The sequence below is a fragment of the Globicephala melas genome, chromosome 2, assembly GCF_963455315.2.
Source record: "Globicephala melas chromosome 2, mGloMel1.2, whole genome shotgun sequence".
Classification (NCBI taxonomy): Eukaryota; Metazoa; Chordata; class Mammalia; order Artiodactyla; family Delphinidae; genus Globicephala; species Globicephala melas.
This window is the reverse complement of record NC_083315.2, coordinates 104,035,214-104,140,259: the sequence shown is the minus strand read 5'-3', so window position 1 is coordinate 104,140,259 and position 105,046 is coordinate 104,035,214. Positions and strand designations below refer to the sequence as shown.

The 105,046-nt window shown below is 52.0% G+C and overlaps 11 protein-coding genes across 28 annotated transcripts; 8 read left to right on the top strand and 3 right to left on the bottom strand.

Annotated features, from left to right (window-relative positions):
* The first annotated feature begins 13,923 nt into the window (after window positions 1-13,923).
* Window positions 13,924-23,069, top strand: RABGGTA (Rab geranylgeranyltransferase subunit alpha). Of its 2 annotated transcripts, none has more exons than XM_030854667.3 (18): window positions 13,924-13,994; window positions 14,307-14,361; window positions 14,527-14,637; window positions 15,016-15,140; window positions 15,333-15,520; window positions 15,780-15,983; window positions 16,296-16,379; window positions 16,468-16,550; window positions 16,640-16,741; window positions 16,844-16,949; window positions 17,043-17,094; window positions 17,265-17,353; window positions 17,484-17,572; window positions 17,665-17,781; window positions 18,420-18,533; window positions 18,783-18,870; window positions 19,538-19,826; window positions 22,951-23,068. In XM_030854667.3, the coding sequence occupies exons 2-17, from the start codon at window positions 14,359-14,361 to the stop codon at window positions 19,684-19,686; spliced, it is 1,704 nt and encodes a 567-aa protein (XP_030710527.1). In that variant the 5' UTR covers window positions 13,924-13,994; window positions 14,307-14,358; the 3' UTR covers window positions 19,687-19,826; window positions 22,951-23,068. The 2 variants fall into 2 exon arrangements, with proteins under 2 accessions (XP_030710527.1, XP_030710526.1); XM_030854666.2 differs by lacking the exon at window positions 13,924-13,994 and adding an exon at window positions 14,005-14,158 and having other exon boundaries at window positions 22,951-23,069.
* On the top strand, window positions 22,209-35,781 carry TGM1 (transglutaminase 1). Its single transcript, XM_030854665.3, has 15 exons — window positions 22,209-22,274; window positions 22,951-23,298; window positions 23,447-23,635; window positions 24,633-24,881; window positions 25,276-25,394; window positions 25,502-25,609; window positions 26,056-26,230; window positions 26,621-26,759; window positions 26,887-26,990; window positions 29,107-29,195; window positions 29,707-29,860; window positions 29,968-30,249; window positions 30,387-30,547; window positions 30,881-31,017; window positions 35,408-35,781. The coding sequence occupies exons 1-15, from the start codon at window positions 22,256-22,258 to the stop codon at window positions 35,619-35,621; spliced, it is 2,487 nt and encodes an 828-aa protein (XP_030710525.1). The 5' UTR covers window positions 22,209-22,255; the 3' UTR covers window positions 35,622-35,781.
* An 11,208-nt stretch (window positions 35,782-46,989) lies between these two features.
* TINF2 (TERF1 interacting nuclear factor 2) lies at window positions 46,990-53,294 on the top strand. 6 transcript variants are annotated; one of them, XM_030854651.2, is made up of 9 exons: window positions 46,990-47,511; window positions 47,654-47,758; window positions 47,879-47,980; window positions 48,515-48,622; window positions 48,727-48,823; window positions 48,991-49,453; window positions 49,539-49,606; window positions 49,714-49,805; window positions 52,262-53,294. In XM_030854651.2, the coding sequence occupies exons 1-9, from the start codon at window positions 47,320-47,322 to the stop codon at window positions 52,430-52,432; spliced, it is 1,398 nt and encodes a 465-aa protein (XP_030710511.1). In that variant the 5' UTR covers window positions 46,990-47,319; the 3' UTR covers window positions 52,433-53,294. The 6 variants fall into 6 exon arrangements, with proteins under 6 accessions (XP_030710511.1, XP_060150637.1, XP_030710512.1 ...); XM_060294654.1 differs by having other exon boundaries at window positions 51,736-52,405; XM_030854652.3 differs by lacking the exon at window positions 52,262-53,294 and adding an exon at window positions 49,941-51,716.
* Window positions 48,411-57,293, bottom strand: GMPR2 (guanosine monophosphate reductase 2). 5 transcript variants are annotated; one of them, XM_060294656.2, is made up of 11 exons: window positions 56,898-57,293; window positions 56,399-56,494; window positions 56,138-56,257; window positions 53,940-54,023; window positions 53,616-53,789; window positions 52,713-52,794; window positions 52,515-52,621; window positions 52,287-52,329; window positions 51,444-51,603; window positions 51,109-51,268; window positions 48,411-48,845 (listed from the first exon to the last, which is right to left on the bottom strand). In XM_060294656.2, the coding sequence occupies exons 1-11, from the start codon at window positions 57,153-57,155 to the stop codon at window positions 48,837-48,839; spliced, it is 1,293 nt and encodes a 430-aa protein (XP_060150639.1). In that variant the 5' UTR covers window positions 57,156-57,293; the 3' UTR covers window positions 48,411-48,836. The 5 variants fall into 5 exon arrangements, with proteins under 5 accessions (XP_060150639.1, XP_030710517.1, XP_030710515.1 ...); XM_030854657.3 differs by lacking the exon at window positions 48,411-48,845 and having other exon boundaries at window positions 50,640-51,268; window positions 53,715-53,789; XM_030854655.3 differs by lacking the exon at window positions 48,411-48,845 and having other exon boundaries at window positions 50,640-51,268; window positions 56,898-57,292.
* Window positions 57,294-57,392: 99 nt separating this feature from the next.
* NEDD8 (NEDD8 ubiquitin like modifier) lies at window positions 57,393-67,202 on the top strand. Of its 2 annotated transcripts, none has more exons than XM_030854662.2 (4): window positions 57,393-57,528; window positions 66,073-66,120; window positions 66,289-66,371; window positions 66,957-67,202. In XM_030854662.2, exons 1-4 carry the CDS (start codon window positions 57,511-57,513, stop codon window positions 67,051-67,053), a joined length of 246 nt encoding a protein of 81 aa, XP_030710522.1. In that variant the 5' UTR covers window positions 57,393-57,510; the 3' UTR covers window positions 67,054-67,202. The 2 variants fall into 2 exon arrangements, with proteins under 2 accessions (XP_030710522.1, XP_030710521.1); XM_030854661.3 differs by having other exon boundaries at window positions 57,416-57,579.
* Window positions 67,203-68,074: 872 nt separating this feature from the next.
* Window positions 68,075-71,728, top strand: MDP1 (magnesium dependent phosphatase 1). Of its 2 annotated transcripts, XR_011377254.1 has the most exons (7): window positions 68,075-68,232; window positions 68,349-68,409; window positions 68,483-68,593; window positions 68,920-69,027; window positions 69,125-69,210; window positions 69,392-69,551; window positions 71,592-71,728. XR_011377254.1 is itself a non-coding variant. In XM_070044954.1 (6 exons), the coding sequence occupies exons 1-6, from the start codon at window positions 68,196-68,198 to the stop codon at window positions 69,481-69,483; spliced, it is 495 nt and encodes a 164-aa protein (XP_069901055.1). In that variant the 5' UTR covers window positions 68,075-68,195; the 3' UTR covers window positions 69,484-69,611. The 2 variants fall into 2 exon arrangements, 1 of the variants encoding a protein (XP_069901055.1); XM_070044954.1 differs by lacking the exon at window positions 71,592-71,728 and having other exon boundaries at window positions 69,392-69,611.
* On the top strand, window positions 69,990-73,772 carry CHMP4A (charged multivesicular body protein 4A). Its single transcript, XM_030854647.3, has 6 exons — window positions 69,990-70,158; window positions 71,592-71,741; window positions 71,839-72,016; window positions 72,579-72,693; window positions 72,859-72,994; window positions 73,423-73,772. The coding sequence occupies exons 1-6, from the start codon at window positions 70,128-70,130 to the stop codon at window positions 73,479-73,481; spliced, it is 669 nt and encodes a 222-aa protein (XP_030710507.1). The 5' UTR covers window positions 69,990-70,127; the 3' UTR covers window positions 73,482-73,772.
* Window positions 73,773-74,690: 918 nt separating this feature from the next.
* On the bottom strand, window positions 74,691-76,934 carry TSSK4 (testis specific serine kinase 4). The gene is made up of 4 exons (XM_030854663.2): window positions 76,713-76,934; window positions 76,151-76,365; window positions 75,374-75,773; window positions 74,691-74,933 (listed from the first exon to the last, which is right to left on the bottom strand). The coding sequence occupies exons 1-4, from the start codon at window positions 76,932-76,934 to the stop codon at window positions 74,754-74,756; spliced, it is 1,017 nt and encodes a 338-aa protein (XP_030710523.1). The 3' UTR covers window positions 74,691-74,753.
* A 3,957-nt stretch (window positions 76,935-80,891) lies between these two features.
* On the top strand, window positions 80,892-88,679 carry TM9SF1 (transmembrane 9 superfamily member 1). Of its 4 annotated transcripts, none has more exons than XM_030854646.3 (6): window positions 80,892-81,806; window positions 83,039-83,403; window positions 84,777-85,398; window positions 85,699-85,884; window positions 87,168-87,441; window positions 88,018-88,679. In XM_030854646.3, exons 2-6 carry the CDS (start codon window positions 83,056-83,058, stop codon window positions 88,409-88,411), a joined length of 1,824 nt encoding a protein of 607 aa, XP_030710506.1. In that variant the 5' UTR covers window positions 80,892-81,806; window positions 83,039-83,055; the 3' UTR covers window positions 88,412-88,679. The 4 variants fall into 4 exon arrangements, with proteins under 4 accessions (XP_030710506.1, XP_030710504.1, XP_030710503.1 ...); XM_030854644.3 differs by lacking the exon at window positions 80,892-81,806 and adding an exon at window positions 81,877-82,579; XM_030854643.2 differs by lacking the exon at window positions 80,892-81,806 and adding an exon at window positions 82,589-82,736.
* A 153-nt stretch (window positions 88,680-88,832) lies between these two features.
* On the top strand, window positions 88,833-99,512 carry IPO4 (importin 4). The gene is made up of 30 exons (XM_030854634.3): window positions 88,833-89,102; window positions 89,183-89,269; window positions 89,398-89,477; window positions 89,554-89,595; window positions 90,030-90,159; window positions 90,248-90,427; window positions 90,678-90,743; window positions 90,849-90,950; window positions 91,037-91,120; window positions 91,377-91,541; window positions 91,642-91,695; window positions 91,854-91,963; window positions 92,253-92,361; window positions 92,523-92,652; window positions 92,842-92,955; window positions 93,059-93,172; window positions 93,412-93,532; window positions 93,663-93,774; window positions 93,883-93,998; window positions 94,108-94,185; window positions 94,262-94,319; window positions 94,406-94,511; window positions 94,613-94,806; window positions 94,962-95,003; window positions 95,369-95,494; window positions 95,603-95,811; window positions 95,918-96,050; window positions 96,131-96,235; window positions 96,933-97,002; window positions 97,127-99,512. The coding sequence occupies exons 1-30, from the start codon at window positions 89,034-89,036 to the stop codon at window positions 97,255-97,257; spliced, it is 3,237 nt and encodes a 1,078-aa protein (XP_030710494.1). The 5' UTR covers window positions 88,833-89,033; the 3' UTR covers window positions 97,258-99,512.
* REC8 (REC8 meiotic recombination protein) lies at window positions 97,474-104,078 on the bottom strand. Of its 3 annotated transcripts, none has more exons than XM_060294652.2 (20): window positions 103,704-104,078; window positions 103,364-103,507; window positions 103,195-103,263; window positions 102,935-103,077; window positions 102,775-102,850; window positions 102,562-102,682; window positions 101,167-101,242; window positions 100,729-100,808; window positions 100,355-100,490; window positions 100,200-100,272; window positions 100,054-100,121; window positions 99,839-99,888; window positions 99,399-99,539; window positions 99,025-99,091; window positions 98,755-98,921; window positions 98,526-98,574; window positions 98,198-98,264; window positions 97,980-98,105; window positions 97,802-97,908; window positions 97,474-97,690 (listed from the first exon to the last, which is right to left on the bottom strand). In XM_060294652.2, the coding sequence occupies exons 2-20, from the start codon at window positions 103,417-103,419 to the stop codon at window positions 97,599-97,601; spliced, it is 1,764 nt and encodes a 587-aa protein (XP_060150635.1). In that variant the 5' UTR covers window positions 103,420-103,507; window positions 103,704-104,078; the 3' UTR covers window positions 97,474-97,598. The 3 variants fall into 3 exon arrangements, with proteins under 3 accessions (XP_060150635.1, XP_060150633.1, XP_060150634.1); XM_060294650.1 differs by having other exon boundaries at window positions 100,397-100,490; window positions 103,704-104,077; XM_060294651.2 differs by having other exon boundaries at window positions 100,054-100,123; window positions 100,244-100,272; window positions 100,397-100,490; window positions 103,704-104,077.
* Window positions 104,079-105,046: the final 968 nt, after the last annotated feature.

Genomic DNA, 105,046 nt, shown 5'->3' with positions numbered 1-105,046 from the left:
AGCAGCTCCAGGAGGTCATGGGCAGCCTTCCAAGAGGAGCTGCAGGTGTCGACCTTGAAAACACATTGAAGGGGGTGTCATGCACAAAAAGGGAAAAGGGCATCCGAGGGGATCTGGACAGAGCATTAACACTGTAAGCTACAGGAGGGTTTAAGCAAGAGAGGAGTGTGCACTGATCTGTATTTGAGGAAGCTTGCTGGGGCTGAGGTGTGGGGAGGATGGACCAGAGGGAGGACAGGCAGGCATCAGAAGAGCTGCCCAGAGGCTGGCCAATATCCCGGGATGTGATGGCAGCGGAGGTGTGGGCTGAGGAGAGATTGTAGGAGGCAGAGTCAATAGACAGGACCTGTAGGAAGGGAGGTGGGGCTGGTGCAGGACTGCCGTGCTGTTACCACTGGCATGGGGGCCGTGAAAGCAGCAGCAGGCACAGAGAAGAAAAGAATGTGCCTGAGTTGTGAAGGAAATCAGCCGTGGTGAGACACGGGCTAGCTGAGATACAGCCCCTACCCCTACCAGAGCAAATCTAGGGACTTGGCCGATCCCCAGAAGATGCTTAATCCCCTAAGGGAGCCCAGGGAAGGATGGAGAAGAGATTTTTGATTAGTATTTTAAAATTTACATTTCTAAAAGGTGACATTCACATGGGTCAGAATCCAAAAGGTATATAAAGGTGTACAGTGAGAAGTCCCCCCTCCTATCCCTGCTCACTAGTGCCCAGTCCCAACCCAGAGGCAGCCAGCACTACCATATTCTTGGGTAGCCATAGAGAAAGCCCACGCCTGTACAAGCAGAGAGCTAAGCATATTTCAGAGAAGAGATTTGACTGCGTGCAAATCTGGGCCTCTCTTTCTCCAGCTAAGGGGTTGTATTTTCCAGTCTCTGAGGCCATTATGGCCCTTGTGTTCTACACTTCTAAGCAAGGAGCAGCCCTGGCCCACAGACCCCACCCCTTCTCACGTTGTTAGGCAGGTGCTCCCATTACCCACAACTTCCCTACCCCGCTAGCAGGGAGGGTAAGAGAAAGAGCAACTGAGGGCTTAAAGAATGGAGGAAAATGGCTGCAGAGAAGCAGTGGCGGTGCCAAGGAGCCCAGCCTCATCAGCCTGACCAGCCCTGGCCTCCTCAGAAGCGGACCCACACTGCACCTGTGAGATGCACGTCACGCCTGAAGTGGATTCTTCTTTCCTAGGGCAACTGCCCAAGGGTTAGGCGTGCCAAAGTGAGGCCAACTGTGGAGCTTCTGCTCCCAAGGAGTCCCCAGGGATGTAGCTCTGACCGATTGGCTGACACAAAACAAGGTGATGGAAGCAGGCCTGAACCATGGCATCTCAGATGCCAGCTTCCGGGACGAGTCACGGAGGAGGACTTCCCATCGGCTCCTGAAAGTCCCTTTGGGTGATGTGAGTGACAGTGGTGTGAGGATTCAGGCATGGGGAATGAAGAGCACACACAAGGCCCCAGAGGAGCCCAGCCTAATAGACAAATCAAGGTGAGATGGTCGGGCCCAGACCCACCCTTTTTCCCTCCTCATCCTGGCTCCTACCCACCCATGACCCCCACTGTTTTGCATGTTGCATGAGGTCCCTTCAGCTCCTGCTCTCCCTGTCACTGGGGAGGGCCCCCGCCATGACCTCAGAAGTTGCTTCGCCGCAGCCTGTCCCCCATCCCATCTGGTCCCCGGTCTTCACCCCCTAGGTTGGTCCACACCTCCACACAACCCCTCCTCCCCAGACCTTCGGCCTGTGTCCTCTCTGGCCTCCCATCCTTCCGCCGCTCCTCCTAGCCCCTCGGGGCCCCCTCACCTGCCCTTCCCCCCGGGCCCTCCACACAATTTTCTCCCTCCCCTTCCATCTCCCAGTCAGCTGGCTTTTGTTGCAGCCTCCTCCTTGCCCAGCCCTGGGCAGGGCGAGGCAGATGGGCACAGGCAAGCTTTAGAAGACAAAGGTCTGGCTCTCAAAGTGCTTTCAGTTATCACCGTGAAACAATTAGACAGCCATGATGAGACCCAGGGTGGGGACTCAAAGGGGCGGGAGGGGTGGGCAGCCAGGCTGCTCCCTGGGCCACAGACAACTCTTGTTCCCTTCAGGTTTCACCTTCCTGGGGGTATTAGAACATCCTTACCCCTGCCTTTCTCTGCAAAACCTCACCTCTGCCTCAGTTCCTGCCTCCAGCAACCAAAGGCGTCCTTGCCCATCTCGATCTGTCCTGATTCCCTCTGGGACAGTCACCTTGGCTAGCTCTCCTACACACACACCTTTCTTGGGGGCCCCCGCCCAGGGATCATCCACAGAGCTTTATTACCTCCTGTTTAACCAGGCTGGCCTGGTTCATGTTGAGCTGCAGAGGCAGGTCTGAGCAGGGGCTGAGGATGGGCACAGGCGGGACCTTCTCTGGATGGATGGATGGATGCCACTGCCCTCTGCACAGAGGCACCTGCAGAGCTCAGAAGTGGGCCAGCTCCCGCCAGGGCCCAGTGCAGGCTCACTGGGAACAAGGTCAAGGGGTCACAGGGCCTGCCTGGCAACTTGTGTGCCAGAAGAGGAGAGGACCTGGAATCCGGCTGTGCTTAACTTGATAATGGGGGAATCTGGGAAAGAAAAGGACCCTTCCTTAAGCCCTTGAAATGGAGGAGGCTGCGAGGAATGCTGGGAAAGAGGCAGAGGGATGAAGTGGGGTCAGCTTTGCGCCATTTCTGTTACAAGTATGAACATATATGCTCCCATCCTCAACAGGCAAGTCTTGTCTCCCCCTTCATTGGAGAGGTGGTTCCAGAAGAAACAGGCAAAGCTGGAACTCCATGAACAGATACTACTCCAGCAGCCCTGGAGGGGCTGGTGCAAGAGAAGGAAACGCAACTGGGCTCCGGGCTTTCGCTGTCACTCTAACACAGCCGAGCCAGCCAGAGACTCGAGGCGCTGTAGGGGCTGAGAGAATTCGTGTTTAATGAGAGCAGCAATGACCTAAACACTCTGCCTAGGTCAGACTTCATCTTTTTTTTTTTTTTTTTTTGCGGTACGCGGGCCTCTCACTGTTGTGGCCTCTCCCGTTGCAGAGCACAGGCTCCGGACACGCAGGCTCAGCGGCCATGGCTCATGGGCCCAGCCGCTCCGCAGCATGTGGGATCTTCCCGGACAGGGACACGAACCCGTGTCCCCTGCATCGGCAGGCAGACTCTCAACCACTGCACCACCAGGGAAGCCCCAGACTTCATCTTTTTCATCTGCCATATGAGGTACTGTACTCTCTTACAGCTGAGGAGACTGAGGCTTAGGAAAGTTGCGGTACTTGTCCAGAGTTGCAAGTCTTTACCGTGAAAGGGTCTGGATTCAACCAAATACATGACTACAGAGTGCGAGCTCTTTCCCCTGCACCATGCTGCCTCTGCTGCTTGTTTTTTTGGTTTATTTTGTTGTTGTTGTTGTTGTTATTGTTATTTGGTTTTGGAGGAGTTTTCTTTTTTGCGCAGAGGGTTGGGGGTTGGGCAGAATGGTGAAAGCATTCCCAAGTTCACTCAGCCCAAGGACCCCTCTGGCCAAATACAGAGTTGCCCTTCTCTCAACGTGACATTTCCTTTCCTCTGCATGTTTGCTCGAGTTGTTCTGGTCCCTGGCTTGCCGCCCGCTCCCCTCAACAGCCCCAGCCCCATTTCCACCTGCCAGAATTCTTCCCACAACACTCATCTCGGGCTTTCCTGGTGGCGCAGTGGTTAAGAATCCGCCTGCCAATGCAGGGGACATGGGTTCGAGCCCTGGTCCCGGAAGATCCCACATGCCGCGGAGCAACTAAGCCCGTGTGCCACAAATACTGAAGCCTTCGTGCCCTAGACCCCTGCTCTGCAACAAGAGAAGCCACCGCAATGAGAAGCCCACACACAGTAACGAAGACCCAATGCAGCCAAAAATAAATAAATAAATTGAAAAAGAAAAAAAAAGAACTCATTTCAACGTCCTAGAAACTTCTGGTTTCTTCTGCAATTTCTCTTGCCCCTTTTCGGGAACCTATGACATTCACTTGGCTCTTGACTGGTATTAGAGCCGTGGATGTCCTCATCGGGTCCCCTAGATAAGGTGGAAAACCCCCTACCCCCCCACAACCCCAGGACAGGAGCTGGGTTTTGGCCCCTTCTCCTCCTCCCCCAACACAGATTCACAGAACCTTTGAACCCTGCAGTCAGAACAGAATAGTGCTTAAAGTGTCCAAGCCACCCAGGGTGCAGCTAAGCTCACAGGCCCAGTGGGACCCACTGGTGAGGGGTCCACGCTCCCTCCCTGAGGCGGGTGGGCTGAGCCAGCTAATGGCAGTGGCTGTGCCCCAGGTCTCACACTCCCAGAACTGCAGCCCCACGTATTCCTCAGTCCTTGGCTCAGCCCCCCAGGCTACACCTTGATCTCGGGTGGCCTCGGCCTGCAGCGGCTTGAAGCAGGATTTCGGTTCCCCGGCCAGAGACTAGAGTCAGGCCGCGGCAGTGCGAACACTGAATCCTAGCCACTAGACCACCAGGGACGGTGGCCAGTGACAAGGCCCCTGGCCTGCTGGCTTTGTAGAAATGAATTCCCACAAAGATATGGAAAGTAGTGAAACAAGTAAAGGGTTTATTAGGAGGAAAAAAGTGTACATGTGAATAAGACTCACATGGGTGGACTCAGAGTCGCACCCTCGTGGTAGTTTGAATCACTTATATGGGGCATTTCTTCCGGGTTTCCTTTGGCCAATCATCTTGCTTTGTCTGGCTCTGAGTCCATATTTGGTTTATCTCAGGGTCCTCCCATGTGTGCATGCGCATCTCAGCCAAGATGGATTCTAGTGAAGAGGCCTATGGGTAGACTGACGTCACCTACTATGGGGTGATGCCCCCTCCCTTTTTGGCCCCCAAGGAGCCTTTCTGCACATGTGTAGTTGGAAAGGTCTCCTTGACCTCGAGAATGAGAAATGTGTGGTCTCTTCTTCTCCCATCTGGGCAGGGCTCAGTTCTTCTCTACCCCTGCCATTCCTGTGAAAGTGTCTGCCAGAGGCAAAGTCCAGCTCTTTACCCCATTCCTGTTGTTGTTTTTATCTGGAAGTGAAATAGGAGGGAAGGGGGCAGGGCACAACCTTTAAAAGAATGACATAGCCATAGGACATGACAAAAACTGGTTAGAACCAACTAGATCCAAGATGGTGGAAGATTTGACTTCCAGTAGACCTTGAGCCTCATGATATGCTCATTGTAATACATTAGCATATGCTAAATGGCACACCCACCAGCGCCCGTGACAGTTCCAAGGCTGACCATCAAAGATCAAAAAGTGAGGGCTTCCCTGGTGGCGCAATGGTTGGGAGTCCGCCTGCCAATGCAGGGGACACGGGTTCGTGACTCGGTCCGGGAAGATCCCACATGCCGCGGAGTGGCTGCGGCCCGTGAGCCATGGCCGCTGAGCCTGCGCGTCCGGTTCTGAGATGGCCCACACTCTGTCTGTGGAGTGTGTTTCTTCTCTCTAAATAAATCCACTTCTTACCTATCACTTCTCTCTAAATAAATCCACTTCTTACCTATCACTTTTTCTCTCACTGACTTCTTTCAGCCAGGAGACATCAAGAACCTGAGCTTCATTAAGTCCTGAAACTAGACGTGTGATCTCAAAAGACTGTGGGTTCAGGGGCTTCCCTGGCGGCGCAGTAGTTAAGAATCCACCTGCCAATGCAGGGGACATGGGTTCAAGCCCTGGTCCGGGAAGATCCCGCATGCCGCAGAGCACCTAAGCCCGTGCACCACAACTACTGAGCCTGAGCTCTAGAGCCCGTGAGCCACAACTACTGAGCCCGTGTGCCACAACTACTGAAGCCCGTAGCCTAGAGCCTGTGCTCTGCAACAAGAGAAGCCGCCACAGTGAGAAGCCTGTGCACTGCAGCTAGAGAAGGCCCGTGTGCAGCAACAGACCCAGCACAGCCAAAAATAAAATAAAATAAAATAAAGACTGTGGGTTCAAGTCCCAATCTGGGTTTAGGCTGGGTTTGAGTCCCGGCACATGCGTTCAAGTCCCAATCAGAGTTACACGGTTTCAGCAGTGTAAACAGGAGGCTGGCTGTAAATGTCTCACCTGGAGCCCATCTATCTCGTGCCTCAACCTTAGCTCCCTGCCCCCTGCTCAGGGGCCTGGGTTTGGGAAGAGGACTGCGTAGCACGGCTGCCAGCTATGGGAGCACTAGGGACCTCTGTGGGAGCAGGCCTGGGGAAGCTGGCCAACCCTGCAAGCTTCCCGAACCTCAACTCCAGGTCCTCCCTGCCCCCACCCTTCAGAACTCAAGCCTGAGTCATGCTGGGTGCCAAGGGGACATGGAGACATAGTGTTGTTTCTGTCATCAGTTCCAGGCGTTCTCCTTCTTTACACTGAGTTCTGAGGCTCCACACCACTCCCTGTCTACCTCCTCCCCACCTCGCCCCAAGCTCCCTGCTCTGGGATCTAAGAGTCCCAGCTCGCCCTCCTAAGCCCCATCCAGTGGGGTGCAGCATGTCTTGCTCTGACCACCGTGGCTTACCATTCATTCATTCACTCATTCATTCTTTCCCAGGACCCCTACGAACACCACCAGCTCTATCTCAATACCCTGTTTAATTTTCCTCGGGGCACTTACGACTTGATGAAATCGTCTTTTGTGTGTATTTGCTTCTACAGTGTCAGTCTCCCCAGCTTGAGTGTAAGCTCTACGAGAGCAGGGCCCTTGGCAGTCTTGGTCAGTGCCGTGGGGTGAGCTGTATTGGTACTCAGTGATTACTGCTTAAGGGCTGACTGGCTGAATTATGTAAATGTTTGTTGAGCAACGACCATGCGGCAGGCAGGTGAGGAGACATGCGATCAAACCAGCCTTCTTGGTAGGTCATGGCAGGAGCAGAAGCAGAGGGGCTGTGCACCCACAGGATGAGCTGAAAGAGGGCAACACAGGCCCTGCTTCTGGAGAAGCACAGAGGAGATGTGTGTCCGAGCCCCAAGCCAGGGCTCCTCCCCCATACCTGCAGCCCCAGCTCCAAGCTCCCTTCTCTGGGAAACCTCACCCACCCCCATAGGAGCTCACCCAGCACCACACACACCTCCCTAAGGGCAGAGCTGTAATTTTACATTTGCTTATAGGATTACTTGACTGCCTCTCTACACTGTTCCCAACACTCAGAGGGTTCTGTGCGACAGCCCCTCTCAGGACCATAAGCTCCATGTGTCCGTGTTTGGCCTCCGTGCCGAGCATGGTGCCCAGCACAGGGGCACTCAGTCACTGTTGAATGAATGAATGGAACAGGAAAGAGGTAAGGGCAGGGTCCTCCCCAAAGCAAGCAGCTCCTCCTTCCTGGGACTGTCCTCTGTCCCCTGCTCTCATCTCCCAGCCAGAGCATCCCTTCCTTCCCTAGGCCCCCGCAGTCTCACTTCGTTCCAAGGCTTCTGTTTCTCATGCAGGCCTAGAACCTCAGGACTGCCTACCTCCTGGCACCGCTCACAGTGTATACGCCCCAAGCCCAAGGCATACCATGGAGTTGTGCAGCAGACAGGCTGCCACCCAGGCCCTGCCAGACACGTTCCCAGTCCCACCAGTGCTCTGGGCAATGCTGTCAACTTCACCAACCACCGTGCAGTGCAGAGACTCTAGTTCTGGTTCAAGAAGATTTTCCAGCTTTTCAGTCCTGTTTCCTGGTTGCTTTCCCTACATCTCTTCCCCTAGAGATGCCAACCTGAGTCAGCACCTGCCACACCCTGGGGGAGACAGGATGCTCTAGCATGGGGACTTTCCCTCTGGGGCCCTTCTGTCTTTTGGGCCGAGACTTGGGGCCCTGCCCTGCCCTCTGACTGGCCAGTCCGTTCCTTCCTCTTCTCCAGTTATGGGTACCTGGTGGCACTGTTGGCTATCGTGGAATTTCCCCAATCCGGCAGAAGGCACTGGGGAGCAGGAAGGAGAGAAAAAAAATCCAAGCACGAGGACCAAGTATGAAGGACCCCAGGACCCTGGGGAGGTGGTGAATATAGAGGATCTTCTCGGGCTTTGAGTCATTCTGGTTCCCTGGGCCATCCCAGGCATCAGATTCCTTCATAACTTTGGGGAACATTCTAGTCCTTGAATGTTCTCTACCCCATTCTCACAAGGTTGTTGACCAACACATGCTTGATTACCTCCCATGATGGTGAGCTCCCCACCACTCATTTAGGCCCATTCCACCTTTGGACAGCTTTAATTATAAGAAAGTCTTCCCCCATAACAAGGCTATATACATTCACTGGTCTTTGTTCTTTGTGCTCAAGATTAACAGAATCAATGTGGCTTCTGTTCCAACTAACAGCCCTTCAAGAGTTTGAAGACCACTATCATCTGCCCCTTGAGTCCTCTCCCCCAGTTCGACATTCCCATGTCCTCTCTCAGGTCATGGACTCTCCTCACCATCTTGATTGCCCCCTCTGGACCTTGCTGTTTGTCCCTGTCCCTCTTAAAATGGACCAGACACTCCCAACAGGGTCTGACCATCACAGATTTGGGGCCTCTGCACCCCATCATTCTGGGTCCTAAAGCTCTCTTCGTGCAGCTCAAAGTCAGGTCAGTGCTTCTGGCAAGGAGTCAACTCTTACCAGCCCTATGCCAACCAGAACCTCCCTGTCTGCACACACTGGTGTTATTCCATTGCCCACACATCATGCTCTTGTGAGAGGATGATTTGAGGACCAAAGAACCAGATTGTACCTCTGTCACTATTCAGTGCTATCTGGTCAAATATGGGCCCTCAAATTATGTTTACATCCAGATTCCATCATCCAGCATTCCTCCCAACTACATGTTAGCTACCTTCAATTATGAGAATGGCACTGTGTGCTCATCCAACATATCACTGAAAAGTGCCACCACTAGGGACTTCTCTCCAAGTTGACAAACACACATTAACCGCTATTATTTGGAGATGAATATCCTACCAGTTATATCTACTATCCTATCAGCCTACCCACAGTTAACCATTTTGTCCCTCAACATATCCTGACATGGAGCTGATGGGTGCAAAAGCTCTATGATAATCACTGGGAAACCTGGTTTCCAACTCTGGCTCTGCCGCCAACGTGTATGTGGTTTCATGTCACCACCTGCCGCTGGGAGGTGAACGGGAGCCAGATGATCTGTCGAGCCCTCTCCAGCTCTGATGTCCTGTTCTGTGGTGGTCAAGGTTAGAGAGAAGGTCAGGAAGCTGGGGGAGAGGAGGGTCCATGTTGCAAGAAGTAAGAAATGGGCACTTCTGCTCATGCATGGGGAAACTTCAACCCTGCCCTTTCTGCTGAGCAGCAGGTGCCAGTCTCTGCTCTTGCCCTTGCAACTCCTTTACTGCAACTTAAGCTGACCCTCAGCCTTCCCAGCATTTGATTTCCTCTCAAGTACGCTCCCATCCAAACATCTAACCACTGCTCACTTGATACCCTGCGGAACTATGGCCCCGGGAAGATCCAGACCATCAGGTCTGAGTTCCTCTGAGTGGAACTCCCTCCCCCACCTGGCCCTCCAGCACACCCACCCCAGCTTTCCAGAAGTCTTGTGACACTTCCACACCCCCTCACTCTCCCACACACTCTGGGCCTTTGCCGGTTGCAGCAGAGCACGGTGGGCAAGCCAGGCGGAGGGAAAGTGAGTAAGAGTGTCTTCTGGAATCAGACAGCCAGGGTCAGTTGGTTGGTTTGTTCAATTTAGAGAAGTAGCAAACTTTATTGTGTGTGTATAAAGGGTGATTTAGTTGTCCTCTGAAGGGCACCCTGCCCCCCAGAGTGAGACCAGGCTCTTATCACTTACAAGCTGTGTGACCTTGGGCAGAATTTCAGTTTCTTCTTATCATGGCTGCAAAGAATTTAGTCATTATTAATATTGGCTTCAAGGTCACAGAACCTCTCTTCATAGTCTATTTTTTCCTTCACTCCGCCAGTGAGGATTCTTTGCCCCACATCCCCAGTCCTGCCCTCACCATGCCTCTACCAGAGCTTGTTTGTGGGTCCCTCATCTCTGCCTCCTGGGGTCCCCATTTTCTGCTGGGTAGAATTGCTACCTGTGCCCATGCTGACATCTTCTGTTATCGACAACAGCAACTTTAGTCATCTGACTCTGGTTGGTTAGTGTTCAATTAGCACAGGATCGAGGTCAGAGGGGACCAAAAAAGGAATAAAATTTTCGATAGATTCATCATAAACTTGGTAAGGGAACTCGGTTTTAGGGGGACTTGGTTTCCTCCCAGCTGTGTGACCTTGGGCAAGCAACTTAACCTCTGTGAACCCACTGTACGCATGGGTCCTCACTGTAAAATCATAATACTTACTTCACATAGGTAGTGAGAACATCAAATAGGATGTCTGAGGCTCAGTCAGTACTCGGTTATTACTTGTTCTTTTCTCTACGTAGAAGGCAGTAAAATCCCTTCCTCAAATGTCATTCAGATTGTGGCCCTCAGACACCAGCATGGTTCCCACTTATCCCACACAGGATATAACCCCTGACACCTCCTTTTGCCTTAAAGCAAGAGGTTTGTCTTGTTTCCATTGCTCTTATCTCCAAAGGCACCTGGTTCAGCTTCTGCCTGCCTGCCTGCCTGCCAGCTAATTCTGTCACAACACATGCCTGAAATGCCCTTCCTGTCCTCTTTCCAAAACCAGGCCCCACCTTCATGGAGGCAGATTTTGAGACTCGCTTCATCCCTTAAGTCGGCTTGACTCAGATTTCCCAGTTTCAGGATTACTAATCACTAAAAAATATTTCATGCCTACTTCAGCCTTCCTCCACCCCCTTTCCTCCGCCCTTAGTGACTATGATGTAAGACTGTATCTGGCAGATCTGCATCTGTGGGCACTTGTGTTCCCAGGTATCTGGTTGCACATGTGAGTTGCTGTAGAGCAGGAAGCAAGAACAGGTGGTGACCAAAACAACCCAACTAAACAAACAAAAAAAGCAGTTGATGAGGTAGAGAGAGGGCTGGGCTAGATCAGACCCATGTCCACTTGACTACTTACTACATGGGTAGCACTTAGCAAGTTACTCAGCCTTTCTTTCTGAGCCTCTATTCCCTGGCATATTTGTCATGAAAATTAGCTACAACTATTTACTGAGCCCTTACTCAGGGCAGGCACTGTCCTAAGCACTTTACATAGACTTTTACATTTAATCTTTACTTCAACCCTAGCAGGTAGGTAACATTATTTTTCCTATGCTACCGTTGAAGGAGTTGAGACACAGAAGAAAGTCAACACAGAGGTTAAGTGCCTTGCCCAGGTCATGTATCTAATAAGTGGCAAAGCCAGGATTTGCACCCAGGCAGTCAGACCCCAGAGTCCATGTTTGTTTGTTTTTTTTTAATTTAATTTGTTTATTTTTGGACCTGTTGGGTCTTCGTTGCTGCACGTGGGCTTTCTCTAGTTGCAGCAAGCGGGGGCTACTCTTAGTTGCGGTGCACGGGCTTCTTATTGTGGTGGCTTCTCTTGTTGCGGAGCACAGGCTCTAGGCACGTGGGCTTCAGTAGTTGCAGCATGCAGGCTCAGTAGTTGTGGTGCACGGGCTTAGTTGCTCCACGGCATGTGGGATCTTCCCGGACCAGGGCTCGAACCCGTGTCTCCTGCATTGGCAGGCAGATTCTTAACCACTGCGCCACCAGGGAAGTCCCAGAGTCCACGTTCTTAACCACTCTGCACACTGCTTCCCACGTGTGATCCTGTGTGCGTGCAAAGCTCTTGACACAGTGACTGGCACAAAGACAGCCGTTAAATGGTGTAACTCTTTCCTCACTGGGACAGTGAGGAAGTACAGGAGGCCAGGACAAGTGTCTCTTTTCCCCTGTAACTTGTTACAGGGCCTCAGAAAAGACAGAATATAGAGTGGGCACTTTACACACATTTCCAGGGCCTGAAAAAGGTGTGGAAGAAATGTAAAAAATTTAAAGCCATATTTTCTTACCCAGATGTGTGTTATAAACATACACATGCCACATGGACACACACTTCTCACAAATACATCACACTCACACATAGACACTCAGTGACCACTTTGAACCCATGAAGTCTCCATCAGGAAACCTTCCTAGGCTGGTCCAGTCCTCACAATCTCTCCCATCCCTGAATGCCAACAGCCCTCACCGTTAGGCCCAGCCAAGCCAGCCCTCATTATGCGGTGTTGTATTCATTCAGATAACTACCCACTAACTACTGAGAACCAGGGCCAAGTATTGGAGAAGCAAGACCAAAAAAAAATATTGTTCCTGTCCTCCAGGAACTCTGAATCTCCTAGGTGATGTTAGCATACAAACCAAGACTCACCATAGGCACAGTGGGGTAAATGCTATCACTAACAGACTGGGGCATTTTAGAGAGCTTCCTGGAGGTGACACAAGTTAAATTTTAAAGATGAACAGGAGCTATTCTGGCAAAGGAAGAGGTGTGGAGGAAGGAGAGTAAGGAAGCGGGAACAGGTTAATGTGCTTGGGAAACTGCAAGTCATCCTATCAGCTGTAATGAAGAGTTTTTAACAGGGACAGGCAGGACATGAGGCCATAGGGGTAAGCAGGGTCCAAATGCCAAAAGGCCTGATGTGCTGACCTGAGAGATTCAAAGTCTTTCCTGAAAAGATGTCAGGAGCCATGGAAGGGTTTTGGGCAGAGAAACAACATGATCAAATCTGCATTTCAGAAAGATTGATTCAGCAGCACAGAGGTGAACTGATAAAAGAGGGGACAGGGTGGAGATGAGGGAACATTGAAAAGACTTCCAACAATCCCAGGAATAAATGAACTTAAATTCTTAGTGCAGTGGGAATGGAGAGGGTATTTAAGAGATATCAAGGAAAAGTGGGGAGGCCATCCACTAAAATAGGAAACATAAAGGCCAAAGTCTACGCTGGAAGGAGGGGAGACAATGATAACTTTTGACTTTTGGAGTTCGAGGTGTCTCTGGGACACCCAGGTGATACCTAATAGGCTTATGAATATGTGTGTGTCTGCGACTTCCCTGGTGGTCCACTGGGTAAGACTCTGTGCTCCCAGTGCAGGGGGCCAGGGGTTCAGTCCCTGGTGGGGGAGCTAGATCCCACATGCAGCAACTAACAGCCCCAACAAAAAGTCCCGCATTCCGCAACAAAGATCCAGTGTGCCACAACAAAGACCCTCTGCAGCCTAACTAAATAAATATTTTTTTAAAAAATGTTTGTGTCTCTGTGTGTGTGTACATTTTTTTCCATTATAAAAGCTTGCAAGACATCTGGGCTGGAGATATAAATTTAAGTGTCATCAGCTTACAGATAGCAATTAAAACCATGAGTGTGGATGAAGTCACCCGAAGTGTGGGCCAGAAGATCTGTGGGCCCAGGACAGAGCTCTGAAGAGCTCCGATTCCAAGCAGTTGAAGGCTTGGATTTGTGAACATTCTCCCAAGGGAGCAGTGTGTGAAGTGGGGAAAGAGTGTGGAAAGGGCCCTAGATATCACCAACATTTAGGGGAAGAGAAGGTAAACAGATGAGAAGAGAGGGGCAAAAGTGCAGGAAAAGCCAGGACAGGGTGTCACGTCGAGAGAAGTCAGTAGCATCAAATGCTGCAGAGGTCAATGGAGGTAAGGAGAGGAAACTCCATCAGTTAGATTTAGCAACTAAGAGGTGGCGAGTGCGGCCAGAGAGAGGTTAGTGGAGCGCTGAGAGGGTGGGCTTCCGGCTGTGGGGGAAACCTTTTCAAATGAAACGCAGTTTGAGTAGGTGGCTGGAATTGCAACCTGCGCTGCTTCCCCGCGCGCGCCACAGTCACGCGTGCACACTCTTACACACCAGAGGGCTAACAGGGACTTGGCGTTCCCGGACAGGGCTCCCAGAGATCCTGCGCAGGCGCCTCAGGAGCCTGCCTGCTCTGCCGCGAGCCCCTCCCCAGGCCTGCAGAGGGCGCTGAGTCTCGGAGAGCCGGGGCGTGACGCCGCTCTAGCTAGCGCTAGCGCTCGGGCTCGGTGGTGGGCGCCGTAGCTCCGCGTCCCGCACGCCTCCTCCCAGCACAGGTGGGTCCGCCGGCGGGGGCCAGCAGTGCTTGGGATCCGTGGGGCGGGCGGGTAGCGACAGCCTCTGAGCGCGGAGTAGTCCCCATCACCTAAGTGCTCCAGCTCGGCAGGCTCCGGCGAATCGGGCTGTGGACAGGGCTGCACGAGTGCAAGTCCCATTCCGGGTGGGTGCCTTCAGGACGTGCAGTGCCTGTCCCGAAACCCCTTAACACCCCAGGGGTCTCCGCCCCGGCTCGCCCGCGGCTTCCTGGGGACGTCTAGGGACTGGGCTACCAGGGGCGGGGCTCCCATGATTGACACGTCTCTCCCCAGGTTTCACGGGCACCACTTGACCCCTACCCTGCCCTGAATCTGAGCCAGCACCATGGTGAGAACCCTGAGCGCAGCCCCTCACCTCCGCATGCCCATGCCCTTGCCCTTGCCCCTGCCCCGCGTGGCCTTGCCTCCGTTGCCCGATATAACGGAGTGGGGGTTCCGGTGGGTATGCCCCTGCAAGGCAGCCTGCACTCTTGCAACCCGCCCATCCCTATAGCACGGGCGCCTGAAGGTGAAGACATCGGAAGAGCAAGCGGAAGCCAAAAGGCTAGAGCGGGAACAGAAGCTGAAGCTATACCAGTCAGCCACCCAGACTGTCTTCCAGAAGGTGGGGCCCTCAGAGGTCGTCCCCTCCCACAGTGGCTCCCTTAGAATAGCACTGAGGCCAAGAACTGCGCCTTAGAGTCAGGCTGCTTGGATCCATATCTGCGTTCTATCAGGTACTAGCTGTGTGTCCTTGGGCAAGTTACTGAATCTCTTTGGACCTCAGTTTGCCCATCTGTAAAATGGGCCTAACAATTGCACTTACTGCATAAGGCTGTTGTGCAAATTAAATGAGAGAATACATGTAAACCCATAAAGTGCTTTGTATAGTACCTACAGTATAGTATGGCATTCACAGAACAGTTGGTAGTTGTATTTATGTTATTAGCCCTGTAGCAGGAGAAAGATATGATCTCTCTGACCCTGCTATCTACCTTCTCAGCGCCAGGCTGGAGAGCTGGATGAATCAGTGCTGGAACTGACAAGCCAGATTCTGGGAGCCAACCCTGATTTTGCCACCCTCTGGAATTGTCGCCGAGAGGTGCTCCAGCGGCTGGAGGTCCAGAAGTGCGTTGGGGTTCAGAGCCCCGGGAAGATGGCCCTGGCTCTGCCCCTGCCCTGCCTGGGTCCAGGGCTGGAGGAAGAGTGGGGCAGCCAGGGGCATAGGCAGAGGGCAGTGGAGGGCTGGGTGCAGAAAGACAGGAGTGAGCTGAGATTGGGTGTTGGAGGGCCCTGACCCCCATTCCCCTCTGGGTGCAGGTCCCCCGAGGAGTTGGCCGCTCTGGTGAAGGCAGAACTGGGCTTCCTGGAGAGCTGTCTGAGGGTGAACCCCAAGTCTTACGGTACCTGGCACCACCGCTGCTGGCTGCTGGGCCGCCTGCCAGAGGCCAACTGGGCCCGGGAGCTGGAGTTGTGTGCCCGCTTCCTCGAGGTTGATGAGCGGAACTGTACGTGCCCGCAGATTCTGTCCCTACAGCCCTCACCTGCCCCACATTCCGGTACAAGGGCCTCAGTAAGGCCCCGAGTGGGGAGGGATGGCCAGGATGGGCCCACTGAGCTGATGGCAAAAGGGATGATGGAGCCAAATGTATCCTCCATGGAGTGCAGAGAGGTGTTTCTCAGGATCTCCGAGGGAACTCCAGGGGTACCAGCCGGGGAGATTCTCTTGCCCTGCGTCTGAGATGTGCTGTCTGCCCTTCCCCCCAGTTCACTGCTGGGACTACCGGCGGTTTGTGGCTGCGCAGGCAGCTGTGCCCCCTGCAGAGGAGCTAGCCTTCACTGACAGCCTCATCACCCGAAACTTCTCCAACTATTCCTCCTGGCATTACCGCTCCTGCCTCTTGCCCCAGCTGCATCCCCAGCCAGACTCTGGACCCCAGGGGCGCCTCCCTGAGGATGTGCTGCTCAAAGGTAAGCAGAGTCAGGGGGTGCTGGGGAGGACTCTGCAGTGCCACCCTTCCAACCCTGATGCCTAGGCCTGTTCCTGAACCTGCCACTCGGGAACTTGCCTGGCTCTGGGGGTGCATAAGATCCAGCCCCTGGCTGCAGGGAGCCCAAGTGTCCAATGGGGAAGATAAAACTGAAATGTGCAGCCCCTGGGCAAGGCCAGCCTATAGGTGAAACTGCAGGCTGGAGGAACTCCACGGTGAGGGTGGGATGTTGGGGTGGCCAGGAGCCAAGCAGGGTCCTAACCACAACCCCATGCCTCCGTGGCCCCCGCAGAGCTGGAGCTGGTGCAGAACGCCTTCTTCACTGACCCCAATGATCAGAGTGCCTGGTTCTACCATCGTTGGCTCCTGGGACGAGGTGAGCAGTGGGGGAGGAAGCTGGGTGATTAGGGCTTAGAAGGAATGGAAGAATATTTAAGGAGACCTGAGGCTGTGTCTTCCCCCAGCGGATCCCCAGGATGCCCTGCACTGCCTGCACGTGAGCCGGGATGAGGCCTGTCTGACTGTCTCCTTCTCTCGGCCCCTCCTAGTGAGTCCTGCAGCTTTTGCCGGAGAGCATCGTGGATCGTGGGCCTGGTGCTCTTGGAGTGACGGGTCTCTCTTTGTCCCCCGTGCCAGGTGGGCTCCAGGACGGAGACCTTGCTGCTCATGGTGGACGAGTCACCCCTGGCCGTGGCGTGGAGGACCCCAGATGGCAGGAACCGGCCTAGCCACGTCTGGGTATCCCAGGATTGGTGGGCAGACTGGAGGCTGGGGTAGGGCTGGGCTGGGACTGTCAGGAAGGTGGTGCCGCCGGGCTTTTTCTTAACCCCGTGCTCCCAGCTCTGTGACCTGCCCGCCACCTCTCTCAACGACCAGTTGCCCCAACATACATTTCGTGTCATTTGGACAGCAGGCGGTGCCCAGAAGGAGTGTGTGCTCTTAAAAGGTGACACAGCCCGCGCCTACCCCCTTGGCGGCAGCCCTCATCCCTCTCTTCCTGTCATGGGTGTCCCCTCCTACCACCTGCTCTTTCTTACAGGCCGCCAGGAGGGCTGGTGCCGGGACTCCGCCACGGACGAACAGCTCTTCAGGTGATGGCGACGGGGAAGCGCACAGACAGGGATGGGGGCTCTGGACTCTGGGCATCAGGCAGCTGGGCAGGAGGCCGGGGGCTTAAGCAGTTGATCTCAGACTGGACACTGGGGCTGACTAGTACCCCAGGGCTGGAGCATCATCCCCTCCCCCCCCTGCCCACCCTCAGGTGTGAGCTGTCGGTGGAGAAGTCCACGGTGCTACAGTCCGAGCTTGAATCCTGTAAGGAGCTGCAGGAGCTGGAGCCTGAGAATAAATGTGAGGCCCGCTCCCCTGAGGAGGCCCCTTTCTAGGGGGGCGCCCCTTGGGGAGAATGGGAAGGCTCTCCAGAGGATGGGAGCAGAGGAGGATCCAGGAGAGACCATCCTCTTCCCTGCCCTCTCCCCAGGGTGCCTGCTCACCATCATCTTGCTGATGCGGGCGCTGGACCCCCTGCAGTATGAGAAGGAGACGCTGCAGTACTTCCAGACCCTCAAGGCAAGTCGGGTCCATGGGAACCGGCGATGGGGAGGCCCAGCGGGCAGGAGGAGGGCAGCTGACGTGCATTCTCCGTCCCTTCTCCCTGCCAGGCCGTGGACCCTATGCGGGCAGCGTACCTGGACGACCTGCGAAGCAAGTTCCTGCTGGAGAACAGCGTGCTCAAGATGGAGTACGCGGAGGTGCGCGTGCTGCACCTTGGTCACAAGGTAGGGACTGCGCACGCACCTTCCCGGCCTTCGCCCTGCTAGCTGGCCTCCCTCTTCCTCAGGACCTGCCCGGCTTTTATGTCCGCTCCCTGGGCCTCAGCCGAGACGCTCGCCATGCCCCCGGCTTTCCTTCAGTCGCATGTGCCTTTCTGGACATTTCTTCCTCAACTCCTTCCCATGCTTCTCTCCCTGGAGCAGGCCCCAACACCTAAAACCTCAATAGTTTCCAGAACTTTCTGACAAACCCTCCAGACTCTCTTTTTCCTCTGTAGTCCTTCCCAATCAATCTCCCCAACACGTCACTGCTGCCCACCTTCGCCCCCACCAGCCAATCCCAGACTCACCAGGCCCACTCCCACCAGTGCCTGTGTTTATCCCAGCGCCCTCCTCCGTCCCCCTTACCTGCCCCACTCCCACCACTCCACTGGCCACCCAGCCCGAGGGCTCAGGCCTCTCCCATGTCCTTGACGTGGGGCATGTACTGCCAGGGGTGCTGAGGCAAGCGTCCCACCTACTCCCTCTTCTCCTCAGCTGGGGTCCCCAAGGGCCTGTGTGGGGCACACAGGGCAAGTGCCTGATAAACGATGGCTGAGGACTTTCCTCCAGGTCTCGCTGGGTATCTCATCCCCCCTCCTCAGGATCTGACGGTGCTCTGCCATCTGGAGCAGCTGCTCTTGATCACTCACCTTGACCTGTCGCACAATCGCCTCCGAGCCCTGCCCCCTGCCCTGGCTGCCCTGCGCTGCCTCGAGGTAAAGCACTCGCTCCTGTGTCGCTGTCCTGGGTGATCCTTTTCCCCTTCCTCCACCTCAGAAGTCTGCCCACCCTACAAAGAGATGCCCACAGATGACCCCTGCCTTCTCCTCTGTCACCCAGCCTGACCCCAGGAGCCCTTCCATGCACTGTAAGCTGATCACCCTGGGTTCCCCAGTTGCTTGTACCAATCCCAGGCTGACAGCTGCCTTCCCTGCCTTGTCTTCCCTGCCCTCCCTGCTCCCCAGGTGCTGCAGGCCAATGACAACACTATCGAGTCCCTGGATGGTGTCACTAACCTGCCCCGGCTGCAGGAGCTCTTTCTGTGCAACAACCGTATCCTTCCTTCTGGGTGCCTTTCGGACAACAGGTAGTGCGAGGTGCCACACCAGGAAGGGACAGACAGCAAGCAGGGTGGTGTTGCCCCTGGACATGCAGAGGGGGCTCCGGCTGTCTAAGCTGAGGAGAGAGGGTAGCCTGGCGCTGTATGAGGCTATCATTGACTTGTACTGGTAGAGTTTTGGAGGATGGAAGTAAGTGACTTCCTCAAGCCAGAGTTCACAAACCAGCAGCCTACAGATATTCTTGGGTAGCGCATCCTGTTTTTAAAATCAGGAAGTTTCATATTTTAAAAAATCTAGAATTTTGATTCTTCTTTAAAAAATGGCAATTAAAGCAACGTTTAGCCTGCATTTCCACTTGGCAACCCTTGGCCATTGGTGGATCATGGGTGCCTCTGCATCTGGGGCTAGCTTTCACCTTGGCCATAGTCTCCACCACTCCTTCTGGAACTGTATCCAGTCAGCCTCCTGTGCTTCCTGCCTGGCCCCCGGGGGCTGGTGTTTGCAGTCTACAGCCTTACGCCCTCCGGGGAAGCGGACAAGGTGCCCACCAAGCAGGCTGCTAGGCAGCAGTCCCTGTTCTTGAGGGAAAGCAGTGATGGGTGCACAGGAGCAGGTGGATCTGGAGGAACCTGCCGAGCTTTCCTTGACTCCTGCCCAAGGCCTCCAGCAGCCTGCAGTGCTCCAGCCTCTTGCCTCCTGCCCCAGGCTGGTCCTCCTCAACCTGCAGGGCAACCCCCTGTGCCAAGCAGTGGGCATCTCGGAGCATCTGGCCGAGCTGCTGCCTTCAGTTCGCAGCAGCCTCACCTAAGAGACTCTGCCCCCGCCCCCTGCCCTTTAACTTATTGGAACTGAATAAACAATGAAGAGGCCCCCAAAGGCTGCTAAGCCGCCGCCGCCACCATCATTACTACCGCTACCTATCCTGGAAAAGAAAGGGAGAGAGCGAGGGTATGTCAGTTCACCCCCTCTACTTTCATTTTATGCTCAGTCCTGCTGTTCCCTGTCATGGAGAACCAAAGCCTCAGTATCTGGGGCAGAATCAGGGCAATGGCTGGATTTGAAGCTACATTCCAGTTTGGGGCTGGGCTGGGTCTAAGTTCCAGGCTGGAATCAGACTTGAGTCCATGTTCTGGTTGGGGCTGGACCACAAAGCAGCTGGAAGTCTCTCTAACTGAAAGGGGCTCGTAGAAGTTTCTCCCGTGACCTGTGCCCCTTCTAGATGCCCTGTCTGCCCTGGCTCTCCTTTACCACAGCTGAGAAAGCTCTTCCCAGGAGGAGTGGGCCAGGGTGCCCTGGCTCCCCTGTCTTACAGCAACACTGTCAGTCCCCATGAGTAGCATGCTCTGGATAAAGAGCCCTTGGAGATCCTTGATCCCATATGATCCTCACAAGCTCTCAGGGCTGAGACGATTAGGCCCATAGTACTGATGAGGAAACTGCTGTTAAGATGCACCCAAGGTTGCCGACCTCAAGTGCTGGAGCCAGAGCTGTCTCTGCAACTTGGTCTGGGATTCCAGATTCATGTTCTTGCTTCTGGATTGGGCAGAGCCTGGCCCCAGCTCCCGAGGTACCGAGACGGTGTCTTTTCCCATGGTCCCCCTTCCAACACACATACACATACCTTGTCCTGACTTTGAAAGCCCTGAGGCACTTGAGCCTCCCCGGAGGGAGGAAAGGGGAGCGACTCAGGGGTGAGGGCACTGAGTCAAACCTGGCTGGGTGGGGAAAGAGAAAGATTGAAACAAGAGGGAGAGAATGTGACAAGGCATTTACCTGGTTCCCTGAGAATCTACCTGGACCCACATGTGCTCACACACAACCAGACTCTCGGGGCCCTGCCCCTCCCATATCCGTAGTGATACACAGACAGCCCCTCCATGAAGCCCTTTGGCTGACCTGCCTCACACCTGCCTGGAATTTTGATTTCCACTAGTGCATCCTCTGAGCGTGCTGGAGGATGTGGGGACTTAGACCTGGACAGGAAAATGTCACAGGGATGTGAAGGGCTCTGTGCCTGGTCCTGGGGCCTCTGTCCCTGCTCCCCAAGCCACCTCCCTGCCTGATGCATCACCAAACTCAGCCTCTCCTCCAGTCCGCTTCCTTGTGTCCCCTTGCCCACCCTGTTTTCACTGTCTTCTGTTCAGTGTCCCATGGACAGAGCTGGGACAACAGCGGGATGGAGGGAAGAGACCCCAGGAACAGGGTCCCAGCCTTCCGGAAGATGTCTGACCTCCTCTTTGCCTTGGGGCTCTCTTGGTGGCCTCCCTGGCGTTTCTCCCAGTGTCAGGGTGAAGTTGGGGCGGGTGCCTGGAGCCGGTTGGTCAGGATTCCCAGGAAGAATTCCAGGTTGGAGAGCCCTGGCCTCCAGCTCACCAGACATTCATCTCAGTGAGAGAAGGGGGTACTCTGCAGCCTGGGGAGCGGGGGCCTTCATTCCCACCTGAGCCTCATAGCAAAGACCTCAGCCTCCTCCAAACCCCTCGGTTTGGGGGGTGGAGGGTGGCAGAAAACAAGAGATTGCTTCTACTCTGACCCCCCCTAATCCCCAACCTGGAGGGACACAGGAAGCAGGGGGCAGCTCAGTCATGCTGGGGCCTGGGGCCTAGCTAGAGGAAGAAGGAGGGACAGACAGATGGATGGTGGGGGCTGGCTGGTGGAGCCAGTCAGAGGGCCTGGCTGCTGGTGTCACCAGTGTGTACCAGCCTGGGATGCTGGGGGCTCCCTGGGCAGGACGAGTCCCAGAGCCAGGCCGGTGGGCAGTTTCACAGGGACAGAGGTGGGCAGCCTGAGCTTGGGAAGAGCGAGTCTGCTGGATAGAGTGTGGGTGTACCCTCCCTGCCCCATCGCGCTAGAGAAACTTCCCACACTACAGGGACGATTCTTTCCCCCTCACCCGCACATGGACATCCACCAAGCCAGGTGCCCCATCCAGAAAGCTGCTCACGGACCCCTCCCAGGAGATGACACTTGTCGCAACCTCCTCCACCGAGGAGAAGGTGCTTCTGATGCACCCAGTTTCGCAGGAGTCAGCATCCCTCGGACGGTGTGATCTCATCAAAGCCTTCCGACTTCAGCCCTGACAGACCCCGCCCCCGCCCCCTCCCCAGCCCGGGCCCAACCCCGCCTCCAGTCGGTTCCTGGCTCCTTGAAAGGGGAAAGAGGGTGCGGCCTAGCCTCATTTCCCACCCCTACCTCGGAAACAGCCCCCAGAGGCTGGGCTTCCTCCCTCGAGGATGGAGCAACCTTCCTTCCCCTTCTTCCCAGAAGCCTGGCCCCGCCCTCCCCCCTCATAAACCATTTACCGGCCCGCCCCACGCTTTCCATTCGTGAGGCGGCCTCAGTCCCGTCCCATCAGTCCCGACCTGTTCCACCCAGAGATGCCAGCACCTTCGTCAGGTGAGTCCCCGGCCAGGTGGGGTGCGAGCCAGCCCGAGCCTGTCGGTCCCAGTGAGGCTGCTCCCCACACACCGAGACTCTACACCTGGGAAGCCCGGCTCGGGGCACCTCTGCCCCCGCCCAGCCCCTCCGGGCAGCTCCGCGTGGGTGTTTGACCAGCCGTGGGGAATATGTCAGGAGCCCAAGTCGTGAATGTCACTTGCCTGTGTAACGCAAGGAGCCTTGGGTGGGGGATTCCCCCCAAGAAATGGGTCCTTGAGGCAGGCAGCTCTGGAGCTCTAGACTAAGGAGCTGGCAGGTGGAGGGAGCAGGCCCGGGATGGTCTGAGCTGCTGCACCTCGAGGGTGTGACAAGCGTCATCTCCTGGGAGAGGTGCGTGAACAGCTTTCTGGATGGGGCATCTGGCTCGGTGGATGTCCATGTGCGGGTGAGAGGGGAGAGACTCGTCTCTGTAACGTGGGAAGTTTCTCTAAGTGAGTCTGAAAGGAGTCTTTGGGGAAGGTCTCTGGGTGGGTCTGAGGGAATCTCGGGGTCAGGATCAGATCATCTCAGTCATCTGGCTGGGACTGAGTCAGCTCTCTGGATGGAGGGTTTCTGGCTGAGCTGACTGGGGCATGCTGTAGGGGTAAAGGAGGTCTGTGTGAGCGATCAGAGCCTCCCTGCCTTGTCCACACAGGCACGACGACGGGCAGTCCTCGTTCAGATGTGGGCCGCTGGGGCGGGAACCCCTGGCAGCCCCTCGTGACACCTTCTCCAGAGCCGGAGCCGGAGCCAGACAGACATGCTCGCCACGGGGGCCGCCCCTTCTGGGCTCGCTGCTGTGGCTGCTGCTCGTGCCAGAATACAATAGATGAAGACTGGGGGCCTGAGCCCGGCGGAGACCACGGCTCTAACTCCAGGCCTCGAAGGCCCAGCCCCAGGGATCGAAGACCCGACACCTCGGGTGGAAGACCCAACACCCTGGGTCGAAGACCCGACTCCCGGGGCAGCACTGTGACCACAGCTAGAGACGACACCATCCAAGGTGAGGCCCACCTGTCCACGTTATCTGAGAGCCAAAATGCTTTAATGGGCCTGAGACTCATTCTGGCATCTCTGGGGGCCTGGGAGGCTAGTGATGCAGGGCCGGACTCCCCACGGGGCTTCACTGAACCTGAGCTCTGGCCTTGCAGAGGGAAAGCTGGTGGTGACTGGTGTGGATCTGCTGAGTTCACCCTCGGACCAGAATCGCCAAGAGCACCACACGGACGAGTTCGAGTACAATGAGCTGATTATCCGCCGTGGGCAGCCTTTCCACATGGTCCTCTTCCTGTCTCGTCCCTATGACTCATCCGATCGTATCACCCTGGAGCTGCTCATCGGTCGGTGGAGCCCGCAGTGGGAGGGGTGAAGGCCCTGGGCAGGGTGGAGCGGGGGTAGGGGGCTGCGTAGCAGGGCTCCCCGCCCTGGTATTGGGGTCAAAGGGGCAGCTTTGGGCTCCTCACTCACCCCACTCCTCGCCCCTGCCAGATAAGGCAGGCGCAAGCATGTAAGTATGTCCCCAGGGGTGCCTCAGGGAGGGTCTGTTTTCCTAGGCTCACCCTCTTCAAGCCTCCAGGAGCATCTGTCTCAAAATTCTTTTTCTTCAGGTGCTTGGCCCAGCATCCCCTTCAGTGTTTCTGCCTCTGTGTGTCTTTCTTTCTGGGTCTGCCCTCCTTCCTCAGGGTGTGGCTCCACGCTCTCTCCCACTGTATCTCTCGGTCTCTCTATCCCCATGGCCCAGGGCAGGTGCCTCCCTCATTGCATTGCTTGGTGGCTACTGACTGCCTAGGCCGGTGCTTATGCTGCCGCAGGGGGCCGGCGACCCCTCGTACCCTTTGATTAGGGCCTAGCCTTGCCCACCCCAGCCTGTAATTTCCCAGGTACCCCCACCACCTCCAGCAAGGATGCCCTGGGCTCTGGAAGCTGCAGCCCCAGGGAGCAGGCAGGGTTGAACTTCAGGATAGGAACTGCCCTTTCACACGCAGCAGGGGCAACTGGACCCAGACAGGGTGGCTCTGCTCCTCCAGCCCAGGTGCTGGAACAGTCAGGCAGGGAGAGCGTGACGGTGACCTGGTCTCTTCTAGTCGCCTCTGAGTTAAGTGTCGAGGGAACAGGTTTGGGATGTTGGACTGGATCTCTGCCCTGACATGTGGGCAAACACTGGGTGGGGACAGAGCTGCTCTCAGATTGACCCAGGCGATGGTCCAACTCAGGGACACACTCACTGGCTCATACACTTTCTGGGTGGGGCTGCGAGAAGTCCAAGGCACCATCCCCCACCCCCACCCCTGCCTTCACATAGGCTGCAGCAGCTAATCGATGCTTCCCCCACTGCAGGAAACAACCCTGAGGTGGGCAAGGGCACCCACGTGATCATCCCAGTGGGCCAGGGGGGCAGTGGAGGCTGGAACGCCCAGGTGACCAAGTCCAGCGGGAAGAATCTGAACCTACAGGTCCACACCTCCCCCAATGCCATCATCGGCAAGTTTCAGTTCACGGTCCGCACATGCTCAGAAGCTGGCGAGTTCCAGTTGCCCTTTGACCCCTGCAATGAGATCTACATCCTCTTCAATCCCTGGTGCCCAGGTGAGCCTGCTGGAGTCAGAAGCAAGGCATGGAGAGGAGGGGAGGGCAGGGCAGGGCTTCCTTTCCTGGGTCTGGCTACGTGCCTGGGTACCTAGCCCTAGGAGAAGCCAGCCTCCCATTGTCCAGGTGAGGGGACCTAGATCCAGGACCTAGAGAGGTGACCAGTCCAAGGTCACACAGTCTCACCTCTCCTGGGGAAGGGCCCTGGTTACAGCCACCCTCCTCTGATCATCTCTGTCATGCTCACTGCATCCTTCCTGGGAGGAGTGCTGTCAGGCTAGAGGCGTTCCTGCTCTTCCTCTGCGGTCATGAGTCCTGCAGAATCAGCCCAGGGGCAGGTGGGACCCAGGGAGAGGGCTGGAGGGGACCAGGCATATATGTTTTGGGAACACAGAGGACACCGTGTATGTGGACCGTGAGGACTGGCGGCAGGAGTACGTGCTTAATGAGTGTGGGAGAATTTACTATGGGACCGAAGCACAGATTGGCGAGCGGACCTGGAACTACGGCCAGGTACGGCTGGCTGGGGCCTCGTGCACTCAGGGGCACTAGAGGCAGGTGGGGCGGGGTAGGGGAGCAGGTGCTGGCCTAGGGGTCACCTGTGCCCTTCCTCCCTCCAGTTTGACCACGGGGTGCTGGATGCCTGCCTGTACATCCTGGACCGGCGGGGCATGCCATATGGAGGCCGCAGGGACCCCATCAGTGTCTGCCGGGTCGTCTCCGCCATGGTGAGCACCCTCGCGTCTCTGAGCCCTACCATGTGTCTGCCTGCTGCCTCCCCTGCTCCACCCCACACTCTTACCCTTCCTGATTCTGTCACTGCTCTTGCAAAGGGTACTGTGGGAAGTGGTCTCACCCCTCTTCCCTCCCTCGCCTGTCCCCCAGCGTTCCCCTTCCTGGCTCCGGTTCCAGCTCTTGCGTAATGTAGGGCCAAACCCCAAACTTGGCACACCCAGCATTCACATTCATGTGTCAGACCAGGACGGGTTGGGGGGGTGGGGGGGTGGAGTGGGCAGAGAGCTCTGGGAGTGGTGAGAGGGGCTCAGGCTGCTACTGGACCCTGAAGCCTTTAGGGGTGAGGGATGGTTGCAGGGTCAGAGGCTGGGCCGGGGGCCACACGGCAGGCCCTGAGCTTCTCCCCCAACTCTGCCCCACCCCGTCCTGTCCTGGGCAGGTAAACTCCTTGGATGACAATGGCATCCTGATTGGGAACTGGTCTGGAGAATATTCCCGCGGCACGAATCCCTCGGCGTGGGTGGGCAGCGTGGAGATTCTACTCAGCTACCTACGCACCGGCTTCCCTGTCCCGTACGGCCAGTGCTGGGTTTTCGCTGGCGTGACCACTACAGGTAGTGGAGGGACGGGACAGGAGCTGCCTGGGCCCTGCACGAAGGAGGGAGGGAAGCCAGGCTCCGCCTTCACGAGCCCAGCCCAGCTGTGGCTACAGTGTTGGAACAGGCAGGGTGGCTGGTAGGCTGGCCTTAATTATCATTAATTAGTGTTAACAACCGAGAGGGGCCTAGAGGAGAGGGGGGAGAAGGGACAGTTAGGGACAAGGCGAGGCCGGTGGCCTGGATTCCCCTAACCCCCAACACTCCCTGGCTCGGTGCCCTCCTGACCCTAGCGACCCCTGACCCAGTTGCCCCTGTCCCCTTGCTACTCCTGACCTCGTGCCTCACCTGCCCCCCACCCCTGCCCAGGCCCTGGGCCCTGAACCCCCAACCCTGGTTTCCCCACAGTGCTGCGCTGCCTGGGCCTGGCCACCCGTACCATCACCAACTTCAATTCTGCGCATGACACAGACACGTCCCTCACCATGGACATCTACTTTGACGAGAACATGAAGCCACTCGAGCACCTGAACCATGATTCCGTCTGGTGAGGCTGGGGCTGGCCTGCCCTTCCCTGCTGAGGACTGGTGACCCGAGGCCTGGGCACCAGGGGGATGCCGGGGAGGCCCTGGGGGGTGGGCAGCTCACGGAGCCCTCCGGCCATGTCCATCCAGGAACTTCCACGTGTGGAACGACTGTTGGATGAAGAGGCCGGATCTGCCCCCAGGCTTCGATGGATGGCAGGTTGTGGACGCCACACCCCAGGAGACCAGCAGCGGTGAGGCGGGGCCCTGCCTGGCTCCTGAACCCCACTTGGGGCCCCTCCCTGTCTCCCCAGCCAGGGTAACAAACTCCAGCGTCCCGGACGGGGCCTTAGAGCCGGGTCCTTTAAGCCCGCAGTTCTTCAAACAGACTCCTCAGGGCAAATCACCATGTGGCCCTTCATTTATTTTTACCTTTCTGCGTAACTATTTGCCTAAATTTTATTTATTTGTAATGATTATTACACTCAGATGGCTCAAAAGTCCAAGGATTTGAGAGAAGTCAGTGAGAGGTTTCCCTCCCCTGACAAATCCACTATTCCCACTTGCTTTTTTATTTACATATCCTGGAGGTAATTAATTGAAGGACGCTTTTATTTATATATATTCTTTTAAAGTTTAAAAAGTCATTATTTTAAGTAAAACATGCTTGGAAGGAAAAAAAAAGGATAGACTTGTATAGCATAAAGTATACAATTCCCTATCCTCTCTCAGGTGGTTTGTTTCGTTTTGTTTCAAGGAAATTTCTATATCCTACTCCAGACCTGATACGTTGGACCTTCAGGGAATAGACTCTAGGAATCTGTATTTTTGAAAGTTCTGGTGATGTTGCAGATCAGCTGGGTTTGGGAGTTCCTCTAGGGCACAGAGCATTAGGTCAGCAGCAGAGCAGACCCAGCCCCCGACTTTCTCTTTCAACACATATTCTCACTTTTACCAAGTTCCTCTCGTATCTGTTCCACTGCTCCACTGAGCAGTATGAAAAAATCAGGGTTCAGATAGGCTCAAAGGAGAAAAGAGCTTCTGTAACACAGTCCAGCCTAAGAAGTAATCACTGATGACATAACCTACTAGTCTCTTTTCCACAATGCACATTTCTGCAAAAATTAGACTTCCCGTGCTCTTCTCAGACAGGTCCCGCACACCCTTCCCACCTTAATACTCTGGCCCCAGGCAGCCCCACCTACCGGACCGGTTGCCTCTCCCCCCAACCCCTGCCACCTCTCCCTTCCTCACCCTGGGTCAGATAGCCTTCCCCTAGCCTACATTCCTCCTCTGGTCTCTGGCCAGACCCCTCCCCCCTCAGTCATCTCTGTGAACGGTGCCCCCTGAGTTGTGCAACCCCAGTGATGCCTGCGACGCTGGAACAGCCTGCAGGACACTGGGAGATCTGAGTTCTCGTCCCCACTCTGGGAAGTGGTGGGCTGGGCGGCAGCCAGGGCCTCTGAGGCCAGCCAGACCCGGGCTTGATTCTAGCTTGATCACTTCTTAGATATGTCATCTTGGGCAAGTTCCTTGCACCTTCAGGTTTTGGTGTTCTTGTTTGGAATATGTGGATGATATATACCATACAGGGCGGTTGGGAGGATCTAATGATAAGTCATAGTAGACTAGCAGCATGGCTGCAGCTTAGCAGCTACTCAGTTAAGTATTAGCTCCTTCCTTCTCTCTGTATCCAACTGTCTTGGGAGATCCTGGCATCTACTTTGCCTCACTGAGCCTGTCTCCCCATGTACAAAAGACCATCGTGCGAGATGTTTTCTAAGATTCTCTCCTGTTGGATGGCCCTCACTTCCTGTTCTGTGTCCTCTCCCGCCAAGCTTCCTCCCTATCAACCCATCTCTTCCAGAAAACCCTCCCGAGCACACTGAGGACAGACTCTGTTTCCCACCAGCTCCCCTCTCACCTCCCCACAGAGAGGACACAGTAGGCTGCAGAGCTGAAGGGTTGTTCTGGATCTTTCTGGAATGGTGACTGTGATGTCATTGCTCTCCCAGCCGGCAAGCAGAGCCACGGTGGGCTCTGGGTTTGTCTTGATGTAGGATGGCTGTTGACCTCAGGGGGTTACAGACAGCTGACATGCAGCTTCAGCCAGTAGAGGAAGTATGCCAGCAATTTGATTAGCAAGGCAGGCCTGTCCCCCCAGTTGTCCCTGTCCCCCTATCCCCCACCAAGGACTGAGGCCAAATAGAACGTGTGCACTCCTTTGTTTAACCTCCCTGAGTTGGACTGGTGGGAGCTGACCCAAGGCAGTGGGCGCTGGGCCTGGATGGGTGGGCCCAGGATCTGGGTGGGGGGTTCCCCCTCAGCCTCCTTGGATCTCTCACCCCCATGCTACCCTTACTCCCCTAGGCATCTTCTGCTGTGGCCCCTGCTCTGTGGAGTCCGTCAAGAACGGCCTGGTCTACATGAAGTATGACACACCCTTCATTTTTGCTGAGGTGAGGCCTGTGTGGCCGGTACCTTTGTGGGCAGCCTGGGGAGACCAGGGCACTGGTGTTAGCCCTGGGTTCTCTGGTCCTGACCTCACCACCGACCGACTAGCTGTGTGACCTTGAGCAAGTCACTCATTCTATGAGTCTTAGTTTCCCCAGCTGTTAAAAGGGGGATAATAATGGCTGCCATGCTTCCTGTGCTCAGGATCAAAAGAAATAATGGGTGTGAAGCTGCTCTGTAAGTCGTAGAGTCAGCGAGCGAGCGTAAGGGATTACTGTTATTAATGTTGAATGCATTGTAAGGGGCCTCCCAGACCAGTTTCTTCCCCACTCTCTGGCCTTGTCTGGCTCAGCTTGGAAAGTCTCCCGGTTTGGCTCTTCCAGGAAGCTCCCAACCTTTGGATCTAGCCTTCCATGCAGCTCCTAGCATGCAGGGAAGGCAGCTGGGGGTCAGGCCCACCCTCAGACCCTCTGGCTCACTCACTCCCGGCTCACACCCCACACACGCCCCAAACAGGTGAACAGTGACAAGATCTACTGGCAGCGGCAAGGTGACGGCAGCTTCAAGGTCGTGTACGTGGAGGAGAAAGCCATCGGCTCGCTCGTCGTCACGAAGGCCGTCGGCTCCAACATGCGGGAAGAGGTCTCCCACATCTATAAGCACCCGGAAGGTACCAGTCCCCCAACCTGGCCAGCTCCGACCACGCCAAGGGTTCCCACCAAGCACTCGCCAACGCCAGCAGCAGTGGTAGGCTCACCATTGACCCTCCACCCCCAGGCTCAGAAGCAGAGCGGAAGGCAGTGGAGACCGCAGTCGCCCACGGCAGCAAACCCAACGTGTACGCCATCAGGGACTCGGCTGAGGACGTGGCCCTGAAGGTGGAGGCGCAGGACGCAGTGATGGGGCAGGACCTGACCATCTGCGTGGTGCTGACCAACTGCTGCAGCAGCCCCCGGACTGTGAAGCTGCACCTCTACCTCTCCGTTACCTACTATACCGGCGTCTCTGGGTCTGTCTTCAAGGAAAGCAAGAAGGAAGTGGTGCTGGCGCCGGGGGCCTGTAAGTGCTTCTTCCCCAGCCCTGCCGCCTCCCCCGCCGCCCCACGGCTGGGCACCCCGGGGCTGGGGACATGGAGACCCCAGGATGCCGGGTCTGGGGAAGCTGGCCTCAGTGACACCATGCCTCTTCCCCCGCAGCGGAGCGCATGGCCATGCCCGTGGCCTATAAGGAGTACCGGGTCCACCTCGTGGACCAGGGGGCCATGCTGCTCAACATCTCGGGCCACGTCAAGGAGAACACGCAGGTGCTGGCCAAGCAGCACACCTTCCGTCTGCGCACCCCGGACCTCACCCTCACGGTAGAGCAGCTGGCTGGGGCAGGGGGAAATCGGAGGGCCAGGGGAGGGGGCACTGGGCCAGGAGCCGTGGCAGGAGGAGGTCAGGGACCGGCTCTGAGCTCCTGGGCTTCGGTTTCCTCCTCTGGAAAATCAGATCTCATTTCCCTGATTCTGTGGTGGCCGCAGCTGGAGAGTGGGTTGGAGTTTCCTGTCTGGCTTTGGGAGAGCTCTCTCTCGGGGGCAGAAACGTGGGGTGAGGGCGGTCTTGATTTGAAGGGGCTCTCCCTCTCTGGGGGAGCGTCTGGTCCCGTGAGTTCGGCCAGGGGCTCTGATGGGGGCCTCTTTTTCTCTCAGTTACTGCGAGCAGCCGTGGTTGGCCAGGTTTGCGAGGTCCAGATTGTCTTCCAGAACCCGCTGCCTATCACCCTCACCAACGTTGTCTTCCGGCTCGAGGGTTCCGGGTTGCAGAGACCCAAGACCCTCAACGCTGGGTGAGTCCGGCCCCTCCTCCTTCCCCTGCCGCTGCCCTTGCCTGCCTCCTGGCGGCCTGGATCCCAGCTTTGCTTCCTCTCTCGGTCAGGACGGTAAGGTCTGTCGCTTGGGGCCCGCCAGCAGCACCTCCTGACTCAGTTCAGCCCACCCAGCACTTAAAAGGCCTGCTGTGGGCAGTGCTCTGCGGTGTCCCCGCCCTGCCTCACTGGCTCGTTAGGGAGCTAAAACCTCACATAGGAATCCCTAGCAACTCTGTGACCCAGCACTCAGCAGTTGAGCAGGCACTTTCAGGAATATAAGTTCATTTGGAGACCACAAAAACCCCTTAAGGTACATTAGAGATCATCACCTGGGCCGTGTGCCCCAGGGCAAGTGACTGATCTCCTCTGTGCCTCAGTTTTCTCACCTGTAAAGTAGGCATAACGATAAGCCTGGCTCTGAGGATCAGAAGAGACGCTGCCCATAAAGCCCTCAGGATGGTGCTCGGCACAGCATTCGTGTTCTGTTGGTAGCTGTCCCCCCCCCCTTTACAGATGGGGCAGCTGGTGGCCGCATCTCACAGGGTCTCACAGCTCCTAAGGGGCCGGCTCTGCCCCTCCCGCTTTGCTGAGAGCACAGGCTCTCAAGCTTGCTGCTGGCGTGGTGGCACGAGGGCCGAGCAGCAGTTCCGAAGGCGAGAGCCCTGTGCCTCGGGCCCTCACCCAGCCTGCCGGGGCCTGATCCCGAGCCACGTGAGGCTCTGGGCCAGGCCAGTGCCCACAGTCGTGTTCCTGGGCCTGTGCTGCCATCTCTGACGCAGACCCACGCATGCAGGAACAGCACAGAGGGAAAGCAGAGCAGGCCAGAGGCTGACTTCTAAGATCAGCCTTCTGGGGACAGGGACAGGAATTTTCCTCATTCGACAAAGAGCTCCCGAGGGACAGTGACAGCATGCGCTCGGAGGGGCTGGGTGAGGAAGCAGAGGGTCCCTGCCCACCCTGCCCATCCCTCTCCCCACACACAGCAGGCGGCTCTGCCTGGTGGTGGCTGCCGCTTTCCCCAACAGGCCAAAGCTGAAAAGGTTGCTGTTCAGAACTTTGCCCCAGCCTGGCCCCCTGGATGATGGAACACATCACAAACGAGTGCTCTCCTCCCGTCGCCCTAAAAGGGTCTGTGGCAGCTTAGAGAGTGGAGCTTGGAACTCCCAGACAGCTCACCTGCTGGTGTCTCTCACCTGCAGCGGACAGAGGGAGGTTCACCTGTTCTGAGGGATTCCCCAGAGCGGGGCTCCCCTCAGCAGCCCCACCAGATCTTTGATTCTTGCCCCTGCCTGGGAATAAGGAAAGGACCGCTGCACTGAGTGATGGAGACCCAGCTCCTCTCTTCAGCTGTGGGGCTTGTGCAAGTCTCCCCCCACTTAAAGGTCTCAGTCTTCCCATTGGTAGGTGAGAGGGTTAGATGGTAGTTTCTCAAGGCAGGTCCTCCTTGGACATCCTGTGGCTCCTCAGCTGCTGTGAGCCCAGGCCAGGGCCACCAGGACAGCTGAGAGCCCTGAGCTCCTGGCTCGGATATATTAGATTCCAAAACGGGCATCACTTCCCTCTCATCTGCGCATCCAAGGCTGTGGCATGGAACCCCACTGTGCCACCCAGCCTGCTGAGCGGCCACTTAATAAACATTCCAGAACTTACTCCTTCAGACGGCTATCGTCACCACCGAAGCAGTCACCAGGGGAAGCTGGAAGTCTGCTCCAAATCCTTCTCGGGAATTTCCCCCAGAGCCTGAATCATATTCTCTAGAATGTCCTTAGGGTGGTCTTCTAAGGGGGTGGATTTGACTTTGGGGAAACAGCCTCAAGTCATTTAGCATTAAGACTTAATTAATAAGGTAAGTGAACAAGGTGGGTCATCATGCCCTCTTCGATCAGAACTGAAGCTTGGCTGTACAGGAGGGGCAGTGACTTGTCCGGGTGTGCGTGCGCACCCAAGTCGGGTGCGTGTGATGTGCGTGTGGTTTTAAATGGCTGTGAAGGAAAATCTGAGAGGAGCTTTTTCAAATGTTCAACAGAGTTGAACCAGTACATCATTGAAGGACAATGCTAATTTGGATGTCTAAGTTCTGATGTCCTGTCAGGGAGTTGGTTTTATTACCTGCACTCACTTACGGGCACATTCCAACATGAGCAGCTGACGTGCTCAGCTTAAAGTGGCAAACTGGGGTACAGCCAAGGTCTCGCCTGACTCTTGAGACCTACTCTTAAGGGTAGGAAGAGATCTTGACATCCCTAGCTGGAATCTGGAGAGCATTTTCTCTTGGAAATAATGTTATAAATAAAGGTTAGGCTCTGAAATAGTACAGTTCAATCATAGTATGGGTTAAATAGACTTTTGAAGGCTGATCTGAACCTAAACAACCTTTATCCTGCATCGATGGAAAAGTGAGCACAAATTAAAAGTGCAGATTCGTAACCAGGAAGAGTATAGCCTACCTGCTAAGTTATAGACTTAATTTCTTTCTTTCTTTTTTTAAAATAAATTTACTTATTTATGTATTTATTTTTGGCTGCGTTGGGCCTTCGCTGCTGTGCGCGGGCTTTCTTTATTTGCGGCGAGCGGGGACCACTCTTCGTTGCGGTGCGCAGGCTTCTCGTTGCAGTGGCTTCTCTTGTTGCAGAGCACAGGCTCTAGGCACACGGGCTCAGTAGTTGTGGCGCACAGGCTCTAGAGCGCAGGCTCAGTAGTTGTGGCGCATGGGCTTAGTCGCTCCGCGGCATGTGGGATCTTCCCGGACCAGGGCTCGAACCTGTGTCCCCTGCATTGGCAGGCAGATTCTTAACCACTGCGCCACCAGGGAAGTCCCTAGACTTAATTTCAAGTTGTATATTATGATAGGAAGTCTAGAAATTAAGTCTATAACCTAACAGGTAGGCTATAGATATCTATCTCCCTGTCTCCCCTGCTTCCCACCTTCATAGAGCTTGGAGGCACCTTCAAGACCATCTGATCCCACCCCCTCATTTTACATTCGCTTCCATTTTACACCAGAAAGCGAGGACGACTGGTACCTTGTTCTAAACCACACAGTTAACAACGGTAGAAGAAGGAGTACAGAGTGGTCCGGGGACGCCCCTTGGAAGCAGGCTGTTTTGCCCCAAGGAGAGCTCATCCTCAATGTTGGGGTGTTGACTCATTCTCTTAGAGGACTGTGGTGTTTGCACAGAGTCTGGCTCCAGAGGCAGTCCCCAAGGCAGGCTCAGGTTGAGCAGGGGACAGAGGTAAAGGTTTAAGGCAGAGGCAGGAAAGGACAGATGCTAACAGGCGTGAGAAGGTGCGATATAAATGCAGTCACAGTCAGTGTGTAAGCACACGTGCAGATTGCTGGAGGAGCTCAGAGAAGGGTGAGATTCATTTTCCTGAGGGCAGGAGGTGCTCCGGGGAGCCCTCACTGAGGAGGAGTTGTGAGCTGGGTCTGGAGGCAGCCTGGGGGCAAAGCTTGAAGACAGAGGTGAGTTCAGGGAAGGGGAGGAGCTCAGTGGGACTGGCGGGCAGGAGGAATGGGGGGATGATGAGGTGGTGCAGGCAGGCAGGGTGACTCAGAGTGAGCCTGTGTGTCAGGTTAGAGAGCTACAGTTTCGTCTATCTCATAAACACTGAGGAAGCCAAGCCGGTGAAAGGCTCAGTTCATCTCTGAGTGCTTGGAGAATAGAATGGAAAATGAGATGGGAGGCAAAGAGGCCAGTTAGAAGACTGGTGAAATTGTGATTCCCAGACGGGTGGTCTGGGACTAGAGGTCCATGGGAAGGAAGAAAATAAAGACACTGTAGTGTGTGTGTGCACACCAGCATGTGTGTTTCTTTCTCTCTCACTCACACACACGAATGTGTGTCAATTTAATTTAAAGATGCCAATTGTCTGTTCTTTTTTTTTTTTTAATAACAAGCTGAAATATGATCGTAGCAGAGGATGATTAATTTTCTTCCACCTTCTTCCTCGGCAAACCTGAAAGTATGTGGCAATACTGTGTTGAGCCCCAAAGTCTCCCTTTGAAGTTTCCTTGTTCTTGGAAACCCTACAGGGATTGGGGCTGACCTGGTTGGGGCAGGAGCATTGGCCATGGAGGGGAGGGGAGGCAGTGCCTCTGTCTCTGTCCGGATGTTTGTGAGAGCAGGGAGGGAGGAGTCCTGGATGCTGAGATTTCCAGCTCCAGCAGCTGGGTGGGTGGCCACTGATCTAGCCTTGCAGAGGTGGCCTTGGGGTTCAGGCTTTGTTCCAGGTGTGGAGATTCCAGCTGAGCCCTGAAATGCCTGAAGGGCTCCACCTGCCGCTCCTTCCTTCCTGCCTGCCCCATCAGCCCTTACTCCCCACGCCACCCTCGGTCACCCCAGGCCCATGATCCTATCTCTGCCCACAGGGACATTGAGGGCAACAAGAGAGTGACACTGCGCCAGACGTTCGTGCCTGTGAGACCAGGCTGCCGCCAGCTCATCGCCAGCTTGGACAGCCCACAACTCTCCCAGGTTCATGGGGTCATCCAGGTGGATGTGGCCCTGGCCGCTGGTGGTGGGGGCTCCTCAGATACTAGAGGCAACGGTAGCTCAGAGGAGACCATCCCTATTGCATCTTGAGGTGGGGCTTAGCCCTGGGCCAGGAGCAATGCGAGTGGAGTCAGATGAGCAAGGGCATTGCCTCAAGACAGGGGCCCGCTGCAGAGCGGTTCCCCAGGGCCTCAGGTGCGGAGACCGGGACATCTGGGGAGGAACCGATCTCATTTGCACAGATGCTAATAAACTGTTTTACAATGAAGCTGCCGTTCTGTCCATCTGTCAGTCTATGCCGAGCCAAGGAGCCCCACGGCCTATCCTGGGGATGCCCTTGGCATTTCTGACGCCCCTAGTTCTGAGAAGCATGGCTGGCACGTCAGCAGTGGTACCACTCAGCAGCTCTTGAGATGGGGCCGCTTGGCGTCAGGACAGCCTCCAGCGCTTACCTGCCCAGTCTTCACCCGCTGACCAAAGCCCTCGGAAGCTCCCTGGGCTCAGTGGCCTGCCGCCTCCACAGCACCCCCTGTGGGAAAGAAGAACCTAAAGTCCCTTCTGTAGGCACATGTTTGAGGTAGAAATAGGCTGGAGTTCTCTCTGAGCAGCAGAAGCCACTTTCTAATATTGATCTTCAAATATCCTCGTCTAAGAATTTTTACAGAAGTAATACGTGTTCAGGGTTGAGCATTAAGAAGATACAGAAAATTATAAAGCAGAAAATAACAATAATCCTCAAGCCCCACCACGTACAGAAAGTAACTTAACATTGTGTGTCATATGCTGCTTCCCTGCCCCCCTCCCACAAATGACCTATTGTGAGCATTTTCCTACAGCATTAAATAGTCTTTGAAAGCATCGTGTTTAGAGACTGGATGGTAGGCTAGGCTTCCAGGCCACCCTCCTGGTCCTCCTGGATCTCTGGCTATCCTTCTCAGTTTCCTCAGCTGGGGCCTCCGCCTCGGTTCAGACTCCAGTGTTGGGGTGACTCAGGCCTCTGCCCCAGGCTCTCTCTCATCCCGCTACACTCTGTCAAGGTGAGCTCTGCGAGACTCGAGGTTTTAAGGACTGCTGGCTCCCAAAATTGTATATTTTCCTTGAACCTCAAATTTGTATATTTACTGCCTTCTCCGTATCTCTACAATGTGGATGTCCAATGTGGATGTCTCAAAGACACCCGAAGTATAACACATCCAAGGTCAGACTCCTGGCCTCCCTCCAGCCTATATCCTCCTACATCTTCCCCTGCATCAGTAAATGGTACCTCCGTCTTTCCAGTTTCTTGGGCCCAAACTCTTGGAGTCACCCTTAACTCCTTTCTTTCTCTCACATCCCACATTCAATCTGTCAGCAAATCTTGCTGGTTCTACCTCCCATTCATAGGTGTCTAGAATCTGACCACTCCTTATCTCCTCTACAACTGCCATCCTGCCCGAGCTGCCTTCATCTCTCAGCTGGACTGTTGCACCCCTTTCCTAATCATTTCCCCATTTCCACTCTTGCCCTTTGATACCCTGTTCTTCACACAGCAGCTGGAACGAGCAGGTGAACCAGATCATGTCAATCTTCTGCTCAAAACCTTCCACTGGGGCTTCCCTGGTGGTGCAGTGGTTGAGAGTCTGCCTGCCGATGCAGGGGACGTGGGTTCGTGCCCCGGTCCCGGAAGATCCCACATGCCGCGGAGCGGCTGAGCCCGTGAGCCATGGCCGCTGAGCCTGTGCGTCCTGAGCCTGTGCTCCGCAATGGGAGAGGCCGCAACACTGAGAGGCCCGCGTACCGCAAAAAAAAAAAAAAAGAAAAAAAAACGTTCCACTGGCTTCCCCCAAAGTCAAAGTCCTTACAGTGCTCTGTGACTCCGCCCTCCCTCCCCTTCCCCTCCCCCGGCTCAGTCCATCCAGCTCGCTGGCCCCTTCCTACATGGACAGCGCCTGGCACATTCCTGCTCCAGGGGCTCTGCAGGGCTGCGCTCTGCCTGAGGACTTCTTCCCCACATAGCCCCATGGCTCACTCCCTCTTCTCCTTCAAGACTTCCTTAAGTGCCACAATCTTAAGGTCTTCTCTTCCATCCCATTTTAAAATTGCAACACCTTCTATGTTTCCTGTCTGCCTTTTTTCTTTCTTTTTCTCCGTAGTACATGTTACCATGTGGTGTTCTATACATTAAATTTTTTGTATCATTTATTATCTAATTCTCTCTACCAGTACTGCACCATCCTAGTCCAAGCCACCATCCTCCCTCACTTGGATTGAAGCCCCAGTCCTCTCACTAGCCTTTGCCCTGCCCTGTCTGTTCTCAACTTGGCAGCCAGAGGGATGCTTTTAAATGTCAGTCAGATCATGTCACCGATCTGCTCACACTCCCCAGTGGCTACTCACTTCTCGCAGAATAACAGCCGTGGCTGCTTCACTTTCTTGGTGTTTCTCAAAGCCTTGACCTCCTGGCCTTTGGACTAACAGTTTCCCCTGCCTGGCACACTCTTCTTCTGATATCCATGTGGCAGGCACTCTCCCCTCCTTTGAAGTCTATCCTCGAATATCACTGTCTTAATGCGGCCTTTTCTGGCCACCCTATTTTAAATTGCAACCCACTCCTCTCCTCATGACCACTTTTCCCTGCTTTATTTTTCTGCATAACACTTATCCACATCCAACATATTCAATATTTTAACAATGCATTTATTCATTGTGTCCCCCCTCCCCCAAGTGGAATATAAACTCCACAAGAGCAGTGATTTTTGTCTGATTTGGTCTCTGTTGTATGCTCAGAATTTACTGCATAGAAATGCTCACTAAATACTTGCTGAGTGAAGAAGAATTTGGCACTAATCTATTTATATATAATAACACCTGTCATCTTCACAATGACCTCATAAGGTCACTGTATTATAATTTCCCCTCTACAGGTGAAGAATCATAGGCAAGGGGCTAGGGAACCCATCAAAATCATTTAGCACTCTAGAATAGGATTAGAACCTGGGCAGTCTGGCTCCACAGCCTGTATTTTATCTCAGACTGAAAGTGACCCCACAGAGCTCTTAATTCCACCCCCAAACTCTTCTTCCTCTAGTTTCTCCCATCTCATTGTTACTATAATCACCCAGTTGTTCCAGCCAAAAACCTACAAGTCACCCTTGATTCCTCCCTCTTCTCTCCTCCCAGATTCACTCCACCAGTATTTCTTATGAGTTCTATGTCCAAAATCTCTCTGAATCTGTCATTCTCTCCACTTGCACTGTCACTGTGCTCTCTCCCTATGGAACTGCCATAGCCTCCCGGTGTGTTTCCACTCTTGTTCCTGAATAATCCAGTTTCTACACAGCCAGTGAGCTTTCTAAGCTCTAAATTAAATCCTGGTACTCTCCTGCTTAAAACCAGATAAGGCTGGTACTGAGCCCAAACAGCAGCTGTTTGCTGCTTGGAAAGCCAATATACAAGAGACAAATGTTGCTGGGAAGGGTATGGCTGCTTTATTCAGGGGGCCAGCAACCTGGGAAGATGGTGGACTAATGTCCCAAAACCAACCTCCAAATTTCTGGTTAGGGGACAAAGGTTTTAAAGGGGAGTTCCAGGGGTGTACAGGAGGGGGGCCTATGTGCAGAAGAGCACAGTCAGCTCCAATAATAATAATAAATAATAAACTGGTTGTGTGGTGTTCTGGTCAGCAACATCTTGATCTTCTACTCTAGGGTCGGTCTGCTCCCATATCTTTAAGCCCAGTCCCTGGAACTCTTAAGCAAGCAAGATTAATTGTCCCCTAGTCAGCTAGTCATTCTCCAAATAGCTCTAAGACATGCCAGGGTCAGTAGGAAGGGAAGATGCATGTAAATTTTTAAATCTCTGCTGCTCAAAATGGAGCAGCTTATGTTATGGCTACACTTCCAGTGCTTTCCCATCACCCTTGGACCAATGCAAAGTCTTACCCTCATCTATCTGGCCCTGCAGCCCTCTCCAACCTCAACTCCACCACATGCCCCTGGCCCTGCTGCCTCAGCCCCACAGTCCTTCTGCTTCTCAAACTCACCAACCTTCTATCTAAGACTTGGCATCTGCCCTTCCTTCTGGAGGAGCACCCTTCCTCCAGGTGGCATGGCTGCCCCCGTCTTTCAGGTCTCAGCTCAGATATCACCTCCCCATAGATCTCTTCCCTGTCCATCAATCCGACTAGTTTGCCGCCTCCAGTCTCTTAAGTATATCACCCTATTTTATTTCGTATCCTACCTAGCACTTATTGTTTAACATCAGCGTGTTTGTTTATTTATTAAATTCTGTCTCTTTTCTCTAAAATGTAAGCTCCTTAAGAGCTTATCTGTCTTGTTCACACCAGTGACCCAGAACCTAGAACAGGGTCCAGCACAGAGCTGCACAAGGAATGTTTGCTACTTACAAAGTTAAAAGCAACGATTTGCAACATATAACTTATAATTGTTCCTTGAATTTATGGAGCAAGCCCCAGTAGTTGTACTACGTTTTTGTTTTGTTTTGTTTTAATTTTTTAAATTTATTTTTGGCTGCATTGAGTCTTCGTGGCGGTGTGCGGGCTTCTCATTGCGGTGGCTTCTCTTGTTGTGGAGCACGGAGTCTAGGCACGTGGGCTCAGTAGTTGCGGCACGCAGGCCCTAGAGCGGTAGTTGTGGTGCGGGGGCTCAGTAGTTGTGGCTCATGGGCTTAGTTGCTCCGCAGCATGTGGGACCTTCCCAGACCAGGGATCAAACCCATGTCCCCTGCATTGGCATGTGGATTCTTAACCACTGCACCAGCAGGGAAGTCCTGGTACTATGTTTTTTTAATAAAAATGAACAAATGACATGATTTCTTTGATTAACCTCTCATTCCTAGAAACTTAAGTCTTCCCAGAATTTTACTGTTCTTTTCTCTCTCTCTCTTTTTTTAATTGAAGTATAGTTGATTTGCAATGTTGTGTTAATTTCTGCTGTACAGCAAAGTGATTCATTATACATATATATACAATCTTTTTCATATTCTTTTTTTTTTTTTTTTTGCGGTACACGGGCCTCTCACTGTTGTGGCCTCTCCCGCTGCGGAGCACAGGCTCCGGACGCACAGGCTCAGCGGCCATGGCTCACGGGCCCAGCTGCTCCGCGGCATGCGGGATCCTCCCGGACCGGGGCACGAACCCGCGTCCCCTGCATCGGCAGGCGGACTCTCAACCACTGCGCCACCAGGGAAGCCCTTTATATTCTTTTATATTCTTTTCCATTATTGTTTATCACAGGATATAGAATATAGTTCCCTGTGCTATACAGTAGGACCTTGTTGTTTATCCATTCTATATATACTAGTTCACATCTGCTAACCCCAAACTCCCAGTCCATCCCTCCCCGACCCCCCAAAGTTTTGCTATTCTAAATAGAGCTGTGATAAATATCCTTGTATAAGCACATAAATCTTTGGGCTTATTTTAAATTATTTCCTTAAAATAACCCCCCAGAGTGAGAATTATTGTGTAAAGGGGATTGAGCACATTTAAGGTGGTTGATACATTTTATTAAGTTAGTTTCCAGAAAGGTTGAGCAGTAATGCAACAGTATCTCTTTTTATTGAGCTCCCAGGAAAATCTGAGAGCTTAAGATTTCTAACAACTTTGTAACTTGCTTCACATTTGTTCATTTTACCTTGGTCCCCTGTATATATTAGAGCTCACAAATGCTTGAAAGCCTCAAAAAGAAAAACAAAACAAAACAACAACAACAAAATGGGAAAGGAATGCTATTCTCCAAACAGCGAGAGGGAAAGAAACAAATATATGTTGAGCTCCTACTATGAGTTAAGCTCAAACTGGGTGCTTTATGGAGATCATCTCCTTTAATTCTCTGGGGGTGAGCATCAAAATCCCTGTTGTTCCAGCTTAATTTGTTCTTAGACTTCTGGTTCCCCTCCCCTAGAATGTAAGGGCAAGGACCTTATCTCTCTTATGCTTACTCATTGTGACTTACAGTAGATGCTCATTAAATATCTGTTGAACGGAAAATGAACTAAATTGGAGGGTGATGGGGAGTCTGGGGGCTTAGGGGTGCAGTGGAGGATTGTGTTTTGGAGCATTTGTGGGAAGAATGCACGATGGATAACTAGACCAGGTCTGGGAAAGAGAGAGATAAATGGGCATTCGGGGAGCTGAGTAGTGACCAGCAGAGCAGAGCTCTTACTTGGACTGTACCTCAGAAAACTGTACTAGGGAAACCTATTTAATGCCATTTTCATTTATTTGTATGATTATTTCCTTTACATTACAGAGTGCTTTTTTTTTTTTTTAACAAAGAGAAGTGTTCTTAGTCTTGGTTTTAAGAAATCAACTAGAGTTGCCGACTTAGTTGATGCCTTCTGGACAGTGATAAGGCAGTCATTATCTCTGAGTCTTGGTCACCAGTTTTGGTTCTCCTGGGACACCTGGTACACAAAGTTGATCACTAGGGAGGAGGTGGATTCTTTGCATCAGTAGCCCAGGTTTTCCTGAGTGTAAAGACCCAGTATTATCAGCTCCTTCTGCCCCAAGATTTAAAGTTGGGAACATTAGTGTGGACTATGGTAGCTTCAGCTGAAGCCCAATAGCCAGGGAAGGAACCATCCCAGCCTTGGAGAACTAGGCTGGATACCAGGGTGCATGAATCCCATGTAGGTGGGTTTGACTTGGCAAAGTCTGGGGCTAATGTTGGAAGCTCCTGCAGCCCCTTAGGCCAGGGAGAAAAGTCTGGACCTGGATGTAGAGTCCTGAGAGCTCAAGTACGAATCCCTGTTGTTGGTTTTCTAAGATGACATTGAGTGGGTGGAAGAAGCATGGCAGACCCTGTAGGCAGCAGAGCTCTCCCCATACGGGCATGGAAGCTGGAAGTTCTGCCCTTTTGGTCACAATTCTTAGGAAATTCTGGGAAAGGTAAAAACATCAAAAGGAAGATTTTATCTTCCTGAAAATAAACCAGGTGGAGTTAATTACAAATTTAAAAGAAAAATTTTATAAGATATGACTTATAAATGTTTCTCAGATTTATGGATCAGGCTACAGTGATTGTAATTCATTTTAAATAAAGTTGATTTTTAAAATAATGGCTAGATTCAGCTGTTATAAGGTCCACCCTGGAGAGGGATTTTTGTCTACAGCTGGAGCAGAATTTTACAGGAGACTCTGACTGGCAGGGTCCAGCCATAGTAGCAGATAATGAACCCATTCCTCCACCCATTTAACAAATATTCAATGACATGTGCCAAGCAATGGGCAAAGTGCTAGAACACAGGGCAAACCTAGTTCCTGCCTTACAGAGCTTACAGTCTGAGAAAGGAAGAGATTAATTGAATAACTGCACAAGACAAAGGAGAGTACCTACAGAGCTCTGAAGTTTATGGTGAAGGTGTGTGACCTGGCCTGGTGGCGGTGGTTAGGAAAGCTTTACCTAGAGAGGTGACCCTGGAGGATAGGTAGGTAGAGATGGAAGGGAAATCACTCCAGGCAAAAGGAATAGCCTGTGCAAAGATCCTGTGGTGGAAGGGCATCTAGAAGAGTAAACAAGACTAAAAGAAGGACAGTGTGGGGAATTCCCTGGAGATCCAGTGGTTAGGGCTCTGTGCTTCCACTGCAGGAGGCACAGGTTCGATCCCTAGTTGGGGAACTAAGATCTGGCATGCCGTGTAGTGCAGCCAAAACAAAACAAGAAGAAGGAGAGGGAGAGGGAGAAGAAGGAGAGGGAGAGGGAGGGGGAGAAGAAGGAGGGGGAGGGGAGGGTAGAGGAGGAGGGAGAGGAGGAGGAGGGGGAGGATGGTGTGGCTAAAGCAAGGAGAGCAAGGGACAGATTGGAGAAGGTGAAGCTGAGAGATGCAGGGCAGAGCCTTGTGGGGCCCCATAGGCCACTTTAAGCCTTTGGAAGGTTTAAGGAATTGGAGGTGACATGATCACATTGTGTGTTTTGAACAGATTATTCTGCCTGTGGTGTCAAGTAATGGATTGGAGCGGGGTTGGAGTGGATGCAGAGACACAGATTGGAAGACAGTTGTAATATTTTATGCTAGAGATGGTGATTTGGGCCAGAGTAGTGGTGCTGGAGACAGAGGTGGAAAACTTGGAGAAATATCTAGGAGAGAAAATTCACAGGGCTTGGGGAAGGATGGGATGTGGCTGGGTGGAGGGTGGAAACGAGCAGTAAAGCTAAACACCAGGTTTCTGGCTCATGGAACAGGACAGATAGGTGGTCCCATCCACTGATACAGGGACTAGTGTCCCTCACCAGAGAAAGGAAACTGTGAGGAAAGGTGAGGCTCAGAGACACCCTTTGTATAGCTCTCTTCTACGTGGAAATTTTCCTTTGGGTGACCTTTGGAGGATCTGGGCTTTGGTTTGAATGAAACTGTTCTCTTACCCCAGGATTCAAGCATAATCTCCAGACCACTTGCATTAAAATCATCTGAGGTGTTTATTAAGAATTCAGATTTCTGGGCCCCAGAATAAACCTCATGAATCAGAATCCCTGGAGCAGAGGCCAAGAAGTCTGTATTTTAATAAACTCACTAAGGGGTTTGACTCCTATGCACGCTAATTATTTAGGACAATGACCTTCCATTTTTCTTCTTTCTGTACTTTTTCCATGCTCTCCTTGCCTCCACCCTTCTTGGGCCAGGAGTAGCCACGAGTTCCCAATGTTCTAAGTGCCGACCTCTAGTCTTCTTGATCCTTTGAGTTTGAGAAGGTTTGCAAGACAAGGGGCTCCTGGGGCAGGACACAGAGGACTAACAAAGGAGCTGTTCATGTTAGCCATGAACACGTGAACCAGAAACTGCATAAGGCACTAGTGACATAACATGTATGAGAAAAAAGCAAGTCCTTCCCGCAAGGGGCTCCCAACAGTGGGGGTGACAGACACGAAAACATTCAAAATACAGTAAATGCGTATGTAGTATTTAGTAGGAGCCAGGTACTGTTCTAAGTGCTTTTTATTTACTAATTCATTTAATCCTTACAACAACATTGCAAAATAGATTCTGCATGACAGTGGTGGTGATAAAAAGATGTACGGGGGCGGGGGGGGGGGACTTCCCTGGCAGTCCAGTGGTTAAGAATCCGCACTCCCACTGCAGGGGGCACAGGTTCAATCCCTGGTCAGGAAATGAAGATCCCACACGCCACGCAGTGTGGAAAAAAAAAAAGATGTACAGGATGATGCCGAGGAGCCTGGGAAGAGAACACGAGGGGTTTCATGGAGGTAGCTATCAGATGAGCCACAAAAGATGAAAAAAAGTCAAGTCCAAGAGGCAAGAAGGACAGAGTATGCAGTATCCAGTATATGCAAAGCACAAAATATGAGACAACACAGCATATTTGGAAAATCCAAATCCAATTGAAGAGGAGGCATGATAAGTGCAAAGTGGCAAGGAATGTTGATGAAGAGGTAAACTTAGCCAGTTCATTAAAAATCCTTTTGCCATATTTTGGAATTCGGACTTTCTTTTGAAAGTAAGAGAGAGCTTTCAGTTAGGGATGATATGATCAGTTTTGCATTTCAGCAGGTTTACGATGAAAGCAACATGGAAAAGAAATTAGGAGTTGGGCTGGAGGTGAGAAGACTAGAGTCTTCTCAATGTGAGAGACAGGGAACCTGAAATAAGATACAGTCAGTGAGAATGAAAAAAAAGGGGGGGAGGTTTAAAAGTTCTGTAGGAAGTAGAATTGATTAGACTTGGTGAGGGTTTAGATTTGGAGAAGAGAGAGGACAGAGTTAAGGGTGATGGTCTTGTTTTCTGACTCATGGGTAAAGAAAGGTGCCATGCACAGAAATACAGAGGCCAGGAGAAAGAGCAGAATTTAAAATGGAAGACAACTTCCAGTTTTCAGTCTGGCATGTAAGGAGCTTAAAAGTTCTCACTCTTGTCCTTATAAGAAGGATGAACAGAGAATCAAAGACCAAGAGAAAACCTTGAACAAAACTTGAGGGGTAGAAGGGGGGACATCTTACTTATAGAGGAGCAAGGATAAGAATTACTCCGGGGCAGTGGGGGAACTTCCCTAGTGGCGCAGTAGATAAGACTCCGCGCTCCCAGCGCAGGGGCCCCAGTTTTGATCCCTGGTCAGGGAACTAGATCCCACATGCATGCTGCAACTAGGAGTTCGCATGCCACAACTAAGGAGCCCGCCTGCCGCAACTAAGACCTGGAGCAACCAAATAAACATATAAATAAATAAATATTAAAAAAAGAATTACATCGGACTTCTCTTCAGAAACCATGCAAGATGAGAGTGCAGTGAAATGTTTAAAGTGTTGAGGGAACAAAAGCCCACCAACCTAGGCTTTTGTATCCAGCAAAATTATCTCTCAAAAGTGAAAGAGTAATACTTTATCAAACAAAAATTGAGGGAGTTTGTAGCCAGGAGACCTGACTTGCAAGATATGCTAAAAGAAATTCTTCAGAAAGAAGGAAAGTGACATAGGTCAGAAACTCAGATCTACATAAAGGCAGAACTTTAAGGAAAGAATAAATTAAGGTAAAAGTAAAAAGGAAGATAACTAGAATTTCGTAGATGTCCGATTTGGGTACTTTGGAACTTCCAGCTAGATGTCCCAAGGGCAGTCGAATGTGTGGCTCACCTCAGAAGACTGATCTTGAGTGGAGACAGGGAGGGATATAGGAGCCAGTATCTCTAAGAAAGGAGATGGCCCAAGGAAAGGGTAGTTTCACTAAATCCCTGTAAGGTAGTCAGAGCAGGTAATTAATTCAGTCAACAAAAAATATACACTGTGTGCCAAGGTTCTGTCCCTGGCAATGGAAATAAGGAGAGACATCAGGAAGGGTGACCAGGAGAAAGACAAGTAAAACGGTCAACTGTATTAGGGGGCTGACTGGAGTAAGCGCACAACAGAAATTCAAAAAAGGAAATCTATTTTATTTATTTTAGAACTACACGATTAAAAAAAAAAGATATCAAACACAGAAAAGCACAAAAATTTCCTGCAGTCTCACCATCTAGAAAAAAAACCAGATTAACAATCTGATGTATCTTTTCAAACTTTGAATTTTATTTTTTAAAGGCGGGCGCCCTCTCCCATTCTGTAAAAAAAAAAAAGAGTTGAACTCTTACTGCAAGCGGCGCGCCGCCCGGGGAAGGCTTTGCAGGCGATGGTTTGGGCGCTGGGATTTAAGGAATCGTATTTGAGAGGGTGAAGACGATGGAGAGGGAAAGTGGCATAAGCCTCGCTTTACAGACTAGAAAGTCAAGACCTCAAAGAACGACGGGCCTTCTCTGCAGGCTCCGCGAAGAAATGCAAGGGCCGGAGGCGGGAAAGGGCCGGAGGCGGGAAAGGGCGGGAGGCGGGGCCCAGGTCCCCGGTCCCAGCTGCTCAGCAGCCGTCGGAAGCGCAGGACAGCTGGGTCGGGGCCCGGCAGCGCCGCCGGATCTGCCGGGGCGCGGCCTTATGACGCGCCGTGACGTCTCCCTTGTCTGGCGGCCCATTGGTTCTCCACTACCACCCTTCTCCCGGGTAGGGAAACTGGTCGCGGAGCCGGAAGCGAAGTAGCCTTTGAGTTCGAGACAGCGGCGGCGTTTAAGGCAGAACGACTTGTTGCCAGTGGAGCTGGCCAGCTTCTCCATTCAGGCTCCAGCCCGAGTTGGAGAAAACCCCGGGATTCCGGTGGCCCATGGGAGGGCGCAGTCTCGGATCGCGAACTATCCGGCGCAGACCGAAATAGCCGAGCCTGTGAGGGCCACCGGAAACCGCGCCCCTAGGAGGAGGCGGGAAGCCTTGCCAGAGGTAGGAACACAAAGGTACGGCTCCTGGGGTGGGGCCCGCCGGCCATGGCCACGCCCCCTGGGGCAGGTCCCGCCGCTCTTCGCTTCGTAGCCGCTGCCTGCTGGCAAGTCGTGCGCGGACGCTGCGTGGAGCATTTTCCGCGAGTATTGGAGTTTCTGCGATCCCTGCGCGCTGCTGCCCCCGGCTTGGTTCGGTACCGGCACCATGAACGCCTGTGTATGGGCCTAAAGGCCAAGGTATTGGAGTCAGTAGGACCCGGTAGAGGGGAAAGGGACGGGATGCGAGGACCTGTCCTGGGCCGACTGCTTGGGGGTGGAACCGGTTGGAAAAGGGCAGCTTGCCCGGACGTGGGGATTCTGAGCTCAGCACTCTTCACAGCTGGTGGTGGATATGATCCTGCAGGGCCGGCCTTGGGCCCAGGTTCTGAATGCCCTGCATCGCCACTTCCCAGAGTCTGGACCTGCAGTGCGGGACCCCAAAGCCGTGAGTCGTCCCTGGAGCAAGCCCTACCTCCACTTAACACGCGGTGCAACAAAGTTGTTCCTCCTCCCGGTCACTGGATTCTGGTGCCTCTAACTTGTTTGCCTTCCTTACCCTCAACAGACAAAGCAAGATCTGAGGAAGATCTCAGAGGCTCAGGAAACCTTTTGCCAGCAGGTGAAGCAGCTGGCAGAAGCCTCTGTTGATTTGGCTTCGAAGCTACAGGTGGGACTGGCTGCTTTGGAAGCTATGGTGTAGCTGTTCTCTCTAGTCCTCTTCTGACCGGCTTCCTTTTTTTTTTTTTAACTTTTTAAAACATCTTTGTTGATATAAAATTTATATATCACACAATTTACCCATTCAGAATGTACAACTGAATCTTTTTTTAATTGAAGCATAGCTGATTTAGAATGTTGTATTGATTTCTGCTGTACAGCAAAGTGATTCAGTTATACATATGCATACATTCTTTTTTATATTCTTTTCCATATGGTTCATCACAAGATATTGAATATAGTTCCCTGTACTATAAGTAGGACCTTGTTGTTGACCCAATTTTAAATTAGTAATGCTTAATATAAATAACATTACTGATTTTAATCGAGAAGATTCATTCAGGCTTTTTTCTTCAATGTATAAATACTTTCATCAACAATGTACAACATAATTTATTTTTTTTATTTTTTATTTTTTTAACATCTTTATTGGAATATAATTGCTTTACAATGGTGTGTTGACCTGCTTCTTTTCCTCCCGCAGGAACTTGAACAAGAGTACGGGGAACTTTTTCTGGCTGCCATGGAAAAGCTGTTTTTTGAATACCTGTGTCAGCTGGAAAAAGCACTGCCTACACTGCAGGCACAGCAGGTTTTGCTAGGGCAAAACACATAAGGGCAGAATGCTGGGCTGGGGGGTAGGGGGTGGAGTTGTATCAACGCCTGTGGTCTTCATGCCTCTCTCCCTGCCCACAGCTTCAGGATGTGCTGACTTGGATGCAGCCGGGAGTTTCCATCACTTCTTCTTTTGTCTTGAGCCAATATGGTGTGGACATGGGGTGGCCACTTCCAGGTACCAGGACCATCTAGGAAAACTAAGAATTTGGGGGTGGAGTGTTTAGCTTGCGACCTCTTGAGGCAGCCTATTGGAAGGGTTACATGGGCCTGAGGCGTAAGAAACCAGACTGAGTCCATGTGTTACTATATTGCCTTTTTAAAGAGATTTGTTTTCTTTCTCAGAGTGCTTTGCTACTGATTCAGTGAACACTACAGAGCCCATGGAGCAGAGTCCTCCTCAGCAACCAACACCAGCACTCCACGACCCTCTGCCAAAAGCCCGGCCTGGCCCACACCCTCCTCAGGATCCAGCCTCAAGGAAGCACCCAGAACCTTTGACTGGCCACCATTTCAATCTGGCCCCTCTAGGCCGGCGAAGAATCCAGTCCCGGTGGGCATCCACTAGCAGAGGCCATAAGGAGCGCCCCACAGTCATGCTGTTCCCCTTTAGGAATCTGGGTTCACCAACGCAGGTCATATCTAAGCCTGGGAACAGCGAAGAACATGGGACACACACAGCAGATCCAGCAGGTGCTGTGGGCACCAGAGCAGCCTCGACTGGCAAGTCTAGGAGTCCGTCCAAGACCCTGGGAGGAAGGGCTCTGAAGGAGAACCCAAATGACTTGTCTGCCTCAGAGCAAAAGGAGTGAGTACAACAGTTGCTTCTCCCTACTAGCAGCACATGCCCTGCCTGCTTTCCTTTCACCCTGTCTTGCTTGCTCCCACCCTAGGAACTGCTTGGATTGCCCCATGGAACCCCTGAGATTGTCATTATCGCCTCCTAGGGCCAGGAAGTCAGGTAGGTATCCTGAGTCAGGACCAGATCAGACAGCCTCCTCTCTTGGGGACTCTTGAGGTCCTGTGTTCACTGAGAAGAGTACCTGGACTCTGGTTTCCTCCCTGCAGTGCGTCCTCCATCTCTGTGCAGCTCTGACATTACTCTAGGGGACCTGGTTTTGGACTCCGACGAGGAAGAAAATGGCCAGAGGGAAGGAAGGGTGAGTAGGAAGGAATGGAAAGCTGGGGAAGGGGATGGGCGGGCAGAACAAGATAGAAAGCCATATGATGCAGGATATGGAGGGCTCAGGGCATGTTTCAGTGATGATAGGATCTCCCTGCTCCCTTCTCTGCAGGACTCTCTGGAAAACTATCAGAAGACAAAGTTTGACACCCTGATCCCCACCTTCTGTGAATACCTCCCCGCTTCTGGCCCCAGTGGTGTATCTGTCCCTCTTCCTAACCATACAGACAGTTCTAGACTGCTGTGATTAGACTGGAATGCCCACGGCACTCTGCCTGTCTCCTTCCTCCTCAGCTCTCACACAGTTTAGGGGTAATAAAGTGGAAGTCCAGGCTTGGGTTGCCTGACTATATTGCTAAAGTTACTTTGTAATACTTAATAATTAAATTTTGGATTTGTTAAAACACTGTCTTCGTTTGAGGGAGGGGAATTAAGGCTTCTATAAGGTCAGTGTAGGTCATTCCTTAGAAACAGAACCGGCCTCTCCAGGGCTGGAAGGGGATCCCTTTGCCACTTTACTTCCCTTGGAGAGTGTCGTTCAGACATGCCCAAAAGGGTTACCAGGGCTGAGAGCCTAGAAGAGAAATTTCCTTTTGCTATTCTGAAAATACTGTGTGTGGTCTGATGCCAGAATATACTTGTAAATTCTCATGCTGCCAGGTTACTTGGGGGTGGTGGCACTAGAATGGAGATGCTTCATGGAAAGGGCACTCACTGTCCTTGACTCCACTGGGTCAGTGCCAACTCCTCCACTTGCCCTGCAGCAGCACCCAGATGCCATCCTTGTGCAGAAATCCCCAGAATCTCAAAGTCATTGGGATCTCTCTTTATTGAGGTATTTAAAATACATAAACACTTCTGAGCTTTGTAGATATTCAAAGATCTATTTAATGAATCTGATTAACAAAACATGATTCTAAAAGCCTACCTCTTCCAGACCAAGGCCATATAAAACACTTATGTATGAATGAGCATCTTTTCCTTTTAATAATCTTCAGGATTCTGGGTCCCCAGATTCCCATTTGATTATCTTAACTTTATTTTCTCAGCCTGCCTTCCTTGCTTCCTCCCCAGTGGGTGCCCTGGGCATTTTGCATGTGCAGATAAAGTACAGAATACTGCAGGAGCCCTTAGCAGAGAGAGGATAGGAAATGACCAAGTAATAGCCCTAGTAGCTGGGATGGGAGAGGGGCCCACTGGGGAGCCCTGTGGTGGGTGCTGGCGCCCTGGGAGGGCAGAACTGCTCAGGTCTAGCTCTTGTCACTGAAGATCGGATTCACCTGCTGGGTGACACGGATGAAGGTAGTTCTCCGGCTCAGCTCCTTCAGCTTAGCTGCTCCCACGTAGGTACAGGTGGAGCGGATGCCTCCAAGAATGTCTCGGATAGTGTGTTCCACATCCCCTTTAAAGGGCATCTCCACTGTCTTTCCCTCTGAGGCCCTTAGAAGAGGAAAAGCTTTCTTACCTTTTCTGTCTGGATTTCTTAAGCCCAATGACTCTTCCCCAATCTCTAGCATTTAGTCCCTGTTCATCACTTTTCTTCCAAGTTCTGCCACCACCTGACTTGGGAAGTCACGCTTTCCAAGAACCCTCAGCTTCTGGCCTCCACACCTACCTGTACTCAGCCACGCCCCCGGCATACTTCTTCATGGCCATTTCAGAACTCATGCCATAGAAGAGCTTGTACTTCTTGCCATCCCTCTCGATGAGCTCACCACCTGACTCGCTGTGCCCAGCCAGCATGCCGCCCAGCATCACGAAGTCAGCCCCTGCCCCTGCCAGCACCAACAAGAGGGGAAAGAGATGAATCTGGCCCAGGTTCCAACGTGGTCACCCTCAGAAGCAACTTACACAAAATTCTCAGGCCTGCCAATGATTCTGGCATCTTCCTGGTTTTGTTTCCCTAGCTGGCCCACAACCCAGTGCACAGGCCTACTCTGCCCTGGCTTCTGTTCCTCAGTGGACTTTACAAGAATTTAAAATAGAGCCTCTGGAGACGCTCTGCCTGGCTTCTGCTCTCTCCTTTTTGCTGCTTTCGCCATCTCCTGGTCACCTCTTTTTACTCTGCCCAGCCGAACAAGACTCACTTCAAGTGTCCCAAGAGCAAAGCTCTCCAACTTCAGTGTGAACAAGGATCACCTAGGAAGCTGGGAAAATGCAGATCTGTAGCCCCACTCCCCAGAGCCAGATGCCATGGGTCCAGGGTGGGGCTCGGCATCTGCACTGTCCCGCAGTCCAGGGGATGATGCAGATGGCCCTGGCCCACATTAGGAGAGTCCACATCAGAGTCTCAGGATTTCCCCTGCTGGTTTGCCCCAGATGACACCACAGGCTTCTGGGTCACTAGTCATATTATAAAAGAATCTGAACAGCTTTCTTAGACTTCCCTAGCCTGATCCTAGACCCTCAGAGGTGACTTATCCTCTTCTACAGGATCCTCCTTCTGTGCCCTCCTTACCGAAAGCCTTGGCCACATCCCCGGGACAGTTGCAGCCTCCATCCTGCAAAGTAAGGAGCACTATGAAGGGAGAGTATGGATGCCCCAAGCCCTCTAGGAGGTCCCAGTGGCCCACCTCAAAGCTGACAGGAACCCAGGAGTCCTGATCCACCTCTACCAGAGCCTCCAGACCTGGCAGAGAACCCAGATGTCTGGCAGCCTCATACCCTACCCTGCTCTTGGCCTTACGGAAATGATGTGGCCTTTGAGGCCATGGGCAGCATCTGCGCACTCCATCACTGCACTCAGCTGTGGATACCCAACTCCGGTCTTCTTCCGGGTGGTACACACAGAGCCTGAGAAGAACGTGACAAGAATGAGAGGGAAGTTCTCCACAGGTGTCTGCCACTGAAGCGGTGGCCAGTGGCCCCCAGTGAACCAGCTTACCTGGTCCAATTCCCACTTTGATGATGTCAGCCCCAGAGAGAATCAGCTCTTCCACCATCTCTCCTGTTACCACATTCCCTGCCTGGGACAGAACCATCAAAACAGAGCATTCTTAGGGTCAGAAAGAGCCGATCGCATGCTTCCAGCATTATTACAAAGAAGAGTACCTTGGTTCCCTCTACTTGGGCCTTCTGAGGGCTTTTAGACGAGTCACTTCAAAGGACCCTGCTTTCCAAGCTGAGGTAAGGGGGTGAGTGGCCAGTGTCACCGTTGTACTAGGGTAAAGCGGGGGTCCAACTGGAACAAGCTCACATCTGATTTACAGTAGATTTATCTCCCCCTCCCCTCCAAAAGACCCAAGCACATCCTTTGCTTAAGCTGTTATGTCATGAAACCTCTCTGGCTTCAGGGAAAGGGGGAGGACATGGTAATGTCAGCTAAATACCCATCTACACAATTGTACTTGCTTTTGATGGACAGAACAGAGAGACCACTCAATGCTGCGAGGAAAGTGAGGCGTTGTCATGACTCCCCTGAGCTTGTAAAAATAAAATAAAACAACATTTCATGCATCCCCTTCAATATGACTGTAGTATCTCTCCATACCTTTGGGCAGGTGTGTATGTACTAGAGGTATGTACGATGCAGAAATGTTCCATTGTGGTTTAGTGAGTGATGTCGGACACTGGATTTACAAAGACTAGGTATCAAGGTTCGGAGAAGACGGCACTGGCCAGTACACAAACATTTAAAGCATGGAACCATGGATCATCACCCAGTGACATGATTAAGCAGACTAGGAAATGCAGCAGAGGAGAAAGGAACTGGTGTAACAAAATGGTGTGGCGGGAAAGAGTGGAGGAAGGAGAGGAATGGACCCACTACACGGTAGTAGAGACATACCATGATGGTGTGTTCAGGGAAGCGCTTCCGCACATCCTTTACAAATTCAACAAAGTGTTCAGAGTAGCCATTGGCCACGTCCACGCATATATATTTCACCTGGGGAATAGCGTCCAGGATCTGTCCCAGCTGCTCAAAGTCAGCAGAGCTTGTGCCTGAGCTGGCAGCCAGATGCTGTGAGAGAAACAGGGCCATTAGCATGTAAGAAATGACCTGGTTGGTTAGCCAACAGGGGTGGGAAGGTAAGGGCTGGTCCCCAGGAAGCCACACAAAGATTCCCGGAAGACTGGGCTAAGGAGTGGATCAGGGGAGGACCAGTGTTACCTCAAGACAGTCAGGATTCTGGCTAGCAAACTCTTTCCACTGCTCGAGGCTGTAGTGCTTATGGACAGCAGTGAAGAGGGAGAACTGGGAGAAGAAAGAGCCATCAAAAAGGAGGGAACTTCATTAAGAGTCTCTTTTTCTAAAAATAGACCTTTATATTATCCTATCTGAGGGACAAAAGGACTGAAGTCTGGAAAGAGCAACTTGAAGAAGTCAGTGGTTGAGCTCAAACCTCAGTTCCACCATTATTCTCTCTACAAATGCAGTCGGGCTTTTCGCCATAAGCTAGTACTTGCCCAACACTCCCACCAAAGTACTAAAGTCACCTGGATTGGATTTCACCTGCCAGCACGTACAGCGCTTCTGAGTTAAAAGGTGACAAGGACAAGCTGTTGGTGCAGTGGGACAAGCAGTAGACAAGAAAGAACCATGAAGAGGCTGGACGGAGCCAGTGTCTGCCTGCACTGATTCAGCCCCTCCTGTGATAACCTAGTACAGAGCTAACCTACTTGCGGTATCTTCTGGTCCATTTACCAGCAGTAATTCAGTAAGCCTAAATGCTCACAAAATTACAAGAGGTAAGGCCTTAAGGTTAACAGTCAATAAGGTGCTACCCTTTCTCCATCTCTGCTAAAGTAAAGGACAAATTTTCTTGAGACATGGACCAACCTGAAAAGTTTATCTCATTTAGTCTGTTTCAGTCAACCAAGTTCAAGGATATAATGACTCATCAGACTTGTATTTCCTAGCACAACAAATTGCAAATAACGTCCCAATACTTTGAGAAAGGCATTCAAAGGCCACTTGTGAATGCTGGTGTTTGTGATTTAAAAGTGCAGACATGCAAATAGACAAGACAGCACAAATCTTGCAACAGACGAGAGACCCAAGGAAGTCAAGCATCAGCCAGCAGTAAGGAAGTGCAAATGCTATAATACTCAGAGATCATCATCAACACTACCTAGCTAACGCTGGTACAGAACTGTGCTTTCTCAGCAACACTCTGCCATCAACATGCTAATAGACAAAAATCACTCTAGGAGGTCAGCAGACCTTGGAGATATACTGGCATAGGGTGGCATGATGAGCATATCCAATTACATACCAAGCTAGAGATCTAGAAAAAGATCCTTGCTTGCATCCAACCTTTTAATTATTACTGAGACTTGGCTGTATCTCTAAAATCTGATTTCTTCAGCACTCAGCAGTAATGAAAAGCCAGTCTCAACATAAAGCATCAAGACAGTCCCGGCAAGGTCCATACATTATAGGACATTTGTTAACACTGAAGTCAGATTCACCATTCCTTAACTCTATTGGACAGGCCAGGTGGACAACGGGCAACAGTGGGATTCCTAAGCAGTTGGTAAATGGCAATAGTAATACAGTACTAAAGCTGCATAGCTATGAACCTCAGAGAAATGATAGCAGACATTCCACAAAGACTTACAGCAATCAAAAATAGAGAAAGAGAGATGAAGTCCTTAAGGCTGACAGAGCCACAAGCAGCAGCAGAATCCATCAACCAGGGCTACCTGGATTAACCAGAAGAGTGCATATGTCCTCAGGATGCCCAAACTATCTACCTTCTCAGCTACAAATACAGAGACAGGTAATATTACTGAAAGGAGCAGCAGCTTCCATTTTGAAAATGAGCAATAACCTGTATATAAGAAAAATACATTCCATTTTGGGCACATCCCAGAAACACCCAGGAACCTAGAACTTAAAGAAGAGGAAGATTAAAAAAAAAAAAAAAACAGGCATGAAAGAAAATAAACTTCTTCTCTCTAGGATCTTCTAGTTAGGAATTTTTGAATGCTCAAACTATATCTAGTTTCTGGACTAAAACAGTGAATGCTGAGCATCCTAACAATAGTGTAAAGAGGGATGCTGGTGATTTGGAGAGGGTGATCTGGGTGGTGGGAAAAGTTGGCAGGATGTATAAACTGCTGGACAGGAGAAAAGGGAAAGTTCTGTTAAAATGGGGGCAAAATTTAGCTTTGAATCTCATTAACTCAGATGGCCCTTTAAAGTTATCAGATAAAGGGGCCTTAATACTACTGCAAAAACAGAAATTGAGCATCCTGACTGTTAACTGCCAGAGTTGACCTGGGATGGGGGTGGGGATGCAGATACCTCTGCAGTCAGCCCACAAAACTGGACACCATGAGGAAGGGGTATGAGGGAAGTCCTACCTTACAGAGAACCTTGGCTATCTCAAAGGTGCCTACAGTATCCATATTGGCTGCAATGATGGGGATCCCAGTGTACATCTGCTTTGAGTTCCGAAATGAAAAGGATCTTGTGAGATCCACCTGCAGATATGAACAGGAAACTAAGCATTTCATTTATCCAAAAAACAAGTATTGCAGGAGGGCAAAAGCCAGGAATCTTTCCCAGTCCTGGCCCTCCAGGAGCTTGGGATCAAGAAAGAGCAACTAGAGAAGCAGGCTCACCTCACTTCGAGACTTAAGGGTACTGCGTTTGGGCCTCAACAGGACATCCTTGAAGTCCAGTTTGACGTCGTTGTCGATGTGAGGCATGGCAGGCACCTAAGGGTAGCAGCGAATCTGAGAGCTGGAAGGTAGGAAAAGTCAGGAGGCGGTAGCTGAGCCAATTTTCCCTTAGAACTTAATGTTCTGTTAGGGCTGGCGGGCTCATCTCTCTCCTCGCTTAAATTGTGGAAGGTCAGGGCATTGATCGAGGCATAGTCCCTGAAGACCGTCACCTCAGACTCGGGTGGTTTCACTTACTCTCGGTGTCTTCAACCTAGATACTATTTGTTGGGGAGAAGAACTGGGATGGAGTCGTGAGAGACCCTAAATGGTGCGTTCCTTACCCCACTACTCTTCTTTCTCCCGCCCCTGCAAAGAGCAGTTTGGGATAAGAGGCAGATTTAGGAGTGAGAAGGAGTGGTGGGATCCCAAAACCAGCTTCCGGAATAGGGGTACTCACTTCCTGTCGCCGGGGCCAGGTGGCAGTTGACCGAAGCTCCTCTTGATTAGCCACTAACCTCGCGCAGCCCCGCTGAGCCTTGTGGGCAGCGCTAACAGGTTCCGCTAATTGCCGGAGAGAACGAGTAACCGAGGAATTCCAGCTTCGGTGCTGGAGGCCTTCTGGGTAACAGAGTTCACACACTGAGGATGCCGCTGGATCTGAGGGGCAGGGAACTATAACTCCCAGGGTGGGACGCGCGGAGCTGCCCCCTGGCATGATGGGAGGAGTCGTTCGTTCCGCCCCCGCTTTATACTAGCCCCGGCTTGCTGGGGACTCTCAGAATTGCAGAGGCGTCATCTCTTTTGTATCTAGGCGGGCCGCCTCCTTTTTTTTTTTTTTTTTTTTTTACGACGCCACAGAAACGAAACGCGGACGCATTCCTGAGCCTTTCCGGAACCCCGTGGAAAGAAGGAGGAGGAGCGAGGTGCGGGGTGGGGGTGGGGGGGGTGGAGCCAGGCAGTGACCCGGAAGCAGAAGTGACTCCCACAGGCTGAGTGCTGGGGAGCTGCATCGGCGATCGCAGCGGTAGAAGCAGCAATTTATCTGTGTGCAGCCCCAAACTGGGAAGAAGATGCTAATTAAAGTGAAGGTGGGAGCACCTCCAGCCTTGCCAAGACGCAGTGGTACTGGGCTGGCCGCTGTGCGTTAAGGGAGAAGCCGGGAAGGAAAATCACGCCTTTCCCGAGCTTGGAGGGGGCTGACAGCCTCGGGGCTCCGCGCGAGGGTTGATGGGATGTAGGGGGGGTCCCCAAAAGGGCTTCGAGAGCAGGGGCTGGCCCAGCCAGACGACCCCGGGGTCTGTGCTGTGCCTGCTTTCATTCCGGGACCGTTCTTTGACCCAGAAGGAGGCCGCCTTTGTCCGGGGTCTCGCTGTGTTCGAGCCCCCGCGGTCATAGAGAAGGCCTAGCAGCATCTTGGCCCCCCTCTCTCTCGGATTCTTGGAATAAGCTCTGTTCTCCATCGTTCATGCCCCAGTTACCTGCTTCTCCCAGCCCGTAACGTAGGCTACTCCGAGTACAGCACAAAAACGTAGCCTAGGGAACCGGGGCCTCCCAGGAACTAGACTGTGAGCTTTTGCTAGTTGTCGCCAAGGTGTAGTATCTCAGCCGGCCTTCAGGAAACAAAGCTGGGAGCGTGTTCAGTTAGCACCTGCATTTCTGAGCCAGCATCCTGGACCAGCCTCCCTTCCTTGACTGAGGCAAGTTAGTTATCAGTGCCCTAGTTCTTGGTACTAGCAGTGTTTCCTTCATCTCCATCCCGCCTCCTGTGGTTCTTCACCAGTTTCCAACCCTCATTAGTTCTATCTGCTATTTCCTCCTTTGTGCCTTAAGAGGGAGGGACAAAAACTAACAATTGATGCAGTGCAACGTTAGTTTAGCATTTAAAAATAAAAAACTGCCAAGGAAGTCTATCGTTATTTCATCAGCTCTTTAGTGTATTTATCATGCATAATAGCCATTAACCTCTTCAGTCCTTCTGAACCACCATCTTAGCTAAGGATTGAGGCCAAGCAGCATGTTGAAGGTCATTGTTTTTCAAATTTTGAGTAATGAGCTATAAAACAGTCACTAGTGGTAAAATCAGTTTAATAAGCCCGTGGGTCACAAGCAACAAGAAAAAGAAAAAAATAGAGATATCAGGGTATACTTCTGGATAAGAGGATTGTGTGTGAAATTTGGGGTTTTATTTTGTATGTATATTACATGCATGGATGTGATGTTTGTTCATATGTATTTCTTAGTGTGGGTCACTGTCCAAAAAGTCTTGAGAAACATTAGCAAGTGAATGCTTATGTCATTTCCATACATATGGATTCTCAGGTTCTCTTAGTCCTCCCTTAGTCCAAAGAAGAGGTTATTACTATACTTTTGTTCAGTGTTTTGTAAACCTTTTTTTAAATCTCAACCTACACAAAAAAATTTTACCTCATGGTCCCATACAACACAAAATAACTGTGTGTGATATGCTCTGGTATTTTGAATTCTATTCCAAGTTGATTTCATAACCCACTGATGGGTTGAGACCTGCAGTTTAAGAAAATACTGTATTCTAGATGGGCTTCTCAACTTAAAAATGTGTAAGAATCACCTGGGGATCTTGTTAAAATGCTGATTCTAATTCAGTGGTCTGGGACGGAACCCGAGATTCTGCATTTCTAACATTCTGCATTTCTGCTTGTCTGGGGAGTATACAAGGTTCTACTTTCTTTGAATCCATTTGTATTTAGTACTTCTCTAAAACTGTCAGGCTTCTTTCCCAAAACACTTTCCTTTCCACCTTCAAATAGGTTTCTCTGTCCATCTTTCTCTTTCTTTTTTGTATGTTAAATACATTTTTGTATATTAAATAAATAAAGCAATTAGCTGTGAACTACTATACAAATGATAGGTTTTTTAGCAGGGTTCCTTTGTGAATTATTCATTCTCCACTGTCCTTCTCCATGTAGGTAACTTATTCCATATCTCTTTTTGCAATCTTTTACAACTAAATCCCTTGTCCACGGAAGGAAAAACACACAACATAAGAGCTGTGAGTTCAGTTTATTTGGGGACTTACTGAGGACCTTAGCCCAGGAGACAGCCTCTTAGATAGCACTGAGGAACTGCTCCAAAGGTAAGTGGGGGAGGTCAGCATGTATGTGATTTTGGCAAAGGGTAATCAAGCACACATCTCGGTAGAAGGTTGCTGCTAGTCAAGAGGAACAGATATCTTAGTTAATGGTTTTAGTGCTTTTCTAAGTATGGGAAGATGCAAGAATTTGGGTTCATAAAATTTTCTCCTGAAAATATCTAACTATTTAAAGGCGTGTTCTATTAATTTTCCCAGAGCACATTCCTGATGTGCCTCATTCCTGTCTCCCCCTTGAACTCCTTTCAGGCTGGGTTGAAAGTCAGCGACTGCAGTGGCTAATGACTTAATTCTTGTAGAACCAGGGGGCAAGTGACATCCTTTAGTTGGCACACTCGTGATTTAAAACTTCTCTTGATGCCTCATCTCTGTGTTTCCAAAATTAAATACAGCATCTTCTGTCTTAAGCCATCTTCCCAATACTCATCTCATATATTGATCCCATCAATCTACCAGTTACCTGGAACCCAGTTCTTTAAAATCATTGTTCTCTTATAGAACCTAATTTTTCTTTTGATACATCTTTCTGTTGATTTTCTTTCTATTCCCATTACCCTTGTTCTCATCTGGGGTCTCATTAACTTATATCTTTATTTCTCTGTGATACCTCCAGAGAAATACCTCTTGTTGGGATACCGCCAACAAGATTTCCTACTGCCATTCCCCTCTAAAGTTTAGAGTCTAGGGGCTTCCCTGGTGGTCCAATGGTTAAGACTTCACCTTCCAGTGTAGGGGGTGTGGGTTCGATCCCAAAACATAAAACAGAAACAATATTGTAACAAATTCAATAAAGACTTTAAAAAATGGTCCACATCAAAAAATTCTTAAAAAAAATAAAGTATATGTATTTTTTAAAAATAATAATAAAGTTTAGAGTCTATACCAAAATACGGTGTACAAAATCATAGTGTACAGGTCTTCTTTAACCTTCTTTTTCATCATATTATTCCCTAACCTCAGATCCTGCATTGATTCCTCTTAGCAAATTACTTTGGGCACCTGTCTTTACTATCTAAGCCCCGGTTTTCTCATTCATGCTTTTTTAAACGTAAAATAAAATACAAAGCTCTTAAGGGTTAAGTTCAAGGAGTTTTTAACAACAGTATACCCCCATGTAGCCACAGATCTAGAACATTTTCACCCCTACTCTCTGAAAGTTCCATAGGTTAGTTTTACTTGTTTTAGAATTTCATATAATGGAATTATAGAATATATCATTTTTGTGTCTGGCTTCTTTCACTCAGCATTATGTCTGTTGCTGTGTCTGTAGCTCCTTCTTATTACTTGGTAATACTACATTAGATGACTGTATCACAATTTGTTTATCCATTCTCCCGTTGATGGATGTTTGGGTTATTTCCAGTTTCTGGCTCTTATGAAGGAGGCTTCTAATAGCCAGAAATGATGATATGAACATTGTCTTTTTGTGGACTTATGTTTTCATTTCCTTTGGATAAATACCTAGGAATGGAATTACTAGGTCATGTATAACTTTAAAAGATGCTGCCAAACAGATCTGCAAAGTATGGCACCATTTTACATCCCTACTTACAATGAGTGAGCATTCCAGCTACTCTGCACCCATCTTTATTATAGCTATTTTAGTGGATGTGAAGTGTTATCTCAGGTTTAAATTAATCACTGTTGATTTTCCCTCACCACGGCACTTTGTCACTGCCTCTTATATTTTGGACGATAACATTCAGTATGGCATTTCTTGTGCATTGGTTTGTTCTATTAATTGTATGTCTCAGTGTCTCTTGGTTGTAAATCTTCACTTGAAAGAGATTGTTGGCAAGGGCTGGGTCACTTAATTTCTTTTATATCCCCTACAGTGCTTATAGCAGAATGTCAGGCTGAGGTTCATCATAGACTAGCTGAATAGCAGTGAATGTATTCCCAGGTCACAATGACCAGATGTGAGGGAAGAAATCCAGTATGACATGGTCTTTTAAAATATCTTTTAAAATTAAAATCAAGAATATCTTTTAAAATTGTTCAGTTTTAAATGATTTTAATTATGACAATTTCAGACATATACAACAGCAGAGAGAAGGAATAATGCACCCCATACGAAGCTTCAAAAACGATCATCTCATGGCCAATCTTATTTTATTTATACTCACCAACTTACCTTGTGTTTTAAGGAGCAAGTCCCAGATAGCGTAGCGTATACTATTGGTATATATTTCGGTATTTATCTGTAAAAAAGAACTTTTTTTACTAACATAACCATAATTATTACACCTAAAAAATCAACAGTGATTTCACACTATCATTGTCTCATTTGTTTTTTACAATTTGTTGGAATCTGGATCCAACTAAGATTCATACATTGTAGTTGGTTGATAAGTATTTTAGGCCTCTTTAAACCTTTAATTCCCCATTTCCCCCATTTTTTTTCTTGTTGAATAATCTAGGTGGTTGTTCCCGTAGAGTTTCCTATAGTTTGAATTTTGCTGATTACATTCCCATGCTGTCTTTTAATATATTCCTCTTTCCTCTGTATTTCCTGTCAATTGGTAATAAGATCGAGAGGCTTGATTTGTCCTTTTTGTCTGTTCATGTGTGAGAATAATTCATAGGTGGTATTGTGACATGCTTCTGTCAGGTTGTTTTGCTTTCTGCGATGTTAGTCATTGCCTAGATCCATTATTTCATTGGAGTTTACAAAATGGGGATATTCTGATTTTCTTGTTGCTTCCTACATTAGCTGGGATCCTTGAGCAGTGTCCAGTACAGTGGCCATTTGCCCACGTGCACTATTGACCACGGGAAATGTGGCTAGTGAGACTGAGGAATTCATTTGTTTTATTTGTATTTAATTTTAATTAATTTAATATAAGAACTGAAACTTTATTCAGTAGTTGCAAAACCTTTTAACTTGTTTGGAACAAGTTGGGAATGTAAACATACTTTTTCAACTGTAAATTGTGAAACTTAAATACAGATCAAGTATTTCAGATGATAACTTATCATCTGAATTGAGGTGTGCTGTCAGTATGAAATGCACACAGAATTTTGAAGATTTAGAAGAAAATGTAAAATATATTAATAATTTGAATATATTGGGTTTCAGAATATTAAAATTAATTTCACCTTTTAAAAATGTAGCTGCTAGAATATTTAATATTGTATATGTGGCTTTCACTAAGTTTCTATCTCTAGTGGACAGTGCTGCTTTACAGAATGGTTTCCTTATACTCTCATCAAGGACATTGTTTTAAATTTTTTTTCTCATCCCAATGTACTCATGGTATTAAAAAATGGAAAATACAAAAAAGCACAAAGAAAATAATTTAAATCACCCATAATCTCAAAACTCAAGATAAAAGCACTGATGTCTACATCCTTCCAAACTTTTTTGAAAGCATATAAATACACGTATGTGTGTGTGTATTTCTTTAGTTACAAAATAAGAATTATACTGTTAGTCTAAACATTGTTTGAGAACTGTGTGATTTTCCCCCTGTGTTTGTACCATAATTTATTTAACCCTCAATTGTGTGATATTTAGATTGTGTTTCTAGTTTTTCAGTTTCAAAAAGTTGCAATTCATTGTCATAGGTATATTTTTGGACAGAGGATTATTTTCCCAGAAGTGTTATTGCTGGGACACCATATGCCAGATTGCTCTCTGGATACATTCATAGGCTTCTATAGTCGATCTCAGAAACAAAGGACCAGTGCTAGAGTTTTAGATTTTATAAAGCAATAATTTTTTTCAAATGTCATAAAGCCCAAGCATCTGACTCTTGGGAGAACAGTTCTAGGCTTTCTGTTAGAGTCTTTTGTACTCTTTAAAAATTGTTATTATTAAATCAGAATGAATATTTATTAATATTCATGTGATAAAGGAATATATTTTTATTAGATATTTTATTAGATAGTACAGATAAAGGGAGAGTTAGCTTTGGTCTCCTCAATCCTACTCCCCTTCTCAAGGATCATCATAATTTTAGGAGATAGGTATACTTTTAATCCTTTCTTCTATGCATGTATGTATGTATATATTTACATATAGAAAATGATACATAATCATACATTCTCTAGATCTTTCCATGTTAGTGTATAAACTGTTGCATAATAAATATATCATTCTAGGGCTTCCCTGGTGGCGCAGTGGTTGAGAGTCCGCCTGCCGATGCAGGGGACACGGGTTCTTGCCCCGGTCTGGGAAGATCCCACATGCTGTGGAGCGGCTGGGCCCGTGAGCCATGGCCGCTGAGCCTGCGCGTCCGGAGCCTGTGCTCCGCAGCAGGAGAGGCCACAACAGTGAGAGGCCTGCGTACAGAGAAAAAAAAAAAAAAAATATATATATATATATATATATGTGTGTATATATATATAATTCTATGGCTGTACCATAGTTTAATAGTTTTCCTATTAATAGGCATTAGGCTGTTTCTTGTGTTTTGCTTTTATGAAAGGTGTTGCAGTAAACCTCACAAGTTCCTCTTTGAATACGTACTCAAATTTCAAGTTTTTCCTTAAGGTTAGTTATCTAGAAATAGAATTGTCTGGTTAAAGAGTCTTTGCATTTAAAGTATTATGATCAATAAATTGAGATAATTTGTGGACAACATGGTATTGCATACTTTTCATTTTGTCAGGAAGGAGCCTAAAGAAATACCATATATTGTCACTGTCGTTTCATAAAAGGACATTTTAACACCTGAAAATATTTAGTTTCATGAAAATCTCATTGTTGTCATTATTTTTCTCATTTTACCATAGACTATTGAAAATTTTCAAACAGACCAGCTTGAGTTGGGGTGGAAACTTGAAAATCACTGTTGTAATTTATTCTTTTGCATCCAAACAGGTCAATCCAAAGGAGTTACTCTTGGATTTTTTGAAATATCCTTAGTAGTGAACCATTCTCATGGTTGAGAAGTTAGATCCTAAGTACTTTCTTCATGCTGGTCTTTGTGAATATCATAAGTAGGAACCATATGTTATTTTGTGAGCCCACCACAGGAGTGTACATTGGGTCTCAATACTAGATCAGCCAGACTTGGGCAGTACTGAGTACAGAGCTGAAAGCTCAGGTTCTGGGGCCAGAGAGTTTGTGTTTGGATTCATACTCTCCTTTTGACTTCATAGGCATGCTTTTTAACCTGTCCAAACCCCATTTTCCTCAACTATAAATGGTGATAGTAATAGTACATATCTCACAAGTACTTGCAAGTATTAAATGTATTGACGCATGTAAGATACTCAGCGTAGTTTCTAACTCTTGGAAAGTGTTCAGTAGATGTTGGCTGTGATCATAGCATGATCATTGGTGTATTTAGCTGTTCCACCAATATTTATTGACTGCTTCTATGTCAAACACTGTGCTTAGTGCTTAAATTAGGAAGATTGAACAGTCTCTGTCCTTTAGGGAGCTGGAGTATAAATTGGGGAGTTTGACACTTAAACAACTAGCTGTAATGGCTCTTAAAGTGTACTGGGGACAAGTCATCAATCTTAAAGCGTCCCTTGAAGGTTTGCAAAAGAGCGGAAGAGGGCATGGCAACAAGAAAAACAGTAGAAGCAAGGAAAATGCCCCTAAATTATGGATTACTGTAGACTGGTGCAGATGGAGTTTGAAGAGCAAGGATGGATGGGAGATTAGATTGGATGAAGCATGTTTATAAGTGTACAATGAGTATAATTATTGTTTGAATATCAGCAGCCCTTTGTCTATAGAAGAAGTCAAGAAGACCAGAGCTGCAATTTAGGATTTAGGTGGAAGTCTGGAGAAGATATGGGAGAATAGAATGTTGAATTCTAGTATTACTTAAAAAGTTGGTCAGGGACTTCCCTGGTGGTGCAGTGGTTAAGACTCTGTGCTCCCAATGCAGGGGATCTGGGTTCAATCCCTGGTCAGGGAACTAGATCCCACATGCATGCTGCAACTAAGGGTTCGCATTGCCACAACTGAGGAGCCCTCGAGCCACAACTAAAGAGCCCTCGAGCCACAACTAAAGAGCCCTCGAGCCACAACTAAAGAGCCCTCGAGCCACAACTAAAGAGCCCTCCTGCCACAACTAAGACCCGGCGCAACCAAATAAATAAATATTAAAAAAAAAAAATGTTGGTCAGAGGTGATCTCCAGTGTCCCTGAGAGAATTCTTTGAGTTATCTGAATGTTAATTTCTAGCATTGGTACATGAGATAAGGTCCTTCTCAAAGGAATACTTTCCTTAGGACAATTCTCATTGCTGTCTTATCGAAAGGAGTTATGGTATTCTCTTGGATTCTAGCAGAATGGGAGGTGAGATGACCTGTGAGATTAAAAGGGTCAAATGGTTTACAGAATCTTCCCCTATCAAAGTTGTTCACAGCCTAAAAATGTCTGAAATCGGGTGTGGTCAAAACTTCTGACACTTCAAATCAGCTTTGAGAATGTGCGTTTCTCAGAAGGTAGTAGATCCCCCAAGACTAGGCCAGGATGTTTTACCTAGGAGACAAATTGTATATTGGGCTGTAGGATTCATGAAACCGTTGCCTGTTTCAGACGCTGACCGGAAAGGAGATTGAGATTGACATTGAACCCACAGACAAGGTAATGTACGCCCAATACCTCTCCATGCCTATCTCCCTACATGTACACTTGCTTGGGTATGCTGATGAACTGAGTCCTTCCGCTCTCATACTCTCTGCATAGCTCTTGTTCTTTCCCGTTCCACGGTCCTTCCCCCTGAGCAACCCCTGACTACTTGTACCCCTAAAGGTGGAGCGAATCAAGGAGCGTGTGGAGGAGAAAGAGGGAATCCCCCCACAGCAGCAGCGGCTCATCTACAGTGGTAAACAGATGTAAGTTTGGAATGGGAATGAGGGCGTGGCCATCTTATGTGAAGATGAAGATGCAAGTACTGGAGGTGGAGCAGGCCTGCCTTTTTTTTGTTGTCTCAGACCCTTTGGCAATTTGATGAAGGCTATGAACCCCTTCTCAGAATTAGATTTTTGCAGACATAAAATAAAATGCATGGAATTACAAAAGAAACTAATAGGATCGAAATACACTTATCACACTACTAAAAAAGCAAGTTTGTGATATATGTACTTCGTTAAGATCTAATGATGGATATAGTAACTACTATAATTTTAAAAGATTTTCAAGATACCTACAAATAGTTGTGAAATGATAGGAAAATATCTAATTTTTGTTGTTAACAAGTTACCCATATTGCTAATAATACCCCTGTGGGTTTTTTGCCTGTGTTCAAAACTGAAAGAAATATCAGATTTCAGTTAGGGGTTAGTAAAAATATAAAGATGTAATTTTTTTCTCATCTGCATTCATAGATCCCCAGACAGATCCATGAAACCCAGGTTAAGAACCTTGCTCTAGATGGTATTTCTAATACCTTTTTTCTTTTTTTTTGCCTCTTCCTGCAGGAACGATGAGAAGACAGCAGCTGATTACAAGATACTAGGTGGTTCAGTCCTCCACCTGGTATTGGCTCTGAGAGGAGGAGGTGGTCTTAGGCAGTGATGGACGCCCCCCTCCATTTCACCTCCTTGCCCTGTCGCTCATTATGAGGAATCATGTATCCTCTCACACTGTGGGACACCAGAGCCACTGCCCCCTCTCCTGGATGCCCAGTCTTGTGTGTCTGTTGGTGGGAGACTGTGAGGAACCCAGGATGCAGTGTTCCTGGCCCAAAGGGCCCTTGCTGGCTATTGGGTTTTAGTTTGCAGTCCTGTGTGCTTCCCTCTGTTAATGGCTATGTCCCTGGTTGTCAATAAAATATTTCCTGGCCTCCTGGAATCTTTCTTCTATTGCACAAACGTGACTGAAATCAAAATGGGCCAATGCACACTCAGTTATACCAGGCTGAAGGAGTAGGACAGTGTGAGAGAATGTGCCCTTAGAGGGGTTCTCAGATGCTTAAGAGTCTACACTCAGTGGTGTGCTGGAGCCAGCTCTTACCCGGCTCCAGAGCTAATTGTTGGCATCTTTCCTAACCCCATATTAAGTGACTTCGTGTTGGTAGCTTGAAATTGGCCATGGTAGGAATATTTACAGAAATTGACAAACAATACAAATCAGTCCTTCTCCCCAAACTGGTTGTTACATATCTGTCAGCATACTACTGACGTGGGTGGTAGAAACCAGGAGAGTGAATTCTCCCCCATTGTGACTCTACTGGACATTTGGGGCCTGTTTCAAGAAAGGCATCAAGAGCTTAGCGGACACTGCATTCTTTTATGGCTGGAATATTGCTGAGGGCTCTAGGCTGTATACGGTGGAGTGGCTGATGTGGAGAAAGGATGAGTGTGGAGTGACAAGCTATGATGGATCACTTTAGGGCTCAGTTGGTGAGATAAAATGAGAGACGGGTGCCAGAAGAAAGGGTTTCCCTTCCTTGTCTCCTCTAGCTCAGTAGAAGCTGGCGAGACCGGGTGGGGTGGAGAAGCAAGGGAAGAATATCCCTTGGAGAGACTTGGCATTGGCACTTTGCTGCGGTCCTCCCCACCACCACCACCAGAAGGCGCTCTTGTGAGGTTTTGGGGCCGATCTTTCCAGCTCAGGTTGGCGACGCTCTAGTCGCCGCTTCTCTAAGGCCCGCGGGGCGGCCTGGGAGCCGCGGCAGAAAGGCCCGCCTCCGTGCGCGCAGCCTGCGGGCGCGGGTCATGGCGCGGCTCCCGAAGCTCGTAGTCTTCGATCTAGGTGAGGGGCTGGATTGGGAAGAGTTTCGTAGGGCACAGTTTTTTCCAAACCTCAGTTGATGCTCTCGAGGCCCTGCGCCTGCCCAGGCTGAGACCTCCCCCTCCTTCCTCTCACAGATTACACGCTGTGGCCGTTCTGGGTGGACACGCACGTAGACCCCCCGTTCCACAAAAGCAGGTGAGGCGGGGCTGGGGAGGCCTGGGGCCAGGCGGGGCCCCGCGGGAGCTGAGCACACTCTCGCCCTCCCCAGTGATGGAACTGTACGAGATAGGCGGGGCCAGGCCGTCCGACTGTACCCAGAGGTGCCTGAGGTCCTGGAAAGATTGCAGGGCTTGGGGGTGCCCGTCGCGGCCGCTTCACGGTAAGAAGAGCGACTGAGTCGGTCTAATGCTGAGAGGTGCATGCATGAGGAGACTTCCCGTGTAACCCCTTGGCTGCAAAAATTTAGGCGGTGCAAACTTGCAGGTATTTGTATATTCTTAGAATTGTACCTTCTCCTGTGCATTTTGTTTAATAAACATTGGCTCAGTGCCACCTGTGTCAGGAAGGATATGGAATTGAATCAGGGCGGAGGATGCCTACCCATCCCGGAAGAACAGCAAGTTGATTTCCCCCTGGTTACACATAATTTCACTTGCAGCCTTGGCCCTCCACTCTCCTGATCCCATCTACTACACCTTTTTGCAGGACAGGTGAGGTTGAAGGGGCCAACCAGCTACTGGAGCTCTTTGACCTTGTCAGATACTTTGTTCATCGGGAGATCTACCCAGGCAGCAAGGTCACGCACTTTAAGAGGTACGCTGAGATAAGGGGAGAAGCAGGGAGACAGAAGACCAGAGAGGCTGGAGGAGCTAAGAAGCCAGAGTGGTTACCCTCGCCGTGTCTTGCACAGGTTGCATCAGAAGACTGGAGTTCCTTTCTCCCAGATGATCTTCTTTGATGATGAAAAGCGGAATATTGTAGATGTCAGCAAACTGGGTACTGACTGAATGGCAAGGATAGCCATTTGGGGAGTGAGGAGAAAGGGCTCCTAAGAGGGAAGGGGTTAGGTAGATATGTACAGGATGGATAGTTTGCATGCAGGTGACACCCCAAAAAGGTGAGAGTCATAATAGGGAGCCCTGAAGGCCTGATGAAATTGTGGCTTCTTTCTTTCTAGGTGTTACCAGCATTCATGTCCAGAATGGAATGAGCCTTCAGACCCTAACTCAAGGATTAGAGACATTTGCAAAGGCACAAGCTGGACTCTGAGGTCCAGTCCTGTGGATGAGCCTCATTTGAGGCATAGAACTGAAAGGAAATCAGGAGGGCATTTTCAGGTGCATTTGTAAATTATTAAAGTGTATTTGTGTGTGGCAGAAGAGATATTACCCAGTGTGTGTTGTTTCTAATTTTCTAGCGTGTGACCCGGGGTGGGCCATCCGGAGGTGCCAAGACCAGTATGTGAGGCATTAGACTGCATCAGGTTCTGCCTTATAAACTTGTGGCAAACCCAAGACTGTGATTCCCTTATGCTCTCCCCATCCCCACACCTCTCCTGAGCTCTGTCAAGGACATGAAGAACTCTTCCACTGGCCCCAAGTAGTGGGGTGCATTACCCTGCACATTTCCTTCCAGGAAGCAAAGACTTTGTTTTGGGTTGGGGAGGGTGAGGCGACCTTTTTATATAGTGGGAAACGAAGCGGCCGCTTTAAGAGGAGCGCGTGGGTTTGGGGCTGGTGTGTCGGGTCGCACGTGATAGGGGTCTCGCTGGCGCTTGTTGATGATGTCACCGCGGTGCCCCAAGGAGGGATTGGCCGAGGCTGGTCTCGGAGTGATGAGCCCAGCACCTCCCGGGAGCAAGGCGGAAGCGTACGGGACGCCGTAGGGCGGAGGCGGGAGAGGCTAGGGTCGCGATGAGTGGGCTCGGCCGGCTCTTCGGGAGGGGTGAGCCCGGCCGAGACTGGTCCCTGGGAGGTGCTGGCCGCAGGGGGCGGGGGGGGAGCCGGGAGACGCTGTCCTGAAAACGCTGGTGGTCCAGCAAGGCCTTTTCCCGGGCCAGGAGGCGCCGCCTTGTCAGGGCGCCTGGCTCCAGCTGCCTTCCTTCCTTCCCTTGGAGCGAAGAGCTCGAGGCCCGGGAGGGGGTGCGAGTGGTGAGCATGGCAGCTGCGCTGGCTCCCGCCGTTAAGGCCTGGGGGACAAGTTGCTGCCTGTCGGCATTCAGTCCTTTCCAAAACACTGGTGCTTCCTTTATGCTGGGCCAGAGGCAATCTGAGGTGACCCAAGAAAGGTACCCCTCGTGAGCTCCTCTGTGGTGCGGGAAGACAAGCAAAGTCTGGCATTTACAGCGTAGTGTGGCGACTCCGTGATGGAGAGTTTCCTAAACAAGCAAAATCTGGCATTTACAGCGTAGTGTGGCGACTCTGTGATGGAGATTTACCTAAAAGCCAGGGGTGCGCGGAAGAAGCAGGCACGGCGGGTGGTGATCCAGAAGGCTAGAAGTATGCCAGATGGGGGGGTTGAGGTTCTCCAGGAAGAGGTAACTGTGCAAAACAGAGGCAGGAAAAAGTATGGTATATTTAGGGAAAAGGAGTTCTGGCTGCCCCGTGAGTGTGTGTGTGGGCGCGCACACGCGCTGAAGGAAGAGGAAAGTGTGGATGGAGAGGTAAACGGGGGCCAGATCATGAAGGACCCTGTGTGTCTTAAAGTTCTTTGGATTTTATCCTGTAGGCAGTGGAGAGTATGGAAGGATATTAAGCAGGCTAGGGCCTTCAGATTTTTTTTTTTTTAATAAGTCTGTTAGAAGTGCAGAAGATGAAGGGAGAAATTGAGATCAGATTTTTTTTTCTCTAGCCTCCCTACTTCATTCAGTTTGATCCTGTGGAATCAGGACCTTTAGTATCTCCTAGGATAGCAAGTGGAACAGTAATTATAAAAAGTGATTGAACTCTGGTGGGGAACACGGTAATGAGGAGGTTATGCATGTGTGAGTGCAGGTGGTATATGGGAAGTCTTTGTACCTTCCACTCACTCAGTTTGCTGTGAACCCAAAACTGCTCTAAAAAAATAAATTCTATTAAAAAAAACAACTGGAAATGACTTGAAAGGTAACTAGGAATAGCAAAAGAATATTGGCTTTGGAAATCATACTGTCACATTTCAATTCCTTTGCAGTCTCTTACTATAGTAATTGTGATTTTAGACCAAAATGTTAACCTCTTTATGCCTGTTTTCACATTCGTAGAGACAGTACATTCATCGTAGAAAGTTGTTTGGGGATTAACAATAACACGGTCAAGTGCCTAGCACTACTATGCACTCAATAATCGGTGACTAATATTTTTCCTTTACACAATGTGGGCTGCTCCATTGGACTCCAGAGAAGAAGGAGAGGGGGCCAACCCCTGAAGACGCAATACAGAAACTGAAGGAGACGGAGAAGATATTGATCAAGAAACAGGAATTTCTGGAGCAGAAGATTGAACAGGAGCTACAAACTGCCAAGAAGCATGGGACGAAGAATAAGAGAGGTAATGGGGGAGGGACAGGCACCACCGGGGAGGGCCCGGGGGCGGGGGGGAAAGCAAGAGCTTCTGGCTCTGATGTTCAGGGTGTGGGCTGGATCAGCCGCCCTACAGGCTTTGCGGAGGAAGAAAAGGTTGGAACAGCAGCTGGCACAAACGGACGGGACATTATCCACCCTGGAGTTTCAGCGTGAGGCCATTGAGAATGCCACCACCAATGCAGAAGTGCTTCGTACCATGGACCTTGCTGCCCAAGGCATGAAGAAGGCCTACCAGGACATGTGGGTACGGGGGGAGGGGAGGAGGGGGCCCCGGCACTGGGGAGAGTAGCTTGATGTTGTACTGTGAATCTTAAAACCTCTCCAGATGTGAATTTACAGTAGAGTTGCCTGTGATGGCTAGACCCCTATCAGCCTCCTTACTTATTGCAAGGTGATCTCTTTGCTGGCTGGGGCATTCTAGGGAGGAAAGATGATTTTCCTCTTTTTTGTGGTTTTTTTGGCTGTACTGCAAGGCTTGTGGGATCTTAGTTCCCGGACCAGGGATTGAACCCCGGGCCCTCCTCAGTGAAAACACCCAGTCCTAACCACTGGACTTCCAGGGAATTCCCAATTTTCCTCATTTTTAAAGATCCTTCAAAGAAGAGAGTGCAACCATTCCTCCCCAGTGCGTCTTCTTGCCATTTCTTAGCCCAGATTTGCCTCTTTACACTTTTCCAGGGATCTCTTTTATCTAGTACATGGATTTGTCAGTCTGAAGCCACAGGCAGGAGGGTCTTCATTCATGTGAGATGAAAAAGTCAGGGTTGTCACCTGATTTCTGGGCTGTGTATCTTGTTTTCAGGGACATTGACAAGGTGGATGAACTGATGGCTGACATCACAGAACAACAGGAGGTGGCCCAGCAGATCTCAGATGCCATTTCTCGACCCGTGGGATTTGGAGATGATGTGGATGAGGTGATTGGGAGTGAGGGGTCAAGGAATATTGGAGAAGGCATGGGACCAGCCAGAAGGAATGCCTAAGAGAACTGTGGGACAGGTTTGGGGGAAACTCCAAAAGTGGTATGTTTCTGGAAGTAGAATTTTCCTTTGTCTTGAGCGATCCTGTCATCCCATATCCAGGATGAACTGTTGGAGGAGCTAGAGGAGCTGGAGCAGGAGGAATTGGCCCGAGAGTTGTTACATGTGGGCGACAAGGAGGAGGAACCCCCAGTCACACTGCCCAGTGTACCGTCTACACATCTTCCAGCAGGGCCAGGTACCCAGGGCTGTTCTGTCATCTCAGGGACTTGAGAGGGTGGGATAGATATGGGGAAAAATTATTCCTCATCCATCCTGCCTGAAAGGATCTAGGCAGAGAGGGTTGCTGCTACAGTTGCACAGGTTGTTGACTGCATAAGGGCACCTGGCTGAAGGGGAATGAGGACTGAAGTCAGGCCTGTGCTTCACTCAGCAAACTGTGTCCCCTGGTTTAGGGCTGCAAATGCCCGGAGAAAGAGGCAGCTTCTTCTGATTTGCCCAAAGGTGCTGTGGGAATTAGCAGCAGCCCAGCAAGCAAGACCATACCCTTAGGTTCTTTGCTGGGAGAGAGCGTTCCGCAGGCTCTGAGTGTTATAGGAGGGGATGGTTGGAAGTTGCTGAGGCCTTAACACTTCTTTCTTTCTCTGGGTATCCTTATCCCCAAAGCTCCCAAAACGGATGAAGATGAAGAAGCACTAAAGCAGTTGGCTGAGTGGGTGTCCTGATGAGTCTGGGCTTGTCTACCTGACGCTGCCTTCATTGTTCTCTTTTCCTTAAGTGCCAAGTGCTAAGCTAAAGGAACATGGCCTTGTTGGGAGGTCCTGCTGAGAGTGGTAGTGTGACCCTGCCTGAGAAAAGGGTCTGTCGCCCTCCCATCTCAGGCTCAACCCTGAAGAAGGATCTTGGTGCAGGAGGAACCCCTGGGCTCCCTTTAATAGCAGTTACAGTGCCCTCGTTCGCAATAAAATTGGGCGGATGGAACCCTAGTGCTTATACTGCCCTGTCTACAACTGAAACTCGTCTCTTGGTCCTTGGAGCTTTGTTTCAAGAAATGAGTAGTAATGAGAGTAATGAAGGGGAGTTGGAGCATAGGAGAAATGGGAACTTCCATTATCTCAGCCTACTATGTTCCAGGCAGATACTGTTCCATCTCTCAGGCTGGTGTGTCCTAGAGCTGCCTGGTGCTGAGGGTGAGGAAACTGCCATCTGTTATTTATCCTAGAACCGTGTGGAGCTGTCCCTGAGCCTTCCCTCATTGCTTTCACCCAGTTGTGTCTCTGCCGAGAGAGCCCCGTGACTCACCAGCTGTCCCCTTACAAAGCCCACTTTCAAGGGTAGGAAAGGAGACGTACGGGGATAAGGGGTCAATAGGTTTCCTTTCTCCGGAACGCATAGTTCATAGGCTTGGTTTGAACTGTCACTTCAACGTGTAGGAGCAATGATGAGGGACCATGATTCACCAGAATTGTTTCAGTAGTGGGTAAGGTGGCATTTGGAGGAGGAAGGAACCAAGATATTACATACCTCCTGATACCCATGTCTAAAAGAATGAACAGTGCCGTCCCCTTGGACTGTAGACAGGCAGAGCTGTGACCAAACCGAGCAATCAGGGTAGAGCAACCTCTACCCCACTATTTGAACATTTAGAGTGCATAGAGATAGACAAAACTGAGCATGTACTCAGCCAGAATAATGAAGCTTCCCCAAAGCAGGTGTTCCTCTGAGCACGCCCAACCCACTTCCCTATGAGCCACATATGCGCTACACTGTAAATTATAATGTTGACTTGACCAGTGTCACGATGACTGGTTACAAGCTCTGGGCAGAAACACCTCTCACCCTCAGCAGTGTTTGCTGCTAAGGTTCCCCTGAGGGAAGACTGTGACTCTAGCTGATGGAACTAAAACAGAATTAGATTTATTTTTGGTGGGAAAGATTTTTAGCCCAAGACCCTCCTGCTTTGCTCCTCTTTCAACCCCCTCCTCCTTCCGCCGTTTTCAGGTACTGATTTCCAAGGATTGGTGACGATTGGTGCCGGGGGGCTGGGACATGGCCTCAAGCAGCCTGATCTCATGGGTGGGTTGCTCAGGCTGGAACTTGAGCACCCAGGGATCCTTGATGATGTCCAGGATGGTGGCACGCTTGGTGGCTTGGCATAGTGTCTGGAGGACCAGGTTCTAGGGCAGGGGAGAGAGAGGTCTTGGCTGAGCTGGCCCGCATTGTGCCACACAATGAGCAGCTGGACCTAAGAAAGTAGCAGGATCACACCACTCTGGTGAAAGGGAGTGCGGCCCTGACTTTACCCTTAAAAGCCTCCTGTCTGCTCAGAAAGCCAACACCTTGAGGGGAAGGAAAGGAAGGGTTCCTTGGGGGAAATCCTTGCAGAATCCCCTTCTGGCCTAAAGAGATAGAGACTAAAACCTGCTTATCACTCACATCCCAGGTGCAAGCCCAGAGGTTGGCCCTTTAAGCCCTCCCCACTATTCTAGGGCAGGGCAAGGGTGTGGAATGGCCCTGGTATCGGGGGGAGGCTTCCCTGGGGTTGGGAGGTCTAAGTTGCGTATTCCCTCTCTGCAGGTCACCCCTGAGGCCTCAGCCCTCCTGGGGGAGCCAGCACCTTGCACTCCTGGGAGATGGCATAGTTAGGTGGAAAAGTGACCTCCTTCTGAGTCTCTCTCAGCAGTTTCTTGAGATTGGTGTCATCGAAGGGCAGACGGGCAACTACTAGCGTGTAGAGGATGACGCCCATGCTCCAGATGTCAGACAGGAAAGGGTTGTAGGGCAGGCCTAGCAAGACCTCCGGGCAGGCATAAGCAAAGCTGCCACAGTAGGTCTGGCTGAGGTGGCTAAAGCAGTTCCCTTGGCGGTAGGAAGGGCTACTCCGCACAGACTGGCTAGAAGGCACCATCTTGGCGAAGCCAAAGTCCGATATCTTCACGTTCTTCCACTTGTCCAGCAACAGGTTCTCCAACTTTAAGTCCCTACCAGCAGCAGAAAGGCTGGGGGTCAGGAGAGGGCTTAGTGTTAGACTGGGAGCTGAAGGGCCAGGGGTCAGAGGCTAGAGATAAGGAAAGGCAAAGAGGGAGAGAGATGCCATTATGAGGACACAGGGCAGAGAGGAAGGAAGGTCATGGAGTTGTGAGCAGAGCCCAGAGGGAAGAGAGGATGGTACCTGAGGATCACTAGGAGCTCACCATCACTTTTCATAAAGTGCTCTGCTCACAGTGGGTACTTAACAAATGTTCTTGACCGGATGATTAAAATAAAGTGGATGAATAGGCCTAGATACTGAGGAGGGAGGTCAAGGGAAGAAAAAAGAGGGTAGAACATGGAAGACGTGCATAAAACCCCCTTGGGAGCCCAAAGGCCTCAGTCTGGGTGGCAGCGCCCTCACCGGTGCACGATGCCCTTGCTGTGCAGGTAGGCAATGCCCAGGGTCATCTGGGAGAACCACTTGCCAGCAAGGGGCTCAGAGCAGGCCCCATAGTGCTGGATCCACTCAAGGACGTCACCACCCTGAACCAGCTCCAGAATAACGTACACTCGGGATGTGGTCTCGATGGCCTGATAGAAGTTGATGAGATACTTGTGCCGCAGGACCTTCATTACCTGGCCCCAGGAGAGGGACCCATCAAACCCAGGCAGGGAGCACCCTGGCTGCGCTCCCAGCCTTCTCCTACTCTCCCACTGCTACTTTCCTAGAACTTTGCAACAGAATCAAACCCCAGAGGGCTGGTGGCCTGTGGACAAACCCTATGCTTTGCACTTTTTACTTTTTGAGGGTCTGGAGGTGAGGTGGAAAGAAGCTGAATTTACATCAAGTAATTTTCCTAGCTGCCTAGTGAGTCATTCAGTTGTGGTATACGGGTTTCTGGCTCCACCCCCTCCTAACCATACCCCTTTTGAGAAGCCTTAAGCAGCTTGGTACCAGCTCCCTCTTCTAGCCCCTTTCCAACCTGTATCTCACGGGGCAAGAACTTGTTAAGATAGTCCTCAGAGGCCTTCTTCTTTGAGATGATCTTGACAGCCACCATGACTTTCTGCTTTGTGTAGTAAGCCTCATACACCGTCCCGTAGGAGCCATGGCCAATGACTTTGCCCACTTCATAACCATATTCCTCCATGACAGAGCGGTAGGCCGAGGTGGATGGTGCTCCCAAGGTGTCTCCCTTCCCCATGGTGTTGGGCTTGCTGAGAGCAGGGAGCTTTGCTACTTAAAAGCCTCCTGTCTGCTCAGAAAGCCAACACCTTGAGCCGCTGAAGGCTAGGGTACCAAAGTGAAGTTAGTCTCCCAAAGCTTGCCTATGTAGTCATACAAGTCTGGGATGCTGGGCTCAGCTCTCCACTAGGAGCTTGGAGAGGGAAGAAGGGAAAAGCAGTTCTTTTTGTCTCCACTGGCTGTTGTTACTTCTTTCTCCTCTTGGTTACGGAACTCCCCAAGGTCCCGTGTTCCGCACACATCATAATCCACCTTCTATCCACCACTGGCCACAAGGCTTGAGAAGGAAATGCAGTTTGGAACATATTCATTGCTGGAGGTACCTTTATAATTTGGTGAGACTCGCTCCGTGGATCTGGTCCTTTCAACCAATCATGTTTATTGAGCACCTGCTATGTGCCAGGCAGTGTACGGAGTCCTGGGAGAAAATAACCAATAAGGCGAAGAGAGCCTCTGCTAGCGTTTATAATCCAGCATGAGAAACACCTGAGTGTCAGAATATCACAGAGAATCGCAAGGTATTGTAGAAGCGTGTTCTAAGGAATCTAACTTTAAAATGTATTCTTTTTGCGGGGGGGTGGTGGTGGCTTAAAATAACAATCTTTTTTTTTTTTGAACAAGTTGAGCTGGACTCAGTTGGGTAATTCAGCTGGTGGCATCATCTCAGCTGGCTGGTTTGTTTCGGCGTATGATCTCATTATTCAGTAGAGTAGCCCAAGTTCCCTCACACAGTTTGCACTGAATTTCAAGAGAAAAAAAGACAAGCTGCATGACCAATGGAGGCCTAGGCTCCAGAATCACAAACCATCACTTCCATACCTTGATATGCATAAAGACGGTTACAAAGATCACTCGGATTTATGAGGTGGGGATGGAGACTCCTCTTAACCTTGAAATGCATTCTTTTTTTAAAATATTTATTTTGGCTGCACTGGGTCTTAGTTGCGGCACGTGGGATCTTTAGTTGCGGCACGTGGGATCTTTAGTTGCGGCATGCATGTGGGCTCTAAGTTCCCCGACCAGGGATTGAACCCTGGCCCCCTGCATTGGGAGCGTGGAGTTCTACCCACCAGACCACCGGGGAAGTCCCCTTGAAATGCATTCTTATCTTGCCTTCCATGACCCTGAACTCTACAGTTTTCCTTCCATCCCTCTGCCCATTTCTCAGGTTCCACTGGAGCCTCCCCCACCATCCACCCCTTAATCACACCCCGAGGGTTCTATTATAGGCCTTATTTCCTCAGACCTTTCTGTCCTCCCTAAGAATCTCATCGAGACCCTTCATTTCTTAACTCCAGCAAGCCTTCTGCTCCCCTCCCCTCAGTGTGTTCACCCTGAAGTCCAGGGAGTAAATCTGATTTTATTCCCATAACAATTCAGTGCCTCCCCATTCTCCTTAAGATCAAGTCCAGATTCTTTTATGTGGCTTCAAATTTGACCCTGCTTACCTCCCCGATTTTTTCTTGTAACATACATGCAATGCTCTGGCCAAACAATTGCTTTTCCTTCATTGTTCCCTCTGTTCTGGCAAACTCCTACTCTCCCTTCAGGACTTAGCTGATGATCTGTTTTAAGGAAGCCTTTACTGACTGTTCAGGCCCAAATTAGATGGTCCTCCCTCCTGGGTGCTCCCACAGCTCCAATACTTTCTCTAACATGGTGTCTGTTTTTCTTGCTTGCATCTCCCACTAGGCTGTAAGGGAGGTCAGCTGATGAGAGAAGGGATATGAAGTCAAAGACTTGAGAAGAAAGGCTTGTGGAGAATGGGAGAGAGCTGATTTGGAAAATGAGCATTATTGGCAGCACTGAGGGCCCAAATGAGATTGGAAAACACAACTTATGGACACACAATCTTAACATATCATAGTGTTAAGATTATTTTAGCATTCTGGATATAGGTGCTTGAATATTAACAGACATATTGACCCAAGATTAAGGTTTCACTTAGCAGCTGCCATGAAAGAATGGGAGAGAGGCATCAAGAACACAGGCAAGAATGTGGCTAAAATGATGGAATGCAGACTCTAAGCTGCTTGGGTTAGGAAGACAAGCTAGAAAAAGGCCAAAGGATAGGGGGAGGGGTTGCAGGTCTCAGTGAAATGGAACAAGTTTGGTGGGAAAGACAGAGGACAAGAGGTTGTGTCAGAGGGGTTATATAACTGGATTTAAGATGGGGGGAGGGGGTGGCACACAGAGGAAATAACAAAGGAAGAATCAGAGTTATCTTCCATCCTCCAAAACGAAACAGAAACTCCAACATTATGCCATAGGCTACTGGTAAATTCCTATTTATTGACAGGCTGATCCTGCTGGCAGGGTGGTTCCAAAGTCCTGTTGGAAGCCAGATCTACATCCTCAGTCTATCAAGATGAACAACTGTCCAGGGCACACAGTGGTAAGGAGGCCCACCCAGCCCCGCCTATCTTCTGCTGCCCTGGATAGGCAGCTTGGTGGCACCTCTGTTCTCATCACGTACAGCAGATAAACCAGTTCATTCAAGGAATGTGTATTAAGCTGCCTACTGTATACAAAAGCACTGCTAGGCTCTGAGGATACCAAGATGGATAAATTATAATCGTCCTGTGAGGAGTTAGCAATTAGCAAGGGAGACAGACACGTAAGAAGTTAAAATAACAGTACGGTGAGATAAAGTTCTGTAAACAAAGCCTGTAAGGAAATGTTAAGGGAAGGCTTTATAGAGAAGGTGGCATTTGCACTGTTCAAAAGAAGTCTCCAGGCAGGTTAAGTAGGGAATGGTAGATTGAACAGTCTAGGCAGAAGGAACCATATATAAAGCTTGCAAGCTTGAGAAAATATGACACTCAAGATTTCAATTTAAATATACAAGATAGGGTTCCAGAGGGGAATGTACCTGGAGAAGTAATTTAAATGCAGGTCTGAGAGGCCTAATATGCCAAGCTTTTTTTGACTCTGTCCTATGCACTCATGGTTAAATTTTGCTGTGCATCAAAGTCAGAGCTTGTTAAAAAAATACTGATGCCCAGTCACCTCCTTCCCCAAGATCCGGATTTGGTGGAACTCAGGTATCTATGTTATTTTTTATAAATTTATTTATTTTTATTTTTGGCTGCGCTGGGTCTTTGTTGCTGTGTGCTGGCTTTCTGTAGTTGCGGCGAGTGGGGGCTACTCTTTCTTGCGGTGTGTGGGCTTCTCACTGCGGTGGCTTCTCTTGTTGCAGAGCATAGGCTCTAGGCACGCGGGCTCAGTAGTTGTGGCGCACGGGCTTAGTTGCTCCGTGGCATGTGGGATCTTCCTGGGCCAGGGCTCGAACTCATGTCCCCTGCATTGGCAGGCAGATTCTTAACCACTGTGGCACCAGGGAAGTCCCGGTATCTATGTTTTTAATCAGTTTCCAGCTGAATCTGACGCACACCAATATTTGAGAACCACTGTTGCAAACTAGTGAATTTAATGAAACGAAACAGACTCACAGATACAGGGAACAAACTAGTGGTTACCAGTGAGAAGGGCGAGGGGGCAATATAGGGGTGGAGGAGTGGGAGTACAAACTATTGGGAGTAAGGTGGGCTCAAGGATGTATTGCACAACACGGGGAATATAGCCAATATTTTGTAATAACTGTAAATGGAAAGTTACCTTTAAAAATTTTTTTAGGGCTTCCCTGGTGGCACAGTGGTTAAGAATCCGCCTGCCAATGCAGGGGATACAGGTTCGAGCCCTGCTCTGGGAAGATCCCACATGCCGCAGAGCAACTAAGCCTGTGCGCCACAGCTGCTGAGCCTGCGCTGTAGAGCCCACGTGCCACAACTACTGAAGCCCGCGCACCTGGAGCCTATGCTCCGCACCAAAGGAAGCCGCCACAATGAGAAGCCCACGCACCACAACAAAGAGTGGCCCCCGCTCGCCACAACTGGAGAGGGCCAGCGCACAGCAACAAAAGACCCAACTCAGCCAAAAATAAATAGATAAATAAATAAAATATTAAAAAAAATTTTTTTTAAGAAAAGAACCACTGTTGCAGGAAATAGGACATCTTTAAGACTAAAGAAAGAAAAAATCCTTGCAGCAGCAGTATGGAAAATGGATCCAAGGGGAGAGATGACCAAGAGACTAGCAAGGTGGCTGTAATGATAATTTAGGTGAGGGGATGGGGCCTGAACCAAGGCAGCATGAAGGGCAATTTGGAAGATAATTCGAGAGAAAAGCAGAGGAGGCTTGGTGGCACTGATCTTATGGGGGCGGCTGTTAATTGTGAAGGAGGCCCAGGTTTAGAGACCAGGGGATTATCACTTTAAAAAGCCACTCTAAATTACTTTTCTAATTACAAAATTAATTGATTGTCTAAAAAACTCAACCCCCTACTTCCTGGATCCTCCTGCGGGGAGGAGGGCTGGGTCAGAGAGGGCAGAAGTGAGTAAATGAAGGGCTTTTCAAGCCAGAAACCGCTTGAGATTTTCCACTTTCTTTACGCGAGGAAAGGAAACCTTAAGTTGTTCCCAGGTGGCCAAAACGAAGTCATGGCCCCTGGGTCTGATCGCCAGAGGAATTTCCCTAATGGCAGATCCCTTGACAGGATAAACTTTTCCAGAATAATCTGCAATACAAAATTAAGAGATGCTCAAACACATATACAGAGATAAATAAAGAATAAAAACATAGAGACCGAAGCAAGCATGTCAAGGTTCTTTACCTGCAATTAACAACAAGCGTCAGGCGGCCCAGTTCACGGGGTAAAAGAGCAACTACCCGATCTCTTTGCGTGCCTCTGCACCAAACCTGGCCCAGGCTTGCCTATCGTCGGACACGGGACGGTCGCTATACGGTCAGGGAGGCCTCCAGTACAGTCTCGGTAAGATATTTTTATTTACGGCATTTGGTTTTTGGCGACAGGCCATTCAGGACGGATGGCAGAGCAGCAGTGAGGTGAGATCCGATTCTAGGACGCTCGTATGGGCTGTGTCCTCTGCTGTCGTACGACAGCGACGCCCAAAGCCTCACCCCCGCCCGGGTTGAGGACCTTGAGCCACCTCTCGGGGCTCAGCCTCAGCAGTCGGTGGCGAGTCCCATTGGTTCAGCCGGCAAGCGCTTCGGCCTCCGCTAGGTGTGGGAGCAGCCGCCGCCCGGGCTCCGCGTCCCGGGCAGTCACTGGGCGCGAGCAGCGGGCACTGCTCTTGGACGCCCAACCCAAACCTTCCCGGGGATAGGCGGCCGGACCCGCGGCAACGCTTATCCAAAAAGGGCGTTTGTGTCCTCGTAGCCAGGTCTCAACCGCAACCCCCACTGGAGAAACCTGGGAGCTTTGGAGCGGCCTCGGCCTGGGGGGAGTGGCCCCCTCCAAGCTCCAGGAAAGGAGCTTTCCGCCGGGCTGAGGTCCCCTCGGGTGAAGGCGGAAGAGGGAAGACTGACGTGTCCTGAGCTGCCCTCAGGTCGCCGGGAGGGCCCCCCACCCCGCTCCTTGCCGGGCGACGGGCTAGCCCGAGACTCGCGGGGTCTCCAGAGCTGGGCCGGGCCTCCAGCCGTAGAAAGGTTCCCCAAGGAAGCACTGAAGTGAGCCGGGCGCGATATTTTGCGGTGCGGCCGCAGCCACTGCGATCAGGCACCGCAGCGGCCAGCCCCGTGGAGGTCGGTTGTCAAGTCCTCTCCAGGCCCCCTGCTAGCGCGTCGCTCTGGGGGAGCCCCCGGCAGGAGCGCGAGGGCGGCTGCAGGGCAGCAGAGGCCGCTGGCGCCGCCTCGGCCAGCCCTTCCCGCGCGGAGAGCACCCCGGGGCTGCGGCGGGAAGGTGCCGGACGTGCGGGGCCGCGTGGCGTTGCCATGGAAACGGGCTGGGGCGCGCGGGGAGGTCCCGGGCAGGCGGGCTGCCGGAGGGGGGGACCCCAGGTTGGGAGGACTACATAGCAGAGGTGGAGGCCAGTGTTCGAGCTAGAGGGACATGGTGTGGTGTGGCGGTGGGGAGGTGGCCTCCTGAGGGAGGGTCGGAAAGGCCAAGGGGAGGAATTGGAGCCATTGGCTTCAGTTCAAAGAACCTGACCTGGGGAGTCATTCGATCCCTGGTTCCCATAACTGCAGGACTACCCCAAACAGGTTCCGCTGCCTTAAGGATGACAGTCCTAGGCCACCCTGGAAGTTGGAGCTGCCGGTGGTTGCCACTCCTGCTGCTGCTGTTGCTGGGCACAGGTCGAGATCCAGGGGTGGAAGGTGTGACACACTACAAGGCCGGCGACCCCGTCATTCTGTATGTCAACAAAGTGGGACCTTACCATAACCCTCAGGAGACTTACCACTACTATCAGCTTCCAGTCTGCTGTCCTGAGAAGATACGCCACAAAAGCCTTAGCCTGGGTGAAGTGCTGGATGGGGACCGGATGGCTGAGTCTTTGTACGAGATCCGCTTTCGGGAGAATGTGGAGAAGAGAATTCTGTGCCACATGCAGCTCAGTTCCGCACAGGTCAGCCTCTCCACACTGACTAGAACTTAGCCCTCCCTCCCAGGGCCTAATAATAGTGTCTTAGGTTTATGGTTTTCAAAGCACCTTTATGGAAATGATCTGATTTGATTCTAACTACAACCTCATGTGGCAGGCAGGGAGGGTGGTATTTATCATTTGCATTTGGTTGATGAAGAAACATACTTGTTCAGAAGTAACTTCTTCAAGACTACATGGATAATGGATTGCAGAGTTGACATTAGAGCCCAGGGCTCCTGACTCGAAGCTTCTCTGTAGGTAATAAGGTCCCAACTATCACACCTATGTAGGCATTTTTTGCCATCCCTACCTCTTGGCTTTTTTAATTGGCTCCTTTACATGCTGCCTAATTTTCCCTATCACGCTTTTTTCTTCAGCAATTCCTATCTTAGGGCACTTTTCCTTAGTCTACTGCAGACCTTCCTACACCTCCCTCTCCTCCTAGGCCTTCATCCTGTCGAGTCATACTTGCTCATTTCAGAGAATCCCAACATAATACTAGGGTCTACCCAGTGGTTCTCAACAGGGGGCTTTTGTCTCTCAAGAGACATCTGGCAATGTCTAAAGACTTTTTATTTTTAATTAACTAATTTATTTATGTTTGGCTGTGTTGGGTCTTTGTTGCAGTGCACGGGCCTCTCATTGCGGTGGCTTCTCTTGTTGCGGAGCATGGGCTCTAGGCGCGCGGGCTTCAGTAGTTGTGGCACACGGGCTTAGTTGCTCCGCGGCATGTGGGATCTTCCCAGACCAGGGCTCAAACCCGTGTCCCCTGCATTGGCAGGCGGATTCTTAACCACTGCGCCACCAGGGATGTCCTCTGAAGATATTTTTGATTGTCACTACTGGGGAACGCTACTGACATCTAGTGAGAAGCAGCCAGGGACGGAGCATCTTACAATTCATAGGGCAGCCCCCTACAACAAAGCATTTTCCAGCTCAAAATGTCATTAGTGGGGCTGCCCTGGTGGCGCATGGTTGAGAATCCGCCTGCCAATGCAGGGGATACGGGTTTGAGCCCTGGTCCAGGAAGATCCCACAAGCCGCAGAGCAACTAAGCCCGTGTGCCACAACTACTGAGCCCACGGGCCACAACTACTGAAGCCCGTGCGCCTAGAGCCCATGCTCCACAAAAGAAGCCACCGCAATAAGAAGCCCACGCACCACAACGAAGAGTAGCCCCTGCTCTCCGCAACTAGAGAAAGGCTGCGCACAGCAACGAAGACCCAGTGCAGCCAAAAATAAATAAATAAAATAATTAATTAAAAAAAAAACATATCATTAGTGCTGAAGTTGAAACCCTGCTCTAATACAATGCCTGGGGAGGCCTTGTCTGACTCCTAACTTGCTCTTTTTAGGTGGAACAGCTGCGCCAGGCCATTGAGGAACTATACTACTTTGAATTTGTGGTGGACGACTTGCCAATCCGTGGCTTTGTGGGCTACATGGAGGAGAGTGGCTTCCTGCCTCACAGCCACAAGATAGGACTCTGGACCCATTTGGACTTCCACCTAGAATTCCACGGAGATCGAATTATATTTGCCAATGTCTCAGTGCGGGACGTCAAGCCCCACAGTTTAGATGGGTTACGACCGGATGAGTTCCTAGGCCTCACCCACACCTACAGTGTGCGCTGGTCTGAGACTTCAGTCGAGCGTCGGAGTGACAGGCGCCGTGGTGACGATGGTGGTTTCTTTCCCCGAACACTGGAAATCCATTGGTTGTCCATCATTAATTCCATGGTGCTTGTGTTTTTACTGGTGGGTTTTGTGGCTGTCATTCTCATGCGTGTGCTTCGAAATGACCTGGCTCGGTACAACTTGGATGAAGAGACAACCTCTGGAGGTTCTGGTGATGACTTTGACCAAGGTGACAATGGCTGGAAAATTATCCATACAGATGTCTTCCGCTTCCCTCCATACCGTGGTCTGCTCTGTGCTGTGCTTGGTGTGGGTGCCCAGTTCCTGGCCCTTGGCACTGGTAAGGTGATAAAAATTAATTAGGGATTTCTCTCAAGGGGTAGAACTAAGTAGGTAGTTTGTTCAGAAAAAGATCTACAGATCTTCTCTTCTGTCCAAGGTGAGGGGCAGACCTAAGGGGTGGAATGGCTCTAGCAAGGATGTGTATATTCTGTTGTGGGTTTTCTGGACAACAGAACTGGGGGATATTGTTTTGATGGAAGCCCTGGGTCTGGGAGAAAGGGGGCTGGCTGATTTCTATGAAATTGCCAGTAGAGGGATAGGTGAGACCTAACACAGGCTTTCCACTACCATGCTGCAGGCATTATTGTCATGGCGCTGCTGGGCATGTTCAATGTGCACCGTCACGGGGCTATTAACTCAGCAGCCATCTTGTTGTATGCCCTGACTTGCTGCATCTCTGGCTATGTGTCCAGCCACTTCTACCGGCAGATTGGAGGCGAGCGTTGGGTGTGGAACATCATTCTCACCACCAGTCTCTTCTCTGGTGAGGACTGCCCTTTCCGTGGTGGGCCAGTTTAGGAACTTAGAACACATCATGGAACCTGAGATAGAGTCAGAGTAGGGCTTTCAAGGGACTGAAAATAGGTAAAAGAAACACTAAGGAAACCATTCAAAAGACAAAAAGTGCATTTCTTTTTTTTTTTGCATAGTTAAATATTAAGCCCTTGAAACGTTTTAGGCAACGTGATAAGCACTTGACATGCCTTCATCTCATTTAATTGTCACACTGACTTCATGAAGTAGGTAATATTGTCCCCATTTTACAGATGAGGAAATTGAACTTCAGGCTGGTTAAGTAACTTGCCTGAGATTGTACTCCTAAAAAGCAGAGAATCAGGTTTCAGACCTAGGCAGTCAAACTCTAGAGCCTGTATTCTCAACCATTACACTGAAATAACACTCTTGAATTTATCTTTTGAGACTCCCTTTCTTTCCCCCCAAGTTTTTTTTTTGTTTGGCCACGCTGCACGGCATGTGGGATCCCACTTCCCTGATCAGGGATCGAACCTGCGCCCCCTGCATTGGAGGCGTGGTGTCTTAACCACTGGACCACCAGGGAAGTCCATCCCCAAGTTTTTTTTTTTTTTTTTTTTTGCGGTACGCGGGCCTCTCACTGCTGTGGCCTCTCCCGTTGCGGAGCACGGGCTCCGGACGCGCAGGCTCAGCGGCCATGGCTCACGGGCCCAGCTGCTCCGCGGCATGTGGGATCCTCCCGGACCGGGGCACGAACCCGTGTCCCCTGCATTGGCAGGCGGACTCTCAACCACTGCGCCACCAGGGAAGCCCCCCAAGCTTTTTTAATTTTGAAAGTGGGCCTCCCCACTCTAGCCTTTCAAGCCAGCTTGTCCTTTCAAAGGCAGTAGTAGTTTGCATTCTGAACCTCTTGTGTTTCCAACTGTTAAGTATCTGATTTCTGTTCTACCACATTTACATTTGAACCAGGGCTTTCTGAAAACAGAGCCTTAATTCAAAGGAATGTCTCATACTAGGAATCACCAGTGCCACAGCAGGACAGGCCCTTGGAGGCAGGTGGATTTGTGTCACTCTTAGATCATAATGTAACGGGCTTGCCTAGATCCTTAATGATAATGGGTAGGGGAGGGAGTGTTGGTAAGCTAAGGAACAAAGAACAACAAGACATGAAAGGGTGGAGTCAGCCTGGGAGCGGGATGTTTCACTCCTCACCCCTTTAGGTCCAGTCTGATTGGGTGCTCCCAGGGATGTAGCTCCTAGTGCTAACTCTCCCTCTGGGGCCCATCCCTGCAGTGCCTTTCTTCCTGACGTGGAGTGTGGTGAACTCCGTGCATTGGGCCAATGGTTCAACACAGGCTCTGCCAGCCACCACCATCCTGCTGCTTCTGACGGTTTGGCTGCTGGTGGGCTTTCCCCTCACTGTCATTGGAGGTATCTTCGGGAAGAACAACGCTAGCCCCTTTGATGCACCTTGTCGCACCAAGAACATAGCTCGGGAAATCCCACCCCAGCCCTGGTACAAGTCTTCTCTCGTCCACATGACTGTTGGAGGCTTCCTGCCTTTCAGGTATCCTCCCTTTATTCCATGGCCATCACTCTCAGGATCCTGACCTTAACTTTCCCCTTCCGTACTCACCCTGTACCGTAACCCATTGTCGCTGATAATCCCTGGTTCAGCTGTACCATTAAGAGATCACTAAATGGTTCCTCCTTTCTCCAACCAGGACTGAGCTTGAATCAGTTCAAATATGAGGGTGTCTCACTTGTGAAGCTCTCCAGAGACATTGCTCCTTTCACTGTCTTCCTAGTTTCTGACTTTGGCGACACAACGTGGGGCTTAAAACCCATTTGATTACTCATTCAATTTGTCAAGTACCTTTTAGTGCCAGACAAATACAGTGGAAAATAGACCAGACAAGATCCCTGCTCTCAACCTACCAAAGAAGATGTTCTTGAAATGAGAGCAGCTAATCATAGGTGGAAGAGTCCCCATCAAACCAGGAACTCCAGTGCAGGGAGTAGAGAGGGCCCACTTTCCACAGTGGCCCAGTAACGTGGAGGGGTGGTGGCTGGAGTTTGGCCTGGCCACTGTGCTGGCAGTGCACAGCCCTTTAATGCTGTGTATCGTCTCTTCTCTTCACAGTGCCATCTCTGTGGAGCTGTACTACATCTTTGCCACAGTCTGGGGTCGGGAGCAGTACACTTTGTACGGCATCCTCTTCTTCGTCTTCGCCATCCTGCTGAGCGTGGGGGCTTGCATCTCCATCGCACTCACCTACTTCCAGTTGTCTGGGGAGGATTACCGCTGGTGGTGGCGATCTGTGCTGAGTGTTGGCTCCACTGGCCTCTTCATTTTCTTCTACTCAGTTTTCTACTATGCCCGGCGCTCCAACATGTCAGGGGTGGTACAGACAGTAGAGTTCTTTGGCTACTCCTTACTCACTGGATATGTCTTCTTCCTCATGCTGGGCACCATCTCCTTTTTTTCTTCCCTAAAGTTCATCCGTTATATCTATGTTAACCTCAAGATGGACTGAGTTTTGGGTGGCAAAACTATCACTCTTCTTTCCCTTTCTTCATGCCCTACTGATCTCTTACCAACATCTCTTCTGATTGAGTGACTGAGTTGTGTGATGGTTTTGTTGCCTTCCCCTTTGCCCTTTGGGCCTCCCTTCTACAGAGAGGTCCCGGAAATTATAAGCCTCTATTATATAAGGAGTATATATTTGAACTTTTTAAGTTGCCTTTTTTTGGTCCTGATTTTTCTTTTTACAATACCAAAATAAAATTTATTAAGAAAAAGGGTCCTGTAGTTGGAGGGTTTGGTCTGGATATAGGAACTCGTGCCCTGCCGTTAAGGGCACTGTCCTCTAGGAAGGCGGGTCGACCGCGAAATGCACGGAACTCGAATTCTTCACGGAGCTGAGGAACTGTCGGCTAGCGGAACCTTCATTACCAAGGCCCTGTTTCCGCGGCTCAGCCGGCGCTCCGCCCAACGGAAGTGGCGGAGCCCGAGCTCTGCGCGAAGCGAGTTGAATCACCCTGGTGACGGGAGGGGCGCGGAGCAACGCCCTTTCCGCCGGAAGCGGGTTTCGGGGCCTCCACGTGCTGCCCCTCCCCCACCTCCGGCCCAGCAGCAGCGGCGGCTCCCCTGCTGCCATGGAGCCCGCCGGCCTGGAACAGATCCTCCGGGAGCTGCTGCTGCCGGACACGGAGCGCATCCGCCAGGTATGGGGCCGGTGGGACCGGGCCAGGGCCAGCGGAGGCGTTGCGGGAACGGCCCAACTCTGACCCCAGGCTCTCCCCAGGCCACCGAGCAACTCCAGACCGCTCTTAGGGACCCCGCCTCCCTGCCCGCGCTCTGCGAACTGCTGGCCTCAGCGGGCGACCCTCAAGTAAGGTTCCTGCCGCTTCCTGCGGAGTTTCCTATAGTACGCCACATGTCAAGCCCCAGCTCCTGCCCTCGGCGACCCGGTCAGCACCTTCCTGCCCGGGCCCTCACGTGCCTGCTTCCTCGTCCCAGATCCGCCAGTTCGCGGCCGTACTGATCCGCAGACGACTGAGCACCGGCTGGCGACGGCTGGCGGCCGAGCAACGGGAGAGGTGGGTTGGGCCAGGGGTGGGGCGGGCCGGGCTGAGGCGGTTCTTGGGTGCCAAATACTTGCCACCTGTGTTCTAGCATCAAGTCTTTGATCCTGACGGTCCTTCAGAGAGAGACAGAGTAAGTACCTATCTGCCTCCTCTCAGGGCCCTAACTGATTCTAGGCTGAGAGCTTCTCAGGGTTTCTGCCTTCTTTTTCAGCTCCAGGCTGGCTTTTGGGGGGCAGGGACTTAGGTTTTTAGACCAGGGGTGGAGGAACGATTCTCAAGTTGTATTAAAGACGAAAGTTCTTGAGCGCGGGCTGTGATGGTCTGCCAAAGCCGAGTCGGAAGAACAGAACTGAAATTCAGCATGAGTGAGGTCACCCTCACCAGACTGCACGCCTACTGTGCTGCTAGTGTCCCTCTGAGACGTTTTCTGTGTCCCAACTTGGCAGAGGCCCTGTGCGCACACCTGGAGGTTTCTCTCCTGGCCACTCCGTGGAGGCAGGGCCATCGCGTACAGGGAAGGGTACTGGAGGGTGATTGGGGGTGGGGAATCTCTCCTGTTTGCAGGCATTCTGTGAGTCTTAGCCTGGCCCAGCTCTCTGCTACCGTTTTTCGAAAAGAAGGTCTGGAGGCCTGGCCTCAGCTCATGCAGCTTCTTCAGCACAGTATCCGCAGCCTCCACGTCCCCGAGAGAGAGGTACTATCACATGGTTGGTGGGAGGAAGGGACCCAGAGGCTGGATAGACCATGTAAGCTTTTCCCTCTCAACCCCTCTTCCTGGGCAGATGGGGCTTTTGCTGCTAAGTGTGGTGGTGACCTCCCGGCCTGAGGCCTTCCGACCCCACCACCGGGAGCTTCTTCGGCTTCTGAATGAGACCCTTGGTGATGTGGGCTCTCCTGGACTCCTCTTCTATTCCCTGCGCACTCTGACCACCATGGCCCCTTACCTTGGCACTGATGATGTGGTGAGATGTGGGCCTTCACCTTCCCTGGCCCCCTACCCTCGGGCTTTCGTTTCCTCAGTCTTGCGGGATGCAGAGCTACTTAAGATTTTTTCTCTGCTTTTTGTCCTGCCTAACAGTTGAGAGGGGATCCTGTGGGTGGCTGTGCCTAGGCTCCTGCTATGTGCGGGCTTCGAGGAAGCTGCTAGCTTCTGGGGTTGGAGATAAGGCTGCATCGTGCTTTCTGTGATTTAGCTCATCTTGTGTCCTCCAGCCTCTCGTGCGAATGTTGGTGCCCAAGCTCATCGTGGCTGTGCAGACTCTGATCCCTGTAGACGAGGTGAGGACATTCGGGTAGGGGCTCTGTTGGAAGGAGGGTGCAGGAGCATTCAGCCTGGTCCACTGAAGAAGAGCATAGTAACCCCGAGACTTCTCTGTCTGGCAGGCAAAGGCCTGTGAGGCCTTGGAGGCCCTGGATGAATTGCTGGAGTCAGAGTTGCCCATCATCACCTCCCACCTCTCAGAGGTCCTCACATTCTGCCTGGAGGTGAGCCTGGGGTCAGCACTGTCCCTGCTGCTTGTTCTGCTGGGAGTTTCCTTGCCCGTTTCTGATTCGAGTTGGTCTCTGGGCAGGTGGCTAGAAACGTGGCCCTAGGTGATGCAATACGTGTGCGTATTCTCTGCTGTCTCACTTTCTTGGTCAAAGTCAAGAGCAAGGTGAGTGCCTTCTGACACACATCACCCCATCTCTATCTTCTTCTTCATCTCACTCTTGGAGCTTTCTGTCTATCTGGGGTTATGTAAAGTACCATAGCTAAGATATTCCAGGCTGGGTCTGGACTCAGCCCAGCTCTTGGCTGGGAGATTGGGAATCTCCTCCTGGACCCCCTGTGGCCTGGAAGGCTGGAATTTCTAATGTGAGTCCGTCTTGGGAACAGATTCTCAGGGACACCGTTCCATTCTCCCTTTTAAGGCGTTACTGAAGAATCGCCTCCTACCGCCCTTGCTGCACACCCTTTTCCCCATCATGGCTGCCGAGCCCACCCTGGGTCAGCTGGATCCTGAGGATCAGGATTCAGAGGAAGAAGAGCTGTATGTTGGACTGGTGGGGGAGACGCCCAAGCACTTTGCCATTCAGGTGGGATGTGGGACAGGGGCCGGGGGCAGGGGTGTTAGGTCGTTGGGGGAGGTTGGGGGGCAGAGATGGAGTCCAGCAAAGTCTACCTGTCCTTTTCCAGGTCGTGGACATGCTGGCACTCTATTTGCCCCCTGAGAAGCTCTGTCCCCTGCTGGTAAGTGTGGCTTTGTTCTTGCAGTGCTCCTACCCCTGGGTTTGCCTAGTCTCCCGAGCTTGAGGATGTTTGGGCCCTGGTAGGTGTGGAAGGCCTATTGCCGCAGGAACAGGCAGGCTCGTGCTGGGGTTTCAGGAGAGTGCCATCTGCTCCCCTAGATGCCCATGCTGGAAGAGGCTTTGCGGAGCCAGAGCCCATACCAGCGCAAGGCTGGGCTCCTCGTGCTGGCAGTGCTCTCTGATGGAGCCGGGGACCACATCAGGCAGAGGTATTTGTTCCCCTGTCTCGGAGTTAGGGTGGGCCATGGGGAGGAGGACCACACTGCCCACGGCAGTCGTGGTCTCCGCTTGTCCTTTGAGCCTAGTCATCAATAGTGTCTGCTCCCACATTCAAGTGTTCTGGTTTGGAAGATACCCCAGCTGTCAGGGTCAGCGGGTGGTGCTCCCCATCTGGTGACAAAAAGCCTTGGTTTTCCCAGGGGAAACAGCAGAATGGCTCAGCCCAGGGATCTCAGGTCCTGCCCCTCAGACTCCACCCTCTTGTCCCGCCCCATCCAGACTGCTGTCCCCACTGCTACAGATCGTGTGCAGGAGCCTGGAGGATCCGTCACAGGTTGTGCGCAATGCTGCGCTCTTTGCCCTGGGCCAGTTCTCAGAGAACCTACAGGTCAGCAAGGCCGATGTGGGCAGCCACTGTTTCAGAGTCCCCACCTGTCCCAGAGACCAGCTTCCCCTCAGCCCCATCCCTCAGGCATCCCTGCTGCCATCAGTACTTAGGTGCGTGCCTTGCAGTTGAGCTGACTCAGACCGTCTTTCTCCTTCCCCCAGCCCCACATTCGCAGCTATTCCGGGGAGGTGATGCCACTGCTCCTCGCCTACCTGAAGTCCGTGCCTCCTGGGTGCACACGTCACCTAGCCAAGGCCTGCTATGCCCTGGAGAACTTCGTGGAGAACCTAGGTGGCGATGCCCTTTGCGGGTGTGAGGGAGGGGATGGGGCTGTCGCTTTGGCTGAAGGGGGCAGGAGGTGCAGCTCCCCGAACCACTGCCCGTGGTGGGGAGAGGGATGTGGCAGGGCCACAGGGAGGGTCGGCCTGGAGGCAGGTAGGAGACCTGGGTTGGTTGGTAGAGGGGTGCCCTTTCCCACAGGGCCTGAAGTGCAGCACTACCTTACGGAGCTCATGGAGTATATGTTGCAGCCTCTGAGAAACCCCAGCAGCTCCCGGGCCAAGGAGCTGGCTGTGAGCGCCCTGGGGGCCATTGGTGAGTCGGAGGCAGGAGGTGGGAGCATGGGTTCACTCCGGGTGCCTGCGGCAGATGGTCCCTGCTCACTCTCCAGCTCTGATTCTGCCCTTCCGTGCTGCAGCCACGGCTGCCCAGGCCTCCATACTGCCCTACTTCCCCACCATCGTGGAGCACCTGCGGGAATTCCTGTTGACAGGCCATGAGGACCTTCAGCCTGTGCGGATCCAGAGCCTGGGTGAGCGAGGCACTCCTAGGCCGGCTTCCCAGTGCTGGGGAAGGGCAGATGCTCACCTGTCGTTCACGAGATCGCCCCGGGGCAGCTGCGCTCGCACCTTACCCAGGAGTAGAAGGGATTTCTGGATCCCCCCCACCCCCCACCCCCCGCCCAGCTATCTCTGGTCCCTCAGGCCTTGGCCCTGCACACCTCTGGCCTAGTGCCTCATCCTGGTGCTAACCGAGCCCTTGCCTCTGCAGAGACACTTGGGGTACTGGTGCGAGCAGTAGGGGAGCCCATGAGGCCCCTGGCTGAGGAATGCTGCCAGCTGGGGCTGGGCTTGTGTGACCAGGTAGACGACCCTGACTTGCGGCGCTGCACGTGAGTGAGCCCTCACCCCGCCCCCACCCAGACCCCAGTCCTCTGGTTCTGGACCGTGGGTTCCCCGGGCTCCCCCATCCTGTCTGGCTACAGCAGGTAGGACTATACAGCTTCTGTCTGTCTCCGCCAGGTACAGCCTGTTTGCAGCCTTATCAGGGCTGATGGGTGAGAGCCTCGCTCCCCACCTGCCACGAATCACCACACTCATGCTGTTGTCATTGCGTTCCACCCAGGGCATTGTGGTGAGCAGACAGGGTGGGCTGGGCCAGGTGGGGACGGCCAGGCCTGGGATGGGATCTCTCTCCTGGGCCCAGCTGAGCCAAAGTCCCTGCTGTGCCTCCCCATTCCAGCCTCAGTGCACTGGAAGCAGCACCTTCCTTCTGTTTGACGATGAGCACGGTGGGGAGGAAGAGGAGGAGCTTGTGGAGGAGGACTCGGAAGAGGAGGAGGACTCAGAGGTCTCAGGGTGCGGAGGCTGCCTTTCTGGTCTGGGGGATCCTGGCTTGGACAAGGGCCCAGGGCCAGCTCTGCTTCTACTGGCGCCTGATTGCTGCTGCCTCCCCATCTTACTCTAGGTACAGCGTGGAAAACGCCTTTTTCGATGAGAAGGAAGACGCCTGTGCTGCACTGGGGGAGATCTCTGTGAATGCCAGGTGAGCATCGGCCTCTCCTCGGCACAGGGAACCTCTCCTGGGCGCCCCTTCCCCATGGCGGTGTGTCTGTCCACAGTGTGGCCTTCCTTCCCTACATGGAGACTGTCTTTGAAGAAGTGTTCACACTGCTGGAGGTGAGTGGGGCGGGTGGGGTCTGGGGGCTAGGAGCTGTGACGGCCCTGCATGCAGCACACACGTCCTGCCCCTCCTCGTGCCGCAGTGCCCTCACCTGAGCGTGCGGAAGGCAGCCCATGAGGCCCTGGGTCAGTTTTGCTGTGCGCTGCACAAAGCCTGTCAGAGCTGCCCCTCGGAACCCAACACTGCTGGTGAGAAGGCGAGGCCGGCGCCCGGCTGGGGCCTCTGGAAGCAGGGGGTGGGTGGGGAGGGCGCAGGGGCTGACCAAGGCTTCAGCCAATCATGTCCCCAGCTCTGCAGGCCGCCCTGGCCCGGGTGGTGCCATCCTATGTGCGGGCAGTGAACGGGGAGCGGGAGCGCCAGGTGGTGATGGCCGTGCTGGCGGCCCTGACGGCGGTGTTGCGTGGCTCTGGGAGCTTGGCGTTGCAGCCCCCTGGGCGGCTTGCTGAGATCTGCCACGCGCTCAAGGGTGTGCTGCAGAGGAAGGTGAGGGGCCAGCCGGCGGGCTGCAGGGTGAGGAGGTGGCCCAGCCTTGGGTGGGGCTAGCCGGAGGCTACCAGTCCAGCTTCCCCGTCCTTCCACCCACGGAAGGGAAAAGGGGCAGGAGAGCCCAGACTGAGCTGAGCGCCCTCTTCCTGCAGACAGCTTGTCAGGACGCCGACCAGGAGGAGGATGAGGACCAGGTAAGAGCTACGGGTGCAAACTGGGACCAGGCAGCCCAGTTGGTCTCCACGGGGCGGGGTGGACAGTGTGCTTGGCTTGGCCTGGGGGTACAGGGCTTGCTAAAAGATTGGTAGTGGCTCGGAACAACCCACCCAACTCCCGCTAAGGCAGTGGGTGTTCAAGGAAGGCTTCCTGGGGGTGGGGATTCGGGGCAGGCTTGGATTGATAGTGGGAGTAGGAGGACCAGGAGGGAAAGCTGGGCTGCAAACAAACCCAGCCTGGAAGGGGCCAGTCCCGTCAACCAAGGGCAGCCCTCAGGGAGACCACCTGCAGCCGTGGAGGAGTGCGGTGGGAGGCGCCCCCAGTCTCTGACCTGGCCCTGCAGGCTGAATACGACGCCATGTTGCTGGAGCATGCTGGCGAGGCCATCCCTGCCCTGGCCGCTGCGGCCGGGGGAGATGCCTTTGCCCCCTTCTTTGCCGGCTTCCTGCCATTATTGCTGTGCAAGACGGTGAGTGCTCTGTCCTCTGGCTTCGAGCCCCGTTCCGCCTGTGCCCCCTGTGCTCAGTTCCCCACTTGGTCCCAGTCCCAGGCTGACTCGCACTCCTCACCCCACCAGAAACAGGGCTGCACAGTGGCAGAGAAGTCCTTTGCGGTGGGGACGCTGGCAGAGTCCATTCAGGGCCTGGGTGCCGCCTCGGCCCAGTTTGTGTCCCGGCTGCTCCCCGTGCTGTTGAGCACTGCCCGGGAGGCGGACCCCGAGGTGCGGAGCAATGCCGTCTTTGGGCTGGGCGTGCTGGCGGAGCACGGGGGTCGCCCTGCCCAGGAGTATCCTCGGCTTGCAGGAGGGGGCCCAGATGGGGTTGGGAGGGTGTCCCTGGGGTTCGGGATGGGCGCAGTCTCCCCGTGTGCCTGTTCCTTGACTGTGGACCAGACACTTCCCCAAGCTGCTGGGGCTCCTGCTGCCCCTCCTGGCGAGGGAGCGCCATGATCGTGTCCATGACAACATCTGTGGGGCACTCGCCCGCCTGCTGATGGCCAGTCCCACGAGGAAACCAGAGCCCCAGGTGAGGGGTGGGGGCGTCAGGCAGGGCCAGGGAGCTGAGGAGGGTGCAGGGCAGGAGGCCAGAGTCTTCTGTGTGTCCAGGTGCTGGCTGCCCTGCTGCACGCCCTGCCACTGAAGGAGGATTTGGAGGAGTGGGTCACCTTAGGGCACCTCTTCAGCTTCCTGTACCAGAGCAGCCCAGACCAGGTAACCGCGATGCTGGGGCCCTTAGAGGGGGCTTGATGCTCCAGTCTCATTGACGGGCAGGGTTGGCATCAGTTTAAGCTGCTCTGCTCAGCTTTCCTGTTGCTGTGCAAGGATTGGCAGCCAAGGCCTTTAAGAGGGGAGGAGGGGCTTCCTCTCACCGCGTAGCATTTTTCCTCAGGGAGGTTTCATTTCCACCCTCTGGTCTGAGCCAGAAGTCGCAGCTTTCCTAGGCTGATTTCCTAGAGCAGGCTCTTTGAGACTGTGCTCCATGGAGCCTGGGCCCTTTGGGCCACCCCACCATCCTTTCCAGTCAGAGCAGCTCTGCTTTCTGAATGAGATTTGTCTGCAGCAAGTGGCTAGCTTTGGGAACGCTTGTCCCAGTGCTCTTGTGTCCATCACCTTTGTCTTGCATCTTCGCAGACTACTCTGTGGGTGGAGCTCCTGAGTGTCTGGGCTTCTTTTGGTCTTTAGGCCGTGATTTCAGATACTTTTGGTCACAGTCTCATGCTCTCCGAAAATCAAACAAACAACACATTGCTACCACCCTGTTTCAGGGTTCTTCTCATGGTTCACGGTTGTTTGAGCAATGCTGATTAACAGCCCAGGTGGGAGACTGCCTCTTCGGGGCTCCTACCACCCACCCCAGCGCTGGGGCCCAGGGGTGCTTCTGCCCAAGTCAGCCCTTCTTTCCCCACAGGTTGTAGATGTGGCTCCAGAGCTCCTGCGCATTTGCAGCCTCATCCTGGCCGAGAACAAGGTCCCACCAGGTGACGGTGGCAGTTGTGGGCAGGGCTGGGGGGAGGTGGGGAGCAGCAGGGCTCAGGGGGCCTGGGGCAGCTAGGGGTGGGGGCCAGCCCTCCCCAGACTCCTCCCCCTTCACTCTCCACCCAGACACCAAGGCATCGCTGCTGCTGCTGCTCACGTTCTTGGCCAAACAGCACACTGACAGCTTCCGTTCAGCACTGGGCTCCCTGCCTGGCAACAAGGCCCAGGAGCTCCAGGCCATCCTGGGCCTCACCTAGACTGCGGGCTGCAGCTGGGCCAGAGAGAACAGAGCCTGCCCACGCCTGAGACCAGCTCTCTGCCCAGTTGCAGCTCACGCCTTACCAAAGATTCTGGGCCTGGGCCTCATACCCACTTGGAGTCTCAGCCCTACTTGCCGTCTTACCGGGGTGTCTGCTAGGGCTGGGTCTGTCGTGCTGGGACAATACAGACAGAGTCATGACACCATCCTGTAATAAAGGCAGTTTATTTTCTTCTTGAACAGTAGCGCTGGGAGCAGGAAGGATAGAGACCCGTGTTCAGAAGTGAGGCAGGACACCGTTTACCATAGCTGGTTCCCTGGCAGCTTTGTAAATTGGCTCTAACCGCAGTGGAATCGGGGCCCTGGCTGGATCAGGAGGCGCCCATATGGCTCCTCTTGTTTCACACAAAGGATCTGCTGTGCAGCAAGCACTGGTCAAGAGGGGAGGAGAGGGCTGGTCAGAGGAGAGGGTCCCTACAGCAGCCGCTGGCCTGTGTGTCCACTCCCCACCCCCCACACAGGCACACACATTCCTCGCTCACCCAGGAGCAGGTAGAAGACCCGCGCGGCCACCTTACGGGGACTGAGAGGTGGCACCAGGCTGCTGAAGTCAGGCTCCCTCTTGGCCTGCAGCTCCCGTGCCACTGCCCTGTGGGGGTCAAGAACTATGAGCTGAGGCTGCAGCCCAGGCCACCCACGGAGGCATGCCCTTCCTGGTACCTGTGCACAGCCTCCAGCGAGAGCAGCTCAGGCTCTGGGGGCAGCTCCACAGGCACCTCCACAGGCACCTCAGGGAGCTCAGGCACCACGGGCAATGCAGGGGCTTCTGGCTCCTCAGCCCAGACCCTAGGAGAACACGGGAGTTGGGTGGAGCAGGGAAGGTGGCAGCGGTGACAGTGACGAGGGGTACAGCCATCCTAGCTGGGGCTGCCGCTTACCACCGTTCTTCCGGGGGCACGAGGCTGATGCGGGTCTTCTCCTCCTCAGCCGCTTCTAGGGAGATCTCTGTCAGGGGGAGGGGAAGGTCCTGAGTGGGTTTGTTTGCATCTGAGCAGTTGGGATTTGGGGGCCACCTGGTCCACCTGGGTGCCAGAGCTGGCAGTGACTTGTTAAAAGTACCCGGGGTGGGGGGAGGGGACTGAAGAGACTCAGTCTGTGCTTCCTTATGTTAAGTGCGCTGACGAGAACTGTCAGCAGTTGGAGCACCAGTTTCCTGGGACAGTGGTCAGGGTGGTGGTCTCCACCGTCCCTTTTCCAGATACTTACCTGAAGGCAGCATGAGGGGCACACTGGGCTCCAGGGCCTCCCTCAGGACCTGGAGATGAGAGAAGGAGAACTAAGACCCCAAGCCATCACAGAAGCACCGGGGGCAGGGGTGAAGCAGGTCTAGCCCTGAACCAGCCTGGCTGGGACCTGGTGCCCATGGCTCACGTGGGCAGAAAAAAGCAGGCTGTTGGAGCTCAGGCAAAGCAGGAAGGAGTGAGGGTGCCATTACCTCGATATCGCTTGGAGTTTCAGCCTTTCTCCTTTCCTCCTCAGCTGCCGCCTCCCTCTCAGCTTCCTCTTCCTCAGGCTCCAGGGGCGGCCTTCTCCTGAGTGCTAGTGGGAGTGGCTGGGCACAGTGGGTCCAGAAAGCCAGCAGTTCTTGGGGTAGCCGGCCAGCTGACAACGGGGCAGCAGGGAGAGGGTTTGAGGCGTGAGGAACACCAGGAGTGAGGGACAGGGGTTCAGAGGATCCCACACACCAGCTCCCACCATTCCTCACAGTGAGTCGGGGTTCGGAACAGCTCTGCAGGGCTCGTGATCATCCTCTCAGGAGGCTGCACCATTGGCTGTGTGGTAGGAAAGGCCAGAAGGCTGGTTAGGAAGGAGCCACTGCTCCTTACCCACCTGCAGTGCCTTGTTCCAGGGCCTCTGGCCTTCTAGCTCTTTCAGGCTCATTCTCTCCTCGTTGCTAAAAGGACTTTCAACTGATGCCCTTGGATGTGCTAGATGGGGTAATGAAGTGGTATGTGGGCAAACCCCCAGCATGTGCACTTTGGGGACTGTTCTCATGCCCCCCACCCCCACCCTGGGAGTTTAAGAGACCCAATGTGCACCTGCTTCCCTCCATCCCTCCAGAGCCTGGGCTGTACTCACACACTCCCGGCAGTGGGCTCTGGTTTGCATTTGTTCCAGGAATTCCTTCCGGGGTATCTGGGTCTCCCGGTCCCAGAATAATAAGCGGCGGCGGCGGGCAGGTGGGACCCTGGGAGGTGGGGAGACTGGGGGCCTCCTCCGCTGAGGGGGGAGGGGAGGTGGGAGCAAGGCTACCCGTTACTCCTTTCCCTGTGGTCCTCGTGGACTGCAGACATGCCCCAACCTGCCATCCCTAGCGGTGCCCTGGGAGAGGGTGCAGCTCCCACCCTGTATGAGGTGCCCATCCCGATAAAATGGGGTGTGGACGGGGCACCTTTTACTAATTTGCTCAAAGGCCTGTGGAAGCTAGCAGGGGCCTTTGGCTTGGGGAAACTGAAAGTGGGTGAGCAGTTCTGGCAGAGGAGGGCGAAAAGGAGGCGGCTTGGAGGAGCATTACTCACCTCTGGGCTGGGTGGGGCTGGCAGACGCAGCTCCAGCGGGGGGGTTACCTCTGCAAAAACACTCGAGGTCCCAGCTCTGCCCCACACCCTTTGTCCTCAAAGCCACCCAGGCGAGATGCTAGAGTCCTCCCTTCAGCAAGTTAGAATACAGGGCCACTGTCTGCAGCAGCTGTACAGGGACCCCCGGGAAGGACCCTGGCATGGCAGGTACTCACCAGGAAGTAGGGCCTCAGGCTCCCAGGCTGGTGGCTTCGGCGGAAGTGGCTCTGCAGCCTCCTCCACCCTGAGGGGAAATGGGCAAGAGAATGAAGATACCCTCCCAGCAATGACCCCTACCTGGCCCAGGGGTTCCTGCCCTTACTCTGGAAGAGCTAGAGGTGAGGGCGGGGGGATTGTGACCTCCCTCTCTGGGGCCCGGAGCTCCTCTTCGTACTCTGTGAAGAGAAGATCAGGGCTCAGAACACAGAAGAGATGGGAACACTGCCCAGCCCAGACTGCCCGTGCCGGAGGCCTGACCATCCAGCACCGGGCGGGCCCTACGCGGCCACATGGACCTGCCTAGCCGACGTTCCTCTAACAAGATGGCTTCCTCCTCCTCTGCGATCAGCAGGTCCAAGTCTCGGCGGCTGATCTCTGGGAGGTCCCGTTCACCCTGTCAGGAGAGGGAGAACCAAGGTGAGGGGACTCAATTCCATTTCTGTCTGAGAGACATGCCACAGGGCTGGGCCAGACCGAGGAAGCCCGTGGGTGCTCCGGCGCTGGGGGCAGTGGTGGGGAAACGGAGGTGGAGAAGGCAGGACTCTGGGGGCAGAAGGAAGCAGATGCAGGGGGGCTGGGCCAGCAGAAGCAGGACTCGGGCCTCAGGCTCCATGTGCAGGGGGTCAGCTCACCTCAATCTTTAGCATACGTATGGGCTCCACCTCCAGGAGCGTGATGGCCTCGGGAGACGGTGCAGTGACCAGAATCCTTTCTGGAGAGGAGGGAAGTCACACCAGCCCGGTGTTCCTTTCCAAGTCCCCCCACCCATGTGGTAAGGCAAAAGCATGGACTCTGGAGTCAAGTCCACCTGGGTTCTAGTCAGGCCCCGGCCAGTCACTGGCAAGCTGACCCAGGACACATCGCTTAACCGCTATGGGCTTCACTTTCCTCATCTGTAAACTGGGGATAATAATTCTGATCTCATAGGACTCTTGTGAGCAGTAACGGCATTATACACATACAGTGCCCCTTACAGGGCCTCGCTCCTGAAAGAAGCTCAAAGACAGTGATTTCTTCAGCTCTTAGACGTTCCTCTACCTCTCACCAAAGAGAAGGCTCTCTCTGCTCACCTGGCTCTATAGGAACTTCAGGAGGGATCTCTTCAAGAACTCTCTCTGGGGTCACAGCCTCTAGGAGGTGTTGAATCTTTGGGGAGGGATTGGGGACAAAAGATAGGGTTCAGCTTCAGCGCCCTGCTTCCCCATTTTCACAACCTTATTCAGACAATGGACTGGACAGTGGTAGCCCTTTATGCCTAATTCTGTGGCACTGACAGCAGCATGCAGTGAACCCACTCACCATCCGGTTTCCTTTCCTCCCGTTCCCGCCCCCACCCAATCATCTAGACTGTGTTCATTTGTCTGGGAAAGAAGTACTGCAGCCTTATGTCAAGTGTTGGGGACAGTGGGAACAGAAAAGATTCTCGATCTTAAGGACTATATATGGTCTAGTGGGGAGACGAGTTTGTATACGACCCCAGCAAGAGCCAGCCAAAGGATGCTGTACACCTGAAACTAGCACAACACTGTAAATCATCTATACTTCAATAAAAGCTGTTTGTTTTGAAAAACAAAATAAATTAAAAAGAAAGAGTCAACACAAAGGATAAACAAGGCCCTAGTGATGTGCTGAGTTCTAGAACATTTGGTTCTGGCTGGGAGTCGTATAAAGACTTGATAGAAAAGTGTAGAAATTGAGCGATGTCTGTAAGAGAATGGGGGGTGACCATTATGGCCTAGGGAAACAGCAAAAGTAAAGAAGTAAATGTGGCATCTTTGGGGCATAGGGGCCAGGCTGGGGTTTGGGAGCCAAAGATGCCCAGGAGATGTGCTGAGAGATGTCTAGGGATGGCTATCTCTGGACCAGGGTATGGAGAACCTTAAATGCTAGTATTCTGTTGGCAGTGGGGAGCCACTGGAGGTGTCTTTTTTTTTTTTTTTTTTTGCTGTACGCGGGCCTCTCACTGCCGTGGCCTCTCCCGCTGCGGAGCACAGGCTCCGGACGCGCAGGCTCAGCGGCCATGGCTCACGGGCCCAGCCGCTCTGCGGCATGTGGGATCTTCCCGGACCGGGGCACAAACCTGTGTCCCCTGCATCGGCAGGCGGACTCTCAACCACTGCGCCACCAGGGAAGACCTAGAGATGTCTTTGAAGGAAGGAAGTAACACTGTCTAAGCTGTAGGGGTGTTAGGAATGGATGGACAAGGACATGGGAAACCCAGTGCCGAGGGACACTGAGGGCGTGGATTGCGGGCTTGGCTCTTGGAATGGTGTGGAGACGAGAGCTGCCTCTAGGTTGGTCCTGAATAGGTAAGTGCAGCAGACTTGTCTGGATGGGTCCACCATGGCAATTGCACTGCAATGACTTCTGTGGGGCAGAGCTGGAGCAGGCTCCCATCCCACCCCCACCCAAGTGTCAGACTGGCAACTCATCAGTCTGAGGTGTCCAGGGGGAATGAGACCTACCTGAGGGATTTTGAAGGGACTGGGCAGTATGGGCTCCACAGACATCATCCCAAAAAAGGGGTCTGGAGCATCTTCCAGAGCCTCCATCCTGACCAGGTGATTAGGCAGCAGCAGGCTGGGTCTGAGGGAGAATGGGGGCTGTCAAGGACTGAGGCCAAGCAGGGAGGTTCCCTTCCAAAGACTGGGTGGTCCCAGTCCCAGGGACACACTCACAGGTCAGTCTCCACCATATCAATGCGGATCCGCAGCTGGGCCCGGTGCAGGCGCTCCAGGATGTGCTGGATGTCCTCTGAGGGCAGGGAGGACAAGATAGGGTGCCAGCCCATGGGAGGACCGCTCAGCTCTGCCCCACCTCAGAGCCTTCTAGCCTTACCTACAAGGTACTGGCATTGTTGAGAGTAGACCCGAATGACGCCGATCTGGAGCTGGGCTGAGAGATAAAGGGAGAAGCGGGGCCGCGGCAGGCCTGGCAGCGGGGGCTGGACTCGTACCAGCACGTAATTGAGGATTTCCTCGCTGGGGGAACGATGCACCCTGATCACCGCTGCGCCAAAGACCAGCCCCACAGCCCAGCGTAATCCATCCCCTAACCCACAATGGCCCCAGGCCCCTCTTTCCTTTTCTGGGCCTTACCAGGTCTTCACCACGTTCACGTTCAGGTATTCACGCTTCACCAACCGGGTGCCGCGCGTTGCCGCCAGCCTGGAAGAAGGACGAGGAGTGAGGATGGAGGAGAAGCCCTCAGGCTGGGATCCCTGGGCGCCCCTCCCGGTGCGCCCACCCTGGCTCAGCCCTCCCTTACCAGATGGTGGCGAAGCAGCCGGTGTGGCGCTGAAGCACGCTGGGATAGTAGAACATGGTCGCTCCGGGGTTGCACCCTCGTCTACACCACTCTTCCGTTCGGATCTCAGTCCGAATTCTTCAGGGCACAGGATTTCCCAACACCCTTCGGAGAGAAGAATGTGGACAAGCGGCGCAGCAAGTGCACCCAGAATGCCAAATAAACGAACCGGTAAACGATGGGTGGATAAACGATTAAGGGGATAAGTAAATGGAGACGCACACTGGATACACAGGAGCAGGGACACTCTCTCCGTGCGCCCTGAGCCGGTTCGCACGCTGCGTGGGTGCTTCGTACTTACTGGAGCCTCACGGCTTGGGTTCCAGACTTGGAGATGCACAGCTCCGCGACGGGAAGCCCGAGCTGCCACCCAGACCAGGTCCGGAGGGAGAACGGGTGTCCTCCGTAGAGAAGCCGGTCTCTCGGCCTTTGCACAGCTTCGGCCCCTGCCCGGTCCCGAGGCTGCAGGGCTAGATCCCGCCGCAGGGAGCGCGTGCTCTGGTACTCTGCGCCTCCCTCCTCATTAGATGGCGGCGGCCCCCAAAGCAGCCAATGGGGAGCAGGGTCAGCTTGGGGGCACTGGCTGCAGGGCGCCAAGTAGGCTGCCTGGTTGGAGGCCACAGGGGGCTCCCGAGGCAGGCAGCGAACCAATGGGAAGAACCCTGCACGCGCGGGGGTGGGGGGTGGGGGGTGGGGGGCGGGGGGGCATTGTGAGGTGTCCCGACCAATGGGCTCTCGTCCTCGCCTGGGCAACAGGGGTTCCTCAGAGGTGCTTCTCTGCGGACCAATGAGCGGGGAGCAGACCCCAGCCTCGCCTGCAGCGAGCCTGGTAACAAGGGTGCTTCAACTACCGGGGAGGTTGCAGCATGCCAAGGGCAACCGCCACGCCCTGTTTGGGGCGCCTGACCTGCGGTTAGACCTTGCCTTTTCCCCCAAATCCCACCGAGTAGCAATTGGTTGGTCCGCCTTTGTTCCCAGCCTAGGGGCTATGGTGAGCTAGGGAGGTAGAAACGGGTATGAGGTGGCCTTGGAGCCACCCCAGGTCGTTGGGGAAGAAAGACCTCACAGGAAGCAGCGAGGGCACGGGCCGGGTCATTTCCTAAATCTGAACAGTTTAGGTTGTGGCATTCCTCACCTGGCTGTTGTGAATGTTTTCCTGGCTGAGACTTCAGTTTTGCTGGATGCAGGGCATACTTCTCGGCGTACAAAAGCTGTTTTGTCTCAAAAATTCTTTGTGTAATATAAGTTGTATGGTTGTAGTTACAAATATCCCATTCCCCATGCCTCCTGCCTTCGCACAGCCATTTCTTTGGCCTAGAATATCCTTCCCAGTCTTGACTCCAGGGCATGCTTCTGCCTCTTTATTAAGACTCAACTCTTCACACCATACACAAAAATAAATTCAAAATGGCTTAAAGACTTAAATAAGACATGACACCATAAAACTCCTGGAAGAGAACTAGGCAAAACATTCTCAGACATAGACTGCAGCGATATTTTCTTAGATCCATCTCCCAAGGCAAAAGAAATAAAGCCAAAAATTAACAAATGGGACCTAATCAAACTTAGAAGCTTTTGCACAGCAAAGGAAACCATAAACAAAAGGAAAAAACCTACCGAATGGGAGAAAATATTTGCAAACGA

Bases quoted from the DNA above. Each gene is read 5' to 3' on its own strand.
- CHMP4A (XM_030854647.3), top strand. From the start codon at position 70,128: ATGAGTGGGCTCGGCCGGCTCTTCGGGAGGG. The intron at 70,159-71,591 runs GTGAGCCCGGCC...ATTGGACTCCAG, and splicing joins CGGCCGGCTCTTCGGGAGGG to AGAAGAAGGAGAGGGGGCCA. The intron at 72,694-72,858 runs GTGATTGGGAGT...TCCCATATCCAG, and splicing joins TTGGAGATGATGTGGATGAG to GATGAACTGTTGGAGGAGCT.
- TSSK4 (XM_030854663.2), bottom strand. From the start codon at position 76,934: ATGGGGAAGGGAGACACCTTGGGAGCACCATCCACCTCGGCCTACCGC. The intron at 75,774-76,150 runs GTGAGGGCGCTG...TCTAACACTAAG, and splicing joins AGCAAGGGCATCGTGCACCG to CCCTCTCCTGACCCCCAGCC. The intron at 74,934-75,373 runs GTGCTGGCTCCC...CCCCTGCCCTAG, and splicing joins CCATCTCCCAGGAGTGCAAG to AACCTGGTCCTCCAGACACT.
- REC8 (XM_060294652.2), bottom strand. From the start codon at position 103,419: ATGTTCTACTATCCCAGCGTGCTTCAGCGCCACACCGGCTGCTTCGCC. The intron at 100,491-100,728 runs GTGAGCTGACCC...CTCTCCTGACAG, and splicing joins TACGTATGCTAAAGATTGAG to GGTGAACGGGACCTCCCAGA. The intron at 98,575-98,754 runs GTAATGGCACCC...TCTCATCTCCAG, and splicing joins AAACTCCAAGCGATATCGAG to GTCCTGAGGGAGGCCCTGGA.
- TM9SF1 (XM_030854646.3), top strand. From the start codon at position 83,056: ATGACAGTCCTAGGCCACCCTGGAAGTTGGAGCTGCCGGTGGTTGCCA. The intron at 83,404-84,776 runs GTCAGCCTCTCC...TGCTCTTTTTAG, and splicing joins TGCAGCTCAGTTCCGCACAG to GTGGAACAGCTGCGCCAGGC. The intron at 85,399-85,698 runs GTAAGGTGATAA...ACCATGCTGCAG, and splicing joins GTTCCTGGCCCTTGGCACTG to GCATTATTGTCATGGCGCTG.
- RABGGTA (XM_030854666.2), top strand. The intron at 14,638-15,015 runs GTGGGGCCCTCA...CTACCTTCTCAG, and splicing joins CCCAGACTGTCTTCCAGAAG to CGCCAGGCTGGAGAGCTGGA. The intron at 16,742-16,843 runs GTATCCCAGGAT...CCGTGCTCCCAG, and splicing joins ACCGGCCTAGCCACGTCTGG to CTCTGTGACCTGCCCGCCAC.
- NEDD8 (XM_030854661.3), top strand. From the start codon at position 57,511: ATGCTAATTAAAGTGAAGGTGGGAGCACCTCCAGCCTTGCCAAGACGC. The intron at 57,580-66,072 runs GTGCGTTAAGGG...TGCCTGTTTCAG, and splicing joins GTGGTACTGGGCTGGCCGCT to ACGCTGACCGGAAAGGAGAT. The intron at 66,121-66,288 runs GTAATGTACGCC...GTACCCCTAAAG, and splicing joins ACATTGAACCCACAGACAAG to GTGGAGCGAATCAAGGAGCG.
- TINF2 (XM_060294653.2), top strand. From the start codon at position 47,320: ATGGCCACGCCCCCTGGGGCAGGTCCCGCCGCTCTTCGCTTCGTAGCC. The intron at 47,512-47,653 runs GTATTGGAGTCA...CACTCTTCACAG, and splicing joins GTATGGGCCTAAAGGCCAAG to CTGGTGGTGGATATGATCCT. The intron at 48,824-48,990 runs GTACCAGGACCA...TTTCTTTCTCAG, and splicing joins CATGGGGTGGCCACTTCCAG to AGTGCTTTGCTACTGATTCA.
- IPO4 (XM_030854634.3), top strand. From the start codon at position 89,034: ATGGAGCCCGCCGGCCTGGAACAGATCCTCCGGGAGCTGCTGCTGCCG. The intron at 89,596-90,029 runs GTAAGTACCTAT...TCCTGTTTGCAG, and splicing joins GTCCTTCAGAGAGAGACAGA to GCATTCTGTGAGTCTTAGCC. The intron at 91,964-92,252 runs GTATTTGTTCCC...CGCCCCATCCAG, and splicing joins GGGGACCACATCAGGCAGAG to ACTGCTGTCCCCACTGCTAC.
- MDP1 (XM_070044954.1), top strand. From the start codon at position 68,196: ATGGCGCGGCTCCCGAAGCTCGTAGTCTTCGATCTAG. The intron at 68,233-68,348 runs GTGAGGGGCTGG...TTCCTCTCACAG, and splicing joins GCTCGTAGTCTTCGATCTAG to ATTACACGCTGTGGCCGTTC. The intron at 68,410-68,482 runs GTGAGGCGGGGC...CGCCCTCCCCAG, and splicing joins CCCCCGTTCCACAAAAGCAG to TGATGGAACTGTACGAGATA.
- GMPR2 (XM_030854655.3), bottom strand. From the start codon at position 57,155: ATGCCAGGGGGCAGCTCCGCGCGTCCCACCCTGGGAGTTATAGTTCCC. The intron at 56,495-56,897 runs GTGAGTACCCCT...TGCTACCCTTAG, and splicing joins CCTGGCCCCGGCGACAGGAA to GTGCCTGCCATGCCTCACAT. The intron at 56,258-56,398 runs GTGAGCCTGCTT...TCATATCTGCAG, and splicing joins CCCTTAAGTCTCGAAGTGAG to GTGGATCTCACAAGATCCTT.
- TGM1 (XM_030854665.3), top strand. The intron at 24,882-25,275 runs GTGAGCCTGCTG...TTGGGAACACAG, and splicing joins CTTCAATCCCTGGTGCCCAG to AGGACACCGTGTATGTGGAC. The intron at 29,861-29,967 runs GTACCAGTCCCC...CTCCACCCCCAG, and splicing joins CATCTATAAGCACCCGGAAG to GCTCAGAAGCAGAGCGGAAG.